The 123,432-nt window shown below is 46.2% G+C and overlaps 1 protein-coding gene and 1 pseudogene across 3 annotated transcripts; one reads left to right on the forward strand and one right to left on the reverse strand.

Annotated features, from left to right (window-relative positions):
- Nucleotides 1-35,245: 35,245 nt before the first annotated feature.
- LOC132386235 (zinc finger protein 226-like) lies at nucleotides 35,246-44,799 on the reverse strand. Of its 3 annotated transcripts, none has more exons than XM_059958516.1 (3): nucleotides 44,628-44,798; nucleotides 43,503-43,666; nucleotides 35,246-37,626 (listed from the first exon to the last, which is right to left on the reverse strand). In XM_059958516.1, exon 3 carries the CDS (start codon nucleotides 37,241-37,243, stop codon nucleotides 35,681-35,683), a length of 1,563 nt encoding a protein of 520 aa, XP_059814499.1. In that variant the 5' UTR covers nucleotides 37,244-37,626; nucleotides 43,503-43,666; nucleotides 44,628-44,798; the 3' UTR covers nucleotides 35,246-35,680. The 3 variants fall into 3 exon arrangements, with proteins under 3 accessions (XP_059814499.1, XP_059814498.1, XP_059814500.1); XM_059958515.1 differs by having other exon boundaries at nucleotides 43,503-43,670; nucleotides 44,628-44,796; XM_059958517.1 differs by lacking the exon at nucleotides 43,503-43,666 and having other exon boundaries at nucleotides 44,628-44,799.
- Nucleotides 44,800-52,125: 7,326 nt separating this feature from the next.
- Nucleotides 52,126-77,225, forward strand: LOC132386226 (zinc finger protein 850-like; annotated as a pseudogene).
- The last annotated feature ends 46,207 nt before the right edge of the window (nucleotides 77,226-123,432 follow it).

A 123,432-nucleotide genomic window follows, 5' to 3' on the forward strand; every position in this document is an offset into this window, starting at 1 on the left:
TAGGTTGGCAACACTTGAAAAGAAGAATGAAAAACAGCAGCGGCAATTTTCAGAGCTTATTAAACCGGGATCATAAATTGAATTCTTTGGAAAAGAAGTGAACTTTGACCACTCATACATTGGAGCAGAATAAAGTCAGGTTTACTGATTTGGAGAGTCAAAGCCACAGACTGAATTTGCGAATAATAGACTCAGTGAGGACGTTGAGAGCCGGGATCTTACTCAGTTTTTTTCTCAATTCTTCATCTCATTTTTCAATCTTTTTTATTGGTTTCCAAATAAAGAATATACAAATTGGAAGAGGAGTTTAACAAGTAGATAATATAAAAAAATATATAAACAGCAGTAGTAAAAACAGAAAGTATATCATGTCAAAATCAAATGGATAAAATGCTTCCTTGGAATAATCCCAAAAATTGCTGTGTGGATTAGGTTGAACATCTGCATCTATAACTTTAGATAATATTCCAAACACATCCCTCCAAAAATTATTTAAACTTAACTCATGAACAAAACATATGAGTTAGAGTAGCCACTTCTGCATTACACCTGTCACAAATAGGGTTTATATTAGGAAAAATATGCGCCAATTTATCTTTGAACATATGGGCCCTGTGTACTATCTTAAAAATTCTTAATGGAGGTCTTTGGCTCGGAGGTATTTCCTTCCCTTCCTGCACTCGACCGTGCACATCGGGTGCTGAAACCAAAACTGTCGAACGGGTTAAAACCACGTCATGTAATTCTTCGATGTCACAATGTGAATAATAAGGAGCTCTTCATTTGGATTGCTCGTCAGAAAGGAGTTACTGAGCATGAGAATCTTAAGTTTCATTTTGTTGAAGATTTTTGTCCTGAGGTATGCAAGAAATATTGCATTTTAAAATGGTGATGTCAGAATTATATCAGAGGAATCTTTGTTCAGCTTTGTTATATCCCTTTCACCTAAGGGTTGCTCTGCCTGATAAATCATTCAAATGCTTTAAATCCGTGAATGAAGCAAAACAATTTCTCGAAGATCTGAGCTTGAACGTAGATGTCTAATGTTTTGAAGATCAACATTTGAGCTTGGATGTCTCTGAAATTTACCATTCCTTTTTGTATGTGTGTATCTGGTTTATTAGTTAACAACCAGCTTCTAGATTTGGACACTTAAGAAATTTGCCCTTGGGTTGATTACATTCGTACTGTGTTTTGACATTCGGATACTTATTATGTTTCCATGTTAAAGTTACTTTATTTTTCCTTCATTGTTTTACTTTTTTATTTTTAATTGTTTGCTTTTGAAAATCATTAAGACTCTGATTTGCTGATTATTTCCTTTTTCTTGAAATATTATTAAGATTGTATTTTGTGTCATTTTTTAAGACCTTTTCTGGTCTGCAATTGGCTGTTTTTCTCTAACATCTGCTTGACATTCCTCTCGTAATGTTTTGACAATGGGTGGTTTGTTTTTTATTTTTTATTTATTTCCTAAAAATGACAAAAATTTCACTGAATGTGCATCAGACAGACCTATATCTTTTTGAATGTTGAATCTAAAATCCTTTCTCAAATATTAGCAATTAGATTGGTGAAGATATTGCCACAAATTGTCGCCGAGCATCAGACAGGATTTATTAAAAATCATTATACACATTTTAATGTTTGGAGGTTAATGAACATTGTATACACTACTTTATCTAAGACTCCAGAATGTGTTATCTCCCTCGATGCCGAGAAGGCGTTTGATAAATTTGAATGGGAATATTTTAAAATTCTTGAGAGATTTAATTTTAGTCCAAAATTTATATCTTGGATCCAATTGATATAACATATACCTTTGGCTTCTGTTTCACTAATGATCAGAGACCCCCTTTCTTTAGGCTTTTCCAAGGTACTAGACAAGGCTGTCCTTTGAAATCCTTACTATCTGATATTAGCCTGGAGACCTTGGCAATTGCTATTCGTGATTCATCCAATGTATTTGGTGTTACTCATGGGAATGGGATGCGTAAAGTATCACTGTATGCAGATAACCTTTCGCTATATATTTCTAATCCAGAGACATCCATTCCTGCAGTAATAACACAACTTGCTCAGTTTAGTAGTAGTTCTGCTTTTAAACTGAATCTTAATAAAAGTATGCTGTCTCCATTAAAAATGCAAATCTCAATTTATAGACAAGTCACCATTTAGATTGCTTGCTGATTATTTTATTTATTTGGGTGTTAAAATTACTAAGAAGCACAATGATCTATTTAAAGTTGATGTTTACTCTTAATTGATCATGCTAAACAATTGTTTACTAAATGGTCCACATTTTCCTTATCCTTGATTGGTTCCATTCATGCTATTAAGATGATTATTTTACCTAAATATCAGTACCTATTTCAGGTGGTATCAATTTTTATCTCTAACTTTTTTATATATTATTGATTCTAAAATTTCTGCATATATATGGCAGAATAGAGATCCCAGGTTATATTAGAAATATTTAAAGAAATCAAAAAAGGTATGTGGCTTGGTTTTGCCGTTTCCTAGATTTTATTATTGGGCAATTAATATTCGATATTTAATGTTTTGGACACAAGAGTTGGATGAACATTGAGCGGGAGTCTCGACAGGAGTTTTCATTGGCTTCTATTTTAGGGGCTGTGCTTCCCTTTGCACTTACCAAATTTAATAAGCAAATGGTAATTCCAATAATTAAGCATACAATAGGAATATGGTTTCAATGTTGGTAATTTTTTGGACCAAATAAATATATACTGTCAAGTTCTATGACATCCATTTTTTTCTTTCAACCATTTAGAATTGATCAAGCTTTTCTTTGTTTTCATGATTTATTTATGGATGATCTTTTGTGGCTTTTGAACAGTTTTCTAATAAATATAATCTGCCTGGATCACACTTTTTCAGATATTTGCAGATTAGAAACCTTTGAACCTTCCGTTGCGATATCACATCAAATTGAAGTTATGGAAAAAAATAAGTTTAAATCCATATCAGAAGAGTTTAATATCATTTATTTGATTTAATTGTGAAAATACGCTTAGGTACTTCTGATAAAATTAAGAATGAGTGGGAAAGAGAACTTGGGATACCTTTACCTATACAAAAATGGGAGAAAATTCTTGAACTAGAAAATACCTCTTCAGTGTGTGTCAGACATGCCTTCATGCAATTTAAGGTGGTTCATCGGGCTCATATGTCCAAGGATAAGTTTGCTCATTTTTACTGACATATAAATCCTGTCTGTGATAGATGTAATTCCGGGGTAGCTTCCTTGACACATATGTTCTGGTCTTGTCCTCTTCTTAAAAAAAATTGGAAGGATATTTTGAGATATTATCTCAGTAGTTCTGCGTATTGATTTACAGCCACATCCTATTACCACAATTTTTGGAGGACCGGTCCGGTGGTAGACTCCAGTCATTTATCCTCGTCTGCTTGTCATCTAATTGTGTTTGTTACATTAATGGCCATCAGATCTACTTTACTTAAATGGAAAGATTCCAATCTCCCTACTACATTTGAATGGTTTTCCCAAACCAGAGTATGTCTAAACTTGGAAAAAATTAGGAGCGGTACTGTGGATCCTTCGGTTGAATCTGAAGAGACTTTGAGGCCATTTATTCAATAATTTCATATGATGCAAGTTGACCCTTTCTGAATCTTGTGTAATAAGTTTTTGTACTTGTATAGACGAGCGGAGTTAACGCCAAATAATTTCAGCCGTTGTAATATGACAGCCCAATTTTGTCTTTTTTTTAGTTTAGTGTTCTTTCTAGTTTACGTTTTTTTTCCTTATATAATATCTCTTTCATGGTTAGTTGCTATGAGATTGGGAGGCTAAACTATATTTGTCATTTGGAATCTGTGCTTTTACATGATAACCATTATTAATGTAATTCCGATCTCTTTGTATTATTAGATTATTGCTATGCTTATTAAATTTGAAACTTAATAAAACGATTGAAAAAGAAAAGGAAACTGGCTGCTACCAAGTGGACCAATCACAGTTTTTGTCTGCGTAGTTGCATTTTTAGGAATGTGCGCATTAGGCTACGGGATACGATAAAGCCGAGGGTGCAGCGTCGGGTACGCGGCTACCTCGACGGAGAAGAATAATTCAGGCTTCAATGTGTGGGAAGGGATTCACTCGGTCATCTCAACTACAGAGACACCAGTTCACATAGGGTAGAGACTGATCACCTGTGCAGACTTTAGAAGGAGAGTTCCACAGCCAAATCAACCAAAAGTGCATCATTGAGTTCACACTGTGGAGAGGTTGTTCATCTGCTGTGAATAAGGGAAGCTATTCACTCATTCATCTAACCTTACTCAACTTTCGCTTCAGCTGGCAATTTAATATAAGGGGTGATAGCCCTCCCCACCCCCAGCCCGGCCAAACTTAAGAAATCTCATTTGGGTGAATGCTGTGTGATGTGTCCCATGTTACAGATCAGTATCCTGAAGTTACAAACGATACACAATATGCAATTAAACGATTCAGCTCTATAATAGTTACTTTGACTATAGGGTTAGTAAAGAAAATGAAAAATAAAGAAAGTGCCCACTCTCTCCGTTCACGTCTTCTCATCTCTCCCCAGCAAAAAACCGTGAAAATCTCTCTTCCAGACTCACAAGAAAGAATATTTCTGTCATTGCATAGCCCCACACTCGAGAACCCTATTTCCTCTAGTCGTACCCTTAACATTGCTTCTACAGGGAAACCATTACCTCAGCAGCGAAACATTGCAGAGAGGCCGTTACTTTAGTAGTGAAACCTTCCAGCACGTTACACTTCCCACATACTGCCGGTTCACAATGGGGAGAAAGTTTCAATGAGCTGCATGCTGGATATTTGTCCATCACCATTGCTGAATGCAATTTTGAGAGTGACTTGGTGCTGAACTCTGCAAGTATTGCTGCTGCTCACCACACCCAGTTCTGCACCCGGGTCGCTGGGCATGGGAGGAGTTTATTCTGCTGCATAGTCACCTTTAATGGGACAAGACCTGTGACAAATAAATCAACTCTATATTAAACACTGTCTCCGGTACTTAGTGAATTTATAACACACCTAGTGTACAGCAGAGAGTCAACTCAGGCCGGCTTGAACTTGTCAGTTCCACAGCAGGTCTTTCAAATCCTCCCCTGTTGTTCACCTCTCACTGTCCCTGTGAATGAGGTCCAAACAGTCACCAGTCTGTGGGTGAAGAGGTTTCCCTTGAATTCCCTGCAGACCGAAGAAGTCGAGCTGACTACAGTTCTGTTTGAGATGTTCTTCGCCCCTCAAATTTCTAGTATTCTAAAGCTAAGGTGACAAAACCGTGGCTTATACGAGAAAGCAAAGAAAACATAAAAACCAAAGAGAGGCCATAGACAAAAAATCACTAGTATGTTGGAGGATTGGGAAGATTTTAAAAGCCAACAGAATGCAACTAAATTAATTATGAAGGAAAAGATGGAACACTTAAGTGAGCTAGCCGGTAATATTAAAGAGGATACCAAATGTTTCTTCAGGTAATTCTAGTGTAAAAGAAAGGCGGAAATGGATATCGAACCGCTGAAAAATGATGATGGAGAGGTATTAATGGACTCGGGGTGCACGGTGATGGCAGATGAACTGGATAAGTATTGTACATCACTCTAATCTCTCGAAGACACCGACAGGAATACAGAAGTTCCAGATGTTAGTGGTCAGAATGTGTGAAGTTACGCTACTCGGGAGAAGGTTCTTGGAAACAGAGATGGTCTGAAGGTAAACAGGTCACCTATACAGTATAGTATACACCCCAGAGATCGGAAAGAGGTGGCTGAAGAGATGTGGAGGCATTAGCAATGATTTTTCGAGGGTCGTTAAGGAAATAAAATCCTAAGAATTTATTTTTTGCCTTCACTACTCCCCCTCTTGTAGTTTCACCTATCACCTACCACTTCTTCTACCCTTTTCACCCCCACACTTTTTCCTCTGTCGTCTCATCTTTTTTGTTCCCAGTCCTGATGAAGGGTCTCGGCCCGAAACGTCGACTGTTTGCTATTTCCCATATGTGCTGCCTGGCCTCTCAGGTTCCTCCAGCATTTTGTGTATGTGTTGCTTGGATTCCCAGCATCCACAGAACGTTGCAGTTGATACTGATAACAGACAGATAGTTTAGAGCAAAGCTGCAGTCTGTAAAAGGTCTTCGATAGGTTTGGAGAACGGACAACGAATTCGTGGATGAAATGTACGGAAATGTACAGTGTATGCAAATGTACGGGCATGTACAATTGTGGAAGGAATAAATAAATAAATGGGAGAAAATTCAAAAATCAGAAGTGCATAAGTACTTGGGAATCCTTGAGCAGGAGTCCTTAAAGGTTTGCTTGCAGATTGAATCGATGAAGGATGACAACTGTAATGTTAGCATATAAGAACAAGGATGTGACACTGTGGCTTTAAAACGCATTGGACAGATTGCACTTCGTGTATTGTGAACAGTTTACAACCTGCGAAAACAGATGTGCTCGTATTGGAGCGGGTCCGGAGAACGTTCACGGGAATGATTCCAGTAACGAATGAGGAGCGATAGATAGCTTTGACCCTGTACTCGCTGGTCTAGAAGACAGAGAGGGGATCTCATTAAAACCTATTAAATATTGAAAGGCCTCGACAGCGTGGCACTGAAGAAGATGCACCCTGTACTGTGTGAGTCTGGGACCACAGGTCACAACCTCAATGCATCGGACATCCACTGACAGCAGAGATGAGGAGGATTTTCTTTAATCCAGGAGTGGTAAATCTTTAGAATTTATTGCCACGGACGGAGTAGAGGCCAAGTCATTGAGTGTATTTTAAATGGATTTTGAAAGATTATGGGGAGAAGGCAGGAGAATGGGGTTGAGAAATAATCAATTGGACACGAAGGAATGGCGGAGCAGACTCGATTGGCTGAGCAGGCCCTGTCTGATATCTCATGGCTCATGGTCTGAAGAAGAGGCCAGTGAGGTTGCATTAGGGATCGGATATTGTTAGGGTATCCACGCCTGGATTATTGTATTCAGTATTAGGAAAGAGGACGCTAAGCTAGAATGAGTGCAGAAAAGATTTACGAGAATGCTGCTGATACTTGAGGCACTGAGTTCTGGAGAGAGGCCGGACAGGTTGGGATTTCGCACCTTGAAGTGCAGGAGATTGAGGTGACCTTATGCAGGTGTTCCAAACTATGAGTGTAGAAATGGGGAATCTCTGTTTTGCTTTATCCCCTCTATCGAAGCTACCGGACCTCCTGACTTCCTCCAACATTTTGTGTCTGTGACTCTGCATCTCCAACATCTGCAGAATCTCATCGGGACAGAGTGCAGAAAGCAGAGACGACATCTGGTCTCTCTAATGTCGAGGAGGGCACACCCGCAAAACTGGAAACAGTAGCTGACCCAAACAAGCACGATGTTGAAAAGTTGCCTCAAATGGAAGGACTGTTTGGGACCCTGACCAGTGGTGAGGAGAGTGGTTAGGGGCATCTCTGGCACTTCATCTACTTGCAGTTGGCGTCCAGCCCCTACAACCCTTCTTATCGTGGTGATTTACCACAATAACAGGACCCCCTGATTTGTGGTGTTACGAACCCCGTAACTGGGTCGCTTACCAGCAAAGATAGAGAGCTCCGTTGAAGTCTGATGGTACTATTTTTAACAGTATTTATTAGAAAAAAAAACACAAAAATAACATCAATACAAACATACAGATAATATACGTCGTCAATACTGAATCTAAAAGTGCGGGTATAATAATAATCAATAAGAAATAAGCTCTATCGTTGTCTCGGGGATAATGTATTGTCCGATGGAAATATAAAAGTCACTCAGTTCATTCAGGCTGCAGCCTTTGGTTGGAGTCAAGAGAGAGATTTTTAGAAACTTGCCAGCTTTTCCTTTTCATAAATTCGATCCTTCGAGAGTTCCCTTGGTGTAGCCAGTCGTTTAGCTAAGCCGTTCTTCCGTGGTGAGGCCGCCAATCCCAGGCAAGGGAAAGGACGCACGCGAACCCCCCACCGGCTGTCGCTATTAAACGCCGTCACGGGATTTCTAGCGTTTCTCCTGGTGCGTCTGAAGGGGTTGTTCCCCAGACCCTCTTTTATCCTTACTCACGGGGATTCAGATGTCAATCAGGTTGGGATGATGCAATCCCTCAACCAGCCCACTCTGGTCATTCCCTGAGGGCTTCAATGAATAGTTCAGTACTCAATACACAATTCCGTCTCCCAGAGACAATGGCCGTTATCCGTGGCTTTGTCTTGTGGAGGCCAGGACACATTCCAAACCGTGTGTATTCTGGACATCTCTCTCTCATTTCCTGGGTCCCAGACCCGAATTAATAGCGATCTTGCGATTCTCAAAAATGAGGGGGCTACTTTGTACCCTTCGGCCCCTCAGAGTTGTGGCACATTCGTAACAGTGGACTCCATTGTCACCAGGTGGCGCTCTGTCGTAATAACGCTGAGAGACAGAAATGTGAAGCTTCAGCCTGCTGAAATGTTTCTTCAAGATTCAGGGTTGTTTAATTCTATTTCCAGCAGACACATGTAAATGAGGTCGAAATAATTATTCCTCCCGTTCAAATGCAACACAGAAACACAACAGTAACAACATATATCCACGGCTTATATACTGTGCACGGATTGATTGTATGTTCATAAAGTGACGCTCGGCATAGGATGCCTGCATATAAGATGACAGATAGGAAATGATAAAGCAGAGGTGTTTGGTGTTGCGGAAGTGTGGGTTAGTGGGTAGTGATATTTATCAGCTTTACTGCTTGGGAAAAGTAGCTGTCCCGGAGGCTGGTAGTCCTGGTGAGGTCGCTGCGTATCTACCCCCGATGGGAGTGAGACAAATAGTCCATGAGTGGGATGGGTGAAGGTAGATTGTGAAAATTGGATTGGTGCTTGATCTCAAGAGAGGGAATTTGGAAAATACCAATGAGATGCCTTTCAGAACAGCTTGGGATTGTGCAGCTGGCTGGTGGCGTAGTGGCATCAGTGGCGGGAGGTCCTGAGTTCGAATCCAGCCGGCACCCTTGCATGCTCTCCATCCGTGCTGGTTTAAGAGCTGGTGATCTCTTAAAAAATATCTCACCCGGCAGAAGGCAAATACAACAATGGGAAGCCATTGCTGTAACTAGCCTCGCACACGATTTCCCAATACGTCAGAGGAAATCGCCCGCTAAATTGAAAATTCCGGATGTGACCTACCTTCCCTTTGCAATTGTGCCCACTGGGGAAAAGTTAATTTTGGAATGAACCAAATTTGATTGGGGAGCTTTTGGTAAAGGGAGCAGGTGAATACAATGATAATAACATGACTGAATTCACCCTTCACTTTGAGAGGGGAAAGGTAAAACAAGATGCATCATTATTAGTGGAGTGAGGGGAACTACAGAGGCACTGGAGAAGAGCTTACCAAAGTTGATTGGAAGGGTACACTGGCAGCGATGATGGCAGAATAGCAATGGCTGGAGTTGATCCACTTGACACCCTCAGGGTTGAAGAGAAACACATCATATTCCAACTGCATAGCTCCAACCTGAAGGCATGAATATCGATTTCTCCTTCCAGTAAAAAAAAATCACAGCCCATTGCCTTTCCTTCTACTTACTCCCGAGTAACATAACTTTACACATTCTGACCACTGACATCTGGGACTTCCATACTCCTGCCAGTGTCTTCCAAAGAGTACGATACTTATTCAGTTCATCAGCCATCACCTTTCACCCCCACCCCATTATTCCCTCTCCAGCATCATTCTCCAGTGGTTTGATATCCATTTCTGTCTCTCTTTTACATTATATGTACCTGAAATTAAAAATGGTATCCTCTTTAATATTACTGGCTAGCTCACCTAAGTATTCCATCTTTTCCTTCTTAATGATTTTAGTTGCATTCTGTTCATTTTTAAAACTTCCCAATTCTCTAACTGCCTGGTGATTTTTGTTCTGTGCCCTCTTTCGTCTTTATGTTGTCTTTGGTTTCTCTTAGCAGCTACGGTTTTGTCACCTTACCTTTAGAATACTACTTTCTCTTTGTGATGTGAATATCCCGTCACTTCCAGAAATTCCAGCCATTGCTGCTCTGTTTTCATCCCTGCCCGTGTTCTTTCCAAATCAATTTTGACCAAATTTTCTCTCAGGCCTCTCTAATTATCTTTTTATTCATATCTGACATTAGTTTCTCCTTCTCTAATGTCGGGGTGAATTTGATCATATTAAGATCACTTGTCCCAAAGGGTTCCTTGAACTCAAGTGACCTAATTATTTCTGGTTCTTTACATTACTCAATCCAGAATAGCTGATCCCCAAGTGGGCTCAATCACGAGCTGCTCTAAAAAGCATCTTGTAGGCAATCCAGGAATTCCTCCTCTTGAGACCAACACCATCCTGATTTTCCTAATCACCTGCATGACAATCCCCCATGAACATTGTAACATTGCCCTTTTGGCACTCATTTTCTATCTCTCGTTGTAAATTGTGGACCACATGCTGTTTTGGTGTCACTATACAATTCCATTCAAGGATTTTTTTGTACATTTGCTGTTCCTTATTTCTACCCACAGATTTTACACTGCCCAACCCTATGGCCTCCTCTTATCTAATGATTTTATTTAATATTTTACCAACAGAGCCACACAACCCCACTATTGGCTTGTTATTTCACTAAACATATAAATATCTGGGAAACAGGATAACCTGCAGATGCAAGAAATCAAGAGAAATTCACACAAAGTGCTGGAGAAGTTCAGCAGGTCAGGCAGCATTAATGGATGGGAATCAACATTTCCGGCCATGACCCTTCTTTGGGACTCGTGATAACCACGTATCTGGAAAATCAACAAGCAAAAACAACAGAAAGTAGTGCAATATTGGGAAAACCTTTGACAAAATTTATTTCAAGGCTTTAAAAAACTGTGGAACAGAGCTCTATGCTCAACAAATACAACAAAGGCAATAAACACTTCCATCAATACCGACATTGACTTTTTTTAATGAAAATATCTTAGTCCCATTTCACTCAGTAAAATTTACAAAGATAAGTAAGAACAGAAATGACAAGTTTAGAAAAGACTACTTACACTCAAACCCACCTAGATTAACACTTCCTTGGACAGAAGGAGGAAGAGGAATAACGCACATGAGAAAAAATAATCACATTAGACCATAAGACAAAGGAGCAGAGTCGGCCATTCAGCCCATCGAGTCTGCTACACAATTTCATCATGAGTGGATCCAATCTGCCCTTCAGTCCCATTCCCCCACCTTCTCACTATCACCTTGGATGCCCTGACTACTCAGATACCTATCAATCTCTGCATTAAACACACCCAATGACTTGGCCTCCACTGCTGCCCGTGGCAACAAATTCCACAGATCCATCACCCTCTGACAAAAAAAAAATTCTCTGATTCTCTGTTCTGAATGGGTGTCCTGCAAACCACAAGTCATGCCCTATTGTACTAGACTCCGCCTGTCACTCTCGAAATTGCATTCAGCAATGGGGATGCATTCATCCTGCAGCTTATTGAAACTTTCTCCCCAATGTGAACCCGGTCGTGTGTTACAAGGTTAGATTATTGAATGAATCCCTTCCCATATTCACAACAGGTGAATGGCCCCTCCCCAGTGGAACATAATGATGCAGCTTTGGTGGAGACGGTTGAGAGAATCTCTCCCCAAAGTCTGAGCCGACGTGGTGTGAACTCGCTGGTGTTCTAATAGATGAGATGATCATGTGAATGCCTTCCCACATTCACAGGTCGACGGCCTTTCCCCAGTGGATCTCACTGGTGTGCCAGCAGATCAGATGACTGAGTGAATCCCTTCTCACTATCTGAGAGGGTGAAATCCCTCTCTGCAGTGTGAACTGACTGGTGTGTCACTAGGTGAGATGATGTGGTGAATCCCTTCCCACAGTCTGAGCAGGTGAATGGCCTCTTCCCAGTGTGAACTCGCTGGTGTGTCTGTAGGTTGGATGACTGAGTGAATGACTTTCCACAGACTGAGCAGGTGAATAGCTTCTCCCCAGTGTGAACTGACTGGTGTCTCCATAGGTGAGATGCCTGAGTGAATCCCTTCCCACAGTCTGAGCAGGTGAACAGCCTCTCTCCAGTGTGAACTCGCTGGTGACTCTGTAGGTTGAATGATCGAGTGAATCCTTTCCCACAGTCTGGGCAGGTGAACAGCTTCTCCCCAGTGTGAACTTGCTGGTGTCTCTGTAGGTTAGATGACTGAGTGAATCTCTTCCCACAGACTGAACAGATGAAATCCCTCACTGCAGTGTGAACTGACTGGTGAGTCACCAGGTGAGATGATGTGGTGAATCTCTTCCCACAGTCTGAGCAGGTGAATGGCCGCTCCCCAGTGTGAACTAACTGGTGTGCTTGTAGGCTACCTAACTGTGTGAATCCCTTTCCACAGTCTGAGCAAATGAACGGCTTCTCCCCAGTGTGAACTCGCTGGTGTGTCTGTAGGTTGGATGACTGAGTAAATGTCTTCCCACAGAATGAGCAGGTGAATGGCTTCTCCCCAGTGTGAACTGACTGGTGTCTCTGTAGGTGAGATGCCTGACTGAATCCCTTCCCACAGTCTGAGCAAGTGAACAGCTTCTCCCCAGTGTGAACTTGCTGGTGTCTCTGTAGGTTAGATGACCGAGTGAATGTCTTCCCACAGACTGAGCAGGTGAAATCTCTCACTGCAGTGTGAACTGACTGGTGAATCAGTAGGTGAGATGATGTGGTGAATCCCTTCCCACAGTATGAGCAGGTGAATGGCCTCTCCCCAGTGTGAACTCTCTGATGTACCTTCAGTTCAGATGACTGAGTGAATCCCTTCCCACAGTCCGAACAGGTAAACGGCCGCTCCCCGGGGAGACCTCGCTTGTGAGCCATTAGGACAGATGACCGAGTGAATCCTTACACCACAAATTCAGCAGAGGACCAGCCTCTGCCCAGTGTGAACTGACCGGAGTGTCCACACACAGCACAGGTGAATGGCCTTGCCAGTGTAAACTTGCTGATATACATTCAGTTGAAATGACCGACTGAATCCATTCCCACTGTCTGAGCAGGTGAATGGTTTCCCCCCTGATTAGAATGATGGACATGCCAGTCGTTCAGATGATCGAGTGAATCCCTCCCCACAGTCTGAGCAGAAAGGATGATCGAGTGAATCCCTCCCCACTGTCTGAGCAGGAAGGATGATCGAGTGAATCCCTTGATACATTTCTTAAATATCTGGACTGAGACAGCAAAACTGTATTCCAGATTTCAGTAGACAAATTTCTTGTCATTTGTAACCTGTAAAAAGATTTTAAAAATCCATCAGTGGGTGTAGAACAGGCATGGGCAAACTGCGGACCATTAAGCTTTTTAATCCGGCCTGCAGAACTTGATGAAATTATATTAATAACCTTGTTAACGTTTTTTTCCCCACAATTCTGGCGTTTTCCCAATAGATGACGCACTCTATATACATTTGTGGTGACCCATTTCCTGGCACATCCGAACCGGCTCACAATTAGCCAGCGTTCCGGCTAAGGGAGATAGCCTGCGGAGATTTGCGAGCACAGAGCTTTGGAGCCTCTGCGCCACGGGGAGCAGGTTGAGGGAGGCTTAAAAGTGAGGCTGGGGATTTCGAATGAAGTTTTTTTTCTTCGACTGCAGTTACCGACTCCGTGTCGTAATTTTAGCGCTGCATGTAGCACACCGCTACACATTGACCTTTGTTGAGGTGCAGCGTATTACTCCACATTTGCGCTTTACTCTTTGTTCGGCTCGACCTATTTGTGTGAACAGGCGTTCAGCGTCATGAACATCAACAAAGCCAGCCACAGATCCAAGTTAACTGACCAACACCTCAGATCCATCCTGAGAATCGCCACAACAAAACTAAATCCAGACTTTGATGCGCTGGCTGAAAAGGGAGACCAACAACACTGTTCCCACTGAAATTAAAAATAAGTTTCTTCATTGTGTTATGTAAAAAATGCATTTGAAAATATTTTTTTCAATAATCCTTACATGTTACATGTCATTTCTGTTAAGTGATGGACATGAGTAGTGCGCAGGTGCAGGTACGTTCTCAAAATAAAAAATGCGCTCCAGATCAAATAACGCGCTCCGCATACTGGCGCGCTGTCACTGTTCTGTCTTTGTGCTGGTCGTTGTTGAGTTTTGGCACAGGGGACAGTTGAATAAGAAGGAGCAGGACAAGTAGACCTGCATCTCCTACCGTTTTTGAAATAAAGACAGTCAGGAGGAGAGTGATGATGATAATATCTTGAAGGATAACAGAATTTTCAGTGCTTTAAAATAATAATTTACTATTAAAAAAGGCTGTATTTTATTCATTTAATTTTCAGTGTTTTAAAAGTCATTTCAATAAATAGCTAAATACCATGGGACTTCAAAGACAGATATTTTGTTGTAATGCATTTGTTCATTTTCAATTGAAATTAAAGCACATGTTTTCTACATATTCCATGATATTTTATTTTCTCTTATGAGGTGTATTACCAAAACACTCCATCCATCTGCTCCTGGTCCGGCCCCCCTGTCAAATTTTAGAACCCTTTGTGGCCCACAAGTCAAAAAGTTTGCCCACCCCTGGTGTAGAACAACATTTCTGATGAGATCACTTGAGTTGTGAAGGTGTGATCTGACATCACACTGTTACAGTGAGGTTCAACCCAAGTTGGATGGAGAATTCATCTTCTAACTGGGCACAGTGCTGGTATCTGGAATGAGCATTGAACGCTCTGATTTTCTTCCTGTCTCTATAAGAATGGGGCATTTTTGCCATCTCCAATCTGTGACCTGGCTCAGTTTGACTCTCTCCATTGGTATTATTCCCTGTTCCCACTGAGCTGCATGGGTGCCTGGCCCCACAGTAACTGAAACACTCTCACACAAATAGCCGGCAGTGCATTCCACACACCCACCACTCTCTGTGTAAAAAACTTACCTCTGACATCCCCTCGGTATCTATTTCCAAGCACCTTAAAACTATGTCCTCTCGTGTTAGCCATTTCAGACCTGGGGGAAAAAAAATACTCTGGCTATCCACACGATCAATGCCCCTCATCATCTTATACACCTGAAAATGGCTCGAAACATAAACAAGGAAAGAGTACACTGGTTTGAGGATTTCTTAGAAGTACACAACAGTATGAGGGTATAGATAGGATAAATGCAAGCAGCTTTTTCCACTGAGGTTGTGTGGGATGACAACCAGAGGTCATGGGTAAGTGGGGAAGGTGAAAATTTAATGGGAACATGTGGAAAAGCTCTTCACTGGTCATGACAGTGTGGAATGAGATGAATATAAGTAGTGAAAATCAGCTCAGTTTCACCAGTTAAAGGAAGTTTGGATGGGACCCTGGGTGGTAGGAGTATGGAGGGTGATGGTCCCGGTGCAGGTATTTGCATTAGACCGCTTAAATGTTTTTTGGCATTGTCTAGATGGGCCAAATATCCTGTTTCTGGACTGAACTTCTCCATGTTTCTGTGACAGAGATGCTGGCCAAACTTGTTTGGAAGGGAAAAGGAAGGAGTGACAACGGAGCAGCAATGGCTGGAGATTCTGGAGCAATTCGGGAGCTGAGTGATTGATACATCCCAAAGAAGTGGAAGCATTGGAAAGGCAGGAGGACATATCCATGACTGAAATGAGAAGCCAAAGCCAACATAAAAGCCAAAGAGTGGGCAAACAAAAGAGCAAAGACTATTGGGAAGCTTTTAGAAACCAACAGCAGACAACTTTAAAAAAAAAGCCAGATGAGCTCAGGGTGTGGAGTCCTGATATTGTCATCATTAATGGGTCCGGGTAGCACCCAACAGTCTGAGGCATTTGGAGGAACAAAATATCCGGGGCCTCAATATCTCTTGAAAAGCAAGGTTCCCTGCACCTGTAACTTTTCAACTTTTATTTTGGCAGGCACATACAAACCCTACACCCTCAAAATTTTACTTCTGAAGGCCTTCCACTTACAAGAACTGTGTTGCCAGGAATGAGCCTGTTCCAAACCACACTTGTCAGATGCTTCTGATACCATCAAAATTGACCTCTCTCCAATATAGAATCTCAACCCATGGTCCAGACCCCTCTTTTTCCATATTTACTTTGAATTTCATGGCATTATGATCACAAATTCTGTCACCAGCCCTGGATCATTTCCTAACAGCTTATTGTACACTTCTATATCAGAAATTCCACATACTGATTAAGGGCACATTTGACAAACTTTACCCCATCTAGTCCTTTTACAGTATTGGAGTCCAGTCTATATATGTAAAGTTAGAATCACTTACTGAATCAACCTTTGTTTATTGGCATGGTCTGCAATCTCTCTACAATGTTGTTCCTCTAAATCCCTCAGATTGTTGGGAGCAACCAAATTCCAATAATGGCTCCAGTATCATAATTCCCTGTCCTGAGCTCATCTGGCTTTCCTATGATGCTTCTTGCATTGTTATATACACAGCTCAGCACATTCATCACACCATGCTCAACCATTTGATTGCTGACTCTGTCTGAGGTCTGAACAACATCTGACTGGTGTCAAGATAACAAACTCTCCCTCACTGTCACAAAAACAAAGGAGCTGATTGTGGATTACAGGAGGAATGGAGACAGGCTAACCCCTGTTGACATCAATCGATCTGGGTTTAAGAAGGTGAACAGCTTTAAATTTGTCAGCATAAACATCACCAAGGATCTCACATCGTCTGTACATACTGGCTGTGTTGTGAAAAGAGCACAGCAGCACCTCTTTCACCTCAGATGGTTGAAGAAGTTGGGGACGGGGACCCAAAATCCTAAGGACGTTCTACAGGGACACAATTGAGAGCATGCTGACTGGCTGCATCACTGCCTGGTATGGGAACTGTGCTTCCATTAATCGCAGGAAACTGCAGAGAGTGGTGCAGACACCCCAGCGCATCTGTAGATGTGAACTTTCCACTATTCAGGACATTTACAGGGACAAGTGTGTCAAAAGGCCCAAAGGATATTGGGGACCAAATTCACCACAACCACAAACTGTTCCTGCTGCTACCATCCAGGAAACGGTACCACAAAAAAAGCACCAACAGGCTCTGGGTCATCATCTTCTACCAGGCCATCAAACTGATTAATTCATGCTGATACAATTGCATTTCAATGTTATACTGACTGTCCTATGTACAAACTATCTATTTTAAGTTACTATTAATTACACATTGCACATTTTGGTGAAGATGTAATGTAAAGATTTCTACTCCTCATGTGCAGCAAGGATGTATCGAATAAAGTCAATTCAATTCAATTCACCCTCTCAACTGTCTGTTCTGTCATTCTGGTTCCCATTTCCCCAGCAACTTATTTTAACCACATCACACTCTCCACCCACACTAGCACTAGCAAGCCTTACCACTAGGATTTCAGTCCCCTCCTGTTCTGTTCCCCTAACTAATGAATTCACTATCACCCCTTTGACTTTTCTCTGTCAGGTAATCTACCCTCCCCACCCCAACAGTTTCTAAAGTGTTCCATCTGTTGTTGTGTGGGATAACAACAAGAGTTCTCTGTGATGGCTATTTAACTTTATTCCACTTCCCTGTACAAATGCAAAAGGACATCCTTGCTCATGTACTCAATTCCCCTTGTAATAAAGGCCAACATTCCATTTGCCCTCTTCACTGCCTGTTGCACTTGCTCATTCACCTTCATTGACTGACGAACTAGGACTCCTAGGTCTCTTTGCATTTCTCCCTTACCTAACTCTACACCGTTCAGACAATACTCTGCCCTCTTGTTCCTGCTTCCAAACTGGATAACTTCACATTTATTCACATTGAATGACATCTGCCAAGTATCTGCCCACTCACACAGTCTATCCAAGTCTCCCTGTATTCTCCTAACGTCCTCTTTGCATGTCACACTGCCACCCAGTTTAGTATCATCAGCAAACCTGCTGATATAGTTTTCAATGCCCTCATCTAAATCGTTGACATAAATCGTAAAGAGCTGTGGTCCCAATACAGAGCCCTGTGGTACCCCACTAGTCACCACCAGCCAGTCCGAGATACACACATTCACTGCTACTCTTTGCTTTCTATCTGCCAACCAGTTTTCTATCCATGTTGAAACCCTGCCCCCAATGCCATGAGCTCTGATTTTACTCACCAATCTCCTATGTGGCACCTTATCGAATGCCTTCTGAAAATCTAGGTATACAACATCCACTGGCTTACCCTCGTCTAACATCCTTGGTACACCCTCAAAAAACTCCAACAGATTAGTCAAGCATGATTTGCCCTTGGTAAATCCATGCTGGCTCAGCCTAATCCTATCACTGCCATCAAGATGTGCCACTATTTCGTCCTTAATAATGGAGTCAAGCATCTTCCCCACGACTGACGTTAGGCTAACAGGGCGATAGTTCTCCGTTTTCTCCTTTCCTCCCTTCTTGAAAAGTTGGATAACATTAGCCACTCTCCAATCTTCAGGAACTGATCCTGAATCTAAGGAACATTGGAAAATGATTACCAATGCATCCGCAATTTCCTGAGCCACCTCTTTTAGAACCCGCAGATGCAGACCATCTGGACCCGGGGATTTATTAGCCTTCAGTCCTACCAGTCTACTCATCACAGTTTCTTTCCTAATGTCAATCTGTCTCAATTCCTCTGATATCTTATGACCCTGGCCCATGCATACATCTGGGAGATTGCCTGTGTCCTCCCTGGTGAAGATAGATCTAAAGTATGCATTAAATTCTGTTGCTATTTCCCTGTTTCCCATAACAATTTCTCCCAATTCATTCTTCAATACACACAGGTAACACCAGTTTCTATATTGGACATAAATATTTCCCCTGAACCCTCCTGAGGAATTGAGGATATATAAAACAAAACCTATGTAACCTCTGGCTAAAAGAATAATTGAGACTGAATAGGAATATTTGAACCAAAGTAAACACTGTCTTCAGTGGTTAGCTAAGCCAGGCTCATTGCCAGTTCTCTGTGGCTTGCAGAGAGACACACTGAGAGCTGATAACATTGTATACTGTACCGTTGTTAGTTGATACCATTATACATTCTACCCTCATTTGAGTAAGGGGCAGAGGACTCACTGATAAGGACAGGAATGAACATCTGTTTGTAATTAAGTCAGGGCTTTGCAAAGGGAATAAGGACTGGACAGTACATCCATCCATAATTAAAACCTCAATATAACAAACTCTGTTATCTAAGTAATTAAGATTTGCACCAACACACTTGGTGGGCATACCAGTTCAAATAACATCTTGAAATAGTGATGCATGGCGTGTACTATGTATAAATATACGGCTGTAACCTAAGTCAGTCGACTTGTCAGATAGTGGCAGTGCTTACGTGCCTTCCCTTTGACAACTGGGGCTCAAAGTCCTGCAGGAGAATGTGCAATAAACTGTGGTGTCAATAAGAAGCTTGACTCTCGAGTTTTATTCAGATTCAGCTTTAACATTTGGCATCACAAACAGGATCTCTATCTACAGAGCACTGAGCAGATGGGCTGAGTAAGCAGCTGAACCACTCTGGGGACTGTGGGGACTGACCGGGAGCCCAATAGGTATTTTACATTTGTCGCTCACTGTTAGTTCCTTTGGATGTATGGTGCCTTGCCCAAGGCTGATCACATACCTTGACAGGATCGGGAAAAAAATCTGTCGGGAGACTAGTATAAGGTAGGCAAAATTTTTACTAAGTGGGCAGGAGGCAGTATTGGATAAAGTTTATTAAGTGGCCAGGAGACGGTACTGGGTGAACTTTACTAAGTGGGTAGGAAGCAGACATGTCAGGTAAATTCATCAATTGAGCAGGAGGTGCCTGCCGGGTAAATTTATCTGATTGTTAATTGAGCAGGAGGCTTTGTGCCTGATAAATTACTTAGAGATAATCGGTTAATTGCAGTCGATTGATACGAGTGTGCCAGGAGCAGTCCGACACAATTTTGTGTGAGAGTTTTCCAGACAAGGAAAAAGATTTTCAAATGTTTAGTGCAGCACTGAGTAAGAAATTGGGGAACAAAATGTGGCCTCGGATGGAGGGGGGTGGGGGAGCCTGGGTTATTACCTCATGAGAACAAGCAGTAAATCTGATATGGAAAAAGAACTGAGGAAAGAAGTGGAAATCGTTGAAAAGGGAATGGAAGGAAAAGGCAGATGTAAAATGGAACTTTACCAGCTATGCCACTGATGGCCTACTGGCTTCAGAATTGGACTTTGAGGCGAGAGGTCTTGAGTTCGAATCCAGCCGACTCCCTTGCACACTTTCATCCGTGCTGGGTTAGAGCTGGTGATCTCTTAAACAAAACAACTCACCCAGCAGAAGGCAATGGCAAACTACTGCTGTAACTTGCCTTGTACATGATTTCCCAACACCGCACAGCGGTGTGGAAGGAAATCCTCGGCTAACTGGAAAAAGTTCCGGATGTGACATACGTTTAAAGTGGAACAGTATATTATCAGCAAGCTGGAGGAATAATGGAATGGGATAGAGGTATGTACTGCAGAAGGAATGCCAAAGGTTGGGAGCCGCTAAAAGCAGAGCGTGAATAGTTGGATGTGATTTGTGGCCTGCTACGGCAGTTTCACAGGAGACCAAGCCTTTAAACTGGAGGGACAAATACCCATTATTAATGACTTACTGCTCCAATGCTTACCAACTAAGTTAGCCAACATTATTAATACAAATAATATGGATTGGCCTGACAATGTCCGAAATCGAATGTGACGAGCTTCGACATATTTTTGGGACCCGACTTTCGAATCCCGATCAACCCCGAAGGGAACTAATATTCTCCTGTTTGATTCTTACGAAGAGAGAGAGGGGGCAGAACTATTTGACTATGCAGCATGTTTACACTTGTTCGCAGATTGTGTTTATATAGCTCACAGTTTGTTTTATTTAAGCAAGGATAGTCACGAACACAGTCAGCCGGAGAGAAAGAAAGAAGATGGAAAGTTCGAAACAAAGGGCATAGTGGCCAAAGGCCACTGTTTGGACTCTCCTGTGCCCACAAGGTGGGTTGATTACTGATCCAGCATGTACTGAATGTGTGATTGTCACTTTGTTTGATCCATTGGAGTGGATCTGTTGGTTTGGGAGTATCCTGTGAGGACCACTTGTGCTAACCCTTGCCTGGGTGTGGTAATTCACTTGAAGAGGTACCCTTGTGACCAATCACTGCTGGTGATAATTCGTATAATCCATATGGGGATGTTGTTGGAGTATCTCGCGGCTACCACTTTTGTTAACACTTAGCCGGATTCGGGTGTGTTATGTGGTAACCACTTGTGAGAAGGGATATTCTGTGGAAATCACTGTCGGTAATACTTTGTGTGTTGGATGTGGATTGGGAGTACCTTGTGGAATCTACCTGTGTGTCAACCCTTGCTTGTGTGGTAGTTCCTTCTGAAGACAGTATACCTGTGATAAGCTGCTTCTGGCGATAATTTGTATGTAGATTTTGAACGACGACGGATAGAACCTACAGCCACTGTTAACCTGTCATTTATTCCATGGCTGAACTGAACTTTCATAGTTCACCATCTCAAGACTTTAAGCTTGGTATTCCCTGAGCTCAAAGGTTTGGGAGTTATATTTACACGTATGTGTACTCATAACACTTTTTAACTTTTGATTATTTTGCTTAATTTGTTATATTATAAGTAGATACGAATAAAGAGAGTGGTTTTAACATCAAAACCAGACTCCAGGTGTGGTCTATAGCTGCTGGTTCATTTAAACCGATATGGGTACGTAACGGTGCTGCTCGTGTTTATGTCTTTAAGAGGGCTCACCCCAGCACCCGGGGGCCCCCATGTTAACACCTTTCTGTCTCTCTGTCACACCTATGCCAAGCAGGTAGAACCAGGGGCTTGCTGGGTTTGTGCTGAAATTCCTTGGTATGGTAAAAGTATGATTCAAATGTCAGTAATCCTGCTCAACTAGAGTGAGGAACTATCTGCCTGGGCTTTTTCAAATAACACCCGGGGAAGAGAGTGAGGAACTGTGGTCCAGTCTGTGATGACCGTGGCTGTCAGTGTTTAGAGGGATGGTGTCTCAGGGCCCCACCAAGCGGAACTTCCTACGCTGGGAAACATGCATCCTGGCCATATCTGCAGGAGCCCAGCAGCCGAGAGGAATAACTGAGACTGAGCGATTTTTGATGATAGTTTTTCTCTCCTATAGCGTAGCCAGAAATTCATCAGAGATAATCAATTTGGCTATAACAACTTCAGGAGCTGGCCACAATGCTGCAGGGGCCCTGACAGAAACAGGCCCAAGTAACAGAAACATCCATTGAAATGATTGCAATCTGGCAAACAGTCGTACAGAATCATACGACTTTAGATTTTATCCTAGCTGAGAAAGGGGGAACCTGTGCTATTATTGACACAGAATGCTGCACCAAGATCCCTGATGAGTCTACTAACGTTACATTCCTCTCCGACCACACTGCAAAGGAGATTGACAGCATCAAGAAAGTAGGGCAGGATTTACACGGGTTCACCGAAGGGTTGAAATGGTGATCTTCAAAGGCCTGTAAGGTAATATGTGGGGCATAGTCCTAATCCTATGTCCTAAAAGTTGTACATATCATTGTTATAATTACTGATGTATGTTGTTTTTCCCCACTGAGAAGTCAAAGCTGTACTCAGTTGCTTTCTCTGTAAAAAAGTTACTGCTTTGTTGATCATGTAATGATCTAAAAGAGGGAATGATAAAGTAGCTAAAAGGGTTAACACTTCGTTAAACTATAACAGCCTGTTTTTCTGAAAGAAACTGCTGATGATCAACAGATGTACTAAGCCATGCTGAGCCATATTTCTTCTTGAGGGTGGCTGGCTAGGGTTTCAGGATGCTTATCTCCTTGTGCACTCATGTGTAGAGATAGGACAGCGTCAGTCTGTTCTGTGTGTGTGAGCCATTATGACTATTTTGTAATTTGTCTTTAGGGGCTGTCACAGTAAATAACTTTGGCTCCATCCGGTCTTGTGTGGGGGAGTATCTGGACAGATACATCTAATGTGTAAGGGGAATTGGTGGATAGGGTGGGAGCATTCACAGTCTGTTCCTGTCTGAGTGACTAACTGAGTAAGCCCCAGGTGCTTGGAACAAAGAGTTTGTACCATACGGTCTCTGAGAGACTTTATCCGGATTCGACTTCCACTGAATGGGAGTGGTTTTAAAGGGTTGGGCTGCTGGAAGCACATTACCAGACCGGGACTGATTGCAACTGGGTCTGACAGAAGCATAACTGGTTCTTCTGGGGACATTCAGTCTCACTCCAGCTATTTCCTACCTTCCCTTGTACAGGTATGTAATGTCCAAAGTACATGTTTTTGAGTATATGAGTCTCACCAAACTTTCTCCTGACTGAATCACCAGGAAATCCGAGTCTCTTGATGCAAAGTTGTTCTCTCCAGTTGCTGTTCTCAGTCCTCGGGCCAATTCACTTGTTGCTGTTCCCTCGTCTTCAGCTGTGGTTTGCTTCCAGTTGGGGTTTTTCTTCAAATAAACTTCTCACCGCAGGTCTAACTTTAACCAGAGAGATAATGAAGTATGTTAACATTAAAAAGGAGAACCAAACATTTCTGCTCCATGTTACTAAGAACAAAACTCACTGAAATTTAAACGTTGAAGGCAGATATAATGATCTCAGTAAACAACCTTCTATTGTCCCTCACACATCACAAAACGATATGGGATAAGGAGGAGCCATCATACAGTCAGGAACAGAATTAGGTGATTTGATCCATCTGGTCTGCCCCACCATTTAACCATGGCTGATTTTCATTCCAACACCATATTCCTGCCTTCCTCCTGCAATCCTGAGCTATGCACCAATCATGAATATATTAATTTCTGCCACAAATATACCCAATGGCAGCCTCAACCAGCCTCTGCAGCAACAAATTCCACAGATCAGACATCCTTTAACCAAAAAATTCTTCTCATCTCAGTTTTAAAGGGGAGCATCTTTGTTCTGAGACTGTGCTGTCAGATCACAGACTCCCCGTCTAATGGAAACATCCTCTCCATGTCCACTGTGTCCAGGCTTTTCAGCATTCGGTAGGTTTGCTTAACCATACATCCCCCCACCACCCCCACCGTCCCTCTGAACTCCATTGAGCACAGGTTCAGAACCATCAAATGCTCCTCATACATAACATCGATTATTCCTGAGATTATTTTTGTAAACCATGTTAGCAGCAATTGTACTGAACACATTTCCAGGAATAAGAGATAAATTGATACCAGGATAATTTACAGGGTAAGTTGAGATTTCTTTATTTTTCTACTAGCACAGAATGAGCCATTTCCATTTCCAGGTTAATTTCAGGAAATATAAACCATTCCAAGGTAAATATAATAAAAATAAACTAGAATTATCAGAAATTCTCAGCAGGTAAGGAACAGCTTTGGGAGAGGAACAAACTTTACAATTCAGGGTAATAATGTTTTGTCAGAATGACCAAGCATTTTCAGTTTTTATTGCAGATCTCCAGCAACTTGGGATTCTGCCTGATTTCCACCGAGTGACAGACAGATGACAGTGAGAGGGGGATTTCAAAGCACTGTTTGAACATCAAACTCAGGGTCTATATCTACAGTTGTAAACACGGAACAGCTCATTTACTCACAGCCTCTCCCTGTGAGGATGGAATGGGAACATCCTCTCCTCAGACTGGCAGTCATTGCTTCCAAAGGAACTCCAGAAACAAACATCTGATCCCAGACCAGAAATACTCGATCAACACCTCACAAGCCCAAGCAGCTCGATCCCCGGGTCCACTTTCCCTGGATCAAAAACTGATATCCCAGGACCCAACCTCACAGAGTCACACAGCTTAATCTGCCACTCACCGACCCTGAGAGTCTCACACATTGTCCCCACATCTCACACTGGGTAGTGCAATCCGGGATTTCCCCACAACCAATGTCCAGCTGCTCGAAGAAGGACATCCATCCAGCCCCTTCTGTAGAAGCACAAACCAAAGTCAAAGCCAAAACACCAGCAGTTCCATTTGCCTGGAATGCTGATCACAGGACTAGAGCCCAAGCACCAACTCTCCCAGTACTCTTTGCTGACTGTAATATGATGAAGTGTGTCAGCAGTTACAGTTCACAAAATAGCTCTCCCACACCAATGCACAACAGAACTGGTACCTGATGACCCTCTGGTTTTCCAGCTGACAAGAACTGATTCTGGAAATAACTCAGCGAGGCCGAAGGTGTAAAAGAATACCTCACAATGAAGACAAGAAAGATTGCCGATATATATCATTGAAGAGGTGTGATACAGGGTGGACCAAGGTTGACCCAGATAGTTGATGCATGTCGCTGAAGTTGGTGGGAGAGAGACTGGACAGAGGTTGAACAAGATGGGCAGGGAATGAGCAGATGGAATGAGGTGGAGAAGAAATCAAGGACGATCAATTATGGTTCTCCAGCAATACACAGATACTGAATTAATAGTACTCACTACTGTATAAAGGATCTTAAAATGACAAAGTTAGAACAAAACAACAAGAACTTTGCCATATATACTTTGAACCCTCACCAAATTTTTATCAACACACCATAGAAAGTTTCCCATTCAGACACTTCATGCTTTTCATGGTAACTGCTCTGCCCGTGACTGTGAGGAACAGCAGAGACCTTTGGACCCAGATCAGCACATCACAGAAACCATTCTCACACAGGACTTTCCAGTCCCTCAGGAAAGCAGGTAGTGAAATCAAAGATCCCCACAACCTGGTACATTCTCCTTCCTCACCCACCCCAGTCCGGGAGAAGACACCAGCCAAAAAGCTCAAAGACAAATGCGAGGAGGCTCAGGAAGTGAGACAAGTTGGGGGAAGTTAACGGGACTCAGTGGCCAACATCAGATTCCCCAACACAACATGGAGGAAGCATCACCTCACATCCGGGGACTCTGACCGCACACCACATGATCTTGAGTCACAAACCAGAGGGCGGGGTAGATCTGTGTTAAACAGCCTCATGTGACCAGTTGGTGGGTCTCCCATTTCAACTCTGTGGAAATAAACTGCCTGGGCTCCTGGTTTGGATCGTTCAATGCAGATTAAGTGACATCTACATATTTTTCAAGAGCCCAGATAATAGGAAAATAAATGAGTAATTGGCCCTCAGTTCAGCACTCACGGCTAACATTGGATCTCCCCACTCGGGATCGGTCTCAATACTCACTGATGGGAAAACAATATCTTTGGCCCGCAGACAGTGATCTGGCCCCTGGCTTCCTGACCCAGGAGGGGAGGACCCTTTCCCAATCCCACAGACGATCTGCTTCAGTACTGAGCAGAAAGGAAAACACCACCCAACCGGAGACAGTGAGCATGCGCGAAGAGTTAGTTACATCTGTGGATAAATGGGAGGGGCAAACAGGATCACGTGACTGGTGGGGTTTCCCCCCCCCCCCCCAGGCAGAGAGTCCAGCTACCCACCATTCTGTGGAAAGAGACAAACTTGCCGAGCAGATCTCCTCTCACCTTAAATGTATTAGACATTTCAACCCCCAGGAAAAATATATTATCTGTCTACACAGATTCATAATCAGGTTTATTATCAATGGCATGTGGTGTAAACTTCGTTAACTTTGCAGCAGCATTTCAATGCAAGACATAATATAGACAAAAAAGAAAACACAAAATAAAATAATAAGAATTACTGTATATGTATATCTGGGACCACAGGGGTGAGTTTTTTTTTTGCCAGAGATTGGTGGGGAGTGGTGTAATGGGCTGCCGGCAATGTTTATGGAAGTGGGCATAATAGGGTCTTTTCGGAGATTTTTGGATAGGTACCTGGTGGCACTGGAGAAAAACTAACTTAGAAAAATAGAGGGCAATGGGTAACTATAGTAATTTCTAAGGTAGGGACATGTCAGCACGACTTTGTGGGCCAAAGGGCCTGTACTGTTCTGTAGGGTTTCTATTATTCTATGAATAAATTAAATATCATGCAAAAAGCAGAAATATTATATATTTATATTGAGGTCGTGTTCAAGGGTTCAATGTCCATTTGGCTATCAGACGGCAGAGGGGAAGAAACTGTTCCTGTATCACTGAGAGAGTGCCTTCAGGCTTCTGTACCTCTCTCTCTCTGATGGTAACTTTGAGAAAAGGGCAGCCCTGGGTGCTGGAGTTCGTTAATAATGGACGCTGCCTTTCTGAGACACTGCTTCTAATCCTTTGGTAATCTTATAAACGTCTATTCAGTCTCATCCCAGAAAACAACTCAAGTTTGTCCAACCTCTCGTTATAGCTCATGCCCCCTATTCCAGGCAGTGTCCTGGTAAACCTCTTCTGCGCCCTCTCCAAAGCCCCGACATGCTTCAGAGAACGAGAGCGACCACAAATGTATGAAACACTCCGGATGTGGCCTAATTAATCTTATAAAGCTGAAACACAACTTCCAGACTTTTGAATACAATGATAAAGAGAACCACACCATTTGCCTTCTTAATCTGTGCAGATCAATCTGTGCGGTCGCTTTCAGGGACTCCAAGATCCCTCTGATCATCAACACTGTTCAGGGTCTTGCATTTAACAGTGTACTGTCTCTTTACATTCCACCGACCGAGCTGCGAAGGTGATCATCACTAATCAAATCTCACTGAGATTTCTCAGGTCCTGTTGAATTTATTGCCAAGTGCACAAGTACGAGAAGGTACAGGTACAGAGAAACACTGACTTGTAGCAGCATCACAGGCAAGTCTATTCAGATAACACACGGGACACAAATTATACGATTCTCTGTCAGTAACAGTATAGAAATATGTTTACGTCATCCTGCTAATAGGACCAGAACAACAGGGGCTGAGCGGCAGCTCATCTCAGAGACCTTGTGAGACCTTCACACCGGACCGACCCCGGCAGATTCTGTGAAGGAAGCGAAGAGAGGCCGCCAGTCCGGGAAAGTTCATCCCAACCCCCTCCAGCATTTTGTGCGCGTTGCTCGCATTTCCAGCAACTGCAGATTTTCTTTGTTTGAGTTCAGGAAAGTTAACTCACTACCCACCGTCAGAACTCCCCGATCGGGACCGGCTTCAATACTCACCGAAGGAAAATTGTTGGTGTTGCCCCGCAGAGAATAATCCGTCTCCGGCTCCCCGTCCAAGGGGCCGAGAACCCACTCCCCATCCCGATCTCACCACCGACCCGGTTTCACAAAGAACGAAAAAAACAGCACTGCCAAGCCCGGGAATGTGAGCATGCGCAATGTGCTAATTGCGTCATCAGGCGGTGGGCGGGGCCTCGGAAACAAACCCGAAGATGCTTCCGATCTGCGGTAAAACGGGATCACGTGACGAGTGGAGGGTCTCTCAAGTCACCCGTTGACTGTTCCTCGCCCTTCACACCCTGCCCTTCCCACCGCCGCATTTTCCACATTATTTTATTATTTCCCTATATTATTTCCAAATTTAAACCAGATACGTATTTAGTTTTTCCCACCATATCTTCCCCGGTCCCGTTCCCTCCAGCCCCAAGTCACAGAGCGCTCAGAGTTAGAGTTTCGATTCCCATCCCAGTCAGAAACTGAACTCAGACCCAAACCGGAAGTGTGCAGGTTTCATTTAAATCAGTCTATGTCAGTAAACACTAATTTCTATTCACATTCCTCCGGCCTCACTGATCAGGAACACTGAATCATTAAGTGAGAAACAGCAGCAGGAGGCCATTCAGCCCTTCTAACCATCAACAAAATGGCGGCTGCTCTCCCTTCTTAGCCACAAACTTCTGCCCGATCCTCTTTTCCTCGATTCCCCTCGGTCTCCACACATCTGCTTTTCTCTGTTTTATGTGAGGACGATCACTGAGTCTTCACCACCCTCTGTGGTGCGGATTTACAAACATTCACCACCCTCAGAGTGGAGACATTTCCCCTCATCTCAGTCCCGGACAGTCCATCCCTGTTTCAGAGACTGGGATCCCTGGTTCAACCGGTAATGATGTTGTGCATTTCAATGTGTTCACCTTTCAGTCCTCGCTTCTCTAAATGAAAGGGTTATCACATTTGATCGTTCTTCATATGATGACCCCACCACTCCAGGGATTAGTCTGGTGCAGCTTCATTGCACGCTTTATAACAAATACTCTCTAACCTCTCTGTTCATCCTCTGTGGAATTAATTTCCATCTTCTGCAGCACCGTGTTGGTCCAACCACTTACTTCCCACCCTTGTCACTATTTCCACCATCCCACCTCCCCCCTCACCTGGATCCACCTCTCACTCCCCGGCTCTTGCCTCATCCCCACCCCTCTCCTCTTTTCTCTGACTATTTCCCGTCTACTCTCAGTCCAGAGGGAGGGTCTCAGCCCGAAATGTTGACGGTCCATTTCCCTCCACAGATGCTGCCCGACCCACTAAGTTCCTCAGGCAGCGTCTTTGTATCCTGGTAAACTGACAGCCTGACAATGTGGACCATGGATACCCCTTCCTCTAAAAGTCATCGAATCACTCAGACGGCTAATCGCTGACAGGAATTATATTTGTTGGTCATTACATTCCAGCTGGATGGAGTTGATGGGGAGTTCGGCGTGTCCCCGTGAAACAGCCGAACGGCCGAGCTCTCTGCACTGTCCCTCCGGCTCCGGCCAGTGGTGGCGCTGTGGGGACCACCGGCCAGTGTCTTGAGCAGAGGGAGACGCGCAGGCGCGCTGCCGACACTAAGCCTCGCAACTCCGAGCGGCGGTGAGCCGGGGCCGATGTCGGGTTTGTGTAAATCGGGGGCCGGTAGCAGTGAGAAAGGGCCTGGCCCAAGCTCTGTCGGGTGGCTGTGGGCTCCAGGCACTCCTCAGCCCCGGTTTTAACTTTGCGACCGAGCCCGGGCTGTGGGATCAATTCCTTGTGGTTCTCCAAGGGGTGAAGGGGATCTGTCCGTGTGTGTGGGTAGAGGTTATCAGTGGAGCGTGGGAGTGGGGTTGTAAGCGTGTTGGGTTCTGTTGCGAGAAAGTGGGATGATTGGACATTCCGTGATAGAGGGAGGAGGGTACCAAGACAAACTAAGTTGTAAACGAGGGATGATCTGGTGAACTGGATCAGACAGCTTAGCTCGCGTGTCCTTTCAGGAAACAACTCTCTCTTCATATTAATGACTGTCTAAGCTTGTTGTTCACAAGATTATGAGTTACAAGATTGTGTGTTACAGAGCCCCAGAGTCCAGGACAGCTGTCTCCGTCATGGGCTGCGAGTGCAGATTGGGAAGGGGGAGGGTGTGTCAGTGACACGGGTTTCTACATCCTCCTGTGAGGTATAAATGTCCTTACAGTGAATTCTGATATGCTGGCATATCGGGAGTCTGAAAGGGAAAGGGAATCAGTAAGGGGCTCAGGACAGAGTTTTAACAGAAGAACATGTTCAGGGGTAAAGGGGTACAGGAGCTGTCTAATAGATCGTTTTATTTATTTATTTTTTGTTTGTGTGAACTCACAGAAGGTGACTGAGGAAGAAGCTTGTTGACGGAGGATACCCAGAGGCGAGCAGGTCAGGCACAGAATCAAGAATTGAATTGAATTGACTTTATTTGATACATTCATGAGTAGTATGTCTCCATCTAAATGTGCAACGTGCAATCATAGTAATTTATAAGAGTTTATAATAATTAAAACAGACAATGTAATATAGAGTACATTCAAGTCAGCGTCAGTTCATCAGTCTGATGGCCTGGTGAAAGAAGCTGTCCCAGAGCCTGTTGGTCCTGGCTTTTATGCTTTTATGGTGGTAGCAGCTGGAATAGAGTGACAGAGATGTTATTTCCTTTGTCACGGGTATAGACAGTCGTCTCAAGTGAGGAGCTTGTGTGGAGATGCAGCTTCCCTGGAGGTGGAGGAAAGAGGACACACCAACAGGTGGAACCAGCTGTGGGAAGACATGGTTTGTCAGGTCTGACGATGAGCTGAATGTACCATAACCTTCAGACTGAATCAGAAAACCATTCCGAGGGTATTTGAAATGTCAGAAGCAGGGGAGATGTGCAGAGAGCAGGGTTTGTGTCTACAGAACCTCAGTGAGATGGATCAAGTGCAGGGTTGAAAGCAGAGTGTTTGATGCGGGATTTAATCACTGATTGTGACACTGTGAGAGGGTTAGTTTTGCTGTAAGGCAGCAACATTAATGGAAGACACAGGAACTTCATCAATTGCCAGTTATTCAGCAAAAGTGACCAATCTCAATGCTACCTTGACAGAAACAGATACTTCCAATGGTGACAAAGGGGTTCAGTATGGATTATTTTAGGTTGGAGAGGGGTGTGGAGTTTTGCAATCAATGCCTTGCGGTGCCACCATCGTTAATTGAGCATGTCCGGAGTGGTGGATCAAACAGCACGGAAACAGGCCTTTGGTCGGCCATACCTGTTCTGACCATCCACTCACTGTCTACACTGGTCCCATTTATCAGCACTTGGTTCACAGCCGACTGTATCTCGGCAGTTTCAATGCTCATCCTCTTCGTAAATGTTGTGAAGGGACCTGCCTCCACCACCACCTCGGGCAGTGAGCTCCAGATTTCAGCTACCCTCTGAGTGAGAAATCTCCTCCTCAGATCCCTCTGAACCACTTCATCCTCTGCTTAAATCCATGCCCTCTGATCGGTGACATCTCTGTCCCAGGATCGTGGCCGCTATGGGCATCAGTGAGTTCTTTCATACGGTTCAGCATGGTAAGTTGCTGTCGAAAGTTAGATCACACGGGGTCCAGGGAGAGCTGGTTAACTGGATGCACAGTTGTCTTGATGGTAGGAAGCAGAGAGTGATGGTGGGAGGCTGTTTATTGGACTCGAAGCCCGAGCCCAATGAGGTTCCTCAGGGTTACACCCCATTGCTCTCATTATTCATTGATATTTAATTATATTTGGATTTGCATAGTTGGTTGAATTCTGTGCTCTACTTGATCTTTCATCGATCATGTTACTATTCTAAAGATTTGCTAAGTATTCTTGTAGGAAAAGATATCTCATGGTTTTATGTGGTATCTGACTATATAAAAGTTATGTACTCTGATAATAAAATTTACTTTGAACATCAACCATTGCTACTTGTCATCTGGATCAGTAATCTGGTTAAGAATATACAGGATATGGAGAGTAGGTTTGCAGCAAGTTAAAACGATTAATTTTTCTCAAAAAATATTAAGTATAAACACTCCGCTCTGTTTCCCTCTCCACATTCAACCACCCCTCCCTTTACTGTCTTCCCTCTCTGCCCCGTCCACTCTCTCATCCTGACATTTCACATAAGTTCCGTGTGAAAGTGAATTATTTTCAGGGAATCTGAAGGGGAATTCTTCACTTTGGTGAAGAGGTTGGTGAGAGTGTGGAATGAGCTGCCAGTGGAAGTGGAGGATGTGGGTTTGATTTAGACACTAAAGAGGGATTTGGGTGAGGACGTGGGTGGGAGGTGTATGGAGGCTCTGATGCAGGTAGCTGGAAATGGGCAGTAACAACAAAAACAGGTCAGCATTGACTAGAAGGGCTGATAGGCCTGTTTCATTGCTGCTTGGCTCTGTGATTCTAATAATATTGTGGTTTGTAATTTCCACAGTTAGTACATTGCTACTAATGTCCGAACCCAGAAATTTGCCCAAACAAGAATTGAAAGACTCTTGGCTGGCTAAAAAAAGTGTCTGCAAGCTGTGATACTTGCCAAAGGGGGTGCTACTGAAAATGTAGGGCGCCCAAACATTTGCTTCTGGCCCTTTTCCTTTTTTTGTTATTTTGAAACTGTAATAGATTGAAATAAAAATGTAATCTTGCTTAAATATTAAAGAAATGTGTCATCTCTAACTTTATGCCTTTTGGAAATCAGGTTGTCTTTTACTCGCTGATCTATTCACATTAGCAGAACTTTTGACAGGGGGTCAAAAGCAAGGAAAATCATTGGGAAAATCAGATCGCTACTGGAAGAGTGGATTGGGAAAATCAGTTCTGCACTGGATCTCAAGAGAGAGAATTTCTAGAATGTCTATGAGATGGCTTTTTAGAACAGCTTGTTGTTGAGCCCACTAGGGGATCGGCTGTACTGGATTGGGTATTGTGTGATGAAACAGAGGTAATTAGAGAGATGGAAGTGAAGGAACCCTTAGTGATGACAACATGATTGAGTACACTGTGAAATTTGAGAAAGAGAAGCCAAAATCAGATGTGTCAGTATTTCAGTGGAGTAAAGGAAATTACAGTAGCATGAGAGAGGAACTGGCCAAGGTTGACTGGAAAGGGACACTAGCAGGGAGGACGGCAGAGCAGCAGTGGCTGGAGTTTATGCGAGAAGTGAGGAAAGTGCAAGACAGATATATTCCAAAGTTTTCGAATGGATAAAGTATGTAACCGTGGCTGACAAGAGAAGTCAAAGCCAAAGTAAAAGCAAAGCAGAGGGCATACAAGGAAGCAAAACTTAGTGTGAAGACAGAGGATTGGGAAGTTTTTTTTAAAAACTTACGAAAGAAAAGTAAGGTCATTAATAGAGAAAAGAAGAACTATGAAAGAAAGATAGCAAATAATATCAAAAAGGATACTAAAATCTTTTTCAAGTATATAAGGAGTAAAAAAACAGGTGAGGTAGATATAGGACTGAAAGAAAATGATGTTGGAGAAATTGTAAATGGAGATAAGGATATGGCGGAGGAACTGAACTGACTCCATGTGTGTATATGCAATTCTGATAAGAAATACAGACCATAAAACTTAAATGACAAGCTGGCTCAGAAAAATAAATCATCACTCTGGATGAAAACATTAACCAGTGAAATGTGTATGACCCTCCATGGGAGACATCCCAATGATCTGAGCAGACGAGATGGTGACAAGGAAGCATCGAGCACCTGACTGAGAGTTGGAGACTTCTTCCCAGAAACAGAGGAGTTCCTTGCGGAAATACAGGACGAGGTGGGTAACAAAAGTAAAACAAATCGAAACTTCATGAAATACAAACAAACGAAGCAGTAAGTGCAGAAAAGGCCAAGAGAAACCAGACACAGTCCAACACATTCTAGGATCCTGCAGCAGTTTAACTCAATCTGATTACTTACGCAGGTACAATCAAGTGGCAAATATCTTTCACCAAAATCTTGCTTTAAAATACAAACTCATGAATGCCCTCCATCACCTCATGAAAACACCATAAATTCAAGCCTGATCCAGTTTTAGAGCCAAAATCTTGCAAATTATATGATCATCAATACATTATTTCAGATAGGTCAATCCATCTGGTTATAATATTACAGGATAAACAAGCAGGAACAACTCCCCCAATAGATAAAACCATTCCTAACACACATGTTCCTCAGCCAGTGGAACACCTCACCACAGGTAGTGTTTGTGTCATCAGTCAGATAACCTAATTACTTTCTCTGTCAATCTGCTTCCAAATGTCATTCGTTGACATGCCCTGTTGCTGAATCCCCTCTCCTCATCATACGTTCTCACCCCGAACATCGTCCAGGGCCCCAAATTCTGCTCTGTGCAGACCTCCCTCTGGTTTCTGACCCAGCTTCATTGAAAATCCAATTGATGACTTCCCACTCTGCTTTCAGTCTTTAGAGGACAGTGGTGTTCGCTAACAACATTTTAGAAGTGGGGAAAGTGACCCATAATGTGGACATGAGTCGTGATTAAGGAGGTTAACTCCCAATGTCATTCTTCCTCAGCCCAGAGATTAGAGGGGCAAAGAACATCTCAGACAGAACTGCAGTCAGCTCGACTTCTTCAGTCTGCAAGAAATTCAAGGGAAACATATTCACCCACAGAGTGATGACTATTTGGACCTCATCCCAGGGAGAGTGAGAGGTGAACAACAGGGGTGGATTTGAAAGATCTGTTGTGGAACAGAATCACTGGCAGGGTTCAGCCAGCCTGAGTTGACTCTCTACTGTACACTAGGTGTGTTATAAATTCACTAAGTAACAGAGACAGTGCTTAAGATAGAACTGATTCATTTGTCACAGATCTAGTCCCATTAAAGGTGAATATGCAGCAGAAGAAACTCCTCCCAGGCCCAGTGACCAGGGTGCAGAACTGGGTGTGGTGAGCAGCAGCAATAATTGCAGAGTTCAACACTTACAATCACTCTCAAAATAGCATTCAGCAATGGTGATGGACAAATATCCAGCATGAAGCTTATTGAAACTTTCTCCCCTGTGTGAATCCGGTAGTGTGTTGTAAGGGTAACACACTGTAAGGTTTCACTGCTAATGTAATGACCTCTCTGTAATGTTTCACTGCTGAGGTAGTGGTTTCTCTGCAGCAGCAATGTTTAGGATACAACTAGAGATAACAGGGTTTTGGAGTGCTGGGCTATCCAATGACAGAAATGTTCTTTCTTGTGAGTCTGAATGAGAGAATTTCATGGGCTTTTGCTGTGGAGAGATGAGAAGCCACAAATGGGGAGAGTGGGCCCTTTTTTTTTACTTTACTAACCCTTTAGTCAAAGTAAGAATTATGAATCACATCTTGTGTACTGTTTGTTATTTTGGGGTATTGATTTGTAACAGGGGACGCGGCGCAGCATCCACACACATTTGGCCGAGCTAGGGGGCTATCACCCCCTATAGTAAGCTACTAGCCGGAGTAAGAGTTACATAAGGATAGATGACTGAGTGAATACATTCCCACATTAACAGGAGGTTAACGGTCTCTCTCCAGTGTGAACTGACTGGTGTGTCAGTAGGCGAGATGACCGAGTGAATCCCTTCCCACAGTCTGAGCAGGTGAATGGCCTCTCACCTGTGTGAATTCGCTCATGTACCTTCAATTGAGATGATTGAGTGAATCCCTTCCCACAGAATATGCAGGTGAACGGCCTCTCCTCAGTGTGAACTGACTGGTGTGCTTGTAGGCCAGCTAACTGTGTGAATCCCTTCCCACAGTCTGAGCAGGTGAATGGCCTCTCCCCAGTGTGTACTCGCTGATGTACCTTCAATTGAGATGACCGAGTGAATCCCTTCCCACAGTCTGAGCAGTTGAATGGCCTCTCCCCAGTGTGAACTAAATGGTGTGCTTGTAGAGTAGCTAACTGAGTGAATCCCTTCCCACAGTCTGAGCAAGTGAACGGCCTCTCCCCAGTGTGAACTCGCTGATGGACTTTCAGTTGAGATGACGAAGTGAATCCCTTTCCACAGTCCAAGCAGGTGAATGGCCTCTCCCCAGTGTGAACTCGCTGATGTACCTTCAGTTGAGATGACCGAGTGAATCCCTTCCCACAGTGTGAGCAGGTGAATGGCCACTCTCCAGTGTGAACTGACTGGTGTGTCAGTAGGCAAGATGATAGAGTGAATCCCTTCCCACAGACTGAGCAGGTGAATGGCCTCTCGCCAGTGTGAACTGAATGGTGTGCTTGCAGGCTAGATAACTGTGTGAATCCCTTACCACAGTCTGAGCAGTTGAACGGCCTCCCGCCAGTGTGAACTGACTGGTGTGCTTGCAGGCCAGATAACTGTGTGAATCCCTTCCCACAGTCTGAGCAGGTGAACGGCCTCTCCCCAGTGTGAACTCGCTGATGTACCTTCAGTTGAGATGACAAAGTGAATCCCTTCCCACAGTTTGAGCAGGTGAATGGCCTCTCTCCAGAGTGAACTGACTGATGTACCTTCAGTTGAGATGACCGAATGAACCCCTTCCCACATTCTAAGCATTTGAACGGCCACTCTCCAGTGTGAATTGACTGGTGTGCTTGTAGGTTAGCTAACTGTGTGAATCCCTTCCCACAGTCTGAGCAGGTGAATGGCCTCTCCCCAGTGTGAACTTGCTGATGTACTTTCAGTTTAGATGATGAATTGAATCCCTTCCCACAGTCTAAGCAAGAGAACGGTCTCTCCCCAGTGTGAACTGACTGGTGTGCTTGTAGGTTAGCTAACTGTGTGAATCCCTTTCCACAGTCTGAGCAGTTGAACGGCCTCTCCCCAGTGTGAACTCGCTGATGTACCTTCAGTTGAGATGACGAAGTGAATCCCTTCCCACAGTCTGAGCAGGTGAATGGCCTCTCCCCAGTGTGAACAGACTGGTGTGCTTGTAGGCCAGCTAATTGTGTGAATCCCTTCCCACAGTCTGAGCAGGTGAATGGCCTCTCTCCAGTGTGAATTCGCTGATGTATCTTCAGTTGGGATGAGTAGGTGAATCCTTTCCCACAGTCCGAGCAGGTGAAAGGCCGCTCCTCAGTGTGAACTCGCTGGTGATCCATGAAGTCAGATGACCGAGTGAATCCTTCCCCACCCTCTGCCCAGTGTGAACTGATTGGTGTGTCCACAGGTGGGAAGACGACTGAATCCCTTCTCACTCACAGAACAGGTGAATGGCCTTGTCCAGTGTGAACTTGCTGATGTACATTCAGTTGAGAAGACCCACTGAATCCATTCTCACAGTCTGAGCAAATGAACGGCCTCTCCCCGTGTAAAATTTCCGCTTTGCCAGTCGGTCAGATGACCAAGTGAATCCCTCCCCACAGCCTGAGCAGGAAGGATGATCGAGTGAATCCCTTGCTCCACTTCTTAAATATCTGGACAGAGACAGCAAAATTGGCATGTTGTGTTCGAAATTCCCGTAGATAAATTCCTTGTTTTTAGCCTGTAAAAAGATTTACAAAATCCATCAATGTGTGTGGGGCAACTTTTCATATGAGATCACTTGAGTTGTCAAGGTGTGATCTGGCAACACACTCTTACAGTGAAGTTCAACCCAAGTTGGAGAGAGAAATCATCTTCTAACTGGGCACAGTGCTGGTACCTGGAATGACCATCAAACTCTCTGATGCTCTTCCTGTCTCTATAAGAATGGGGCATCTCTCCCAACTCCAATCTGTGACCTGGCTCAGTTTGACTCTCGCCATTGGTATTGCTCCCTCTTCCCACTGAGCAGCACGGGCTCCTGGCCCCACTGTAACTGAAATACTCTCACACAAATAGCCTGCAGTGCATTCCACGCACCCACCACTCTCTGGGTAAAAATCTTACCCCTGACATCCTCTCGGTATCTATTTCTAAGCACCATAAAACTATGCCCCTTCGTGTTAGCCATTTCAGCCCTGGGAATAAACCTCTACCTATCCACATGATCAATGCCCCTCATCATCCTATACACGTAAAAAAGGCTCTAAACATAAACAAGGACATTGTACATAGCTTTGGGAAATTGTCAGAAGTATACAAGATTATGAGGGTATAGATCGGGTAAATGCAAGCAGCTTTTTCCACTGAGGTTGGGTGGGATGGCAACCAGAGGTCATGGGTAAGTGGGGAAGGTGAAAACTTAATGGGAACATATGGAAAAGCTCTTTACTGAAATGGTCGTGAGAGTGTGCAATGACATGTCAGCACAAGTGGTGAATACGAGCTCGGTTTCACCATTTCAAAGAGGTTTTGATGGAAGCCTGGATGGTAGGTGTATGGAGGGCGATGGTCTCGGTGCAGTTAGTTGCAATAGACAGCTTAAATGTTTTTTTGGCATTGACTAGATGGGCCAAATGGCCTGTTTCCATTTTGAACGTCTCCATTATTCTATGACAGAGAAGCTGGACAAACTTGTTTGGAAGGGAAAAGGTTGGAGTGACAACGGAGCAGCAATAGCTGGAATTTCTGGGAGCAATTCAGGAGCTGAGTGATCGACATATCCCAAGGAAGTGAAAGCATTGGAAACCAGGAGGACACAACCATAGTTGAATTGAGAAGCTAAAGCCAACATAAAAGCCAAAGAGAGGGCAAACAAAAGAGCAAAATCTATTGGGAAGCGAGAAACCAACAGAAGACAATGAAAATGTTCAGATGAGCTCAGGGCATGGATGATGATTAATGAGTCTTGGTTGCACCCAAAAGTCTGAGGCATTTAAAGGAACGAAATATCCGGGGCTTCAATATAACCAGAAAGCCAAGATTCCCTGCACCAGTTACGTTTCAACTGTTACACAGTTAGGCACATAAAGTCTCTACACCCTCAAAATTTCACTTCTGAAGGCCTCCCACTTACAAAGTACTCCTTTGTCAGAAAACAGCATGTCCCAATCCACACTTGTCAGATCCTTTCTGATACCATCAAAATTGACCTCTCTCCAATTTAGAATCTCATCCCATGGTCCAGACCTCTCTTTTTTCATCTTTATTTTGAATTTCATGGCATTATGAACACTAATTTCTGTCACCAGCCCTGGTCATTGCCTTACAGCTTATTGCACACTTCTACATCAGGAATTTTACGTACCAATTAAGGGCACATTTGACAAACTCTACCTCATCTAGTCCTTTTACAGTATGGGAGTCCCAGTCAATATATGGAAAGTTAAAATCGCTTACAATCTCAACCTTTGTTTCTTGGCATGGTCTGTGACCGCTCTGCAAATTTGTTCCTCTAAATCCCTCAGACTGTTGGGTGCAACCAAGCCCCTATAATGGCCACAATATCATAATTCCCTGTCCTGAGCTCATCTGGCTTTCCTACGAGGCTTCTTGCATTGTGATATACACAGTTCAGCATATTCATCGCACCATGCTGAACCATTTGATTGCTGACTCTGTCTGAGGTCTGAACAATATCTGACTGGTATCAAGAAAACAAACTCTCCCTCATTATCACAAAAACAAAGGAGCTGATTGTGGAGGACAGGAGGAGTGGAGACACAGATAAGGGCATCACCCTGGGACTAGTGAACAACCGACAGCTTCCCCAGTTTCTGAATCCCCAGTGGTGGGCACTTAATCTGGACTCCACCGCGTTTGAACCCCTTCCGTCAGCGGCCGACCCTCATGTGATTCTGTGCTATGACACTACGGGGTGCTCATTGAGGAAAGCCAATATTATACACCCCTCGAGCGAGGGAAGTTCCCAGTCATGGTGATTGGACAGGATTAAGGAAAAGAGGGCAGCACATCACTGGCCGAAGTTCCGGATTTCCTTTTGTGACAGACAGGACTGGTGGCTCCCCATACCATCGTTAGGGTTTGCCCTGGGTTCAAGTCAAAGAGCCTAGAGTTCATTGCCTTCACCCTGAGGAAACAAGCCTCCAGCACCAAGAGAGACTGGCAAGACTTGGCCGTGGGCCAACTCCGATACTGGAAGGACATTGAGGTGAAGACGGGACATCTGGTAAGACTCTCTTTTAAAATTGACTGAACCCAAGACATTGCACACAATCTCTGCTCAATTTCAGGCAATGAAGTTGACTGCACCAACTGCCCCCGGTCTGGATCACCGTGAAAGAAGGACAGACTCTCCCATCCCTTCCTCAAAACCCCCTCTAGCCTGAGGTAACGTTCCTTGAGGATGGAAGCTCTTTTGTGGATCCATCAGGAAAATGATATTCTGACTATACAATAGTGACATACAGTGAAGTAATTGAGAAGGCCTCTTTTGAAGCAGCTGTCTCTGCCCAGAAGGCTGAGCTGTTTGCTCTGATTCGTGCCTGTATCCCAGCAACAGACTAAAGTGGGAACGTTTACACAGACTCCCGTTATGCATTTGGAATTGTACGTGACTACGGGGCTCTCTGGGAACATGGGGATTCCTGTCTTCCTCTGGCCACCCCATTAGTAATGTCACCTTTGTAAACAACTTACTCACCGCTCTACAGCTACCTCGAGCTTTGGCTGTTATTTAATGAGCGACCCACACCCACATGTTGACTGAGTCACTAAATGCAATGCTTTAGCAGATGAGACAGCGAAAAGTGTGGCACAATCCTAGTAGTTGTAGTCTCCTCGGGTTCCCATCAGGCAACCCTCTGTGACATAAGCAGAACAGGTTAGCCAGACATGTGGGAGGTACATACTTTTCATGGGGACATCTCTGAGCAGCAGCGCAAATTGTGGTCCCAGATGGGGTGCTAGAAAGAACCCAACCTAGCTATTTGTATTACTCCAGCGGGACAGGTTTGTGTTCCTACACAGTTTTTACCAATATTGGTCGATCATATACATGATTTGACACACCCGGGAAAGGGGGGAATGGTTGGTAACCTGTACCCTGCACACTGGGTACGAGTCCCTTGCCAGGTGTCTACAAGTTGATTTTATTGAATTGCCTAGAGTACATTGCTATAGATACTGCTTAGATATTATAGATGTGTTTAGTAGATGCATTGAAGCTATTCCAACTACCAATAATACTACTATGTCTGTTGTGAAGTTATTATTATGGGAAATAATTCCCAAGTATGGCCTGCCAGAGATGCTGAGCTCTCACAATGGCCCACACTTTGTGGTGAAAGTATACGAAGGGGTACCAAACGAACTAGATATCAAGCAACAATTCCACGGTGTACACCACCCACGGGCCGCTGGCAGAGTGGAAAGAGCCAATGGCACTCTGAAGAGTAAACTGGCCAGACTAACAGCGGAGACTGGACTCACTTGGTTGAAGGTCCTACCATTAGCCTGATTCCACATGAGGGTTACCCCACAGGGGAAAACAGGGTTGTCACCAGCTGAAATCATTTCCAGATGGCCCATGAAGACACCCTGGGAACTAAGGCCTTGTGTACCATTGCTCCCAGAAAGTCTACCAGCAAAATTGGATATGCATATCTGAAGGGAAGAGATTGGGAAATATGTATGCCAACTAACCAAAATTTTCCAAGCATTACATTCACAGGTATGACAGGCTTACAAGGAAGAGAACTACCCCACAGAGAGGAGTGACTATCCCACCATAGAACCTGGGAATTTTGTCCTAATCAAGAACTGTGATTGAGGAAAACTCTGACCTCAGTGGACAGGACCATATCAGGTGCTACTGACCACTCCCACGGCTGTGAAACCGAAGGGGCAATCTCGATGGATACATTGAACATACTGAAAATGTGTTACAGAAGGAACTGAGGAGAAGGGCTCTCTCGGACTTAAGGAAAATGTATTCGTTGATAGTGGTCTTTGTGTTTTGCCTTATTGCTCAAACAATATCCGTGGCCCCATGTCAACACCTTTCTGTCTCTCTGTCACACCTCTGCCAAACAGGTAGAACTAGGGGCCTGCTGGGTTTGTGCTGCAATTCCACAGCATGGTAAAACTATGGTTCCAATGTCAGTAATTCCGCTCAACCAGAGTGAGGAACTCTAAGCCTGGGATTTCTCAAATAACACCCGGGAAAGTGAGGTGAGGAACTGCGGTCCAGTCAGAGATGACAGTGGCTGTCAGTGTTTTGAGGGATGGTATCTCAAGTTCCCATCAAATGGAATTTCCTACACTGGGAAACATGAATCCTGGTCTTAGTTGCAGGTGCCCAGCAGCAGAGAGGAATAACAGATTGAGTGCTTTTGGATGATCGCTTTTCTCGCCTATGGAGTAGCCAGGAATTCACGAGAGACAATCAATTTACCTACAGCACTTGAGGAGCTGGCCACAACACTGCAGGGGCCCTGACAGAAACACAGTCCCAAGTAACAGAAATATCTACTGAAATGATTGCAATCTGGCAAACAGTCCTACAAAATTGTAGACTTTATCCCAGCTGAGAAAGGGGGCACCTGTGCTATTATTGACACAGAATGCTGCACCTATATCCCTGATGAATCTACTAACATTACATCCCTCTCCAAGCACACTGCCAAGGTGATTGATAGCTACTAGATAGAAAGCAGGGCATGATTTACATCGGTTCACTGAAGGATCGAAGTGGTGGTCTTTGAAGGTATGTTCAGTAATACATGTAACAGGATATTGCATTATGACCTAATAGTTGTCCATATCAATGTTATAAATACTGTTGTACACTGTTTTTTTTTCCCACTGATAAGTCAATGTTGTACTCATTTGCTTTCCCTGCAAAAAATTACTGCTTTGTTGATCATGTAATAATCAAAAAGAGGGAATGATAAAATGCATAAAAGGGTTAACACTTTGTTAAAAAATAGCAGCCTGTTTTTCTGAAAGAAACTGCTGATAATCAACAGATGTGCTAAGCCATGCTGAGCCATATTTCTTCTTGAGGGTAGCTAGCTAGGGTTTCAGGATGCTTATCTCCTTGCACATTCACATCTAGAGATAGTACAGCTTCAGTCTGTTCTGTGTGTGTGTAAGCCATTATGACTGTTTTGTACTCTGTCTTTAGGGGCTCCAGCTTGTCAAGTAGTAAATAACTTTGGCTCCAGCATTTCTTGTGTGGAGGGTATCTGGACGGATATATCAGTGGTGTAAGGGGAATTGTTAGTCAGTTAGTGGATTGGGCGGGAACAGTCATCAACTGTTCCTGTTTGAGCGACTAACTGAGTAAGCCCGATGCTTGGAATAAAGAGTTTGTACTTATACAGTCTCTCAGTGACTTTATCCAGATTCGACTTCCACATAATGGGAGTGGTTTCAAAGGGTTGCTGGATGCACATTACCAGACCTGGAGTGATTGCAACTGGGTCTGACGGAGGCATAACTGGTACTTCTGGACATGTTCAGTCTCACTCCAGCTATTTGCTACCTTCCACTGTACAGGTATGAAATGTCTAAAGAACAGGAAGTAAGACTCACCAAAATTTCTCCTGACTGAATCACTGGAATCTCCGAGTCAGTTGGGTTCTCTCTGATTGATGCTCCCAGTCCTCGGGTTGGTTCACTTGTTGCTGCTCCCTCGTCATCAGTCGTGGTTTTCCTCCAGTTGGGGTTTTTCTTCCAATAAATCTCTCACTGCAGGTCTAACTTCAAATTGAAAGATATTGAAGCATATTAACAATAACAAAGAGAACCAAACATTTCCGATTCATGTTATTAAGAACAAAACTCACTGAAATTTAAATATTGAAGGCAAATATACAGTAATGATCTCAGTGAGCAATCTTTTATTGTCCCACACACGTCACAAAACGATATGGAATCAGAAGGAGCCATCATTCAGTCATGGTCAGGCAGAAGGAACAGATTCAGATGATTCAATCCTTCTGATCTGCCCCATCATTCAACCATGGTTGATTTTTATTCCAACACCATATTCTTGCCTTCCTCCTGTAACCCTGTAGCTACTTAACAATCTTTAATGTATTAATCTCCCTCATAAATATACCCAAACGGCAGCCTCTACCAAACTTCACAAATTCCACACTTCAGACACCTTTTGGCCAAAAGATTTTTCTCAGCTGAATTTTAACAGGAGGTATTTTTATTCTGAGATGGTGCTGTCAAATCACAGACTCTCTGTCTAATGGAAACATCCTCTCCATGTACACTGTATCCAGGCTTTTTAGCATTCGGTATGTTTACTTAACCATACATCCCTCCACCAACCCCACCGTCCCTCTGAACTCCATCGAGCACAGGTCCGGAGACATCAAATGCTCCTCATACATGAAGCCGATCGTTCCTGATATTATTCATGTCAACCTTGTTACCAACACGCCACGTGATCCTCCGTCACAAAGCGGAGGGCGGGGCGGATCTGCGGCACGCAGCCTCACGTGACCTGTTGGTTGGTCTCCCATTTCAATTCTGCGGAAACAGACAGCCTGGGCTCCTGGTTTGAATCGTTGAAAGCAGATTAAGTGAAGTCGACACATTTTTGCCGAGCCCATATAACTGGAAAATAAATGAGTAACTGGCCCTCAGTTCGGGGCTGACGGCCAACATCGGACCTCCCTGCTCGGGATCGGTCTCAATACTCACCAATAGGAAAGTGATATCTTCAGCCCGGAGACAGTAATCCAGATCCCCGGCTCCCGGATATACGAGACGAGAAGCCTTTCTCGATCCCGCAGACTTCAGCACCGAGCGTTAAGGAATACACCGCACACCCGGAGACAGTGAGCATGCGCGAAGTGTGGTACGTCATCAGGAGGGCGGGGCCACAGAAACGGCAGCGCGATGTTGCCCTCCTGCGGTTTAATGGGGTGGGTGGGGGGGGAAGAGAGAACTGCATCACGTGACCGGTTTTGGTCTCCCACCCCAGAGAGATCCAGTTACCCGCTACTCTGTGGAAAGAAGCAAACTTGCCGCTCACATCTACTCTCACCTTAAATGTGTTAGACATTTCAACCCCCAGGAGAAATATATCGTCTGTCCACTCTGTCTATTCCTCTCGTAATCTTATAAATGTCCATCCAGTCTCACCCCAGCCTGCGCCGCTCCGGAGAAAACAACACAAGTTTGTCCAACCAGGTCGGGCTGCATCCGTCGAAACGAGCCGTCAACGTTTCGGGCCGAGACCCTTCGTCAGTCCTGAGTTCCTCCAGCGTGTGTGTACGTGTTGATTTGACCACAGCATCAGCAGTGTACTTTGTGTTCGTCCAATCTCTCGTTATAGCTCATGCCCTCTAATCCAGGCAGGGTCCTGGTAAAACTCTTCCCCGCCCTCTCCAAAGCCCCGACATCCTTCCGAGAATGGGGGCGACCAGAACTATATGAAACACTCCAGATGTGGTCTAACTAGTTTTATAAAGCTGTGTTACGAAATGTGACGTTTTAGAAACGAACCAGCAGCAACAGATTTCACACTGGAGTCTGCTTTTGATGGTTAAAACACTCTGTTTATTAGTATTTACTTATAACATAGTAACTTAACGAAAGTTAACAGTGTTAAGTGGATATATGTGTAAATATAATTCCCCAGACTATCGAGCCTGAGGAAACAAAGCTTAGAGTCTTGAGATGGTAAAGAAGGAAAGTTCAGAAATCCACGGAATAAATGATGGGAGAGAGATATTTGTGATCCGGAGTGAAATGTAGAGAAAAGGCGGTTACTTCAAAATAACCGTCGACGAAGTTCTTATCCGTTGAATCCGTCCACATACGAGTTATCAGCGAAAGTGACCTGCCACAGGAATACCATCTTCCAGGGGTTACCACACAACATTCCCAGGCAAGGGTTAACACAAGATATTCCAAACTCCACTCCTATGGATTATACGAAGTGACAGCCACACACATTCGTTGTGGTTCCGTGTACCGATGATCAACCCACTCTTGTGGGCATGGGAGAGTTCCAAGCCTCAGCTGCGACTAACTGAAGCAATCAGCTTTTCCAGTCTCTCTCTCTCTTTAGACCGGCCGACTGCCTGTCTGCAGATCGCTCTCTCTCTCTCTCTGATGGTTCAGTCCACAATCAGCGCTGTCAGCCTGTGACTGACGTCATAGCCCCGCCTCCTCACGCCGGCGCTCTTAAAGAAACAGTCACATTACGACCGCAGGCTCGTAACAGCCGCAACACAACTTCCCGACTTTTGAACTCAGTGCTTCAACTAATAAAGACAACCATGTCATTTGCCTTCTTAACCACCCGATCAATCTGTGCAGTCTTTTTCAGGGAGCGATGAACTTGGAGTCTAAGATCCCTCTGATCATCACCACTGTTCAGGGTTTTGCATTTAGCAGTGTACAGTCTCATACATTCGACCTACCGAGCTGCCAAGATGATCATCACTAATCAAATCTCACTGAGATTCCTCAGGTCCTGTTGAATTTATTGCCAAGTGCACAAGTACGGGAAGGTACAGGTAGAGAGAAACACTGACTCAGCAGAAACACAGCATCACAGGCAAGTACATTCAGATAACACACGGAACACAAATGATATGATTCTCTGTCAGTAACAATCTATAAATCTATTTTATGTCATCAACAATATATAAAATACATTGCGTCATGATCACTATTAAAATGTGCATTTTGAATCAATAACAGACTTGGAAATGTTGAATACGGTCCCTGTCTCCATTCCTCCTGTAATCCACAACCAGCTCCTGTGTTTTTGTCACAATGAGGGAGAGGTTGTTTTCTTGACACCACTGTGTCGGGGTGATGACTTCTTCTCTGTCGGCTGCCTCGTTATTATTTGCGATTCGGCCGATCAATGTAGTGTCGTCAGCAAATTTAATTAGCAGATTGGAAACCGCCACTGCAGCCCCACGTTGCACTATGTACTGATTGCAAAGCTACGAAATTGCATGTGAATAGCCTCCCCTCCCCCAACTCCACTCTTTCTGCCTCACCAGCAGACTGGGACATCTCACATCTCGCTGCCTCCGCCAGGACATTAAACTGTGAACAGCTGTGGTCAGGGACTGATCTCTGGGGTACTCCAAACGCTACCTCCTTCCAGTCTGAAAACGACCCACTCATCCAGACACACACTACCGGCAGTTTATCAATCTCCAACGAAAAAGCCTAATCACCTACTCCTGAGGGTCAATACCATTGCTGACTCTGAGTTTACCACCGTCAAATGCCGGGAGGGACATAATAATCAGAAAGTCTCCAGTCACAGGTGTAAATAAAATGTGATCTCAGTGGGTGTGTCGCGCATGCTCAGAATGCGAAGGAGACAGACAAACTGAGCCAAGTCACAGACTGGTGAAGGGGAGGAATGATCCATTTTGATACAAAGAGGGAAGCAGAGAGTTTGATATTGTGCCTGATGCCGGAACTGTGGCCAGTTAGAAGATGAAGTCTTGTCCCCCCAAATTGTTTTGAGTTGTGACAATGTTTTTCTCAGAAGGCACCATGGAAACTAAATAATCTGAGTGGAAATGTTGTCCTTCACCCACCGACGTGCTTTGTAAGCTTTTAACAGTGTAGAAAATACAAAGGATTTGTGTATGGGAATCACAAACACAACAGCACGTTAGTGCCGCTGTATCTGTCAGTTCACCAGCGCTTGAATGCCGCCTGTTCTTGAATGTGGAGGCGGAGATGCTGGAGAAGACAGCGCCCCATTCGCTGCAAGGAGAGCTCGAACACGTGTCCATATCCATGATCTGATTGGATACATCGCCATGACGTTTATAGCAGTGTGACGTCATTCACTGGCTCTTATTTTGGAAAGGATTCCGTCGGCCATCGCAGATACACCAACAGCTTCGCACTGGGAAGCGGCCGTTCACCTGCTCCGTGTGTGTGAAGAGACTCATTCAGTTAACCCACCTTGTGATGCTCCGGTGAGTTCACAATAAATAGAGGCCACATTTCTGTCCGGAGTAAGCAAAGAGTTTTACTCAATCATCCCAGCTGCAGCAACACCAGCAACTTCACATCAGGGAGGAAGTTCAAATCAGCTCCGTGTTAAATGTTTAACCATCACGGTGACTGAAGGCAGCTGCAGGTTCATGAGGGACTGTTACTGTCAGATTCTGCTGTTCTTGCGGCTGCTCATCGCACACAGGACTGAACCCTGGTCACTGAGCATTGGAGGAGTCTGTTCTGCTGATGGTAGCCTTAAACTAGACTGGTGTTTAATATTATGGATCTGTGAATGATAAATCAGTTTGTATCAAATCCCATGTCTCGCTTGAGAGGCCACTCAGCCCATCTGGTCCCTGCCCATATTTCTGTTCCATATCAGTATATGAAAATCTATCCCTGCCGTTCCCCTCTCACCCTCCCTGAGATGACAGGTTGCAACTAGTCACCACTCCGTGGGATAGGAGATTTCCCTTGAATGTCATAGAATCACAGAAATCTACAACATATTATCGATACTTTGTCCCACAATGTTGTACCGACCATGTAACTTACTCTAGAAATTGCTTAGAATTACCCTACCGCATAGCCAACTATTTTCCTAAGCTCCATGTACCTATCCAAGAGTCTGTTAACAGACCCTATTGTATCCGCCTCTACTACCGTCGCTGGCGGTGCATTCCACACACACGCCACTCTTTGTTTAAAAAACTTAGCTCTGACATGTCCTCTGTACCTACTTCCAAGCAGCTTAAACCTATTCGCCCTCGTGTTAGCCGTTTCTGCCCTGGGAAAAAGCCTCTGGCTATCCACTCGACCAATGCCTCTCATCATCTTATACACCTGCATGAATTTCCTGCATGATTTTCTCCGGGCTGAACAAGACGATGATCTCACTGTGGTTGTGACGTTGTTCAGGGCTCCGGACGAAGTTGGTTAAACTCCTTCTTCCCTGCTCTTTTCAATGTTTTGGGCCATTTTCACCAATTTTAAAGGACTATGCCTCAGTCAGCTGGGTTGTTGCAATTGTTACATACCAGCAGCAATAGATCACTAACGGAGTCTGGTTTCGATGTTAAAACAATTATCTTTATTAGTATTGTGACGGGGTCCTGAATTACCCCTATGAACTGTGATTTTGAAAAGAGAAAGGGAGTTGTTCAATACCGAACACCTTGTTGGAGAGAGGGAGGGAGAGGGAGAGGGAGAGGGAGAGGGAGAGGGAGAGGGAGAGGGAGAGGGAGAGGGAGGGAGAGGGAGAGGGAGAGGGAGAGGGAGAGGGAGAGGGAGAGGGAGAGGGAGAGGGAGAGGGAGAGGGAGAGGGAGAGAGAGAGAGAGAGAGAGAGAGAGAGAGAGAGAGAGAGAGAGAGAGAGAGAGAGAGAGAGTGAGACTGAGACTGAGACTGAGACTGAGACTGAGACTGAGACTGCTCGGAGATGGTGTTATGGTTTCTCTGCAAGCTTGTTTACACGTTTACCAGGACACTGTCAGCTTCTGTGTTCTTACAGAGAGAGAAGGGAGGAACTGTTTGATGGACAGCTGGGGCTCAGCACGGTGAGATAAGTAGGAGGTCCGCTGATAGACCTCCAGACGCATGGTTTTGGACACTGAATGAGCTTTGTTGTGTCCACAGAAAAAGGTGGGTTTTGGAAGATCAATCCGGAGCATCGATCAGTGGCTCTCGCATTGTGAAAAGGGTGTAACCGGTGGGGAGTTCTTCGTGTGTCCATCCCTCCCCTGGGTTAATAACTCCACCACAGAAGAACGGTCCCGTTTGTAGTGTCACAGTCGGTGACATCCAAAGGATTTCGGAGGACGACGGGACTATCGACGCCGTTAGCTTACCTGAAGACACAAAACTCTCCCTCTCTCTCTCTCTCCATCACTACTCGACTCAATCCCACGAACTGAAACGAACTTCACTCATCACCGTCAGACGGTATCCATTCACCCCGAGGCGTGAAGAAGCTTGGCTTTCCTATTTCCACACACACAGACACACACACACACACACACACACACACACACACACACACACACACACACACACACACACACACACACACACACACACACATATAATCATTGCTAACCTGGTTGATATATCTGCATTTATATTGCTGTATCGCGTAGTTACTAATAAACAGCATTAGTTTACAGCAATACCAGACTCCACGGTGTTTTCTATTTCTGCTGGTTCTTTGACCCGTCACGGGCTACCTAACAGTATCTACTCCAAATATAAAAGATTAAATGAAATAAACAGAAGTTAACAGTGTTCTGCGTATATATAGCTCCCAAACTATCAAGCTTGAGAAACAATGCTTAAAGTCTTCAGATGGTAAAGTGGAAAAGTTCAGTAATCCACGGAATAGGTGAGTGAGAGGAGAGATTGATGTGCTGTCTTTACGACAGTTATTTAGTTTATAATATTTTCGCTTAGTAATTCATTCGATAGTGTTTTCTAGTTAGAATTAGAAGTGTTCAAAGTATATTCATTGAATGTAAAATATATCGGCATGCGATGACGTCACATCCGGTTTCGCCGAGTCTTGTGGGAAAATACCGGTTTGGAATTAACGCGAGGGTGGGGGCTCACCACGAGGCACACCTGAGCAGAAGTTGTTTTGCAGGCATGAGAAATCACAGTGAGAGCAACGCTGTAAGTTAATAGATAATCGATATATTGAACTAAGATGTTAATGCCGATCCTGTTAGAAGTAACGACGGTCGATAATGTTTATGCTTTCGTTAGTTAAAGAGTCGCGGATAGTTTGCATGGAAGTGTATTTCAAGTAGTCAATGGAGCAGGTAAACTCTGCCTGTATACTGCACCTTAGTGTAATGTAGTTATAGTCACCTTTGCAAGTATTTACAATTGAAATGTGATATTAAGGAAGGAACAAATACTGTATCAATCTTGCATTGTTTTATCAACAGTTTTCACCATATGTTAATGTGAAGAGTGAACAGTAAATGGTTATTCTTACTGCGATCTGGTCTCATTGACTGGTTTATCTCGACGTTGAATTCGGCGTTATTAGTACACGCGAAGGAGAACGTTACAGAGAGATTTATAAATCCACACGAAAATGTAGAGAGAAGGCAATTACGAAGAATTCCACAAACATTCCACGCTGGGTAAACGAAATAACAGTCGCCGAAGATTAGAAATATCACCAGGTGACAGTAACAGGAATATCGTCTTCAAGTGGTTACCACAGAACACCCCGATTCCAGGTAAGGGACAACAAAAGTGATACCACAGGATACTCCAGCAAATCCACACATATGGATGATACGAAGTGACAGTCACACATCCGTGGTGCACTGCGTGCCGATGATCAGATCAACCCAACCTTTTGGGCATGGAAGAGTTGCAGCCTATAGCAGTCACACGCTGAATTTCTAACAACTTGTCTCCCGCTCCCGCTCCCGCTCCCGCTCCCGCAGCTTGTGTCTGACGTCACAGCCCTCCTCACTCTGGCACTTAAAGCGACACTCACAGTAAACGAACCTGCGGTCTCGTAACACAATGCACCTCTAAAGTCTGACAGCAGACTAGCGAGTGAATCTTCGATGGTGCAGAGTCAGAAACAAAAGATTTGCCAGCCTGAGTCAGGGGCTCCAGAGAGAGATGGGGTCCAGAGGAGGAGGACGAATAAGACCAGCAGGATGTGGTTAAAAGTGAAAGATTAGAAGCATTTGGAAACTGGTTGATCGAAAAAAAAATGGGGTTAATTTCTGCAAAACGCAGGTGGAAATCAACAGATCAGGCAGAAATTTTGGAGAGGAATAAATAGAAAACGTTTAGGCAGAGCCCCTTCCGCATGCCTAGCCTGTGTACTCCGCTGCTGAGTTGATCTCTGAATTGTTTTGTGTGTGTGCGTCTCTGTATTTCCAGCAACTGCAGAATCTCCTGTGTTTTATATCTGCATTTTACTTTGGCATTAGATACACGTTGATATTGAGTATATTGCTTATGGGAGCCGCTTTCTGCGTTAAAACAGCTGCAGATTTTTTCTATACCCAAGATAAAATAAAAATGAGATATGGACATTGAACCGGTGCTTGCAGAAATGTTTAATGGCACCGTGATTACCCATAGGGCCATGAGTTAAGAATTTCGTCGGCGCTGAAGCACCGATGAAATGCGCAGGCGTCAGGCAGAGGCCGTCCCTGAGTTTCACGCATGTGCGCAGTACGCAGAAGCCTTTGAAAATGTCGGCTGCAGGTAATAGTGATTCTCCGAGCTTTTATCTTAAACACGGATTTTGGGATAATTCCTCTGAATTTCGGACACTGTGACCAGCAACCCCGGGACAGACCTGCCCTCTTCCCTCTCTCTCAGCCCCACAATCCGTACATGGACCCCGGGGAGCTTCCGGTTGATGAGGGAATGGGAACCGATGGATCTCTCAGACAGAGCTGAGGTCCAGCTATCTAAACGCAAGGATTAGGAACTCGGAGAAAGGGAACAAAATCTTTTACATCACCAGTTGAGAAAATCGGCATTAGTACTCTTTTCCATAGATGCTGCCTGGCCTGCTGAACTCCTCCAGTATTTTGTGTGTGTTGCTTCCTCTACCTCCTCTTGCTCTGGACTATTCTACCGGTGAGAATATATTTTGTCCCATTCTCTCTGGGTACGTAATGACATCAAACACCTTTGCCCTGGGCAACAAGTAGCTTTCACATCACAAATGTGCCACACTCCAGTGAGACAGACTACTGCCCTTCCCTTCATATACATTGGGATTGCCATCACTGAGTGCACCACTGTCAGTCATTGGGGGAGGGTTCAGGGGGAATATTTATTTCGAATACAGAAACTAGTAATGCCTGTTTGCATTTTGGTGATGCAAAAGTTGCTGGAGAATTTGCAAGTGGGAAGAAGTAGAGTGATATTTGGAAATCTGACTTTTTAAAGTGTAATATAGCAAGGAAACCACATATGGACAATGTGCAAAAGCTTTGGTGAGAAAATCCTCCATTTCCTGTTACATAGGCCTGCTACATAGGTTGTGTGAGAGTGCAGATGAACTCGATCAAACCCAAAGGAGATCAAAGTTCATATTGACCGTGATTTTCTAGCTGTGAAAATCAATACCTCTCTATAAAAAATTCACTGTGCACACCTTGTCACTGGGTAAAAAATGCACAGTAAAAGATTTATGTGCACACTGGTTATTAAAAATTAGAGGGGAGATTATTACAAATTAGAGGGGTATTGGAGGGGAGGAGGGGAGACCTCCAGTGTCCCTGATGCCCTCACCTACAAGATGTGCAGCTTGTAACCCTGCACTTCAATGAGCTGCAACTTGAAATGGGTGAATTCCAGATCATCCAGCAGTTGGAGGGGGTGATAGATATGACATGAAGAGAGGTGAGTTACTCCCAAGGTGCAGGACACAGGAAACTGGGTGAGAATCAGGAAGGGGAATGAGGTTAAATAGGCATCACAGAGTACTCTAGTGGCCATCCCCCACAACTACAGGTGGACCACTTTAGAAACTGTTGGGGGGGGGGGATTACCTGGCAGAGGAAAGTCAAAAGGCTGATAGGGGATTTGTTAGTTAGAGGAACAGAACAAGAGGGGATGAATATCCTAGTGGTAATGCTTGCTAGTGGTAGTGAGCAGGGGAGGGAGTGATGTGGTTAAAATAATTTGTAGGGGGAATGGGAGCCAGAATGACAGAACAGATAGTGGAGAGGGTGAATTGAATTGACTTTATTAAATACATACTTCATAAACATGAGGAGTAGAAAGATTTACCTTACATCTCCATCTGAATGTGCAATCTATTTATATAGATAGTTTGCACATAGGACGGTCAATATAACATCGAAATGCAATTGTATCAGCATGAATTAATCAGTCTGATGGCCTGGTAGAAGATGATGTCCCGGAGCCTGTTGGTCCTTTTGCTGTGGTACCATTTCCTGGATGGTAGCATCAGGAACAGTTTGTGGATCTGGTGAATTGGGCCTGTTTGTCCCTGATATTCGTTGGGCCCTTTTTACACACCTGTCCGTGTAAATGTACTGAATCGTGGAAAGTAGATTGTGCCATGTATAATTTCCTTGTTTATATTTAGAGACATTTTTAGGTGTATAAACTGATGAGGGGTATTGAGCGTGTGGGTGACCAGAGGTTTTTTACCCAGGGTTGAAATGGCTAACACGAGGGGGCATAGTTTTAAGGTGCTTAGAAATAGATCCGATGGGATGTCAGGGGTAAGATTTTTACACAGAGAGTGGTGCGTGCGTGGAATGCACTGTCAGCAGCAGTGGTCCGGGCAGATACAATGGGGTCTTTTAACAGCATCTTAGATAGGTACATGGAGCATAGAAAAACAGCGGGCTGTGTGCGAGGGAAATTCTAGGCAGTTACTAGAGTAGGTCACATGCTCGGCACAACATTTGAGGCTGAATGTCCTGGAATATACTGTAGATTTCTCTCTTCTATTTTGAACAGTGAAGTATCTTCCGCTTTAAACTGTACAGGATCCACGATTTAAATGCCGCTTTTCCACACTCCCATAGACCCTTTGTCCATCTCCTGAGTAAACAGAGATGGAAAAATATTTAAGATCTCCCCCATCTGCTTTGTTTCCACTCGTGGATTGGCATTCCGGTCTTCCAGAGGACCAACTTTGTGCCTTGCAATCCTTTTGCTCTTAATCTATCACTAGAAATCCCTAGAGTTTCTGTCTTTACCTTTTATTCTGACACACACATACCCACTTTGTACTTTCAAAATTTCGCTTTGAGGGCCTCCCATTTACCAAACACACCTTTGCCATAAAGCAGCCTGTCCCAGTCCACAGTTGCCAGATCCTATATCTTAATTCCTGGTGTTGGTCCATGCCCTGAACACATCCACCTTTCCTACGCTGCTCCTTGTATTGAAATATACAGGTCTCAGCATATTCACTGCACCATGCTCAACTTTTTAATTCCTGACTTTGTCTGAGGCCTGAACAACATCTGTCTCCACAAACTCTCCACTCTCTGTTCTGTTATTCAGGCTCCCATTCCCCCTGCAACTTTAGTTTAACCCCCCCCCCCCCCTTACCCCCACCTCCCACCATGCAGATCTATCACCCCTTTGGCTTTCCTCTGCCAGATCAATAAAAAGGAGGTGCATACCAGGTACAGGCAGATAGGAGCAAATAGGGTACTTACGAAATACAGGAAATTCAAGTGAACACTTATGAAAGAAATAAAAGAAGGCATGAATTTGCCCCAGCAGACAAGGTGAAGGAGAATCCTCAGGGATTCTGCAGATATGTTAAGAGTAAAAAGATTGCAAGGGAAAAAATGAATCCTCTGCAAGAACAGAATGGTAATCCATATGAGGAGACGAAATAGATGGGGAGATTATTTCTATTATTATTATTATAAAGGTCAAGTCAAGTCAAATTTTATTGTCATTTTGACCATGACTGCTGGTACAGTGCACTGTAAAAGTGAGACAATGTTTTTCAGGACCATGGTTTACATGACACAGAACAAAAAACTAGACTGAACTACATAATAAAAAAACACAGAGAAAGCTACACTAGACTACAAACTTACACTGGACTGCACAAATTGCACAAAACAGTACCGGCATTACAATAAGTAATAAGCAGGACAGTAGGGCAAGGTGTCAGTCCAGGCTTCGGGTATTGAGGAGTCTGATAGCTTGGGGGAAAAAACAGTTACATAGTCTGGTCGTGAGAGCCCAAATGCTTTGGAGCCTTTTCCCAGACGGCAGGAGGGAGAAGAGTTTGTATGAGGGGTGTGTGGGGTCCTTCATAATGCTGTTTCCTTTTCAGATGCAGCGTGTAGTGTAAATGTCCATGATGGCGGGAAGAGAGACCCCAATGATCTTCTCAGCTGACCTCACTATCCGCTGCAGGATCTTGCGATCCGAGATGGTGCAGTTTCCGAACTAGCCAGTTATACAGCTGCTCCGGATGCTCTCAATACAACCCCTGTAGAATGTGATGAGGATGGTGGGGGGGGGGGGGAGGCGGGGGGAGATGGACTTTCCTGAGCCAACGCAAAAAGTAGAGATGCTGCTGGGCTTTCTTTGCTATGGAGCTGGTGTTGATGGACCAGGTGAGATTCTCCGTCAGGTGAACACCAAGAAATTTGGTGCTCTTTATGATTTATCTGTATTTACTCAGGAGATGGACACAGAGTCTGTAGAAGTGAGGCAAAGCAGCATCAACTTCAGGGACCCTGTAAGATTACAGAGGTGGAGGCTTTTGCTGTGTTCAGGCAAATTAGTGTGGATCAATCCCCAGGGCCTGATGGGGCTTGGACCCTGAGGAGGAGAAGTACAGAAATTTTCGGGGCCCAAGCACAGATATTTAAATCACCCTTCGTGAAGGACTGGAGGACAGCCAGTGTTGTTCCGCTGTGTAAGAAAGGCTCAAAAAATAAACTAGGGAATTATATGTTTGTGAGATTGACATCAGTAGTGGGAAAGTTATTGGATCATATGAGCAGGAACCGGATATATAATTATTTGGATAGATGTGGACTGATTAAGGAGAGACAGCATGGCTTAGTGCATGGTAGGTCATGTCTAACCAATCTTATAGAGTCTCTCGAGGAAGTTATCAGGGAAGTGGATGAAGACAAGGCAGTGGATGTTGTGTACATGGACTTTAGCAAGGCACTTGACAAAGTCTCATATGGGAGGTTGGTCAAGAAGGTTCAGTCACTCAGCATTCTAGATGAGACAGTAAATTGGATGAGACACTGTCTTTGGGAGAAGCCAGAGTGTGGTAGCAGATGGTTGCCTCTCTGACTGGAAGCCTGTGACTAGTGGTGGCCACAGGGATCAATGCTGGATCTGTTGTTGTTTGTCATCTATATCAGTAGTCTGGATGATAACGTGGTTAGCTGGATCAGCAAATTTTTGGATGACATCAAAATTGGGGTGTAATGAACAGCGAGGAGGACTGTCATAGCTTGCAGTACGATCTGGATCAGCTAGAAAAATGGGTTAAGAAATGCAAAATGGAATTTAATGGAGACAAGTGCGGGGTGTTGCACTTTGGTAGGAACTAGGTCTTAAATAGTGACTGGTCGGGCACAGAGGAGTGCTGTAGTAGAAAGGAATCTGGGAATACAGGTCAGTAATTCACTGAAAGTGGTGTCACAGTTCGATAGGGACAGAAAGAAAGATTTTGACATATTGGCCTTCTTGAACCAACGTATCAATAGACAATAGATGCAGAAGTAGACCATTCGGCCCCTCGCGTCTGCACCGCCATTCTGAGATCATGGCTGATCATTCACTATCAGTACCCAGTCCCTGCCTTGTCCCCATATCCCTTGATTCCCCTATCCATCAGATATCTATCTAGCTCCTTCTTGAAAGCATCCAGAGAATTGGCCTCCACCGTCTTCCGAGGCAGTGCATTCCACACCTCCACAACTCTCTGGGAGAAGAAGCTCTTCCTCAACTCTGTTTTAAATAACTGACCTCTTATTCTCAATCCATGCCCTCTGGTACTGGACTCTCCCAACATCTGGAACATATTTCCTGCCTCAATCCTATCAAATCCTTTAATTATCTTAAACGTTTCAATCGGATCCCCTCTCAATCTCCTCAATTCCAGTGTGTACAAGCCCAATCTCTCCAACCCCTCTGCGTAAGACAGCCCTGCCATCCCAGGAATCAACCTAGTGAATCTACGCTGCACTTCCTCAATTGCCAGAATGTCCTTCCTTAAACCTGGAGACCAAAACTATACACAATATTCCAGGTGTGGTCTCACCAGGGCCCTGTACAAATGCAAAAGGACATCCTTGCTCTTGTACTCAATTCCCCTTGTAATAAAGGCCAACATTCCATTTGCCCTCTTCACTGCCTGTTGCACTTGCTCATTCACCTTCATTGACTGATGAACTAGGACTCCTAGGTCTCTTTGCATTTCTCCCTTACCTAACTCTACACCGTTCAGACAATACTCTGCCCTCTTGTTCCTGCTTCCAAAGTGGATAACTTCACATTTATTCACATTGAATGACATCTGCCAAGTATCTGCCCACTCACCCAGCCTATCCAAGTCTCCCTGTATTCTCCTAACGTCCTCTTTGCATGTCACACTGCCACCCAGTTTAGTATCGTCAGCAAACTTGCTGATATAGTTTTCAATGCCCTCATCTAAATCGTTGACATAAATCATAAAGAGCTGTGGTCCCAATACAGAGCCCTGTGGTACCCCACTAGTCACCTCCAGCCAGTCCGAGAAACACCCATTCACTGCTACCCTTTGCTTTCTATCTGCCAACCAGTTTTCTATCCATGTTGAAACCCTGCCCCCAATGCCATGAGCTCTGATTTTACTCACCAATCTCCGATGTGGCACCTTATCGAATGCCTTCGGAAAATCTAGGTATACAACATCCACTGGCTTACCATCGTCTAACATCCTTGTTACACCCTCAAAAAACTCCAACAGATTAGTCAAGCATGATTTGCCCTTGGTAAATCCATGCTGGCTCGGCCTAATCCTATTATTCCAGATACCAGCACTGTGCCCAGTTAGAAGGTGATTTCTCTGTCCAACTTGGGTTGAAGTTCACTGTGACAGTGTGATGTCAGATCACACCTTGGAAGCTCAGGTGATCTGATCTCAAATGTTGTCCTTCAACCACTGATGGATTTTTAAATCTTTTTACAGGTTGAAAACCACAAGGAATTTGTCTACGGGAATTCAATCAACCATCCTTCCTGCTCAGACTGTGGGGAGGGATTCACTCGGTCATCTGACCAACTGGCACATCTGTCATTTTACACAGGGGAGAGGCCGTTCACCTTGTCCGACGTCGGGAATGGATTCACTCGGTCATCTCAACTGAAGGTACATCAGCAAGTTCACACTGGGCAAGGCCATTCACCTGTTCTGTTTGTGAGAAGGGGTTCAGTCGGTCATCCCACCTGTGGACACACCAAACAGTTCACACCACACTGGGCAGAGGCTGGTCTTCTGCTGAACTTCTGGGAAAGGATTCACTCTGTCATCTGAACTAATGGCTCACCAGCGAGTTCACACTGGGGAGCGGCCGTTCACCTGCTCAGTCTGTGGGAAAGGATTCACTCTGTCATCCACCCTACTGGTACATCAGCGAGTTCACACTGGGGAGAAGCTGTTCACCTGCTCAGACTGTGGAAAGGGATTCACACTGTCATCCCGCCTACTGGTACATCAGCAAGTTCACACTGGGGAGAAGCCGTTCACCTGCTCAGTCTGTGGGAAGGGATTCACTCAGTCAGCCACACTACAGAGACACCAGCGAGTTCACACCGGGGAGCGACCATTCACCTGCTCAGAATGTGGGAAAGGGTTCACTCAGTCATCTGAACTACTGGCCCATCAGTCTGTTCACACTGGGGAGAGGCCGTTGACCTGCTCAGAATGTGGGAAGGGATTCACTCAGTTATCCAACCTACAGAGTCACCAACGAGTTCACACTGGGGAGAAGCCGTTCATCTGCTCAAACTGTGGGAAGGGATTCACTCAGTCAGCCACACTACAGAGACACCAGAGAGTTCACACTGGGGAAAGGCCATACACCTGCTCAATCTGTTGGAAGGGATTCACTCAGTCATCTGATATGCTGGCACACCAACGATTTCACACTGGGGAGAGGCCGTTCACTTGCACAAACTGTGGGAAGAGATTCACTCAGTCATCCACCCTACTGAGACACCAGTCAGTTCACACTGGGGAGAGGCCGTTCACCTGCGCATACTGTGGAAAGGGATTCACACGGTCATCCACCCTACTGAGACACCGGTCAGTTCACACTGGGGTGAGGCCATTCACCTGCAGTGAATGTGGGAAAGGATTCACTCAGTCATCCAAACTACTAACACATCAGTCAGTTCACACTGGGGAGAGGCCGTTCACCTGTGGTGAATGTGGGAAGGGATTCACTCAGTTATCTCATCTACTGAGACACCAGCGAGTTCATACTGGGTAGAGGCCGTTCACCTGCTCAGACTTTGAGAAGAGATTCTCTCAGCTATCTCCACCAAATGTGTGTCATTCAGTTCACACAGGGGAGTGACTGTTCAGCTGCTGTGAATGTGGGGAAAGATTCACTCAGTAATCAAACCTTGTGATACACTACAGGTTTCACACAGGGGAGAAAGTTTCAATGAGCTGCATGCTGGATATTTGTCCATCGCCGTTGCTGAATGCAATTTCGGGAGTGACTGTCGGTGCTGAACTCTGCAATTATTGCTGCTGCTCACCACTCCCAGTTCTGCACCCTGGTCACTGGGCATGGGAGGAGTTTCTTCTGCTGCACATTCACCTTTAATGGGACTGGAGTTTAATACTCTGAATCTGAGTCAAGTAAATCAGTTCTATTTTAAACTCTGTCTCTGGTACTTAGAGAATTTATAACACACCTTGTGTACAGTGGAAAGTCAACTCGGGCCAGCTGGACACTGCCAGTGATTCTGTTCCAGGTCAGTCCTTTTAAATGCTCCCCTGTTGTTCACCTGTCACTCTCCCTGTGGTGATGTGTTCCAAATAGTCACTACTCTGTGGATGAAGAGGTTTCCCTTGAATTCTCTGCAGATTGAAGAAGTCGAGCTGACTGCAGTTCTGTCTGAGAAGTTCTTCACTCAGTTACCCTCCTTAACCATGACTCATTTCCACATGATGGGTCATTTCCCCTGCTTCTGAAGGGTTGTTGAAAGCACCACTGACCTCTAAAGACTGAAAGCAGAATGGAAAAGCATTTGTTGGATGTTCAACGGATCAGGGTCAGAAACCAGAGGCAGGTCGGCACAGGGGCAGAGTTTGGGGCTCTGGACCATGGTCGGGGTAAGAAAGTACGATGAGGAAAAGGGAATGAGCAGCGGGGCGTGGCAACGAATGACAGAGTAGCAACATTTGGAAGCTGATTGATGGAGAAAGTCTTTTGTTCGTCTGACTGATGACGCAAACAATGCCTGTGGTGAGGTGCTCCACTGGTTGAGGAATATGTGTGTGTTGGGAACGGTTTTTTTCTATTGAGGGAGTTGTTCCTGCTTGTTTATCCGGTAATATTATTAATGGCCTTCTAGGTTCCTCCAGCAGTTTGTGTATGTGTTACTTGGACTTCCAGCATCCACAGATTCTCTCCTGTTTTTGATAAGAGCAAAAGCCGGGTCATATAATATAGCAAGAAAACAGTGGAAAGTGAGAGGATTGGAAAGTAATTACATAACCAACAGGAGACAACTAAAAAAGAAAAAAACACTGGAGAGAAAAGATGAAAAATTAAGGTAAGTGAGCCAATAATATCAAGTATCAAAAGTTGTTCACATACATAAAGAGTAAAGGAGAGGCAAGAGTTGATATTGTACCGCTGGAAGATGATGCTGGTGAGTTAGTAATAGAGTAAAGAAGTAGCGGCTGAATGTAATAATTATTTTGTGTCAATATTCACTGTGTAAGACACCTGCAGCACAAGACAATAAGACATAGGAGCAGAATTAGGCCATTCAGCCCCATCAAGCCTGCTCTGCCGTTCTATCATGGCTGATCCCGGATCTCACTCAACCCCGCGCACCTGCCTCCTCGGCATATCCTGCAATGCCCTGACTGATCAGCAAAATATTAGCGTCTGCCTAAGATGTACCCACAGACTTGGCCCCCACCGCCGTCTGTGTCAGAGAATTCCACAGATTCACTGCCCTCTGACTAAATAAAATCCTCCTTAACTACTCTGAAAGGTTGCTCCTCTGTTATGGCTACCCCCACCATGCGGAAAGTCCTCTCCTCATCCACACTATTTAAACCTCTCCACATTCGGTAGGATTCAGTGAGATTTTACACCCCCCCCCCCCCCCCACATTTATTAAACATTGGTCAGTGCAGGAGTACGAGCCCAAGGCTGGAAAACGCTTCTCATATCTTAACCCCTTTATTACCGGAATCGTCTTCTTGAACACCCTCTGGATTCTCTCCAATGACAACACACCTTTTCTGAGATATGCATCCCAAATACACTAAGTGTGGCCTAAGTAGTGTCTTATAAAATATTAGCATTATCTCCTTGCTTATAGATTCTACTTCACTTTAAATAAATGCCAGCATTGCATTTGCCTTCTTTACCACAGACTCAACCTGTAAATTAACCTTCTGGGAGTCTTGCCCAAGGATTCATATTTCCTTCTGTGCTTCTGTTGTTTGAACCTTCTCCCCAATCAGATAATAGTTCACTATTGTTCCTTTTGCCAAAATGCTTTATCGGACATTTTCCAGTATTGTATTCCATTTGCCACGTTTTTGCCCGTTGTTGAAATTTGTCTGTGTCCTGCTGCAATTGCATTGCTTCCTCAGCACTACCAACACCTCCAGCTACCTTTGTATCATCCACAAACCTTGCCTCAAAGCCATCAGTTCCATTATCCAACTCACTGACAAACAATGTGAAAAGTAGCGGTCCGAATACTGACCCCTGTAGACCACAAGTCACTGCTGGCCAACCAGAAAAGGCCCCTTTTATTCCCACTCGCTGCCTCTTGGCTGTCAGCCATCCCTCTATCCATGCCAGTATTACTTCTGACTTTTATGCTGTCGAGCAGTCTCATGTGTGACACCTTATCAGAAGCCTTCTGAAAGTCCAAGTAAATGATATCCACTGCCTCTCGTTTGTCCATCCTGCTTATGACTTCCTCGAAGAACTCTAACAGATTTATCAGGCAAGATTTCCCTGTACCGAACCTATGCTGGCTTTGATTTATTTTTAGTCTCCTAGTACCCCAAAACCTCATCTGTTATATTAAACTCAAATGCTTTCCCAGGCACTAAGGTTAGGCTAACTGGACTATAATTTGTTTTGTTTTTAGTTGCCCGTTGTTGGATTTTAAAAGAAACCCAATCTTCTAACTTCCTACTCACTTTTGCTAACTTATACACACTTTCCTTGGCTTTTATACAGTCCTTAACTTCCTTTGTCAGCCGTGGTAGTCCAGCCCCACTGTTTGAGAAATACGTCTGCCAGACATATCTATCCTGTACGTTATGGACTATTCTCAGAGATGTCAGCCACCTGGGGAATCACCTCTCTCATGCCTCTGTAATTCCATTTATTCCATTGCCATACTCCGCATGTGACCTATGCTTCTCCCTCACAAGTTGCAGTGGGAATTCAATCAAATTATGATCACTGCCTTCTAACTGTTCCTTTACATTAACCTCCCTAATAAGTTCTGGGTTAATACACAACACCAAAACTAAGGTAGCAGTTACCTGAGTAGGCTCAACCATCAGCTGCTCTAAAAAGCCATTTCGTAAGCATTCCCTCTCTTGTGATCGGACACAAAGGCCTGAAGGTAGATAAGACTGCTGGACCAGAAGGTGTACACCCCAGGGTTCAGAAAGAGGTAGCTGAAGAGACCGTGAAGGCATTAGAGTCATAGAACATTACAACACAGGCAAACCCCTTTCGGCCAATCTAGTCCATGCCAAAACATTAATCTGCTGAGTTCCAAAAACTTCCACCTAGACCATAGCCTCCATATCCTTCTCATCCATGGACGTAAGCAACCTTCTCTTGAAGAATGAAATCGTCCCTGTCACTTGCTCTGGCAGCTCGGTGCACACTCTCCCCGCCTCTGAATGAAGAAGTTTCCCCTTAGTTTTCTCTTCAAGTGATCACAAATCACTAGATGTTGGAATGGTTCAGGCGGACTAGAAAGTTGCAAATGTCACACCACTTTTTAAGAAAAAAGGGAGGCAGAAGAAAGAAAACACTGGACAACAAAGGTTTTGCTTCCTGAAAACCTTTAGGTGTATCTGATGAATTTTGGACCACTGATCATGAAAACCACCATGAAATTTCCCTGTGATGCACCAATTTTTGAAATCACTCGTATTATTTCAATTCATAATTCAGGTCAATTAAAATGTTGCCTGCAATGTAAGCTGGAAAGTTTCCTATCTTGTTCAGGCATGCTTGGGCATGCTTACACGGCGCTGCTGCTGCATGGCAGGACAGGTTTTAGTAATAATTATTGGGTTCAGGACTGTAAGGATGGAATTTGCTATCACCAGGCACAAACATTTCTGTGAAGGATTTTGATATTTGAGACGGATGCTTCCCAGAGTAAGCATTTTTGTTGGTCCACAAATCAAACAGATCATCACTGATAGGCAATTTGAAGAAGTTCTGGTGGGACCAGAAAAAATGGCAAGGAAGGCATTCAAGGAAGCTGCTGAAATTTTTCTCGGCATCAGCAGAGCACCAAACTTCATGCAGCTGGTTGAAACCATGCATATACAACCATAAAATGCAACATGTCACTAAAGATTCATTTTCTGCATTCACATTTGGACTTCTTCCCTGCAAATCTTGGTGCTGTTAGTGACGAGCATGGTGAAAGGTTTCAGCAGGACATTGCGGTCATGGAGAAAACATACCAGGGCAACTGAATCCAGCAATGCAGCAAATTAGTGTTGGACACTTAAGCGAGAAGCCTCAGACACTGAGTACGATTGAAAATCATTAACAAAATATTTATATCTTGGTTGCACTATTGCAAAGCATCAGCACCATGATGCAATTAAAGACAATATGTTCAATAAAAGTTAATTTGTCATTTTTCTAAATTCCTGCGTGATACAAGTAGTCTTAAATTACATTTGTGTTAATCTTCAAGCAGTTTATCATAAACAAAAAAAAATTCTGAGGAAGCAACACTTTTGAAAAAAAAGAATTGTTGTCCAGTGAAATTATAAGACAGTTAGTCTGATCTCAGTGGTCAGGAATATGTTCGGGTGTATTAAGGGTGAGTGTTTTGGGTACTGTAATTGGGGAGGCATGATGAAGTTGGACAAAGTCAGCAGAATTCCTTTGCAGGGAATCGTGTGTAACAAATCACTTGGAATATTTTGAGGAAATAACAGGCAAGATAGATAAAGCAGAGGCAGTGGATGTTGTTTGCTTGGATTTTCAGATGAGCTTTAACAAGGAAGGCCGATTGAGAAAGTAAGGAAGCAATGGATCCAGAACTGGCTTGCCGCAGAGGACAAAGTGTAGTTGTAGTCGTGTCATATTCTGCATGGAGGTCTGTGACTAGTGGTCTATTACTAGTGGACTAGTGGATGACTCCCATCCACTCCATAAGGTACTGGTTTGGCACAGAAGTACATTTGGCCAGAGACTCATTCCACCGAGATGAAACACTGAGCGTCAAAGGAAGTCATTCCTACTTGTGGCCATCAAACTTTACAACTCCTCCCTCGGAGTGTCGGACACCCTGAGCCAATAGGCTGGCCCTGGACTTATTTCCACTTGGAATAATTTACTTATTATTGTTTAATTATGGTTTTATATTGCTACATTTCTACACTATTCTTGGTTGGTGTGACTGTAACAAAACCCAATTTCCCTCGGTAACAATAAAGTATATCTGTCTGTCTGTCTGGTGTGCCTCCGGGATCTGTTCTGGGACCTCTACTCTTCATGATTTTTATGAATGACCTGGATGAGGAAGTGGAGGGATGGGATAGTAAGTTTGCTGATGACACAAAGGTTGGGGGTGTTGTTGATAGTGTGAAGGGCTGTCAGGGGTTACAGCAGGTCATTGATAAGATGCAAAACTGGACTGAGAAGTGGCAAACGGAGTTCAACACTGATAAGTGTGAGGTGATTCATTTTGTTAGGTCAAATATGATGGCAGAATATAGTATTAATGGTAAGACTCTTGGCAGTGTGGAGGATCAGAGGGATCTTGGCGTCCGAGTCCATAGGACACTCAATGATGTTATGCAGGTTGACTGTGTGGTTAAAAAGGCATAAGGTGCATTGGCTTTCATCAACCGTACGATTGAGTTTAAGAGCCGAGAGGTAATGTTGCAGCTATATAGGACCCTGGTTAGAGTCCACTTGGAGTACTGTGCTCATTTCTGGTTGCCTCAATACAGGAAAGATGTGGAAACCATTGAAAGGGTGCAGAGGAGATTTACAAGGATGTTGCCTGGATTGGGGACCGTGCCTTATGAGAATAGGTTGAGTGAATTCGGCCTTTTTTCTTTGGAACGATGGAGGACGAGAGGTGACCTGATAGAGGTGTATAAGGTGATGAGAGGAATTGATCGTGTGGATAGTCAGAGGCTTTTTCCCAGCGCTGAAATGGCTAACATGAGAGGGAAAGTTGTTTTTACACAGAGAGTGATGAGTGTGTGGAATGGGCAGCCGGGGGAGGCGTTGGAGGCGGAACCGATAGGGTGTTTTAAGAGACTCCTGGACAGGTACATGGAGCTTAGAAAACTGGAGGGCTATGGGTAACCCTAGGTAATTTCTAAGTTAAGGGCATGTTCGGCACAGAATTGTGGGCTGAAGTGCCTGAATTGTGCTGTCCGGTTTCTATGAACATGCATTTTGTGTCAATAACTCATTTGGAAATGTTGTATTTGGTCTCTTAGCCAAATAGTGGACACAGTTTGTGAACAACTGGGTTCCAAGTATTGGTCCCTACAACACCCACTGGGACATCTTACAGGCTCAGGAAGCGTCTTTAAACAGCCCGACTACCGGAACAGACGAAGGCCACTCGGCCCCTCCAAACCGTCCTGTCATTCAATGTCCTTGGACTGGTCCATTCGCCCCCCTCTTTGCTCGGACCATTGTCCCCACCTATAGGTCAATAGACTGCCGGTTTGACCCCCAATGTGGTGAATCCCTCTGTTCGCCACCATTCCATCTTTCCAATAAAATGCACCCCCTTCCTTCCCCTGCTGGGTTCATTCCCTCCGTCCCCGGGGAGTCAGCAACAAGCCGATTCGCCAAGTGTTCTCCTCCTACCTCTCGGCGATACATCAGACTCAGGCCGCAGGGGACGCTTCAGAAGCGCCCCCAACTTCCCTCGGAGGGAAGCGGAAAGAAATCAAAAAGCGGGACATTTACTTTGAGGTTTATCCCGCCGATGAAGCGGGGGAGACGATCTCTCGGCTGTTTCGCCTGTACTATTGGGTGTAACGAGTAATTGACATCGCTTCGCACCAATGGAGATAACACAGCGCCTGAATCCTCTGTTCCTCTCGGGGCCATAATCATAACTGTTGCTCGACAGATCCCACTGAATAAAGTTGAAATTTCAAAGTTTAAGTCGGAAAAGGGAGAGACTAATGGCGGACAGAAATCGACTGTGTCTTACATGTCAGTGAGCGGGAGGCGGAGTCCTGTGTTAAATGTTTAACCATCACGGTGACTGAAAGCAGCTGCAGGTTCATGAGGGACTGTTACTGTCAGATTCTGCAGTTCTTGCGGCTGCTCATCGCACCCAGGACTGAACCCTGGTCACTGAGCATTGGAGGAGTCTGTTCTGCTGATGTTAGCCTTAAACTAAACTGGCGTTTAATATCGTGGATCTGTGAAAGATAAATCAGTTCTGTATCAAGCCCCGTGTCTCAGGTAGTTATTGAAACTACCACACTCACGATGCAAACTAGGGAGGCCACTCGGCCCATCTGGTCCCTGCCCACATTTCTGTTCCATATCAGTATATCAAAATCTACCCGGGCCGTTCCGCTCTCACTCTCCCTGAGATGACAGGCTGCCAACCATGTAACCTACTCTAGAAATTGCTTAGAATTACCCTACTGCATAGCCACCTATTTTCCTAAACTCCATGTACCTATCTAAGAGTCTCTTAAAAGACTATTGTATCCGCTTCTACCACCATCGCTGGCAATGCATTCCACACAAACACCACTCTTTGCTTTAAAACCTTAGCTCTGACATGTCCTCTGTCCCTACTTCCAAGCAGCTTAAACCTATTCCCCCTCGTGTTAGCCGTTTCTGCCCTGGGAAAAAGCCTCTGTCTATCCACACGACCGATGCCTCTCATCATATTATACACCTGCATGAATTCCCTGCATGATTTTCTCCGGGCTGAACAAGACGATGAGCTCACTGTGGTTGTGACGTTGTTCAGGTCTCCGGACGAAGCTCGGGAAACAATGCTTAAAGTCTTCAGATGTTAAAGTGGAAAAGTTCAGTAATCCACGGAATAAGTGAGTGGGAGAAGAGAGTTGTAAATCCACACGAAAATGTAGAGAGAAGGCAATTACGAAGAATTCCACACACATTCCACGCTGGGTAAACGAAATAACAGTCGCCGAAGATCTTATCCGTCGATTAGTTCCGAAATCCACTTAGAAATATCACCAGGTGACAGTAACAGGAATATCGTCTTCAAGTGGTTACCACAGAACACCCCGAAACCAGGTAAGGGGCCAACAAAAGTGATACCACGGGTACTCCAGCAAATCCACACATATGAATTATACGAAGTGACAGTCACACATCCGTTGTGCACTGCGTGCCGATGATCAGATCAACCCAACCTTTTGGGCATGGAAGAGTTGCAGCCTATAGCAGTCACACGCTGAAGTTCCAACAGCTTGTCTCCCTCTCCCTCTCCCGCTCCCTCAGGCTGCCGCAGCTTGAGTCTGACGTCACAGCCCTCCTCTCTCAGGCACTTAAAGCGACACTCACAGTAAACGAACCTGCGGTCTTGTAACACAATGCACCTCTAAAATCTGACAGGAGGTAAGCGAGTGAATCTTCGATGGTGCAGAGTCAGAAACAAAAGAGTTGCCAGCCTGAATCAGGGGCTCCAGAGAGAGATGGGGTCCAGAGGAGGAGGACGAATAAGACCAGCAGGATGTGGTTAAAAGTGAAAGATTGGAAGCATTTGGAAACTGGTTGATCGAAAAAAAAGGTGGTTAATTTCTGCAAAATACAGGTGGAAATCAACAGATCAAGCAGAAATTTTGGAGAGGAATAAATAGAAAACGTTTAGGCAGAGCCCCTTCCGCATGCCTAGCCTGTGTACTCCGCTGCTTAGTTGCTCTCTGAATCGCAGAGTTCCTCCAGCGTTTTGTGTGTGTCCAGCAACTGCAGAATCTCCTGTGTTTTTATATCTGCATTTTACTTTGGCATTAGAGACACGTTGATATTGAGTATATTACTTATGGGAGCCGCTTTCTGCGTTAAAACAGCTGCAGATTTTTCCTATACCCAAGATAAAACAAAAAGAGATATGGACATTGAACCGGTGCTTGCAGAAATGTTTAATGGCACCGTGATTACCCATAGGGCCATGAGTTAAGAATTTCGCCGGCGCTTGAGTGCCGATGAAATGCGCAGGCGTCAGGCTGAGGCCTCCCTGACTTTCACGCATGCGCACAGTACACAGAAGCCTTTGAAAATGTCGGTCGAAGGTAAGAGTGATTCTCCGTGTTTTTATCTTAAACACCGACTTCGGGATAATTCCTCTGAATTTCCGACACCGTGGCCAGCAATCCCGGGACAGTCCTGCTCTCTTCCCTCTCTCTCAGCCCCTCGATCCGTACACGGGCCCCGGGGTGCTTCCGGCCGCTGAGGGAATGGGAACCGATGGATCTCTCAGGCAGAGCTGAGCTCCAGCTATCTAAATGCAAGGATTAGGAACTGGAAGAAAGACAACAAAATCTTTTACATCAGCAGTTGAGAAAATCGGCATTAGGACTCTTTTCCATAGATGCTGCCTGGCCTGCTGAGCTCCTCCAGTATTTTGTGTGTGTTGCGTCCTCTACCTCCTCTTGCGCTGGACTTTTCTATCGGTGAGAACATGTTTTGTCCCATTCTCTCTGGGTACGTAATGACATCAAACACAACATCAAACCTGTTGGAAGATGATGTCCCGGGGCCTGTTGCTCCTTTTGCTGTGGTACCGTTTCCTGGATGGTAGCAGCAGGAACAGTTTGTGGTTGTGGTGAATTGGGCCTGTTTGTCCCTGATATTCGTTGGGCCCTTTTTACACACCTGTCTGTGTAAATGTACTGAATCATGGAAAGTAGATTGTGCAATGTATAAATTCCTTGTTTATATTTAGAGACATTTTTTGGTGTATAAAATGATGAGGGGTATTGAGCGTGTGAGTGGCCAGAGGAGTGTTTTTTTCCCCCAGGGGTTGAAGTGGTTAATGCCACGTTTCCACACTCCCATAGACCCTTTGTCCATCTCCTGAGTAAATAGAGTTTGAAAAATATTTAATGTCTCCCCCATCTGCTTTGTTCCACACGTGGATTGCCATTCCGGTCTTCCAGAGGACCAACTTTGTGCCTTGCAATCCTTTTGCTCTTAATCTATCACTAGAATCCCTGAGGATTATCCTTCACCTTTTCTGTGACAGCAACCTCATGCCATCTTTTATCCATCCTGATTGATTTCTTACGTGTTCTCTTGCATTTCTTATACTCCATAAGAAACTGACTGCCTATCCCTGTTATGCAATTCCATTTTGTGCTTTACCAGGGTCTGAATATCTCTTGCAATCCAAGTTTCCCTACAGTTTCTATCTTTACCTTTTATTCTGACATACCCACTTTGTACTTTCAAAATTTCGCTTTGAAGGCCTCCCATTTACAAAACACACCTTTGCCAAAAGGCAGCCTGTCCCAATCCACAGTTGCCAGATCCTAGTGTTGATTCCAGGTGTTGATCCATCCCTGAACACATCCACCTTTCCTACGCTGCTCCTTGTATTGAAATATACAGGGCTCAGCATATTCACTGCACCATGCTCAACTTTTTCATTCCTGACTTTGCCTGAGGCCTGAACAACATCTGTCTCCACAACCCCACCATTATCTGTTCTGTTATTCAGGCTCCCATTCCCCCTGCAACTTTAGTTTAATCGTCCTTACCCCCACCTCTCACCATGCAGATCTATAACCCCTTTGGCTTTCCTCTCACAGATCAATAAAAAGGAGGTGCATACAAGGTACAGGCAGATAGGAACAAATGGGGTACTTATGAAATACAGGAAATTCAAGTGAACACTCATGAAAGAAATAAAGGCATGAGGTTGCCCCAGCAGCCAAGGTGAAGGAGAATCCTCAGGGATTCTGCAGATATGTTACGAGCAAAAAGATTGCAAGGGAAAAAAATAATTCTCTGGAAGATCAGAATGGTAATCCATATGAAAGGATAGCATAAACTAGCATCCGTATTTGCTCAAGAGATGAACACAGAGTCTACAGAATTGAGGCAAAGCCGCATCAACTTCATGGACGCTGTACAGATTACAGAGGTGGAGGGGTTTGAGGCAAATTAGTGTGGATCAATCCCCAGGGCCTGACAAGTTGTTCACCTGGACCCTACAGAAGACAAGTGCAGAAATTATTGGGGCCTTAGCACCGATATTTAAATCATCCTTAGTGACAGGTGAGGTACTGGAGGATTGGAGGACAGACAATGTTGTTCCACTGTTCTAGAAAGGCTGTAAAAATAAACTAGGAAATTATACGTTGGTGAGCTTGACATTAGTACTGGGAAAGTTATTGGAATCTGTGTGCAGGAACCAAGTATATACTGTAAGTATTTGGATAGGTGTGGACTGATAAAGGATAGACAGCATGGCTCTCGCCAATCTTATAGAGTCTCTCCAGGAAGTTATCAGGGAAGTGGATGAAGACAAGGCAGTGGATGTTGTCTACATGGACTTTAGCAAGGTACTTGACAAAGTCTCATATGGGAGGTTGGTCAAGAAGGTTCAGTCACTCAGCATTCAAGATGAGATAGTAAATTGGATGAGACATTGTCTTTGGGAGAAGACAGAGTGTGGTAGCAGATGGTTGCCTCTCTGACTGGAAGCCTGTGACTGGTGGTGTGCCACAGGGATCAGTGCTGGATCTGTTGCTGTTTGTCATCTATATCAGTAATCTGGATGATGGTGTGGTTAACTGGATCAGCAAATTTGTGGGTGACACCAAGACTGGTGGTGTAGTGGACAGTGAGGAAGACTATCATCGCTTTCAGTGCTACCTGGACCCGCTGGGAAAATGGTTTGAGAAATGGAAAATGGAATTTAATGCAGACCAGTGTGAGTTGTTACACTTTGGTTTGACCTACCAAGGGAGGTCTTTCACGGTGACTGGTCGGGCACGGAGGAGTGTTGTGGAAGAAAGGGACCTGGGAATACAAGTCCTTAATTCACTGAAAGTGGTATCACAGGTAGATAGGGATGGAAGGAATGATTTCAGCCCATTGCCCTTCATGAACCAAAGTACTGATAACAATAGATGGCTGTTATGTTGACTTCTAGAAGACATTGGTGAGGCCTAATTTTGAGAATTCTGTGCAGTTTTGGTCACCAACCTGTAGGTAAGATGTAAAAGTGGTTCAGAGAGTTCAGAGAAAATTCACAAGGATTTTGCCAGGTCTGGAGGACTTGGGTTAGAAGGAAAGATTGAACAAATCATGACTTTATTCCTTGGAATGTAGAAGATTGAGGGGAGATTTGATTGTGATAGAGAGGCACAGATCGTGTTAATGCAAGCTGGCTTTTTCCATGAAGATTGGGTGGAACGACAACCAGAGGCCATGGGTTAAAGGTGAAAGGTGAAATGTTAGGGGAAACATGAGGGGAATCTTCTTCATACCGATGGTCATCCGGGTGTGGAATGAGCAGCCAGCACAAGTGGTGCATGAGAGCTCGACTTCAACATTTAAGCGGTTCGTGTAGGTACCTGGATGGTAGCGGTGTGGGAGTGAGCAGTTTAAATAGTTCAGCACAAACTAGATGGCCCAAAGGACCTGTTTCTGTGTTGAAATTTTCTATGATCGTGACAAGAACCTGGAATAATACAAAAATTCACTCTAACCCCTTTTGACAGTCGTGCGAACCAACCAGTCATTTCAGCAGGAATTTTTTATATGGCGTTAAAACTGTGGCACTTTAAGTTAATAATACATAAAAGAAGATCCCAGCTGCACGTCAAGGAAGACTACTTGCGTGAGAGTGTTTCAGTTACTGTGGGGCCAGGCACCCATGAAGCTCAGCAGGAACAGGGAATAATACCAATGGAGAGAGTCAGACTGAGCCAGGTCACAGATTGGAGACGGCAGGAATGCCCCATTCTTATAGAAACAGGAAGAGCGTCAGGGAATTGATGGTCATTCCAGATACCAGCAGTCTGCCCAGTCAGAAGATGATTTCTCTGTCCAACTTGGGTTTAACCTCACTGTAACAGTGTGATACCAGATCAAACCTTGGCAGCTCAAGTAATCTCATCTGAAATGTCCTACACCCATTGATGGATTTTGTAAATCTTTTTACAGGTTAAAACTGAGAACGAATTCGTCTCCAGGAAGCTCAAACATGGCACGCCAGATTTGTTGTCTCTCTTTGGATATTTAAGAAGTGGATCCAGGGATCCAATTGACCACCCTTCCTGCTCAGACAGTGGGAATAGATTCACTCAGTTATCACAATTGAAGGTACATCAGCATGTTCACACTGGGCAAGGCCATTCACCTGTTCTGTGTGTGAGAAGGGGTTCAGACAGTCTTTCCACCTGTGGACACAGCAGTCAGTTCACACCACACTGGGCAGAGGCTGGTCATCTGCTGAATTTCTGGGAAAGGATTCACTCAGTCATCTGACCTAATGGCTCACCAGCGAGTTCACACTGGGGAGAAACCATTCACCTGTTCAGTCTGTGGGAAGGGATTCACTCAGTCATCCAACCTACGGAGACATCAGCGAGTTCATACTGGGGAGAGGCCGTTCACCTGCTCAGTCTGTGGGAAGGGATTCACTCAGTCATCCCAACTACAGAGTCATCAGCCAGTTCACACTGGGGAGAAGCCATTCACCTGCTCAGTCTGTGGGAAAGGATTCACTCAGTCATCTACCCTACTGGTACATCAGCGAGTTCACACTGGGGAGAAGCCGTTCACCTGCTCAGTCTGTGGGGAGGGATTCACTCAGTCATCCCAACTACAGAGTCATCAGCAAGTTCACACTGGGGAGAAGCCGTTCACCTGCTCGGACTGTGGGAAGAGATTCACTCGGTCATCCACCCTAATGGCTCACCAGCGAGTTCACACTGGGGAGAAGCCATTCACCTGCTCAGTCTGTGGGAAGAGATTCACTCAGTCATCCCACCTACAGAGACATCAGCGAGTTCACACTGGGGAGAGGCCGTTCACCTGCTCAGTCTGTGGGAAAGGATTCACTCTGTCATCTACCCTACTGGTACATCAGCGAGTTCACACTGGGGAGAGGCCGTTCACCTGCTCAGAATGTGGTAAGGGATTCACTCTGTCATCTACCCTACTGCTACATCAGCGAGTTCACAGTGGGGAGAAGCCATTCACCTGCTCAGTCTGTGGGAAAGGATTCACTCTGTCATCTACCCTACTGGTACATCAGCGAGTTCACACTGGCGAGAAGCCGTTCACCTGTTCAGTCTGTGGGAAGGGATTCACTCAGTCATCCCACCTACAGAGACACCAGCAAATTCACACTGGGGAGAAGCCATTCATCTGCTCAGAATGTGGGAAGGGATTCACTGAGTCATCCAACTTACAGAAACACCAGCGAGTTCACACTGGGGAGAAGCCGTTCGCCTGCTCGGACTGTGGGAAGAGATTCACTCGGTCATCCCACCTACAGAGGCACCAGCTTGTTCACACTGGGGAGAAGCCGTTCACCTGCCCGGACTGTGGGAAGAGATTTACTCGGTCATCTACCCTACTGCTACACCAGCGAGTTCACACTGGGGAGAAGCCGTACAGCTGCTCGGACTGTGGGAAGAGATTCTCTCGGTCATCCCAACTACAGAGTCACCAGCGAGTTCACACTGGGGAGAAGCCGTTCACCTGCTCAGAATGCGGGAAGGGATTCACTCAGTCATCCCACCTACAGAAACACCAGCGAGTTCACACTGGGGAGAAGCTATTCACCTGCTCAATCTGTGGGAAGGGATTCACTCGGTCATTCACTCTACAGAGACATCAGCGAGTTCACACTGGGGAGAAGCCGTTCAGCTGCTCGGACTGTGGGAAGAGATTCACTCGGTCATCCCAACTACAGAGTCACCAGCGAGTTCACACTGGGGAGAAGCCATTCACCTGCTCAGAATGTGGGAAGGGATTCACTCAGTCATCCCACCTACAGAAACACCAGTGAGTTCACACTGGGGAGAAGCCATTCACCTGCTCAATCTGTGGGAAGGGATTCGCTCGGTCATTCACCCTACAGAGACATCAGCAAGTTCACACTAGAGAGAGGCCATTCACCTGCTGAGAATGTGGGAAAGGATTCACTCAGTCATTCCACCTACTGGCACACTTGTCAGCTCACAGTGGCGAGTGGCCATTGTTATGCTTGTTTACATTGCGTGCTGCTTGTTTAGTTTTAACCGAGGACACAGACACTCAGAGTCAGATGGAGACGAAGGAGGAAAAATGGAGGAATCGAAACCAGGGAACTAGTGGCCAAGGGTGACTGTTTGGAACTTTCCTTTGCCCACAAGGGTGGGCTAATTATCGATTCTCCATACATCGTAAGTGTGGTTGTCACCTCATTTGATCCATAGCAGTGGATCTGATGTGGGGTATCCTGCGGAGACCACTTATGTGTTAACCATTGCCTGGCAGTGGTGTGGCAGTTCATTTTAAGATGATACCCCTTATGGCAAGTCACTTCGGGTGATAATTAGTATGTGGATTTGGAAGGATGACAGATAAAATCTACAGCAACTGTTGTCTCGTTTTACCACCACGGAACCTGTGGAATACGACATAATTGCCTTCTCTCAACATTTACCCTGGATTACAATTATCTCTCGCATCACCTATTCTGTGGTTGAACTGAACTTTCATACTCTACCATCTCAAGACTCCAAGCCTTGTTTCCCCGGAGCTCAATAGTTTGCGTGTTATATTTATACACATTTATACACATAACACTCACGAGGAAATCTGCAGATGCTGGAAATTCAAACAACACACACAATGTGCTGGTGGAACACAGCAGGCCAGGCAGTAACTATAAGGAGAAGAAATGTCGACGTTTCAGGCTGAGACCCTTCGTCAGGACTAGACGAAAGGAAAGATATTAAGAGATTTGAAAGTAGTGGGGGGAGGGTGAAATGCGAAATGATAGGAGAAGACCAGAGGTGGTGGGATGAAGCTAAGAGCAGGAAAGGTGATTGACGAAAGTGATACAGAGCTGGTGAAGGGAAAGGATCATATGACAGGAGGCCTCAGGAGAAAGAAAGGTGGGGCGGGGAAGCACCAGAGAGACATGGAATACAGGCAAACAATTAAATATGTCAGTGTTGGGGTAAGAAGGGGAAGAGGGTCATTAACGGAAGTTAGAGAAGTAAATGTCATCCCATCAGGTCGGAGGCTACCCAGCCGGTATATAATGTGTTGTTCCTCCAACCTGAGTTTGGATTAATTTTGACAGTAGAGGAGGCCATGGTTAGACATATCAGAATGGGAATGGGACGTGGAAATAAAATGTGTGGCCATTGGGAGTAGTCTGTTGCTGCTGGTTCATTTCTAAAGCGTTACAGTTTGTAACAAAATGGGGCCTGCATCTGGCATATGAACAGATTTAAGGATTGATTTATTATCGATTTCATCCCTTTTGATTTATTTGTGTGTGGAAAATCAGCAGCAATGGATGTTGATAGATATCTGGAAGTGTGAACCTCTCAGGCATTAGAGGACACCAGAAGGATTGAGTTATTGAGTATTGCTAAAACGTTAATACTTGCTAAGGTGAAATTGACAATGAGGAGGGCACAGATGCAGAGGGTGATAGCTGAACATTATGTATCTGAGGGTGTGTTTAAAGTGGAGGAGTTGGAGGTGTTTCCTGAAAGTAAACCTCATGAGCTTGAGCTCCAGTACAAGTGAGAAAAATTAAAGATGGAGGCTCGGGAAAGGCAGAGGCAGTTTCAGGCTGGAGAGGCAAAAAAGCAGAAAGAAAATTCTCTTACAAAGTGTAATTAAGGGGAAGGCTTAGCAAGCCTATTCTGCTTTGACAGTTGCTGAAGCAGCTTATTATTTATTTATTTATGGTGCCCCGCCCCCCGCCCCCCCCCAGTCATCGCCACTGGGCTATAATTGCGCAGGAGCAGTGTGTGGTTCAGTGCTTTGCTCAAGGACACACAAGCTGCCTCGGCTGAGGCTCAAAATCATGACTTCCAGATCGCTAGTTCAACACCTTAACCACATGGTCAGATCAGTTTGCTTTAACTCATAAAGTTATGTTTACCCTGAATAAGAGTTTCCAAAAGGCACTCATCAAGTTGTGGGTAAACCTAATGAGCTCACCCCAGTGGCCTGTACCTACATTCGCTGAACCCTTTTCCAAAGTTATAGTGGATTGTGTTGGCCCATTGCCAAGGACTAAAGCTAGCCATCAGTATCTGCTAACTATTATGTGTACTGCATCCTGATTCCCAGAGGCAATACCTCTCCGAAATATTAAAGCTTAAACTGTGGCGAAGGCTCTTACCAAGATTTTCACTTTATTTGATTTGCCTAAAGAAATCCAGTCTGATCAAGGATGTAATTTTACATCTGGATTATTCCAGCAGGTAATTTCTGAACTGGGAGCAAAACAAATTGCATCATCTACATACCATACAGAATCACAAGGGGCTTTAGAAAGATTTCATTCTACCCTCAAAACAATGATTAAGACATATTGTGTTGAAAATGGAACAGACTGGGATGAAGGAATACATTTGCGTTCGTCCGCAGAAAGAGAGTCAGTACAGGAATCAATGGGCTTTACTCCATTTTAACTCGTATTTGGTCGCAGAGTGACCTTAGACCTTGTTAAAAGGAACAGTGGATTGATGTTAACTCGTTAGACTATGTTTTGAGGTTCAAAAATAAACTACACCAAGCCTGTAGTCTAGCGAGACAAAAAGATTTCTCAAAACAAAATGAAGTGTTGGTTTGATAACAGGGCTCACGAAAGAAAATACCGGGTGGGAGATAAGGTGCTTGCCTTATTTTGACGAATCCACTTCAGGTGAAATTCAATAGACCGTATGAAATAGTCTCCCAAATTAATGATGTGAATTATGTTATTAAAACACCCGACTGACGTAAACTAACACAGGTGGTGCACATAAATATGAAAAAACCTTTTTTGACAAGCAGGCACAAACTGTGAGTGTTGTTGTCAAAATATATGAATTTGGCAACCCTGAGAATGAAACCATTGACTCGTCTGAGACTTTTCACAAGCCAAACATGGCCCCAGTAAGACTAATGAACTCGGTTGTTCCAGAAAACATTGATAACAAGTTGGCTCATCTGCAGCCAAAACAACAACAACAGCTGAAGGAATTAATTCTGAAGTTTAAAGATTTATTTCCCGATGTTCTCAAGCAAAGCACGGTCGCAGTACCTGATGTAGATATTGGTCAAGCCAAACCGATTAAACAACACCCATATCGCTTGAACATAGAAAAGTGTAAATTGGCTGAGCAAGGAATTGACTATATGCTGGAAAATGGTATTATTAATCCTTCAGCATCAGATTGGAGCTCACACTGCGTTATTGTGCCCAAACCTGATGTAGTGTTAGATTTTGCACTGTTTATAGGACGGTAAATGCAGTAACAAAAACAGATGCCTATCCTATCCCTATGGTGGATGATCGCATCTATAAAGTTGGAAAAGCTAAATTTCTTACAAAGATTGATCTGTTGACAGGGTATTGGTGTGTCCATTGACGGACAGAGGTAGAGACATATCTGTGTTTGTGACACCATCTGGGTTGAATGAATACAATGTTTTGCCTTTTGGAAGGAAAAATGCTCCAGGAACATTCCAGGGAATGTTTGATTCTGTAATTCGAGGGTTAGAACACACAGATACCTATATTGATGGCTTCGTCACAGGGAGTGACACTTGGGAAGAGCATATCTCTGCAGTAGAGAAGCTGTTTGACAGGCTTTCCCAGGCCAGCCTTACAGTTAACTTAGCTAAGAGTGAATATGTCCATGACACTGTGACCTATCTTGGTGTTGTTGTAGGTCAAGGCAAGTGGGCTCCTGTTCGGGTAAAAGTCCAGACAATTTCTCAAGTTCCTATTCTGACTGGTAAGAAGGCTCTTCGAAGGTTTTTGGGAATGGATGGATATTATCGTACGTTCTGCAAGAACTTTGCTGATATCGCCTTTCCTCTGACTAATCTCCTGAAGAGGGGTGAAAAGTTTGTTTGGACCGAGCCTTGTCAGTAGGCATTTGATCGATTGAAAGCCATTTTTATGTCATCAATCTGTGCTCAGGGCACCTGACTTTACAAAGCCATTTTCTGTAGCTGTGGATGCCAGTGAGGAAGCTGCCGGGGCAGTGTTATTACAGAAAGATGATGATGATGTTGAACATCCTGTAGCTTACTTTTCGAGAAAATACGATGAGCATCAAAGAAATTATTCCACCATAGAGAAAGAGTTGTTGTCACTCATCTTGGCTTTGCAGCATTTCGATGTCTGTCTTTGTCCTGCGCAGATACCACTTGTAGTTTATACTGATCATAATCTGTTAGTGTTTCTGAGTAAGGTAAATGACAAAACCAGAAGATTGTTAAACTGGAGTCTGATTTTGCAAGAATATGATATTGTGATAACGCATATAAAAACACGGACAATATCATTGCTGATAGTTTTTTCCAGATGCTAAGCTTATAGTTTTAATAGTGAAGTAGAATCTGGTATTTGTATACGCTTCTGCAATGTGTTACATGATAACCATACATGCATTGTTTTACATACTGTAGTTTGCAGTTAAAATTTTGCACTTTTACATCAAAGTTCTTTTGGGAAAGTGTTATGAATACCTCGGTTTTGTTTGCTGTGGACTGTCACTTTAAGAGAGTGCCAGAGTGAGGTGGGGACTAACAATGACGTCAGCCGCTGACTTTCTCAGCTCACTTTTGATTTTTACAGAGAGAGAGAGCTCAAGGAGGCGGGACTGTCTGACTTGCAGCTTGTTTACATTACTCCCAGTTTGTTTAGTTTTAAGCGAGGACATAGACACTCACAGTCAGAAGGAGACAAAGAAAGTGAACGAAAGGACTAAGACAAGGAAGCCAGTGGCCAAGGGTCACTGTTTGGAACTCTCCAGTGCCCACAAAGGTGGCTGTCTTATCGATCCAGTGCACAGCAAATGAGTGCCTGTCACCTCGAATAATCCACAGGAGTGGATTTTGTTCGGGGAATCCTGTGGAGACCACTTACGTGTTAAACCTTGCCTGGGTATGTGGTGTGGCGATTCACTTGAAGACGATATTCCTGTGACAAGTCACTTTCGTTGATAATTCTTATGGATTTGGAACGATGACGGATAAAATCTACGACTGTTATCTCGTTTTACCACGTGGAACCTGTGGAATTCGGCGTAATTGCCTTCTCTCTACATTTACCCTGGATTAAAAATATCTCTCCCATCCCTTATTCCGTGAATGAACTAAACTTTCATACTTTACCATCTCAGGACTCTAAGCTTTGATTCTTCCCCCCCCCCCCCGCACCCCACCCCCGCCGATCTCAATTGTTTGGGAGTTATATTTACACACATATATACACATATCTTGCTTATATTACAAGTAGATGCCAAGTTCTTTGGCGTGTACATAAGAAACGATCTAACCTGGACCCACATTTCCATACTAGTCAAGAAGCCACAGCAGCGCCTACTGGAACACCATGGAGAGTGTCACGTCCGGTGCCATCTTTGTATGGTACGGAAGCTGCAAGGCATCGAACCACGGGACAATGGAGGGGAGAATAAAAACCGCCGACAGGGTGATCGGGGTCTCACTCGGCCCTGTTTGTGACATTTTACAGGAACGTTGCAGACGAAGGGGTCAAAGCATTGTTGAGAATCCCGACCACCCATCCCATGATCTCTTTGACACACGGGGGTCAGGATGAAGGTGCATAAATATCAACACTAGGAATGCCGGGTAATAACTTCTTCCCTCGGGTGGCGAGACTAATGAATACTCCGCCAGCAATGAGGTCTCGTCACTTGAACAGCGAGCTGTTTACTAAATGTTGACTGTTTCCCAATGCTGTGCTCTACTACACGCGCTTTGTATATCATTAACCAGTTTCGAGTACAATATATTGGTTTGTCTGTTGTGTGTGATATAGGTATTTTGGCTGCACCAGGGTCCTGATGAAATAAGTGTGGAAATAGGAACAAAACTAGGCTCTTTCAAACTTCGGGGTGGATGGATACAGTCTTACGATGATGAAGAGAGTTCAGTTCAGTTCGAGGTGGTTAGTTGAGTGACGTTGGACAGAGAGAGAGAGGTGAGAGGTGAGCTGATGCCGTCGATCTTCCTGTCAAATAATCCTGTTGAAGTCACCGACTGTCACCATAACACGTACGACCGTTCTTCAGTGGTGCAATTATCACGCAGGCGAGGGCGGACTCTCAAATTATTCCCCACTGGTCGCTCCTTTTCACTCTGCGAGAGCCACTGATCGAATTCCCCGAATCAATCCTCCAAAAACCCCATCTTCCTGTGGGTGCAACAAAGCTCGTCCAGTGTCCGAAACCCCGTGCCGCTCTGTGTATCAGCGGACGTGGTATTTATCCCCACATGTTGGACAACAGCCGTCCATCAACCTGCTCCGCACTCCTCTCTCTGTAAGAGGTTTACCAGCAGGCAAGTTTCCTTGTGGAAAGGTAAACAACTTGAAGAGAAATCATAACATCAATCTTTCGAGCAGTTTCTATCGCTCTCTCTCTCTCTCTCTCTCTCTCTCTCTCTCTCTCTCTCTCTCTCTCTCTCTCTCTCTCTCTCACACACACACACACACTCACACACACACACACGCACTGCATTGGACACCTCCTCTCTCTCTTTGTAACAGCTCAAACAGTGTCCGGAAGTCAGTCTCATTCTCCCGACATTTTAAAGCGATTATCTACAGAAAATATGAACCCTTGGTGTACATAACACAGGGCATTTTTAAAGGAAGGATGTAGGCAAAAGACGGGCTGTAACAGGATCGGCCCGAGTCAGCAAGGATTTACGAAAGGAAAATCATGCTTGACTAATCTTCTGGATTTTTTGAGGATGTAACAATGACAATGGACAAGGGAGAGCCAGTGGATATAGTGTACCTGGAATTTCAGAAAACCTTTGATAAGGTCCCGCAGTGGAGATTAGTGGGCAAAATTAGAGCACAGGGTATTGGGGGTAGGGTACTGACATGGATAGAAAATTGGTTGGCAGACAGGAAAGAAAGAATAGGTATTAACGGGTCCTTTTCAGAATGGTAGGCAGTGACTTGTGGGGTACCGCAAGGCTCGGTGCTGGGACCGCAGCTATTTACAATAAACATTAATGATTTAGATGAAGGGATTAAAAGTAACATTAGCAAATTTGCAGATGACACAAAGCTGGGTGGCCGTGTGAATTATGAAGAAGATGTTAGGAGAATGCTGATTGGACTTGAGACTTGGGCAGTTTGGGTGAGTGGGCAGATGCATGGCAGATGCAGTTTAATGTGGATAAATGTGAGGTTATCCACTTTGGTGGTAAGAGCAGGAAGGCAGATTACTATCTGAATGGTGTCAAGTTAGGAAACGGGGAAGCACAACGAGATCCAGGTGTCCTTGTCCATCAGTCACTGAAATTAAGCATGCAGGTACAGAAGGCAGTGAGGAAAGCTAATGGCATGTTGGCCTTCATAACAAGGGAAGTTGAGTATAGGAGCAAAGAGGTCCTTCTGCAGTTGTACAGGGCCCTTGTGAGACCCCACCTGGAGTATTGTGTGCAGGTCTGGTCTCCAAATTTGAGGAAGGACATTCTTGCTATTCAGTGAGTGCAGCGTAGGTTCACAAGGTTGATTCCCGGGATGGTAGGACTGTCATATGTTGAAAGATGGAGCGACTGGGCTTGTATACACTGGAATTTAGAAGGATGCGTGGTGATCTGATTGAAACATCTAAGATTATTAAGGGATTGGACACGCCAGAGGCAAGAAACATGTTTCCGATGTTGGGGGAGCCCAGAACCAGAGGTCACAGTTTAAGAATAAAGCGTAGGCCATTTAGAACAGAGTTGAGGAAAGACTTTTTCACCCAGAGAGTTGTGGATCTATGGAGTGCTCTGCCTCCGAAGGCAGTAGAGGCCAATTCTCTGGATGCTTTCAGGAAAGAGTTAGATAGAGCTCTTAAAAATAGCGGAGTCAAGGGATATGGGGAGGAGGCAGGAACGAGGTACTGATTGTGGATGATCAGCCATGATCACATTGAATGGCGATGTTGTCTCTAAGGGCCAAATGGCCGACTCCTGCACCTATTGTCTATTGGCTATTGTCTATAGGCCCGTCACCTTAACATTTGATGTCAGGAGAATGCTTAAAGCCGTCATTAAGGAAGAAATAGCGAGACATTTGGAAAGGAATGGTTCCATTATTCAGAAGCAGCATGGATTCAGAAAGGGCAAGTCCTGTTTGACCACCTAACTGCAGTTGTCTGTGGACATTATGAGTGCAGTGGATAGAGGAGATCAGCTGGATACTTGGATTTCCAGAAGGTGTTCGATAAGGTGCCAGACAAGAAACTTATGAATAAGATACGGATGCATGTACTCGGAGGAGGTGTATTGGCATGGATAGTGGATTGGTTAACGGATAGGTGGCAGAGAGTTGGTATAAATGGGAGTTACGCCGGTCGGCAGACTGTGGTGAGTGGGGTGCCGCAGGGGTTGGGACTGGGCCCGCACCTGCGTACCATTTACATTGATGATTTGGAAGAGGATACTGAGAGTAGCGTAGCAAAAATTTCCGATGATACTAAACTGAGTGGAAAAGCAAATTGTACAGAAGACGTGGAGAGTCTGAAAAGGGAAAAGATAGGTTAAGTGAGTGAGCCAATGTCCGTTAGATGGAATACAATGTTGGTAAATGCGAGATCATCCACTTTAGAAGGAGTAATAGAAGAGCAGATTATTATTTAAATGGTGAAATATTGCAGCATACTGTTGTGCAAAGGGACTTGGGAGCTCCTGTTCATGAATCACAAAAAGTTGGCTTGCAGGTATAACAGGTTATTAAGAAGGCAAACGGAATGTTGGTCTTCTTTACTAGAGAGATTAAATTCAAAAGCAGGGAGGGCATGCTGCAACTATACAGGGTACAGTACCTGAAGTACTGTGTGCCGTTCTGGTGTCCATACTTGAGGAAGGATATACCGGCTTTGGAGGCAGTGCAGAGCAGGTTCACTAGGTTTATTCCAGGGATGAAAGGGTTAACCTATGCGGAGCGATTCAGTCGCTTGGGAATATACTCTCTGGAATTCAGAAGAATGGGAGGGAATCTTATAGAAACATGCATAATTTTGAAAGGGATTGATAAGATCGAAGTAGGAAAGTTGTTTCCATTTGTAGGGGAGACTCGAACTCGGGGACATTGTCTCAAGATTCAGGGAAGAAGCTGTTTTTCCCAGAGAGTGGTGAATCTGTGGAATTCTCTGCCCCGGGAAGCAACTGAGGCTTCCTCACTAAATATATTTAAGTTACGGTTAGATAGGATTTTACATAGTAGTGGAATTAAGGGTTCCGGGGAAAAGCCAGGTAGATGGAGCTGAGTTTACAGACAGATCAGCCATGATCTTATTGAAAGGCGGGGCATGCACGATGGGCCGGATGGCCTACTCCTGCTCCTATTTCTTATGTTTCTTATGTTAGGTTTGCCCCTGTCTCCTGTCATATGAATCTCAAGTTCCATTACTCAATAGTATACCCGCATTATAAACGTGTTTACTTCTAATGACCACATCATGTGTGTCTTTCTTCTCTGAATTGCCTTGGTGATTTCCGTTGTGAGTGGACTGCTCTCCTGAGAAACACGGGCCTCTCTTCTCTGAACTGCCTTGGTGATTTCCGTTGTGAGTGGACTGCTCTCCTGAGAAACACGGGCCTCTCTTCTCTGTACTGCCTTGGTGATTTCCGTTGTGAGTGGACTGCTCTCCTGAGAAACACGGGCCTCTCTTCTCTGAACTGCCTTGGTGATTTCCGTTGTGAGTGGACTGGTCTCCTGAGAAACACGGGCCACTCTTCTATGAACTGCCTTGGTGATTTCCGTTGTGAGTGGACTGCTCTCCTGAGAAACACGGGCCTCTCTTCTCTGAACTGCCTTGGTGATTTCCGTTGTGAGTGGACTGCTCTCCTGAGAAACACGGGCCTCTCTTCTCTGAACTGCCTTGGTGAAATTGGGCGATGTGGAGAATTATGAGGACGGGTTTTATTGTTCCCGGCGAGGTGAAATTGGGCGATGTGAGAATTATGAGGACGGGTTTTATTGTTGCGAGGTGAAATTGGGCGATGTGAGAATTATGAGGACGGGTTTTATTGTTCCCGGCGAGGTGAAATTGTGCGATGTGAGAACTATGAGGACGGGTTTTATTGTTGCGAGGTGAAATTGGGCGATGTGGGGAATTATGAGGTCGGGTTTTATTGTTCCTGGCGAGGTGAAATTGGGCGATGTGAGAACTATGAGGACGGGTTTTATTGTTGCGAGGTGAAATTGGGCGATGTGAGAACTATGAGGACGGGTTTTATTGTTGCGAGGTGAAATTGGGCGATGTGAGAATTATGAGGACGGGTTTTATTGTTCCCGGCGAGGTGAAATTGTGCGATGTGAGAATTATGAGGACGGGTTTTATTGTTTTTGGCGAGGTGAAACTGGGCGATGTGAGATTATTGAGGACGGGTTTTATTTTTTCTGACGTTCCCGGCGAGGTGAACTTAGGCGATGTGGGGAATTATGAGGATTCCGATATGATCCAGTGCAATTCAATGAATTTCGATTTGTATCAACTCAATTATCATTATTTTCCCGTTTGTTTCCTGAACAAACAGTGCTCTGTGTGCACTGTTCTCCGTGTCCTGTCCCGCATCGCCGTGAACTGTTCCGTCTGCTTCACCGTCACTTTCTCCTTCGATCGGTTTGTTGCCGTTTGCTGTCAGAAACTGAAAACAAAGTCCTGCAAGGGGAGAACGGCGGCCGTGGTTCTAGCGCCATCTAGCGGTCTGTTCTGTCTGAAAACGGCCCACTCTACTTCACTTACAGAGAGATCATTAACGATGTACCATGGTTCTGTTATCCGAAGCCAGGTTACTTCAGTGAACCGGCGTGGGTGGCGTATGACTGGTGTGACATCGTTTTGACTCCGTTCCTCCCATTCGGCGTAATTCTGCTGCTCAACGCTCTGACAGTCAGGCACATTTTAGTGGCCAGTCGGGTCTGTAGGGGGCTAAGGGGTCACAGCAAGGGGAGAAACAGCAGTGACCTGGAGATGGAGAGCCGGAAGAGGTCTGTGGTTTTGCTCTTCACCCTCTCCGGCAGCTTCATCCTCCTGTGACTGACGAATGATGCAGAATTTATCAACCATCACATCACCGGGATAGGAACACAGGGGAATGACTCGGAAATTATTTCCGCCTATGCCGGGTATTTGCTAAGGAACTTCAGCTGCTCCACGAACACGTTCATTTACGCCGCTACTCAGTCCAGATTCCGAGAGCAGGTGCAAAGCGCGGTGAAATATCCGTTCATTTCAGTACTCCGGTTCATTAACAGAGCAACCCCGAAACGAAGCACAAACCTGCTCACAGTCAGACCCGCTGTTCCCGACTTCTACCCTCTCTTCCCTAAGGCCAGTAAGTCTTGGTTAAGCGAAATGGAAGAGAACAAAGGACGCCCCCATGAACGACGCCCGGCCGATCCGAACACGGTGGCCCCAGTGAATAAGGACCCAGGGAGGAAAATTGCAAAATGCAAGAACACAGAACAATTATTGCGCGACACGTGAATTCCTGCGGGTTCGTCCGCCTATAAGGTTTAGTTGGAAACAGGGGGTAACAGGTACTCTGCTGCCTTTTCTAGTGATTTACGTGTTGGACCAAGTAGATTGGCCCCATGGAGTCTCCATCAGTTTGGTACATACCGGATATCGGAAGGGAGAATCTGAGAACGGGAGTGGGGATCCTAATTGGGAACTGACTGACATGTTTTACTGAATGGGAAGAGGTGGGAAAGCGGCGCCAGCGCCCTAAGGTAAAGGCCAAGAAATGGGAGAATAATAGTTCAATGGCAGATTCTAGCTTCAGTCCGAAGCCCCAATGGGAGGTTTGTAGCCTCATCTGGCGCCTCCGCCGCCCTAGGACTCACCATGAATGATATCGAGATTATAGAAATGGCAGCGGGATTGGAACAATAAAGACCCCAGAACGGGCAGCCAGCCCAGGGTGTGATACACCAGATGTTCGCTCGCCTGGTCCGGAACCTTGCCCCTTTGCCCGATTCTTCCGGAGCCTACAGGTGGGGACGGAAGCTCTGTTCATGGAGGGTCGAGTTTCCACCAGAAACTGGAAAGGGACCTCTCAAATCCCCCGGATATTAGTGGATGATATCCGTATTTTAAAACCCTGGACTCCAACTGACGTTCGCTGTCCGATCAGCGACGCCCCGGATCCACTAAAAACCTGTAGCTTTTCATAATTAGCTCACTCGGAACTGTCAAATGTTTAACCCGCTGCCTGGCGATTTACGGGCGCTCCTCTGTATCATATACGACACTTCCTGGGCTGGGTGGAGACCAACTTCTCGCTGCCAAGGCTACTCCCGAGGGAGACTGGCCAGCGTCAGTCGGCGAGGGTGCCGACAGGCTGGGAACGAGGGTGCGCGAACTTAAAGCCCCTATTCTTGCCGCAGCTCGACAACATGGGGGTTTCGCAGAATTTGCCCGGCGCGTGCAAAAGAAAGGAAAGACCGTCACTGACGTCATTGCTCGACTTAAAGACACCTGGGACGCAAATGCGGAAACATCCCCGGACCAGCAAAATGCCCGCTGGGCTGGTCAAACCTTCCCGAACTGCTTCCGACCCGAGGTCGCCCCTGCCCTTTAACTGACCAATCTGAACAGGCAGACCCAGCAACGGAATGTGGTAACCCAGACCCTGACCGACATGGAACGAAATAGGTTGTTTAAGATCACGGGAGAAAGGGGCAGTACACAAAGAAAGGGGAGTGGAAGACAGGAGTTTGGCCAAGGCCCCGCGACTAGAGGAGGACGAATGTAGGAAATTTGGGCGAAAGGGGCATTAGGCCAGAGTGAGCTGAGGCGGAGAGGAGAGAAGGAGTAGGAGAGGGCAGTTAGAAAGAATCACCCACTGAGCCCCCCGGGAAGTGTCAAATTTCACTTGGCGTAAACCCTTCAGGTCCCAGTAGGGAGGCTGCGAGGGGAAGACGAATCAAGTAGCTCTGATCAGGGCTCATGAGGACCCGCAGGAGGATCCATTCCTAGATGTCGAAATAGCAAAGAAAGGAGTCCATGTCCTGATCGATACCGTCCGTCAGCCCTTCTGTGGCACTGCCTGAGAGAGAGTACTATGAGTATAAAAACCGCGAGGATAACCGGAGTCCCCTTGTCGGATCCATTATCCCAGCCCGTGGATATTAGAGTAGACGGGATAGGGATTGAGGAAACGTTTGTTATAGCCAGTAAATCACCCGTTAACATACTGGGACGCCAGGCTTTGTGCAAACTGAACGCGGAATCCATTGCCCTCCCGCGGGATGGGACCTGGAGCTGCCCAGTGAAAAGGTGCCGGAGCTTCGCTCTGTGACGCTCCAAAGGACGGGACCCACAGGCGCGCGGGCGCCTTCACCTGCTGAGGTACAGAGTGGCCGTGACAGGGAATAATGGTGACAGTGGGGGATCGGAGATTCCTGGGAGACTTCGTAAATACTTGCAAATTCGAAACTGCTTTGCGCTGTCCACTTCTGGCCTGTCGGTACACGGGTCCCCTTCCCCCTTCATATGAACCTCCCCCCCCCCCCCCCACCCCCGTTCCCGAGGAGGAGAATTGATCAGAATGATGAAAAAGGTTTGGGGAGTGGTTTGGCCAACTGGGTCTGGTCTGGTGAATACCTTTGCGAGAATATGGAATTGAGTGTGTGCATTGTTCAGTGCCCGCATCAGCACAGAATCCTTTAGCCTCCCGCTGCAGACACGAGACTACATGGTCCTGCCTGCCAGCCTGCAGCTGTACACCCCCAGGCCACGTGACTGAGGTGTGTTCCCCTCCAGCTTCCCTGGATCAATACCAAAGATGGAAATGCTGAATAAACTAAACCCGTTCAATTCAACGATAAACACGGTGCCTGTACCAATTGTCAGCGGAGCCGTTGCTCTTCTGGACGGGTCTCCAGGTCACGTAAACACAGAGTCTCCGAACGGATGCCTGGATCTGAGTCTTCTGTGGAAAAGGTAATTCCCTAACAGGGATTAACACAAAAATATTAACATCACACAATAAAAAACAATAAGAAATTCAAGACAATTAAAGCTGAAAATGCCAAGAGAAACTAGGAACTATCCAAAACATTCCAGGAACCTGCAACCGTTTTATTCAATCTGATTACTTACACTGGCGCCATCTAGTGGCAAGCATCGTCACCAAAATCTCTCTTTAAAATGCAAACTCGTGAAAGGTACCAGACTTTATTATAAATGCATTTCTGACCAGTTCCAGGGTCAGAGTCCTACAATTATATTCGACCGATGCATTATTAGAGATAGGGCGATAAATGATACTCGTTGGGATATAATCGTAAGTCCCTCGGAAGACGATAAGTGATATTGATATTGGGTAATGAGGAAATGGCGGGGACATTGAACGAGTATGTGTGTCGGGCTTCACGGTGTAGGACACGTCTAATATGCCAAAGAAGTATGTTATGAAAGAAATGGGAGGTGGGGAACTCGATAAGATCACTGTCACTAACTGGTGTTCTTTGAGGACATAATGAGGGCAGTGTATAGAGGGGAACAGGTGGATGTCGTATACTTGGATTCCCATAAGCCGTTCGATAAGGTGCCGGACAAGAGACTTATATATAAGATACGGATGCATGGAGTCGGAGGATGTATATTGGCATGGATAATGGATTGGTTAACCAATAGAAATGAGAAAGTAGGTATAAATGTGTGCTTCCCCGGTTGGCAGTCTGTGGTGATTGGGGTGCCGCAGGGGTCGGTGCTGGGCCCGCAGCTGTTTACCATTTATATTGATGATTTGGAAGAGGGGACTGAGTGTAGCTTAGTAAAATTTCCTGTTGACACTAAACTGAGTGGAAGGGCAAATTGTACAGAGGACGTGGAGAGTCTGCCGAGGGATAAAGATAGGTTAAGTGCGTGGGCCAAGGTCCGGCAGATGGAACACAACGTTGGTAAATGCGAGATCATCCACTTTAGAAGGAATAATAGAAAAGCCGATTATCATTTAAATGGTGAAATATTGCAGCATACTGTTGTGCAGATGGACTTGGGAGCTCCTGTTCATGAATCGCAAAGAGTTGGCTTGCCGGTATAACAGCTTATTAAGAAGGCAAACGGAATGTTGGTCTTCATTGCCAGAGAGATTGAATTCAAGAGCAGGGAGGTCATGCTCCGACTGTACAGGGTGCTGCTGAGGCCGCATCTGGAGTACTGTGTGCAGTTCTGGTCTCCATACTTGAAGAAGGATATACTTGCTTTGGAGGCAGTGCAGAGGAGGATCACCCGTTTGATTCCAGAGATGAAGGAGTTAACTTATGCGGAGAGATTGAGTCGCTTGGGGCTATACTCTCCGAAATTCGGAAGAAAGTGAGGGGATCTTATAAAAACATGTAACATTTTGAAAGGGATAAATACGATAGAAGTAGGAAATTTGTTTCCATTTGCAGGTGAGACTAGAACTCGGGGACATTGTCTCAAGATTCAGGAGAGAAAATTTGGGACAGAGATGAGGAGAAACTGTTTTTCCCGAAGATTGGTGAATCGGTGGAACTCTCTGCCCAGGGAAGCAGTTGAGGCTTCCTCACTAAATATATTTAAGTTACAGTTAGGTAGGATTTTACATAGTAAGGGAATTAAGGGTTCTGGGGAAATAGCAGGTAGAAGGAGCTGAGTTTACAGATCAGCCATGACCTTATTGAATGGCGGGGCAGGCACGATGGGCCGGATGGCCTACTCCTGCTCCTATTTCTTATGTTTCTTATGTTAAGTTTGCCCCTGTCTCCTGTCATATGAATCTCAAGTTCCGTTACTCAATAGTATACAGGCATTATAAACGTCTTTTCTTCTAATGGCCATATCATGTGTGTCTCTCTTCTCTGAACTGCCTTGGTGATTTCCGTTGTGAGTGGACTGCTCTCCTGAGAAACACGGGCCTCTCTTCTCTGAACTGCCTTGGTGATTTCCGTTGTGTGTGGACTGCTCTCCTAAGAAACACGGGCAACAGTCGCAGCCTTTGGTCTCAATGGGCCACTTTGTATTCTGACAGGATCTTTTCGTTCAGGTTTCCCAGCTCCTGCCGCCTATTCAGCATCGCATCACTAGCGGTTCGCTGACTGTCATGCCCAGCCCGAGCTCCAGAAACCCCCTGGCGATCCCCAGGCAGCGGCCGTATCAGTCTGCTCCATTGACATCCCTCCATTTCTAAAGCCAAAGGGTATTGCCTTTTATACCGACAGACAGGATTTAGCTTCAGCCACCCCGAACATGGAGAACAGACGCTGACCGGAGTACCGCCTAATCTGGGTACAGACGTGTCTCCATTTGCTTCAGGACCGGGAGAGGGTAGGGGAGGTGGAGGGGTGCCGGGCTGGATTTACCCCGGTGAATATCTTCTCCCCGGACCCTATGCCCCTGAACCCAGACCTCACTGCAGAGCTGGAAACCGAGCCGCGGCTCCTCACCTGTCCTCGGAGTCGATGCGGGTGAGAGACTCACCGTCCGAAGACTGCCTCCGGATGCCGTTCCCAGTCTTAGCCACTTCGGCTGTTTATTCGTCTGTGTGTGTAGTTCTTTTTTTCTTATTGATTCTATTATCATTCTTTGTATCCACTGTGAGTGGCCGGAAGATAATGAACCGGAGACTCATATTGCTGTGATATATACGTACTTTGATGGAGAATTGATTCTGAACTTTGAAGTCAGGACATGATTTCCCTTTAGTCTGGACATGATCTGCCTCAATCGGCAGATCAAGTGGACACCCTCCCGTATACAGATACCCTACCTGTGAACTCTAGTTTGTCCAAATGACGAGCACAATCCATCCTCCATCTCTTCAGGCTCCCCCTTGAATCTTCGTGTTGGTGGAAAACCGAATCCATCTAAACAAGCGAATGCCGGACCACTCCACCTCATCATTCCCAGCGACTTATTCCTTCATCATTCCCGTCAGTCTGTGCGGCTCAGCGCACCACACGCAGGGGAACGGGTTATTGGTCGGACAGTGAGAAGGATGGGGTAGACCTATGGGGGCGGGCGGAAAGCCGGTGGGGGAAATGCCCACATCTGTGCTGTAACAATTCGTGGATGTGAAAGAACAGCCCGGAGAGTCTGTGCACGGACCTGGTTCTACATTTTGGTAGGACTAATCAAAATAGGACATACATGGTAAAGGGTAGGACTTTGAGGAATGCAGTAGAACAGAGTGTTCTAGGAATAATGCTGCATATTTCCCTGAAGGTGGAATCTCATGTGGATAGGGTGGTGAAGAAAGCCTTTGGTATGCTGGCCTTTATAACTCAGAGCATTGAGTATAGGAGTTGGGATGTAATGGTAAATTGTTCAAGGCATTAGTGAGGCCTGGGTCGAGGGAGAGACAAGGCTCCAGGAGGAAGGTGAAAGGAAGGGAAACAGACAGGGGTTTGGACAGGAACAATCCAGCAGCCAGAGGCTGAATCCTGAAACTATTTATGAAGCCGGCCCAAACGAGAATCAGCTACCTCAACAGAAACTGGGGAAAACCGGAAAACCTGGAATAAGGAACGTAGTCCAGAACGTGAACTGGAATGCGGATTTCACGGACCGGACCATGACAGTAATTGGTATATGGTTATAGGATCAGAATGGTAGAGAATTTGTATGAGACAAAAATAGGTGACTTTGGACCATAAAGTACTTTTTGTTTAAGATATCCATTGTTCTAATTTGGGTGTCATTGCTGAGGCCGGTATATATTCCCCTTAACTATGCAAAAGGCCGTGCCATTCTGCTAGATTTACGAAGCAGGCCAGCCCTACTGAAAGGGGAAGGCTCCATCGCTGTTGGGACGATAACTCTCTGATTCTGAATAATGACAAAATAATGGGAACATACTCTGTTCTGTGAGATTGGGGGGAGCCCAGTAGATGGAGGCGTTCTCATGAAACCTGAGAGCGCTGGAGGCTGCGGATATGGGAAGCGTTGTCTGAGCAGTCGGCGTTTAGCGCTGGTGGCTGCAGATACTGAAGGCATTGGCTGAGCGGTGGGAGCCAAAATCTGGAGGCTGCGGATATGGGAAGCGTTGTCTGACCAGTCGGTGCTGGAGTCTGCAGATACTGTAGGCGTTGGCTGAGCTGTGGAAGCCCCGAGCGGGAAGCTGCCGATATGGGAGGCGCCTGAGCAGTCGGGACGCCGTTTTACCGAATCAATGGGACGGAAGTCAGAAAAAAGCGAAGTAGAAAATAGACGGGAGCCTGAGGCCGGTGGCGCACGCAACGGGCGGACATGAGACACAGCGGCCGGAAAACGCAGGTGAGGCGAGCAGCAAAGTACGTGGCGCTTCGATGCGAATGACTCCAATGATGCGATCCGAAGGAAGTCAACAGCTTGAAGGACGAAACAAATGGTTGGGAAGCAAATTTAGCAACCCAGCGGACGGCCGAGTGGAGTTAATAATAATGTTTGTGTATTTAAGAATTTATTCTAAGGCTGTAAGCTGCTCTTTCGACCAAAGTAACCGAGAGTCAGACGGCAGGAAAAGTGATGGATATTGGGCTCAGTGTCAGTGACGGCCGATACTGCAGGCATCGTCTCCATGGCGACAGACATTACGAGTTGACATCAGATGAAATGAACAAGGACAAGCCTCTGTCAGGAACAGTATATGAAGCGTCACATCCACAGGGAGGAGTGGATGGAGCGTCACGGCCACCGGGAACAACTGATGAAAGGTCAAATCCTCCAAGAGCAGTGGATGTAGGGACACACAACCGGGAGACAAGGATGGTTAGTAACCACACCGGGATCAATGGATGGAGGGGTAAATTCCATCGGCCACAATAGAAGTCCGATCATCCCACCCCCTCCATGGGGATCAATGACGTTGTGTCATCCCCATCGGGTACTTTGGATGGACGCTTAACAAATATCCGGCACCGGTGAAAATAATTTCCGAGTCATTCCCCTGTGTCCCTATCCCGGTGATGTGATAGTTGATAAATTCTGCAACATTCGTCAGCCACAGGAGGATGAAGCTACCCGAGAGGGTGAAGAGCAAATCCACAGACCTCTTCCGGCTCTCCATCTCCGGGTCACTGCTGTTTCCCCCCTTGCTCTGACCCCTCAGACCACTACAGACCCGACTGGCCACTAAAATGTGCCTGACAGTCAGAGCGTTGAGCAGCAGAATTACGCCGAATGGGAGGAACGGAGTCAAAACGATGTCAAACCAGTCAAACGCCACCCACACCGGTTCAGTGAAGTAACTTGGATTCGGATAACAGAACCGTGGTACATTGTTAATGATCTCTCTGTAAGTGATGTAGAGTGGGCCGTTTTTCAGACGGAACAGACCGCTAGATGGCGATAGAACCACGGCCGCCGTTCTCCCCGTGCAGTACTTTGTTTTCAGTTTCTGACAGCAAATGGCAACAAACCGATCGAAGGTGAAAGTGACGGTGAACCAGACGGAACAGTTCACGGCAATGCGGGACAGGACACGGGGAACAGTGCACACAGAGGTGACGTTCAGGAAACAAACGGGAAAATAATGATAAGTGAGTTCAGAGCCCGTGGAATTTAAAAGCCCATGGAATTACAGGAAAGTTACATACGTGGATAGAGGTTTGTTTGATTGGCAGGAAACAGAGAGTGGGAATAATGGGATCCCATTCTGGCTGGCTGCCGGTTACCAGTGGTGTTCCGCAGGCATCTGTGTTGGAGCCGCTTCTTTTTACATTGTATATCAACGATTTGGATTATGGAATAGATGGCTTTATGGCCAAGATTGCTGATGATACACAGATAGGTGGAGGGGCCGGCAGTGCTGCGGAAACAAACAGTCTGCAGAGAGACGTGGATAGACGGGGGAATGGGCAAAGAAGTGGCAAATAAATTATAATGTCGGAAAGTTGAGTCCAGATTGAGTTGGTGTTGAAGAAGGCGAATGCAATGTTGGCATTCATTTCTAGAGGAATAGAGTATAGGAGCAGGGATGTGATATTGAGGCTTTATAAGGCACTGGTAAGACCTCACTTTGAATATCGTGTGCAGTTTTGTGCTCCTTATTTAAGAAAGGATGTGCTGACGTTGGAGAGGGTTCAGAGAAGATTCACTAGAATGATTCTGGAAATGAGAGGGTTAACATATGAGGAACGTTTGACCGCTCTTGGACTGTACTCCTTGGAGTTTAGAAGAATGAGGGAGGACCTCATAGAAACATTTCGAATGTTAAAAGGCATAGACAGAGTGGATGTGGTAAAGTTGTTGCCCCTGGTGGGGGGAGTCCAGTACGAGTGGACACGACTTGAGGATTGCAGGGCGCCCATTCAGAACGGAGATGCGAAAATATTATTTTAGCAAGAGGGTGGTGAATCTGTGGAATTTGTTGCCAACGGCGGCAGTGGAGGTCGGGTCATTGCGTGTATTTAAGACAGAGATTGATAGTTACCTGTGTAGTCGGGGCATCGAAGGTTATGGTGAAAAGGCGGGGGAATGGGACTAAAGTGGAGATTGGATCAGCTCATGATGCAACAGCGAAGCAGATTCGATGGGCCGAACGGCCGACCTCTGCTCCTTTGTCCTTTGGTCCTTCCTTTGTCCTTTGGTCCTATGGTCCTAATTCCCCACATCGCCCAATTTCACATCACCGGGAAAAATAAAACCCGTCCTCATAATTCTCCCATCGCCCAATTTCACCTCGCCGGGAACAATAAAACCCGTCCTCATAATTCTCACATCGCCCGATTTCACCTCGACGGGAACAATAAAACCCGTCCTCATAATTCTCATATCGCCCAATTTCACATCGCCGGGAACAATAAAACCCGTTCTCATAATTCTCACATCGCCCAATTTCACCTCGCCGGGAACAATAAAACCCGTCCTCATAATTCTCACATCGCCCAATTTCACCTCGCCGGGAACACTAAAATCCGTCCTCATAATTCTCCCATCGCCCAATTTCACCTCGCCGGGAACAATCAAACCCGTCCTCATAATTCTCACATCGCCCAAATTCACCTCGCCGGGAACAATAAAACCCGTCCTCATAATTCTCACATCTCCCAATTTCACCTCGCCGGGAACAATAAAACCCGTCCTCATAATTCTCACATCTCCCAATTTCACCTCGCCGGGAACAATAAAACCCGTCCTCATAATTCTCACATCTCCCAATTTCACCTCGCCGGGAACAATAAAACCCGTCCTCATAATTCCCCACATCGCCCAATTTCACCTCGCCGGGAACAATAAAACCCGTCCTCATAATTCCCCACATCGCCCAATTTCACCTCGCCGGGAACAATAAAACCCGTCCTCATAATTCTCACATCGCCCAATCTCACCTCGCCGGGAACAATAAAACCCGTCCTCATAATTCCCCAGATCGCCCAATTTCACCTCGCCGGGAACAATAAAACCCGTCCTCATAATTCCCCACATCGCCCAATTTCACCTCGCCGGGAACAATAAAACACGTCCTCATAATTCTCCCATCGCCCAATTTCACCTCGCCGGGAACAATAATACCCCTCCTCATAATTCCCCACATCGCCCAATTTCACCTCGCCGGGAACAATAAAACCCGTCCTCATAATTCTCCACATCGCCCAATTTCACCTCGCCGGGAACAATAATACCCCTCCTCATAATTCCCCACATCGCCCAATTTCACCTCGCCGGGAACAATAATACCCCTCCTCATAATTCCCCACATCGCCCAATTTCACCTCGCCGGGAACAATAATACCCCTCCTCATAATTCCCCACATCGCCCAATTTCACCTCGCCGGGAACAGTAAAACCCGTCCTCATAATTCCCCACATCGCCCAATTTCACCTCGCCGGGAACAATAATACCCCTCCTCATAATTCCCCACATCGCCCAATTTCACCTCGCCGGGAACAATAATACCCCTCCTCATAATTCCACACATCGCCCAATTTCACCTAGCCGGGAACAATAAAACACGTCCTCATAATTCCCCACATCGCCCAATTTCAGCTCGCCGAACAATAATACCCCTCCTCATAATTCCCCACATCGCCCAATTTCACCTCGCCGGGAACAATAATACCCCTCCTCATAATTCCCCACATCGCCCAATTTCACCTCGCCGGGAACAATAAAACCCGTCCTCATAATTCTCCCATCGCCCAATTTCACCTCGCCGGGAACAGTAAAACCCGTCCTCATAATTCCCCACATCGCCCAATTTCACCTCGCCGGGAACAATAAAACCCGTACTCATAATTCCCCACATCGCCCAATTTCACCTCGCCGGGAACAGTAAAACCCGTCCTCATAATTCCCCACATCGCCCAATTTCACCTCGCCGGGAACAATAATACCCCTCCTCATAATTCCCCACATCGCCCAGTTTCACCTCGCCGGGAACAATAAAACCCGTCCTCATAATTCTCCCATCGCCCAATTTCACCTCGCCGGGAACAATAAAACCCGTCCTCATAATTCCCCACATCGCCCAATTTCACCTCGCTGGGAACAATAAAACCCGTCCTCATAATTCCCCACATCGCCCAATTTCCCCTCACCGGGAACAATAAAACCCGTCCTCATAATTCTCACATCGCCCAATTTCACCTCACGGGAACAATAAAACCCGTCCTCATAATTCTCCACATCGCCCAATTTCACCTCGCCGGGAACAATAAAACCCGTCTTCATAATTCCCCACATCGCTCAATTTCACCTCGCCGGGAACAATAAGACCCGTCCTCATAATTCTCACATCGCCCAATTTCACCTCGCCGGGAACAATAAAACCCGTCCTCATAATTCCCCACATCGCCCAATTTCACCTCGCCGGGAACAATAAGACCCGTCCTCATAATTCCCCACATCGCCCAATTTCACCTCGCCGGGAACAATAAAACCCGTCCTCATAATTCTCACATCGCCCAATTTCACCTCGCCGGGAACAATAAGACCCGTCCTCATAATTCTCACATCGCCCGATTTCACCTCGCCGGGAACAATAAAACCCGTCCTCATAATTCCCCACAACGCCCAATTTCACCTCGCCGGGAACAATAAAACCCGTCCTCATAATTCTCACATCACCCAATTTCACCTCGCCGGGAACAATAAAACCCGTCCTCATAATTCTCACATCGCCCACTTTCATCTCGCCGGGAACAATAAAACCCCTCCTCATAATTCCCCACATCGCCCAATTTCACCTCGCCGGGAACAGTAAAACCCGTCCTCATAATTCCCCACATCGCCCAATTTCACCTCGCCGGGAACAATAATACCCCTCCTCATAATTCCCCACATCGCCCAATTTCACCTCTCCGGGAACAATAATACCCCTCCTCATAATTCCCCACATCGCCCAATTTCACCTCGCCGGGAACAATAAGACCCGTCCTCATAATTCCCCACATCGCCCAATTTCACCTCGCCGGGAACAATAAAACCCGTCCTCATAATTCTCACATCGCCCAATTTCACCTCGCCGGGAACAATAAGACCCGTCCTCATAATTCTCACATCGCCCGATTTCACCTCGCCGGGAACAATAAAACCCGTCCTCATAATTCCCCACATCGCCCAATTTCCCCTCACCGGGAACAATAAAACCCGTCCTCATAATTCTCACATCGCCCAATTTCACCTCACGGGAACAATAAAACCCGTCCTCATAATTCTCCACATCGCCCAATTTCACCTCGCCGGGAACAATAAAACCCGTCTTCATAATTCCCCACATCGCTCAATTTCACCTCGCCGGGAACAATAAGACCCGTCCTCATAATTCTCACATCGCCCAATTTCACCTCGCCGGGAACAATAAAACCCGTCCTCATAATTCCCCACATCGCCCAATTTCACCTCGCCGGGAACAATAAGACCCGTCCTCATAATTCCCCACATCGCCCAATTTCACCTCGCCGGGAACAATAAAACCCGTCCTCATAATTCTCACATCGCCCAATTTCACCTCGCCGGGAACAATAAGACCCGTCCTCATAATTCTCACATCGCCCGATTTCACCTCGCCGGGAACAATAAAACCCGTCCTCATAATTCCCCACAACGCCCAATTTCACCTCGCCGGGAACAATAAAACCCGTCCTCATAATTCTAACATCACCCAATTTCACCTCGCCGGGAACAATAAAACCCGTCCTCATAATTCTCACATCGCCCACTTTCATCTCGCCGGGAACAATAAAACCCCTCCTCATAATTCCCCACATCGCCCAATTTCACCTCGCCGGGAACAGTAAAACCCGTCCTCATAATTCCCCACATCGCCCAATTTCACCTCGCCGGGAACAATAATACCCCTCCTCATAATTCCCCACATCGCCCAATTTCACCTCGCCGGGAACAATAATACCCCTCCTCATAATTCCCCACATCGCCCAATTTCACCTAGCCGGGAACAATAAAACCCGTCCTCATAATTCTCACATCGCCCAATTTCACCTCGCCGGGAACAATAAGACCCGTCCTCATAATTCTCACATCGCCCGATTTCACCTCGCCGGGAACAATAAAACCCGTCCTCATAATTCCCCACAACGCCCAATTTCACCTCGCCGGGAACAATAAAACCCGTCCTCATAATTCTCACATCACCCAATTTCACCTCGCCGGGAACAATAAAACCCGTCCTCATAATTCTCACATCGCCCACTTTCATCTCGCCGGGAACAATAAAACCCCTCCTCATAATTCCCCACATCGCCCAATTTCACCTCGCCGGGAACAGTAAAACCCGTCCTCATAATTCCCCACATCGCCCAATTTCACCTCGCCGGGAACAATAATACCCCTCCTCATAATTCCCCACATCGCCCAATTTCACCTCTCCGGGAACAATAATACCCCTCCTCATAATTCCCCACATCGCCCAATTTCACCTCGCCGGGAACAATAAGACCCGTCCTCATAATTCCCCACATCGCCCAATTTCACCTCGCCGGGAACAATAAAACCCGTCCTCATAATTCTCACATCGCCCAATTTCACCTCGCCGGGAACAATAAGACCCGTCCTCATAATTCTCACATCGCCCGATTTCACCTCGCCGGGAACAATAAAACCCGTCCTCATAATTCTCACATCGCCCAATTTCACCTCACGGGAACAATAAAACCCGTCCTCATAATTCTCCACATCGCCCAATTTCACCTCGCCGGGAACAATAAAACCCGTCTTCATAATTCCCCACATCGCCCAATTTCCCCTCACCGGGAACAATAAAACCCGTCCTCATAATTCTCACATCGCCCAATTTCACCTCACGGGAACAATAAAACCCGTCCTCATAATTCTCCACATCGCCCAATTTCACCTCGCCGGGAACAATAAAACCCGTCTTCATAATTCCCCACATCGCTCAATTTCACCTCGCCGGGAACAATAAGACCCGTCCTCATAATTCTCACATCGCCCAATTTCACCTCGCCGGGAACAATAAAACCCGTCCTCATAATTCCCCACATCGCCCAATTTCACCTCGCCGGGAACAATAAGACCCGTCCTCATAATTCCCCACATCGCCCAATTTCACCTCGCCGGGAACAATAAAACCCGTCCTCATAATTCTCACATCGCCCAATTTCACCTCGCCGGGAACAATAAGACCCGTCCTCATAATTCTCACATCGCCCGATTTCACCTCGCCGGGAACAATAAAACCCGTCCTCATAATTCCCCACAACGCCCAATTTCACCTCGCCGGGAACAATAAAACCCGTCCTCATAATTCTAACATCACCCAATTTCACCTCGCCGGGAACAATAAAACCCGTCCTCATAATTCTCACATCGCCCACTTTCATCTCGCCGGGAACAATAAAACCCCTCCTCATAATTCCCCACATCGCCCAATTTCACCTCGCCGGGAACAGTAAAACCCGTCCTCATAATTCCCCACATCGCCCAATTTCACCTCGCCGGGAACAATAATACCCCTCCTCATAATTCCCCACATCGCCCAATTTCACCTCGCCGGGAACAATAATACCCCTCCTCATAATTCCCCACATCGCCCAATTTCACCTAGCCGGGAACAATAAAACCCGTCCTCATAATTCTCACATCGCCCAATTTCACCTCGCCGGGAACAATAAGACCCGTCCTCATAATTCTCACATCGCCCGATTTCACCTCGCCGGGAACAATAAAACCCGTCCTCATAATTCCCCACAACGCCCAATTTCACCTCGCCGGGAACAATAAAACCCGTCCTCATAATTCTCACATCACCCAATTTCACCTCGCCGGGAACAATAAAACCCGTCCTCATAATTCTCACATCGCCCACTTTCATCTCGCCGGGAACAATAAAACCCCTCCTCATAATTCCCCACATCGCCCAATTTCACCTCGCCGGGAACAGTAAAACCCGTCCTCATAATTCCCCACATCGCCCAATTTCACCTCGCCGGGAACAATAATACCCCTCCTCATAATTCCCCACATCGCCCAATTTCACCTCTCCGGGAACAATAATACCCCTCCTCATAATTCCCCACATCGCCCAATTTCACCTCGCCGGGAACAATAAGACCCGTCCTCATAATTCCCCACATCGCCCAATTTCACCTCGCCGGGAACAATAAAACCCGTCCTCATAATTCTCACATCGCCCAATTTCACCTCGCCGGGAACAATAAGACCCGTCCTCATAATTCTCACATCGCCCGATTTCACCTCGCCGGGAACAATAAAACCCGTCCTCATAATTCCCCACATCGCCCAATTTCACCTCGCCGGGAACAATAAAACCCGTCCTCATAATTCCCCACATCGCCCAATTTCACCTCGCCGGGAACAATAAAACCCGTCCTCATAATTCCCCACATCGCCCAATTTCACCTCGCCGGGAACAATAAAACCCGTCCTCATAATTCCCCACATCGCCCAATTTCACCTCTCTGGGAACAATAAAACCCGTCCTCATAATTCCCCACATCGCCCAATTTCACCTCGCCGGGAACAATAAAACCCGTCCTCATAATTCCCCACATCGCCCAATTTCACCTCGCCGGGAACAATAAAACCCGTCCTCATAATTCCCCACATCGCCCAATTTCACCTCGCCGGGAACAATAAAACCCGTCCTCATAATTCTAACATCACCCAATTTCACCTCGCCGGGAACAATAAAACCCGTCCTCATAATTCTCACATCGCCCACTTTCATCTCGCCGGGAACAATAAAACCCCTCCTCATAATTCCCCACATCGCCCAATTTCACCTCACCGGGAACAATAAAACCCGTCCTCATAATTCTCACATCGCCCAATTTCACCTCGCCGGGAACAATAAAACCCGTCCTCATAATTCCCCACATCGCCCAATTTCACCTCACCGGGAACAATAAAACCCGTCCTCATAATTCTCACATTGCCCAATTTCACCTCGCCGGGAACAATAAAACCCGTCCTCATAATTCCCCACATCGCCCAATTTCACCTCACCGGGAACAATAAAACCCGTCCTCATAATTCTCACATTGCCCAATTTCACCTCGCCGGGAACAATAAAACCCGTCCTCATAATTCCCCACATCGCCCAATTTCACCTCGCCGGGAACAATAAAACCCGTCCTCATAATTCTCACATCGCCCAATTTCACCTCGCCGGGAACAATAAAACCCGTCCTCATAATTCTCACATCGCCCACTTTCATCTCGCCGGGAACAATAAAACCCCTCCTCATAATTCCCCACATCGCCCAATTTCACCTCGCCGGGAACAGTAAAACCCGTCCTCATAATTCCCCACATCGCCCAATTTCACCTCGCCGGGAACAATAATACCCCTCCTCATAATTCCCCACATCGCCCAATTTCACCTCGCCGGGAACAATAATACCCGTCCTCATAATTCCCCACATCGCCCAATTTCACCTCGCCGGGAACAATAAGACCCGTCCTCATAATTCCCCACATCGCCCAATTTCACCTCGCCGGGAACAATAAAACCCGTCCTCATAATTCTCACATCGCCCAATTTCACCTCGCCGGGAACAATAAGACCCGTCCTCATAATTCTCACATCGCCCGATTTCACCTCGCCGGGAACAATAAAACCCGTCCTCATAATTCCCCACATCGCCCAATTTCACCTCGCCGGGAACAATAAAACCCGTCCTCATAATTCCCCACATCGCCCAATTTCACCTCGCCGGGAACAATAAAACCCGTCCTCATAATTCCCCACATCGCCCAATTTCACCTCGCCGGGAACAATAAAACCCGTCCTCATAATTCCCCACATCGCCCAATTTCACCTCGCCGGGAACAATAAAACCCGTCCTCATAATTCTCACATCGCCCAATTTCACCTCGCCGGGAACAATAAAACCCGTCCTCATAATTCTCACATCGCCCAATTTCACCTCGCCGGGAACAATAAAACCCGTCCTCATAATTCCCCACATCGCCCAATTTCACCTCACCGGGAACAATAAAACCCGTCCTCATAATTCTCACATCGCCCAATTTCACCTCGCCGGGAACAATAAAACCCGTCCTCATAATTCCCCACATCGCCCAATTTCACCTCACCGGGAACAATAAAACCCGTCCTCATAATTCTCACATTGCCCAATTTCACCTCGCCGGGAACAATAAAACCCGTCCTCATAATTCCCCACATCGCCCAATTTCACCTCGCCGGGAACAATAAAACCCGTCCTCATAATTCTCACATCGCCCAATTTCACCTCGCCGGGAACAATAAAACCCGTCCTCATAATTCTCACATCACCCAGGTTCACCTCGCCGGGAACAATAAAACCCGTCCTCATCATTCTCACATCGCCCAACTTCACCTCGCCGGGAACAATAAAACCCGTCCTCATAATTCCTCACATCGCCCAATTTCACCTCGCCGGGAACAATAAAACCCGTCCTTATAATTCCCCACATCGCCCAATTTCACCTCGCCAGGAACAGTAAAACCCGTCCTCATAATTCTCACATCGCACAATTTCATCTCGCCGGGAACGCCAGAAAAGAATAAAACGCCCGGTCCCGACCTAATCAACATAACCGATGTAGTCTGTATCATTGCAGACGGTTTCCATTCTGTCCGGTACCGTACATGTGATTGCTTGCTACGTTAAAACTGGATAATTTATTGCCCATATCTGTATTTTTTGTCTGGCAACGACTGCTCAATGCAAACTGTCTTTTGCAAGTGGGGATTTATCCGAGATTATACTTCAAATTTCATACCTTATATCGAATTAGAGAATCGTTCCTGTTATTGCTGGTGGACTAGACAGTTCAGAGAGATGGTGGCAGAAAAGGAATAAAAGGGTGGGGAGAGGGGTAGAGGGAGGAGGATAGGGTGAGGAGAGAGAGATGTAGGAACAGATGGAGAGAGGGGCCTGGGGGTGTGGGTAGTGAGTCATCTCCTCACCTCAACTCTTTCTCCCCTCCCCTCCTCAATCTGATTCCTTCCTCTTCCCCACCCACTGCAGAAAATGGTGGTGATCCACGCCGACCAGCTCGCACCGCCAGACCTCGCCTCTGTATTCTCCAGCAAGCTGGCGCACCCTCCTGCCTTTGACGGCCCCAGTGACGACACGCCCCCATACCCCATGGGACAGCCTGTAGGATTCGGGCCGAGCGACCAAAGGCTCGACCCGAAAGAAAAGTCAAGGCGGGATTTTGGAGACGGAGGAGGAAGGAGGAAAGCGGTGCCGGCCTCATTCCTCCCGTGGGAACCCGACCCCCCCTCAGTTCCAGATACCTTGATACGAATCGCCCTCTCCCTCCCTCGCCATGCCGTCACTCCTGAAACACTCCGCTCTCTGTCCCCTCCCTCTCCCCTCTATCACCGCCCATCTCATCCTGGCTGGCGGCCATTTTGTGATGGTTACCATTGACAACCGGTCTCTCAACATCATTGAATGGGGAACACCCATTTCCTCACCTTCCACTCGCTTCCGACCCTGTTTATTCAATCTCAACGCTCTGTCCCTCATCTTCTTTCCGTCCCTCATCGCTCTCTCAACAGTGGGACTGAATGGGAAGTGGCGAGGCCCATTGGGAAGTAAATGGTGGGACTGAATGTGAAGGGATGGGGCGCAGTGGAAGTCTGGACGATGCAAGCGAATGGATAGGGGTGCGTCCCATTAGGAATGCGGAAGGGATGGTGTCATTTGGAGTCCGGATTGTGGGAATGAATGGGAAAGAATGGCATTTGATTGGGATCGCGGTCCGTGTGAGTGGACGGGAAGGGGTGGAGTCCCGCTTTGCAAAATTATCCACTTCTTCGATTTCATTCTGGGCTACTTCTCGAACCTAGAAGTGAAATATGATTGTTGGAGCCAGTCGTCATGCACCCACCCACAGAGATCCCCATTGTGCCTACCCCCTCTACCGCTGCGTTATTTCCCTCCCCCTCACGGTAGCTCTACCTCTCTCCACGCCTCTATCTCTCCTGTCAAGCTCCCTCCGAACCCTCCCTCCCCTTTGATGTAGCGTTCCCTCTCTCCGCAGCTACCCCCTCTTCTCCTCTCCCCACCTTCTCGTTCTCTCCTCCTCCTCAATCTGAACCCTCCCTCTACCCCCGGCAGAGGTGATCCACGCTAACCAGCCCGCCCTGCCAGACCTCGCCTCCATTTTCGACAGCGAGCCCGCGCCCACTTCTGCCTTCGACGGGCCTCAGTGACGTTACCCTACCCCCTCTACAGGACTGCCTGAGGGATTCGGGCCGAGCGGCTTGAGGAGGGTAGCAAAACAAGGTCAATGTGGAATTTTGGAGGCAGGGGTGGGGTGGGGTAAAGGTGCCAGCATCTTCTCGTAGCCATATTCCTCCCTATGATTTCCTGCCGGTTCCAGCTCCCTTGTTACAAGTGGCCCTCTCCCATCTTCGCGATCCTCTTACTCCTGAAACAATCGCTCCCAGTTCCCTCGCTCTCCCCTCTTACCGCCCTTTTTACCCTGGCTGCTGGCTATTTTGTGATCAATATCACGAACAACCGCTCTGAACGCATCGCCGACCCTTTTGCTCACCGTCCGCTTATTTCCCTCCCTGTTTGTTCAATCTTAGCTCCTCATCCCTCCTCTCCTTTCCCTCGGTGCCCTTTCTCCTGACTCTCCATTTAACCTTCTGCCGACAGCTATCTTGTGAAATTGTGAGACCCTCCTTTCCAATTCCTCCACCACTAAGTGTTTTACTCCCTCACACTCACCATCTTGTCACCCTCCTTCCCATCCTACCACTCGCAAACCCCTTCCCTCCTTCCCCTCCCTCTCCTCTCCCCACCACATCACCTTTATCTTTTCCTTAATCCTGTCCGCGAAGGCCTTCTCATGGTCCCTTCTCTCTCCTAATTTCATTCTTAAGCCTCTTCCCACTAGCCTTATAATCTTCCAAATTCATATCTTCCCGATTTCTGCTTCCAAGTTCCAGCCAGAGAGCCTCATATTTCCCTTTACTCCAATTAAAGGTTTCCCTATCTTGGCTGTTCTTATCTAATGCTAAGGTAAAGGAAATAGAATTGTGATCACGATCCTCAAAATGCCCTCCCACAGAGAACTGACACCTGGCCAGGTTTATTTCCCAATACCGGGTCAAGTACAGCCTCTCTTCTTGTAGTCCTATCTGTATATTGTGTCAAGAAACCTTCCTGAACACACCTAACAAACTCCACCACATCTAAACCCCTCACTCTAGGCAGGAGTCGGCAACGTTTACCACTGAAAGAGCCATATGGACCCGCTTCCCACAGAAAAGAAAACACTGAGAGCCACAAAACCCGTTTGACATTTAAAATGAAATAACACTGCATACAACGGGTTTTTTTGCCTTTATGCTATGTATAAACAAACTATAATGTGTTGCATTTATGAAATTGATGAACTCCTGCAGAGAAAACAAAATTACATTTCTGCATGTAACAAAAACGTTTTGAACTCCGAAAAAAAGACGTTGGGTTGAAGGTTACTCCATAGTTAGCCTACCTTGGATCGAAGAATTAAAAGGAAGTGTGCACTGGCGGGTGTCAGGCATTGGCAGTGGTGATGTATATTAATAGCGATAAAAAACACGTTGTAGTGGTGTGCTACACACAGCGCTAAAATAAAGACTGCAGTCAAAGGTAACTTTATTCGAACTAAACAGCCTTGCTTTAAAGCCTCCCTCAACCCGTCCCCGTGGGCGCGGATGCTCCAAAAGACACGTACTCACAAACCCCCGTAGGCTGTCTCCCTTAGCCGGAACGGTGGCTAATTGTGAGCTGGTTCGGATGTGCCAGGAAATGGGGTCTCCACAAAGTTTTTAGATTGTACAAGATCACCATAATCTTCAAATTTCGAATTACATTTCAAAAGCTAACAAACCACGGGGAGCCGCATCACAGAGATGAAAGAGCCGCATGCGGCTCCGGAGCCGCAGGTTGCCGACCTCTGCTCTAGGGAGATGCCAGTCAATATTTGTGAAATTAAGATCTCACACCTCAACAACCCTGTTATTGTTACTCCGTTCCAGAATCTGTCTCCCTATCTGCTCCTCGATGTCCCTGTTACTGTTGGGTGGTCTATACAAAACACCCAGTGGAGTTATTGACCGCTTCCTGTTCCTTACTTCCACCCACAGAGACTCTGTAGACAACCCCTCCATGACTTCCTCCTTTTCTACATCCGAGACACTATCTCCGATCAACAGTGCCACGCCCCACCTCCTTTGCCTCCTTCCCTGTCCGTCCTGAAACATCTAAAGCCTGGCACCTGAAGTAACCATTCCTGCCCCTGCACCTTCCAAGTCTCTGAAAGTGGCCACCACATCATCGCTCCATGTGCTGAACCACACTCTAAGCTCACCCGCTTTTTTCATGATACACATTGTATTAAAATAGACACATCTCAAACCACTGATCTGAGCGCGTCCCTTCTCTATCACCTGTGTATCCTTCTTTTCGCACTGTGTCAAAGCTTTCTCTATTTGTGAGCCAGCTGCCTCTTCCGCAGTCTTTCAGTTTGGTTCCCACCCCCTAGCAATTCTAGTTTAAACTCTCCCCTGTAGCCTTAGTAAACATCCGCGCCAGGATATTGCTTCCCCTGGGATTCAAGTGCAACCCATCCTTTTTGTACCGTTCACACCTGCTCCAAAAGAGGTCCCAATGATCCAGAAATATGAATCCATGCCCTCTGCTTCAATCCCGCAGCTACACATTTATCCTCCACCTCATCCTATTCCTATGCTCACTGACTTGTGGAACAGGCAGTAATCCCATGATTACTACCTTTGAGGTCCTGATTCTCAACTTCCTTCCTAACTCCCTGTAGTCTGTTTTCAGGACCTCTTCTCTTTTTGTACTGATGTCACTGGTATCAATATGTACCACGACCTCTGGTTGTTCTCCCTCCCACTGCAGGATATATTGAACGTGATCAGAAACATCCCGGACTCTGGCATCTGGGAAGCAAGCATCCATCCGTGTTTATTTCCTGCATCCACAGAAACGCCTGTCTGACCCCCTAACTACAGTCCCCTATCTCTGCACCCATCCTGTTCCTTCCCCTGCCCTTCTGGGCCACAGGGTCAGAATCTGTGCCAGAGCCGTAGCTGTTGTTGCTCAACCCCCCGTAGGCCACCCCCCCCCTCCAGCTGTGCTCAAAAAGGAGTAATTATTGCCAAGGAGGAGATAGCCAAAGGAGTACTCTCTAGTACCTGCTTCTTGCCGTTCCTTCTCCTGACTGACATCCACTTCCTCAGTCTCCCGTGGCCCCGATGTGACCACCTGCCTGCAACTCCTCTCTATCACCTCCTCGCTCTCCGACCAGACCAAGGTCATCGAGCTGCATCTCCAGTTCCCTAACTCGGTCCCTAAGGAGCTGCAGCTCGACACACCGGGTGCAAATGTTGCCGTCCGGGAGGCTGAGAGTATCCAGGATCTCCCACATCTGACACCGAGCACAGAAAACCAGCCTCACACACATACTCTCTGTCTGTATTGTAAACAGATAACCTACCTCGCCTCGACCCTTTATCGCCGAAGCCCCGTTGAGCCAAAGCCTTCCTATTCTGTCTCCCCCTCCTCTGACGCTCGCTCTGTAAATCTGTCTTCCTTTTATACTCTTCTCACTGGCCGACTTGCACAGTCGTGCTGAAGGAAAAAAAATCAGTAATTGTGTTACTGATAAACACTGGGGATTTGTACCGTCTCCAGTCTCCCTGTGTCCTTCACCCTCACTCTCTCTCATCTCCAGGCTGAGCGGTGTCAGTCTCACAGATTCTGGTGCCGAGGATCTCGTCTCCGCTCTCAGTACAAACCCATCACTGACGGAGCTGGATCTGGGATCGAACTCGCTGACAGACCGATCTGTCCCCACTTTCCGCCACCTCATACTGACCCTCCCAAGTCTGGAACGGATCTGGTGAGTGTTTGTGTTAATGTTCAATGTGATAAAATATCAGCGGATGGGCAGGTTTTCTGGTGATATTTGTCTGCGAGTGTCGTTGAAACATTAACCCAGGACGCCTGTTACTAACACTGTTGTGTAATCTGTTTATTTTATCTTTATTCTTCCAAATGTTTCAGGCTGGGGAGGAATCAGTTCAGTGTCACCGGGAAGGTGGAACTGGGACCTCTCAGGGAGTCAGATCCGGACTGAGAGTGTCCGTATGAACATCTGAATGTGTGAACATCCCCGCCCGCGGGATGGGGAAATTTGGCCGACTCCCCGCCCTCCCCTTTAACTCCCGCCCTTACCTTTAATGGCCGCGCGCCGGGGGTAATTCCCAACGGTTTTAACGTATCCGACTCCAGTCTCGAGCTCAGTGACATCGGAAGCCGTACCGCAGAGACGTATTTACATCTGTTGCCCTGCGGCGCAGCTTTCGCCGGTTGTGCGTGCACGATACTTCCAGGTGACACCCTGGGGCATTACACAGACAGGAAGAGTCTGGGACTCCTGTGTCCCGGGGTGGGATCGTCCCAGGACAGAATCCTTTTGCTCCCTTTGCCGAGGACGGTGCATTCGGCAGCCTGATCTATATAAAGATGTTAAATTGACAAATCCCTCGGCAGTGACCCTGGATCTGCAGCGATGCCGGACACGGCCCGGAAGTGTGATTTTATAATCATCGGTGAGAAACGGGACTGATTATTCAACCGGTCACTCGTTGTCGCCGGTCAGTTAATTGTGTGTGACTGTGAGTGAGTCGGGAACAGCTTATTTATTCCCGCACGTCAGCAGCTCACACACTGTTTAATTTACATTTGTCATGATGAAATCAAGAAACCGCTCTAACTTCCCGTCCTGGTCCCGGACTCGAATCTATTTGAGGTTTCTGCTGCCCCCGCAGCCTGTGAACTGCAACAGTGGGTCGCATCTCTTCACACTGACACAGTAGCGTCTCAGCTCCAGGCTGAGGGAGGTCGGACTGACAGAGTCTGGGTGCCCAGGATCTCACCTCCACCAAAGCCCCTTTCTGGCTAACTGACCTCCGCCTGTCCCCCGCATTTGAAATCGACGTGAATCCACTGAGGTCCCGAGTCCGAGAGGAATGGGGGATGGAAAACCGGCGACAGACGCACAATGAATTTCCCTCCTCACCGACCCGTCCACACTCCCGGAGTCAGACACAGTTTGAATCTCCCTCCACACCATCCCATCACACACTCCCCGGGGACAGACACAGAATGAAGCACCCTCCACACAGTCCCATCACACACTCCCGGGGTGAGACACAGAGTGAATCTCCCTCCGCACCGTCCCATCACACACTCCCGGGGTCAGACACAATGTGAATCTCCCTCCGCACCGTCCCATCACCACTCCCGGGGTCAGACAGTTTGAATCTCCCTCCTCTCCATTCCATCACACACCTCCCGGGGTCAGACACAGTGTGAATCTCCTTCCACACCGTCCCATCACACACTCCCGGGGTCAGACACAGAATGAAGCTCCCTCCACACCGTCGCATCACCCCTCCCGGTGTCAGACACAGTGTAAATCTCCCGCCACACCTTCCCATCACACACTCCCCGGGGTCAGACAAAGAATGAAGCTCCCTCCACACCGTCCCATCACCCCTCCCGGGGTCAGACACAGAGTGAATCTCCCTCAACACAGTCCCATCACACACACCCGGGGTCAGACACAGAGTGAATCTCCCTCCACACCGTCCCATCACACGCTCCCGGGGTCAGACACAGAGTGAATCTCCCTCCACACCGTCAAATCACACACACCCGGGGTCAGACACAAAGTGTAGCTCCCTCTACAACGTCCCATCACACACTCCCGGGATCAGACACAGAGTGAATCTCCCTCCACACCGTCCCATCACACACTTGCAATGCCAAACACACATGAAGCTCCGTCTGCACCATTCCATCTCTCAATTAATCCCACCCTGCAAAATCTCATTTCAGGGAAGCAGACACCATCAATTTGCGGGAGACTCCCGGGACTCCCGGGAGAGGTGGGATGTCTGCTGTAGAGTAGCTCCTTAGCGGCCAGCCAACTAGTTTAAATAGCGTTAGCTGTGCTGATGAACGAATGACACCCGTTAAACTCACCTCAACAGTGATTTAATCCCCCATGGGCAATAGAGAAGTCACTGTTGCAAACAGTGCAGCGAGCAGCACTGTCAGTATTTTTTACCGCTAGTAGGCAGGGGTACCAGGGGTACACTTCAGTGTAGTCTGGAGTTTGGGTTGAGGTACGTTTTATATTGTTTTTTGGAATAATCTTCCACTCCCCCTCTCTCTCTCTCTGTCTCTCTCTCTCTCTCTCTCTCTCTCTCTCTCTCTCTCTCTCTGTCTGTCTGTCTGTCTGTCTGTCTGTCTCTCTCTCTCTCTCTCTCTCTCTCTCTCTCTCTCTCTCTCTCTCTCTCTCTCTCTCTTTCTCTCTGTCTCTATTTCTTTCCCTCTCCCTCTCTCTCCCTGTCCCTCTCTCGATCGTTCTCAAGAAATCGATTTCCGGGATATCGTTTATAATTTGCGCGCGTCAGGGAGCCGCTGTCAATATGTGGGAGACTCCCGGAACTTGGGAGGTGGGATGTCCGACGCTTCACTTGAAATGGCCGTTGAGGAGGGAGTGACGGCTTTGGTAGAAGTGAGCGCAAGAAAGGGACGGTCACGGTGATTCAAAATCAGCGAATCCTTGGTTAATGTGGCCGCCAGGGATGGAGTGAGACACTGACTTACAATGGCCACTATCACACACAGAATCTATGGCGAAGGAACATGCGGTGCCCATGGATTCAATCCTGGGATCGAGTGTGTTATTGATTGTAATAACAGTATTTTAATTTGTGTTTTATATCGTCTTGGGCGTTGTGCATATGTTTTAATTCTAATGAATAAAACATTGTCACTCAACGGACGTGGGATAAGGGTTTGGGTGTGGGAGCGAAATTTCCCATCAGAAAATGTTCACCAAAATGTGGTGCATGGCGGGAGAAAGGACAAGGGGACAGAGAGGGGAAAGGGTGTTAGGAGTGACGGAGTGAGTAGGAGAGTGAATCACTGGGTAACAGAGAGAGAGAGAGAGAGAAAGGGCGATGAGGAGAATTGGAGATTGGCATCGTAAAATGGCAGCCCCAACTGGCATACGATGCAGAGCATCGAGCTGCTGGGGAGAGGAGAACGAGGGGAGAGAGGGATGGTTTTGCGAGTGATGGGATGGGAAGGAGGGTGACAAGATGGTGAGTGTGAGGGAGTGACACACTTCGTGGTGGAGTAATTGGGAGAGCAGGTCTCGCACTGTCACAAAACAGCTGTCGGCAGATGGTTAAATGGAGAGTCGGGACAACGAGGAGGGAGGGAAAGGAGGGGACGGATGAGGAGTTGAGATTGACTGAACAGGTAGGGAAGTGAGTGGAAGGTGAGGAAAAGGGTTTGCCCCACTCTACGATGCTGGGAGAGCGGTCGTCAATGGTAACCATCACAAAATGGCAGCCTACCATGGTAAGGTGGGCGGTGATAGAGGGGAGAGCGAGGGGACAGAGTGCTGAGAGTTTCAGGAGTGACGGGATGTCAAGGGTGGGAGAGGGCAACTCGTAACAAGGGCGCTGGAACTGGGGAGTTCCCACGGGGAGGAATGTGGCTAACACCGTTACCCTCCTTCCCCCTTCCGTATCCAAAATCCCGCCTTGATTTTTCTTTCGGGCCGAGCCTCAGATCGTTCATCACAACTTTCTGAAGTATTGGGGAGAGGGAGGGGTCAGGTTGCGGAAGGGTGGGGGATAACGAGGTGAGGAGATGTCCCAATGCCCACACCCTCAGCCTTTCTCTCCATCAGTCACTTCTCTCCCTCCGTGTCCCCTCTTCTCTCTCCATCTCTTCCCCCTACTCTCTCCCCCACCCTATCCTCCTCTCTCCACCCCTCTCCCCATCCTTTTATTCCTTTTCTGCCCCATTTCTCTGAACTATCTAGTCCATTAGCAATAACAGGAACGATTCGCTAATTCCCTATAAAGTTGGAAATTATAAGTATTATCTCGGATAATTTCCCTCGTGGAAAAGACAGTGACCTGCGAGTTTGCATTTCAACAATCGTTGTCAGACGAAAAATACAGATGTTGGCAATAAATTGTTCCTTTTTAGGGTAGCAGCCAATCAAACGTGCTGTACCGGACAAAATGGAACCCCATCTGTCATGATATAGACTGTCTCTATTATGTCGATTAGGTCGGGACCGGGCGTATATTTTTTTCGGTCGCTCACGGCGAGATGAAATTGGTCGGTGTAATGAACTATGGGGGTGGGCTTTATTTTTACTGGCGTTCCTGGCGATGTGACATTAGGCGATGTGGAGAATTATGAGGACGCCGGGATGATCCAGTGCCATTTAGTGAATCTCGATGTGTGCGAATATTCATGGTAATTAAATAAATCAAGTGGATAAATGTAATGACTGGGGAAAATTAAAAGCGAAGTGCTACCATAATAGCGGTTTGCATAATATATTGGAGATTTCTCGTGTGCCATTCTCAGGTCACCTGTAACACTATTCACTGTTCATGGACAAACAGGGGAACCAGTCAGATTCAGAGATGGTCAGTTGATATTCTCAGCAAGTAACTTTATACCCCTGTCAGAGTCATGTTTTCCTACGCCAGCTTCGTCTTGACATTATGAGGCAATGACCTGAGCATTCATTCACACCGAGCAAGGTGAATGATTTGCAAATATTGCAGATAATCTCTATCAGAGTTCACATGGTCGGCACAACACTGTGGGCCGAAGGGCCTGTGATGCGCTGTAGATTTCTATGATTCTATGATTGACAGTCTGGGTGCAGGGAATATGTATCCTGTACCGTGCCGTCGAGGCCGAGGAGGCAAAATTTCGGAAGAATGAATGCTCTGTTCACGACGGATATCAGAAGAAATTCTTTACCGCTCGTGCGTGGCGAATCATTGGAATCCGATAGCAGTGAATCTGAGTTTAACAGTAACTCAACCTTACCTTTGATAGATAGCGGAAAGCGATTAAGTTGGAGGTGCCTGATTGCGAATCATAATGTTTATGTCATTTCGTTCTCTTTCTCCAGTGAATTTAGTGGCGATTGTCATCAATCATTAGGTACCCTAATGCGCGGTACCTGGTGGCCATGGCAGCGGCGGATCTACCGGTCATTATCACTGAGGTCGTTTTGTATCAACACAATTATCATTATTATCCCGTTTGTTTCTCTGTGTGCACTGTTCTCCGTGTCCTGTCCCGCATTGCCGTGAACTGTTCCGTCTGGTTCACCGTCACTTTCACCTTCGATCGGTTTGTTGCCATTTGCTGTCAGAAACTGAAAACAAGGTACTGCACGGGGAGAACGGCGGCCGTGGTTCTAGCGCCATCTAGCGCTCTGTTCTGTCTGAAAAACGGCCCACTCTGCTTCACTTACAGAGAGATCATTAACGATGTACCATGGTTCTGTTATCCGAAGCTAAGTTACTTCACTGAACCGGCGTGGGTGGCGTATGACTGGTTTGACATCGTTTTGACTTCGTTCCTCCCATTCGGCGTAATTCTGCTGCTCAACGCTCTGACATTCAGGCACATTTTAGTCGCCAGTCGGGTCCGAAGGGGCTGAGGGGTCAGAGCAAGGGGGGAAACAGCAGTGACCCGAAGATGGAAAGCCGGAAGAGGGTCTGGGGTTTTGCTCTTCACCCTCTCCGGCAGCATCATCCTCCTGTGGCTGACGAATGTTGCAGTGTTTATCAACCATCACATCACAGGGATAGGAACACTGGGGAATGACTTGGAAATTATTTCCGCCTAGCCGGATATTTGCTGAGGAATTTCAGCTGCTGCACGAACACATTCATTTATGCCGCCACTGTCCAGATTCCGAGAGCCGGTGAATAGCGCGGTGAAATATCCGTTCATTTCAGTACTCCTGTTCATTAACAGAGCAACCCCCTAACGAAGCATAAACCTGCTCACAATCAGCCCCGCTTCTCCCGACATCTACCCTCTCTTCCCTAAGGTGACGCAGCTGGCTGAATATCGACAGACAATACAGCTATGGTGTCCATACAGTACGCGTTGTCACTCTCCTTCAATCGCACGTCTGGGAACGTGACGCTGTATATCCATCTCCCATCGGTGACGGAATTCTCATTCCCGAGGTCAATGTGTCGGGTGAATGACATCATCCTGCAATCTCCGGGATCAGTGACCCTCCCCCTACACTGCCCTCTGTCGGCGACCCTGTCCTCTCAGTGACAATGGGCAGGTTCCACTTTCTCCTCAGTACCCACATACGGCGACTCTCCGCCAACAGTTGAAAACAATAGAATCAGGATCAGAATCAGGTTTATTATCACCGGCATGTGACGTGAAATTTATTAGCTTAGCAGCAGCAGTTCTATACAATAACATAATTTAGCAGAGAGAGAAAATATAATAATAATAATGCAGGAAAAAGCATAGTAAATAAACAAGTATATCAATTACATATAGAATAGATGTTTAAGTGTGCAAAAGCAGAAATACTGTATATTAAAAAAGCGAGGTCGTGTCCAAACCTTCGATGTCCATTTAGGAATCAGGAAGCAGAGGGGCAGTTTGCTGTTGCTGAATCGCTGAGTCTGTGCCTTCAGGCTTCTGTACCTCCTACCTGATGGTAACAGTGAGAATAGGACATTCCTTGGGTGCTGGAGGTCTTTAAAAATGGATTCTTCCATTCTGAGACAGAGTTCCCTAAAGACATCCCGGTTATTTTGTAGGCTCGTGCCCAGGATGGAGCTGACTAGATTTACTACATTCTGCAACTTCTTTCGGTACTGTGCAGCAGCAACCGCTCCCCCATACAAGACAGTGATGTAGCCTGTCAGAATACACTCAACGGTATCATTATAGAAGTTTCTGATTGTACTTTTGGACGTGCCAAATCTCTTCAAACTCCTGAAAAAAATAAAGTATATTACCAAGCAGTGTTACAGATTACAGCAATTCCCTGATACCTAATATATCTGAAGATGGTGCCCTTCATCCATTTTCCCCGTTAAATATGGCCAAGCAGCCCTTGTACCAGATGGTTGACCCTCATCTATTGTAGGGGTGACCATTACCCGTCCATTGCATTTGCGCGGAACCTCCATTTGTTGTTGCCGGTGGTAGTGGAGCCTCAGTCATTGACCAGTGTGGTGTTGATCCCCCATTCATTGTTCCCGGTGGTAGTGAACCCTTAACCATTGACCAGTGTGATATTGAATCTCCATTCATTGTTCCGGGTGGTAGTGAAGCATCATCCATTGACCCGTGTGGTTTTGACCCTCCATTCATTGTTCCCGGTGGTAGTGAACCCTCACCTATTGACCCGTGTGGTGTTTAACCTCGATTCATTGTTCCGGGTCGTAGTGAAGCCTCAGCCATTGACCCGTGTGGTGCTGAACCTCCATTCATTGTTCCCGGTGGTAGTGAACTCTCAGCCATTGACCCGTGTGGTGTTGAACCTCCATTCATTGTTCCGGGTGGTAGTGAAGCCTCAGCCATTGATCTGTGTGATGTTGACCCTCCATTCGTTGTTCCCGGTTGTAGTGAAACATCAGTCATTGACCCGTGTGGTGTTGAACCTCCATTCATTGTTCCCGGTGGTAGTGAAGCCTCAGTCATTGACCCGTGTGGTGTTGAACCTCCATTCATTGTTCCCGGTGGTAGTGAAGCCTCAGTCATTGACCCGTGTGGTGTTGAACCTCCATTCATTGCTCTTTGTGTGAGTGACACGCAATCCATTGAAAACGCCGGGCTGACCAACCGTCAACTGTACCCGCTGGGGATGAACCAAAGTCATGGATCCCTGTGGAAAGGTGGAGTGACCGGACATCTATTGTTGCCGATGAAAGTTACACCTCCATCCATTGAACTCGGTGGGGTAACGAGCCATCTTTGTCTCCCGGTTGTGTATCCCTAACTCCATTGCTCTTGGAGGATTTGACCCGTCATCAATTGTCCCCGGTGGACGTGATTCTCCATTCACTCTTCGCTATGGATGACAGGCTTAATATTCTGTTACTGATAGAGACTTCTCTTTGTTCATTTGATCTGATATCATCTCGTAATGTCTGTCGCCATTGATACGATGTCCGCAGTATCGACCGTCACTAACACTGAGCCCAATATACATCACTTTTCCTGCCGTCTGACTCTCTGTTACTTTGGTCGAAAGAGAAGCTTACAGCCTTAAAATAAATTGTCAAACATACACGTAATGGCATTAATCCCACTAGGGTCACCACTGTTTCGTTGAAACATCGCCGCGACGGCACAGACGCCTCCCATTTCCGCAGGTTCCAGCGCTTGACACTGACTGCTCAGACGTTCCCATTTCCGCGGGTTCCAGCGCTGGACACTGACTGCTCAGACGTACCCATTTCCGCAGGTTCCAGCGCTGGACACTGACTGCTCAGACGTACCCATTTCCGCAGGTTCCAGCGCTGGACACTGACTGCTCAGACATTCCCATTTCCGCAGTTTCCAGCGCTGGACACTGACTGCTCAGATGCCTCCCATTTCCGCAGTTTCCAGCGCTGGACACTGACTGCTCAGACATTCCCATTTCCGCAGTTTCCAGCGCTGGACACTGACTGCTCAGACATTCCCATTTCCGCAGGTTCCAGCGCTGGACACTGACTGCTCAGACGTACCCATTTCCGCAGGTTCCAGCGCTGGACACTGACTGCTCAGACATTCCCATTTCCGCAGGTTCCAGCGCTGGACACAGAATGCTCAGACATTCCCATTTACGCAGTTTCCAGCGCTGGACAAAGACTGCTCAGACACCTCCCATTTCCGCAGGTTCCAGTGCTGGACACTGACTGCTCAGACGCCTCTCATTTCCGCAGGTTCCAGCGCTGGACACTGACTGCTCAGACGTTCCCATTTCCGCAGGTTCCAGCGCTGGACACTGACTGCTCAGACGCATCTGATTTCCGCAGGTTCCAGCGCTTGACACTGACTGCTCAGACGTTCCCATTTCCGCAGGTTCCAGCGCTGGACACAGACTGCGCAGACGCCTCCCATTTCCGCAGTTTCCAGCGCTGGATACTGACTGCTCAGACGCCTCCCATTTCCGCAGTTTCCAGCGCTGGATACTGATTGCTCAGACGCCTCCCATTTCCGCAGGTTCCAGCGCTGGACACTGACTGCTCAGACATTTCCATTTCCGCAGGTTCCAGCGCTGGACACTGACTGCTCAGACATTTCCATTTCCGCAGGTTCCAGCGCTGGACACTGACTGCTCAGACGCCTCCCATTTCCGTAGGTTCCAGCGCTGGACACTGACTGCTCAGACGCCTCCCATTCCCGCAGGTTCCAGCGCTGGACACAGACTGCTCAGACATTCCCATTTACGCAGTTTCCAGCGCTGGACAGAGACTGCTCAGACACCTCCCATTGCCGCAGGTTCCAGTGCTGGACACTGACTGCTCAGACGCCTCTCATTTCCGCAGGTTCCAGCGCTGGACACTGACTGCTCAGACGTTCCCATTTCCGCAGGTTCCAGCGCTGGACACAGACTGCGCAGACGCCTCCCATTTCCGCAGTTTCCAGCGCTGGATACTGACTGCTCAGACGCCTCCCATTTCCGCAGGTTCCAGCGCTGGACACTGACTGCTCAGACATTCCCATTTCCGCAGGTTCCAGCGCTGGACACTGACTGCTCAGACATTCCCATTTCCGCAGGTTCCAGCGCTGGACACTGACTGCTCAGACATTCCCATTTCCGCAGGTTCCAGCGCTGGACACTGACTGCTCAGACATTCCCATTTCCGCAGGTTCCTGCGCTGGACACTGACTGCTCAGACGCCTCCCATTCCCGCAGGTTCCAGCGCTGGACAAAGACTGCTCAGACACCTCCCATTTCCGCAGGTTCCAGTGCTGGACACTGACTGCTCAGACGCCTCTCATTTCCGCAGGTTCCAGCGCTGGACACTGACTGCTCAGACGTTCCCATTTCCGCAGGTTCCAGCGCTGGACACTGACTGCTCAGACGCATCTGATTTCCGCAGGTTCCAGCGCTTGACACTGACTGCTCAGACGTTCCCATTTCCGCAGGTTCCAGCGCTGGACACAGACTGCGCAGACGCCTCCCATTTCCGCAGTTTCCAGCGCTGGATACTGACTGCTCAGACGCCTCCCATTTCCGCAGTTTCCAGCGCTGGATACTGATTGCTCAGACGCCTCCCATTTCCGCAGGTTCCAGCGCTGGACACTGACTGCTCAGACATTTCCATTTCCGCAGGTTCCAGCGCTGGACACTGACTGCTAAGACATTTCCATTTCCGCAGGTTCCAGCGCTGGACACTGACTGCTCAGACGCCTCCCATTCCCGCAGGTTCCAGCGCTGGACACAGACTGCTCAGACGCCTCCCATTCCCGCAGGTTCCAGCGCTGGACACAGACTGCTCAGACATTCCCATTTACGCAGTTTCCAGCGCTGGACAAAGACTGCTCAGACACCTCCCATTTCCGCAGGTTCCAGTGCTGGACACTGACTGCTCAGACGCCTCTCATTTCCGCAGGTTCCAGCGCTGGACACTGACTGCTCAGACGTTCCCATTTCCGCAGGTTCCAGTGCTGGACACTGACTGCTCAGACGCATCTGATTTCCGCAGGTTCCAGCGCTTGACACTGACTGCTCAGACGTTCCCATTTCCGCAGGTTCCAGCGCTGGACACAGACTGCGCAGACGCCTCCCATTTCCGCAGTTTCCAGCGCTGGATACTGACTGCTCAGACGCCTCCCATTTCCGCAGGTTCCAGCGCTGGACACTGACTGCTCAGACATTTCCATTTCCGCAGGTTCCAGCGCTGGACACTGACTGCTCAGACATTCCCATTTCCGCAGGTTCCAGCGCTGGACACTGACTGCTCAGACTCCTCTCATTTCCGCAGGTTTCAGCGCTGGACACTGACTGCTCAGACGCCTCTCATTTCCGCAGGTTCCAGCGCTGGACACTGGCTGCTCAGACGTTCCCATTTCCGCAGGTTCCAGCGCTGGATACTGACTGCTCAGACATTCCCATTTCCGCAGGTTCCAGCGCTGGACACTGACTGCTCAGACGCCTCCCATTTCCGTAGGTTCCAGCGCTGGACACTGACTGCTCAGACGCCTCCCATTCCCGCAGGTTCCAGCGCTGGACACTGACTGCTCAGACGTTCCCATTTCCGCAGTTTCCAGCGCTGGACACTGACTGCTCAGACGTCTCCCGTTTCCACAGGTTCCAGCGCTGGACACTGACTGCTCAGAAGTTCCCATTTCCGCCGGTTCCAGCGCTGGACACTGACTGCTCAGACAACGCAGATAATAAAAGATGCATGCAACCCAAAAGAGAAATCACAAATGATGTATCAGTTGCTCGATATTACTGGTTTACTAGCTGCTATATATAGAAATGTGACATGTTGCATCTCGCAACTGATCACTGCTCAGAACGGCATAAAGGATGCAGTAATCGTGCGAAAGGATGTAAAGAATGAACTGTAGTAGATTCCTTATTTCTAAGTCATGTCCGGCGTAAAATCAGAAGACTTTCCTTTTGCTATATTGACTCCCATAAGGCATTTGTCTTGTCCTGCACTCATGGTGAATAGACGCTCTTAAAATATATAAACTGCACCCATTTCTTGTGAAATTTCATCAACATGTGATGAAGCATTAGAGTAGTGTAATTACTGTATCTAACAAACAAAATAGAGCAGCTACCGTTATCAAAATAAACCGAGGTGTTTTTTCCTCCCGGGCCGAATGTGTAAATCCACTAAGGGTCTGTTAAATTATGCATCCGCAATCTAATTTACTGAATCGGACGAAAATGGACATCAATTCAGAAACAATGAAATCGATTATACTTTAACACCCCTTCTATACATGTTTGATTTGAAATAATTTGCCTCTTCAGCAGTGATGCGAAAGGAATTAATTAAAATGGCAGAACTATTTTCGTACGTTATACATATGAATTTTGGACTGTATGAGTGTCGAGCACTTAACATAAAGGAAGTTGCAACAGAGCTAATAGATATAAGACAGAGCAGCGGGATACAATGCAACCGAATATGACATGTAAGTATCTGGCAGATCAATAATCAAATGAAAATAGATCATAGGTTCATAAAGGACAGCCTTTTGAAAGAATTGGCTTGAAGGCTTCAGAAAATCTGTTAAACGCAGCTCAACAGTAAACATACAAGAAAGGCAATATACTTCACTGCACCCATGTTAACTCATTCTTTTGTCATGATTACTTGATCCGCAACCGATCTGGAAATTTAAAAAAGTAAAATTTGAAATGGCAAATTTTAGGTGAAAATGTATATTCGAAATCGCTTAGGATAACAGTATCTAGTATAGAAGGAGGACGAGGAATAAAATACATCAAACATTTACTGAAGACACATCTAGTCAGATAAAACTTCCGACTATATATTTTCATTAACGAAAACAGTATTCAGCATTCGACGCGATCACAGGCAATTCGGATAAGAAAGTTCAAACCACTGAACTGAAAGGAGAGCATAATTCAGGAGAAAAGAAGTAATTATGTCCATTGAAGAAAAAGTTATCTAATAGAAAAGCATGTCCCATGATGGAAGACTCCTATGATCTGAGCAGACTAGATTTAAACAGGGAACCGTTGGACGCCTAGGTAACATTTGGAGACCTCCCAGAAACAAAGGGATTCTTGTGGCAATGCAGGACCAAGTGGTTAACAGACACATACACACACACACACACACACACACACACACACACACACACACACACAGACACAAACACACACATCAAACATACGTATAAAAGACCAACACGTTCAAGATGATAAACTAGAAAATTCAGAGATAAAGAGAGAGAGCGAGAGAGAATGATTTAATAATAATATTCAATGTTATTCAAATTCAAAATAAACCGTGCGCCAGTCAAGGTTTTTCCGTTCGCGACTGCAATTCAGGTTGTCACTGTCAACTTCCGAGTAATTATAGTCTCTCTGGTACGACGAACATTACTGGGGCCTTCAAGTCAAGTAACACAGTAGTCTCATGATCTTGTGTAGTCCTTCCAACGTTGTGGGGTGCAGTGCGCTTGATGTTAATCTTTATCCAATCTAGAATCATTCGCTTTTTACATCATTCCATTGCATGTCAACGGCACCATTTTCAGGGTGAGAATTTGATCTGAGGTGATTGTCCTCTCTCTATACTCAGCCTGATCCCGTCAACCTTCACTTACGTTTTCTAGTCCATGCCCGCCTGGCAATATATCATCAATGGAGACAAAAATTGAGAGCCCAGGCAATAGATTGCACTCTGCCGATTCGCCGGGTAACGGGTCACTAAATCCAGTTTGCCTTTGAAATTGCCCTTGAAATGTTCTACGATGGGTAAACCCACTTCGTAACCATTTCAGAGCACATCCATCTTGGGCCAGAAGAACATAAGACATCGGAGGAGAATTAGGCCATTTGTTCATCGACTGTTCTCTTCCGTTTACTGAAGATTGAGAACAAAGAAGTACCATCTCCTTCTGAAATCAATTGGATCAAGGTCGCAATGTACAACGCAGGTGGGAGACAGGCGGACGGACAGCTAGGCAGCCATACAGACTGCCGGATAGACATGTAGATACGCTGCCCACAGGAACTGTAACCTGCAAGGGCAGTGGCCGTAAACAAAGAAAAAGTCCTTGTTCTGCCATGTGGTCGCAGGAATGGAGGCTTCCATTTTGAGACTGTGCTTGCGGTCTCCATTTGATGAATTGGTTGTTGATCGGAGCACAGCAACTAAACGTGAACATCATGCGGTTTTTAAATGTTCTAATCCTGAGACCGTCTTCAGATAAACCACTGATGCATTGCAGGGTAATGGAAGGAGAATCATGTGATCTGGTCACTTGGATCAGGTGTTTGGCTCGCTTCCAGTTTGGTCTGAACCAATCTGAGTTGGAA

The sequence above is a fragment of the Hypanus sabinus genome, unplaced genomic scaffold (assembly GCF_030144855.1).
Source record: "Hypanus sabinus isolate sHypSab1 unplaced genomic scaffold, sHypSab1.hap1 scaffold_107, whole genome shotgun sequence".
Classification (NCBI taxonomy): Eukaryota; Metazoa; Chordata; class Chondrichthyes; order Myliobatiformes; family Dasyatidae; genus Hypanus; species Hypanus sabinus.

Coding starts and splice junctions, on each gene's coding strand:
- LOC132386235 (XM_059958517.1), bottom strand. CDS start 37,243: ATGGATCACCAGCGAGTTCACACTGAGGAGCGGCCTTTCACCTGCTCG.